This window comes from Diceros bicornis, chromosome 17 (genome assembly GCF_020826845.1).
Source record: "Diceros bicornis minor isolate mBicDic1 chromosome 17, mDicBic1.mat.cur, whole genome shotgun sequence".
Taxonomy (NCBI): domain Eukaryota; kingdom Metazoa; phylum Chordata; class Mammalia; order Perissodactyla; family Rhinocerotidae; genus Diceros; species Diceros bicornis.
In genome coordinates, this window is record NC_080756.1 from 41041500 (window position 1) to 41142433 (window position 100934).

Here is a 100934-nt window from a genome sequence, read left to right on the forward strand (position 1 = left end):
TGTTTCATTTGTATAGTTATGTCTTATCATTTAATAGTTTTAGATTTGTATTTTGAGGGTTATCTAGGTTTGTAGGAAAGTTTTACATAGTGATGTGAATTTTTAAAATTCATCTGTAGGACATATTTAGATAAGGGAGTAATCACTTAAAATGAAACGAAGGGCATCCTAACATGTTTCCTTTAAACTTTTCAAGGAATTTAACATTGGAATAATTTTAAATATAAAATCATAAAGTAATTTTTATATGTTATCTGATTTGAGTCTTGAAAATTCCATTTAAAATAGGTGTTATTATTCCCATTTTACAGATGAAGAAATTGAGATTCAGAGGGATTAAATGATTTTAGGGAGTTCATGGCAAACCTCTTCAACTACATTAATAGAGAAACATAGAATTTAACATTGGAAAAATATTAAAGATTATCTCCATCTCCAATTGTCTTGATTCCTAAAGCAAATGTGTAAAAAGACATGCTATAATCTAGTCATAGAGTTAGGACTTGAATTCAGTCTCTAGACTCCCATGCTAGTCCTCTTTTAATTACCTTACACTGAAGATAAGAAAATTGTCTCTTGCTGGAAACTGTTTTAAAAACTTTTCTTCCCAGCTTTATTGAGATATAATTGACATAAAACGTTGTGTAAGTTTAAGGTGTACAATGTAATGATTTGATACATTATATATTTTGAAATGATTATCACAATAAGATCAGTTAACCTATCCATCACCTCACATATTTATTATTTTGTGTGTGTGGTAACTTTTAAGATTTATTGTCTTAGCAACATAAAATATAGAATATTTTTAACTATAGTCACTATGTTGTCCATTATATCCCCAGAACTTATTCATGTTACAACTGAAAGTTTGTACCCTTTGACCACCTTCCCTCATTCCTCACTGCCCCCCCCCCCCCACTAGCAACCACCAATCTACTTCTGTTTCTATAAGTTCAGTTTCTTAGATTCCACAAATAAGTGAGATCATATAGTATTTGTCTTTCTCTGTCTGACTTATTTTGCTCAGCATAATGCCCTCAAGGTTCATCCATGTTGTCACAAATGGCAGGATTTCCTTCTTTTCTATGGCTGAGTAATATTGCATAGTACATATATGTACACTGCATTTTCTTTATCCATTCATCTGTTAACAGGCGCTTAGGTTGTTTCCATGTCTTAACTATTGTGAGTAATGCTGCAGTGAACAGGGAGGTGCAAATATCTCTTTCAGACAGTGATGTCATTTCCTTCAGATATATGCCAAGAAGTGGGATTGCTGGATCATATGGTAGTTCTATTTTTAATTTTTTGAAGAACCTCCATATTGTTATCCATAGTGGCTGTACAAATTTACATTCCCACCAACAGTATACAAGTGTTGCCACAAGCTCACCAGCACTAGTTTTTTTCATAAGAGCCCCCCTACTTTTTGTTCTTAACACTTTAATACATTGCTTCATTTAATCTTTACAGAGCTAGTGCTAAGATTATTTCTGTTTTATAGAGAGGAAACTGAGGTTCAGGGAGTAACAGTGCATGAACAAGAGATGTCAAATTTTAATCCAACAATTTGACTCCAGGGACAGAGCTGTTAATCCTTTTAAAACTACTTGTCATTTCCACTGGACAAAGGTTTTGGCATGGGTCACTATCGTTGATGATATTTTCCCCTCTCTTTTTTTTCCAGCTTTATTGAGGTATAATTGGCTAATAAAATTGTTAGATATTTAAAGTGCACATCATGATGATTTGATATATGTGTACATTGTGAAAGGATTTCTCGCACCTAGTTAATTAACACATCCATCACCTTACATCTTTACCAATTTTTGGGGGGAAGTGGGAACATTTAAGTTCTACTGTCTTGACGAATTTCAATAATGCTATACACTGTTATCAACTATAATCACCATTTTATACATTACATCCTCAGGCCTTATTTCTCTTATAACTGAAGATTTGTACACTTTTACCAACCTCTCTTTATTTCTCCTCCCCCAGGCCCTGGCACCACTTTTCTACTCTCTCTTTCTATGAGTTTGACTTTTTATTTAGATTCCACATAAGAGTGGTACCATGCAGTGTTTGTATTTCTCTGGCTGGCTTATTTCATTCAGCATAATGCCCTCAAGTTCTAACCATGTTGTCACAAATGGCAGGATTTCCTTCTTTCTCATGGGTGAATTATAGTCCATATTATATATATCATATCTTCTTTAGCCATTCATTCATTCACAGACACTTAGGTTGTTTCCATGTCTTGGTTATTGTGAATAATGCTGCAATGAAGATGGGAGTGCAGATATCTCTTTGATAGCTTGTTTTCATTTCCTTTGGGTATATACTCAGAAGTGGGATTTCTGGATCATGTGGTAGTTCTATATTTAATTCCTCAGGAACCTCCATACTGTTTTCCACATTAGCTGGACCAATTTACATTCCCACTAATAGTGCACAAGGGTTCCCTTTTCTCCATATTCTCATCAGCATTTTCTATCTCTTGCTTTTTGATAATAGACATCCTAACAGGTGTAAGGTGATATCTCATTCTGGTTTTGATTTGCATTTCCTTGATGATTAGTGATGAGCATCTCTTCATTTTCCTGTTGGCCATTTGTATGTCTTCCTTTGAAATATGGCTATTCAGTTCCTCTGCCCATTTTTAAGTCAGATTATTTGTTTTCTTTGTTATTGAGTTGTATGAGTTCTTTATTTCTTTTGGATATTACCCTCTTCTCAGATATATGATTTGTAAATATTTTCTCCCATTCCACAGATTTTCTTTTCGTTTTGTTGATGATTTCCCTTGCTTTGCAATAGGTTTTTAGTTTTATGTAGTCTCGCTTGTTTGTTTTTGCTTTGGATACTTGTGCTTTTGTTGTCAAATCCAAAAAATCTTTGCCGAGACTCATGTCAGGGAGCTTAGCCCCTATGTTTTCTTCTAGGAGTTTTATGGTTTCAAGTCTTAAATTTAAATCTTAATCCATTTGAGTTGATTTTTGTGCATGGTGTAAGATAGAAATCCAGTTTCATTCTTTGCATGCAGCTGTCCAGTTTTTCATCGTTATTTACGAAGAGACTATCCTAACCCCACTGTATATTCTTGGCTTTTTTGTTATAGATTAATGGACCATATATGCATGGGTTTATTTCTGGGCTCTCCATTCTGTTCTGTTGATCTATGTGACCATTTTTATGCCAATACCATACTGTTTTGCTTACTATAGCTTTGTAATATAGTTTGAAATCAGGAAGTGTGACGTCTACAGCTTTATTCTTCTTTCTCAAGGTTGCTTTGACTATTTGACTATTCAGGATCTTTTGTGGCTGCAAAATGGGCTCTATGGCTGCCCAGGTTCTCTGGTCAGGCTTCCTGGATGTGTGGGACTGGAGGCTGTGCTCAGAAGTTGGGCAGGGCTGCAAATTTACTTCCCTGCTTGGGTGAGGCAGTAGAACAGGCTCCATGGGCAGTCTGGCCTGTTGACTGGGGACCCAAATCAGGCAGAACTGCCAACTAAGCTCCCTGGCCAGAGGAGGCTCTGCAGAGGGTCAGAGCCACTCACTGGATCTCTGCTTGGGCCCTGTTGCAAGAATGCAGTCTGCCAAGGTCTGAGTGCTGGTGGCTGTAGCCCCGCCCCCCTTCTCCTTCTCTACATGCCACCCCGTGGTGGAGCCCTGCAGATTCCTCCTGTGATTCCCATGTGGCAAGACCTAAGTGGGCTCCTGGAAAGCATCCGACTGTGCTGGGGGAGCTGGGTGTCCACCCTGGGCTCTCTTTTCCCACTGGAGAAACCACAGGCCCAGGGGAGCCCTATCCGTGGGTGCGGTGCTGACCTGGGAGAGGAGTGATTTGATCCGAGTGTAGCCGCGCCTCTCACCCTTCTGCTGTGGTCCTTCTTGGTCTCTGTGCTCCAGGGGCTGCTTCAGTCTCACCCCTGGGTTCTGGGATGTCACAGTGGCGTCTTGTGTACGGATAGTTGCTAACTGGTCTTCTCGTGAGGGGCACTGAAGTCAGGAAAACCCATGTCGCCATTTTGATAACTGCTGGACTCTTTTTATTCTAGAAGAATGTATTCGTTTACTCAATTAGTTATGTTTCTGGAGCTAAATGTATTATCTACATCATAAATTGAATTTACAGATTTTGATCTCCAAGTGAACCCTTGGGATTGCTTTTATGAAATATGATCTCTCTTGTTACTTTCCACCATGTGGATCAACCACAGGGATTGGGTCATCTTTATTTTTGAGTTCTAATAATACCTAGAAAAATGGCTCCCATGTGGGAGGCACTCAATTGATGTATGTTTATTGGCCATTTGTTTATCTGAAATAAATCATTGAAAGAGTGGCTATGTGGTCATTAAAGCAGGTATCTTTTATGCCAGAGCCATAGCACCCGGGCCACACGTTGATGGTTGGAAGATTTCTGTTTTTAATTTGAGGAGGAGAGGAAATATAATTGTGTGTTGAGATGAAAAGAAGAAAAGGAAAATGCTCTAATAGTCTTTCACTATCCATGGCATTATTTTAGTTATTTATATTCTTTTATTGCAGTAATATTGGTTTATAACATTATATAAATTTCAGGTATACATCATTACACTTCTATTTCTGCATAGATTACATCATATTCACCACCCAAAGATTAATTACAACCCATCACCACACACACGTGCCTAATCATCCCTTTCGCCCTCCTCCCTCCCCCCTTCCCCTCTGGTAACCGCCAATCCAATCTCTGTCTCTGTGTGTTTGTTTTTGTTGTTTTTATCTTTTACTTATGAGTGAAATCATACGGTATTTACCTTCTCCCTCTAACTTATTTCGCTTAGCATGATACCCTCAACGTCCATCCATGTTGTCACAAATGGCTGGATTTCACTGTTTCTTGTGGCTGAGTAGTATTCCATTGTGTATATATACCACATCTTCTTCATCCATTCGTCCCTTGATGGGCACTTAGGTTGCTTCCAAGTCTTGGCTATTGTGAATAATGCTGCAGTGAACACAGTGGTGCATGTATCTTTATGCATGCATGTTTTCATGTTCTTTGGATAAACACCCAGCAGTGGAATAGCTGGATTATATGGTAGTTCTATCCTTAACTTTTTGAGGAATCTCCATACTGTTTTCCATAGTGGCTGCACCAGTTTGCACACCTACCAGTAGTGTATGAGAGTTCCTCTCTGTCCACATCCTCTGCGACAATTGTTGTTTCCTGTGTTGTTAATTATAGCCATTCTGACGGGTGTGAGGTGATAGCTCATAGTAGTTTTGATTTGCATTTCCCTGATAGTTAATGATTTTGAACATCTTTTCATGTGTCTGTTGGCCATCTGTATATCTTCTTTGGAGAAGTGTCTGTTCAGGTCTTTTGCCCATTTTTAAATTGGGTTGTTAGTTTTTTTGTTGTTGAGATGTATGTGTTCTTCATATATTTTGGATATTAACCCCTTGTCAGATATAAGGTTTGCAAATATCTTCTCCCAATTGTTAGGCTGTCTTTTCATTTTGTTGGTGGCTTGCTTTGCTGTGCAGAAGCTTTTTAGTTTTATGTAGTCCCATTTGTTTATTTTTTCACTTGTTTCCCTTGCCCTGAATCCAAAAACTTTTTAGGATTCTTTGTTTTGTTTCTGTGAAAAATACTGTTGGAACTTTGATATGGATTGCAATGAATCTATAGATTGCTTTAGAAGTATGGACATTTTAACTATGTTAATTCTTCCAAACCAAGAAGAGCACAGAGTATCTTTCCATTTCTTTGTATCTTCTTTATTTCTTTCAACAATTTTTTATGGTTTTCAGTGTACAGATCTTTCACCTCTTTGGTTAAGTTTATTCCTAGGTATTTTATTCTTTTTGTTGCAATTGTAAATGAGATTTTATTCTTAATTTCTCTTTCTGTTACTTCATTGTTGGTGTATAGAAAAGCAACTGATTTTTTTTTTTTTGCAAGGAAGATAAGCCCTGAGCTAACATCCACGCTAATCCTCCTCTTTTTGCTGAGGAAGACTGGCTCTGAGCTAACATCTACTGCCAATCCTCCTCCATTTTTTCCCCAAAGCCCCAGTAGATAGTTGTATGTCATAGTTGCTGTTCTAGTTGCTGTACGTGGGATTCAGCCTCAGCATGACCATAGAGGCGGTGCGTCGGTGTGTGCCCCGGATCCGAGCACGGGCCGCCAGTAGTGGAGCGTGCGCACTTAACTGCTAAGCCACGGGGCCGGCCTGCAACTGATTTTTATATGTAGATTTTGTATCCTGCAAATTTACCGTATTCATTTATTATTTATGAAAGTTTTCTGCTGGATTTTTTAGGGTTCTCTATATGTAAAAAATGATGTCATCCACAAATAGTGACAGTTTCACTTGTTCCTTTCCAATTTGGATCCCCTTTATTTCTTTTTCCTGCCTGATTGCTCTGGCTAGGACTTCCAATACTATGTTAAATAGGAGTGGTGAAAGTGGACATCCTTATCTGGTTCCTGTTCTTAGAGGGATAGCTTTCCATTTTTCACCATTGAGACCGATATTAGCTGTGGGTTTGTCATAAATGGCCTTTATTATGTTGAAGTACTTTCCTTCTATACCCATTTTATTCAGATTTTTGTCATAAATGGATGCTGTGTCTTGTCAGATGCTTTCTCTGCATCTATTGAGATGATCATGTGATTTTTATTCTTCATTTTGTTAATGTGGTGTATCACGTTGATTGATTTGTGGATGTTGAACCATCCCTTCATACGTGGAATAAATCCCACTTGATCATGGTGTATGATCTTTTTAATGTATTGTTGTATTTGATTTGCTAGTATTTTGTTGAGGATTTTTGCAGCGATGTTCATCAGTGATATTGCCCTGTAATTTTCTTTTTTGTGTTTCCTGGTCTGGTTTTGGTATCAGGGTAATGTTGGCTTCATAATATGAGTTAGGAAGCTCCCCTTCCTCTTCAATTTTTTGGAAGAGTTTGAGAAGGATAGTCTCAAGTCTTCTTTGAATGTTTGGGAGAATTCACCAGGGAAGCCATCTGGTCCTGGACTTTTGTTTTGAGGGAGATTTTTCATTACTGTTTTGATTTCCTTACTGGGATTGGTCTATTCAAATTCTCTATTTCTTATTGATTCAGTTTTGGAAAGTTGTATGATTTTAAGAATCTTTTTTAACAATCTTAAAAAAGAATCTTAAGAATCTTCTCTCTTTTTTTCTTGGTGAGTCTAGCTAAAGGTTTGTCACTATTGTTTATCTTTTCAAAGAACCAGCTCTTGGTTTCATTGATTTTTTTCTATTGTTTTCTTAGTCTCTATTTTATTTATTTCTGCTCTGATTTTTATTATTTCCCTCCTTCTACTGATTTTGGGCTTTGTTTGTTCATCTTTTTCCAGTTCCTTTAGGTGCACTGTTAGATTGTTTATTTGAGATTTTTCTTGTTTGTTGAGGTAGGCCTGTATGGCTATAAACTTTTCTCTTAGGATCGCTTTTGCTGTATCCCATAAATTCTGGCATGTCGTATTTTCATTTTCATTTGTCTCCAGGTATACTTTGATTTGTCCTTTGATGTCTTCATTGACCCAATCGTTATTCAGTAGCATTTTGTTTAATCTCCACTTATTTGTGGCTTTTCTGCTTTTCTTCCTATAGTTGATTTCTGGTTTCATTTCATTGTTGTCAGAAAAGATGGTTGGTATTATTTCAATCTTGTTAAATTTATGGAGACTTCTTTTGTGGCCTCATATGTAATCAATCCTGGAGAATGTTCCATGTGCATTTGAAAAGAATGTGTATTCTTCCGTTTTTGGATGGAATATTCTGTGTAGTGATCTTGTGTGTTATTTAAGGCCAATGTTTCTTTATTGATCTTCTGTTTGGATGATCTATCCATTGGTGTAAGTGGAGTGTTAAAGTTCCCTACTAATATTGTGTTACTATATATTTCTCCTTTTAAGTCTGTTAATAATTGCTGTATATATTTAGGTGCTCCTACGTTGGGTGCATAGATATTTACAAGTGTTATATCCTCTTGTTGGATTGTTCCCTTGATCATTATGTAGTGCCCTTCTTTGTCTCTTCTTACAATTATTCTATTAAAGTCTATTTTATCTGATATAGGTATTGCTACCCCAGCTTTCTTTTCATTGCCATTTGCATGGAGTATCTTTTTCCATCCCTTCACTTTCATTAGTAAGTGTCTTTATGTCTGAAGTGTGTCTCTTGTATGCAGCATATATATGGATCTTGTTTTTTTATTCAATCAGCCAGCCTATGCCTTTTGATTGGAGCATTTAGTCCATTGACATTAAAGTAGCTATTGCTAAGTATGTACTTACGGCCATTTTAAAAGTTTTTTCTGGTTGTTTTATTAGTTATTCTCTGTTCCTCTCTTCTTCTCTTGCTCTCTTCCCTTGTGATTTGATGGCTTTCCTTAGTATTATGTTTGAGTTCCTTTCTCTTATGTTTTTGTGTATTTATTATAGTTTCTGGTTTGCGATTACCAGGAAGTTCATATATAATAACCTACGTATATAGCAATCTATATTAAGTCAATGAGCTCTTTAGTTGGAACTCTTTCTAAAAGCTCTGCTCTTTTACTCTCCTCCTCCCACATTTCATGTTTTTGATATCATATCTAACCTCTTTTTTCTGCATTTGTATCGTTACCCTCTTATCATGGAAGTAGATGATTTTTTCCTATTTGTGGTCTTCTCTTTCTGCCTTAAATAAGTCCCTTCAGCATTTCTTGTAGGACTGGTCTGGTGATAAACTCCTTTAATTTTTGCTTCTCTGGGAAACCCTATCTCTCCTTCCATTCTGAATGATAACCTTGCCAGATAGAGTATTCTCGGCTGTAGGTTTTTTGCTTTTAGAACTTTAAATATATTGTGCCACTCTCTTCCAGCCTGTAAGGTTTCTGATGAGAAGTTAGCTGATAGCCTTATAGGGTTTCCATTGTATGTATCTTGTTGCCTTTGTCTTGCAGCTTTTAGGATTCTCTCTTTATCTTTAGTTCTGGACATTTTAATTAGGATGTGTCTCGGTGTGGGCTCTTTGGGTTTCTTTTTTAGTGCTTTCTGTGCTTCCTGTACCTGGATGTCTGTTTCTCTCCTTAGATTAGGAAAGTTTTCAGCTATTATTTCTTCAAATAGATTCTCTGCTCCTTTGTCTCTCTCTTCTCCTTCTGGGACACCTATAATACTGATGTTAGTGTGCATGATGTTGTCCAAGAGGTCCCTTAGACTGTCCTCACTCTTTTTAATTCTTTTTTCTTTTATCTGTTCAGCTTGTGTGATTTCCTCTAGTCTTTCGTCCAGCTCACTTATCCATTCTTCTGTATCCTCTACTATGCATTTGAGTCCCTCTAGTGAGTTTTTCATTTCCAGTATTGTATTTCTTCATTACTGTTTGGTTCTTTTTTTATATTTTCCATTTCTTTATTGACATTCTCACTGAGTTCATCCATTCTTCTCCCAAGATCAGTGAGCATCCTATGACTCTGTTTGAACTCTTTGTCAGGTAGATGGCTCATTTCTGTTTCATTTAGTTCTTTTTCTGGGGTTTTGTCCTGTTCCCTTACTTGCAGCATATTCCTTTGGCACCTCATTTTGCCTCTTTCTCTGTGCTTTTATCTATGCGTTAGGTAGGTCAGCTATGTCTCCTGTTCTTGGAAAAGTAACCTTATGTAAGTGATGTGTTACGAGGCCCAGCAGTGTGCTTCCCTCTTGTCACCAGTTCCAAATGTTTCAGGAGTGACCCTGGAACACTTCTATTGTGGCAGGGTTGCTCTTGCTGTAGGTGCCCAGAGAGGCTGAGCTGTCCCCCTGGGTAGCTGGTTGTAATGCTCAGCTGTGTGTAGTTGTTTTGGACCTTTCAGTTTCTATCGGGTGTGGGGAGCCCTGGCACAGTTGGCTGCAAGGTCTAATAGCACATTCCTGTTGCAATTTTTCTACTAAGTGAGTAGGCCCCCAGCGTGGCTGGTTGTTAGGCTCAGGGGCTTACAATTGCTATAGGCTTCTGGCCTATAGGGCTCTTGTCAGCTCTCTGAGGACTGCAGCTGGGTGGGGCTGGCCCCATGCACAGGAGCTCCCAATTGTTTCAAGCTTTGAAAGATGAGGCCAATACCCTATGTGGCTGTTTGAGAAGCACAAGTCTTCTACAGCTGACAAGCCCCACTGCTCACAAGCACCATCTACACAGTCCTGCCCCATGCGTGTACTCCAACCCCCTGAAGTGGAACTAGTCATCCCATAGCAGAGGTGCCACACACTCCACCAATGCCTAACACACTCCACCCACTCCTCGTGCATGCCCTGCCCCACAGAGGTGGACCCACTCACCAGACTGCAGAGAATTCAGGCACCTAGCCTATGCAGGCCCACAAGTTGCCCGAGGGCTTGTTGTCAGGTGGGGTCAGTCCCTAGGGTGGGCTGCTTGCCTTGGCTGAGCTGGATTAAATCAGTGCTCTAGTGGTGGGTCAGACCCTGGGCTAGCAAGCCAGGGGGAGAACTCCAATGGCATCTGCGTGGCATTATTTTAAATCATTTCAGAATGCAAAAAAGATTTTCTTGTGGAAAATATCAGGATTACAAGGATTGCAACTGTCCGACTAAATTATGGGACCCTGTGTGTGGAGACAATGGTTTGTCATATATGTCAGCTTGTCTTGCTGGTTGTGAGACATCCATTGGAACAGGAATAGACATGGTAACACATCCTATTAGTCTTTTTTATAGAACTTTTGTTTTATGCACCTCAGTGGCACTTTCCAACTACGAACTGGAGCCACATTTGACAAAAGTAAAATTAAAGTTTTTCCCCAAAATCAAATGAATTCTTTTTGTGGAAAAAATAAGTTACTTTCTGTATGCTCACTTGATTTACCTTTTAATTCCCAAATCTTATTTTAAACTTTCACAGTGTCAGAGCCTTCATCTTAATTTCATAACAGTTGACATTATTGTTCAGATAATTTGTTTTACAAATACTTTGGACCAAAATATTTTTATCATTGTGATAAAGTTGGCAGTTTTGATCTTAATTATCCAGTTAATTGTTTTGCTGTTTTCTTTCCTTTTTCTGTGTATATGTATGCACATGCTTTCATGTTTTTCACATTCTGACAGTTTTTTGAGAAGATGGAATTAGACATGTTTTTGCCTGAAAAAGACACAATACTTATAATGTGCTGATCAAAGTAAAATATAAATTTTGATTCTTCTTAAAACCTGAAACATATAAGAATTCAAAAAGGGTTAACTTTACTCTGTTTTTGAAATAAGCTATATCTTTTGAAACAAAGATTTACCTGTAAGTATCTAAGTTTTCAACTCAGCATTTGGAAAAGAATTTTGTCATATTCAGTGTTGTGGAAAAACAATGTGTGTCTTTAAAAAGCATAAGTTTAAGATAGCTGAGCTATTGCAAATTTGTGCCATATATTTAGAAAGAAACACCGTTTTCTGAAACCACCCTTCTATGTTTCATTTTATTCTATGATCTTGAGAGAGACTCTAAAGGAGATGAGAAGAAAGGGAATAAACAGTCTTCTTCTTGATCTAATTGGCTATGTAGAAAATATTTGAGATTTGTGTTCAAACTTTTCTTCCTTAAATAGGATAATATATTATTTTTTGACGGGTCTTCCAAAATTGTAGTTGCATTCAAACACTGGGAAATTCAACTGCAGTTCGTGGGCTGTGTGACAAAGGACATGACTGTTCTATGAGGCTCCAGTACTTTTTAATCTTGTCAGCGATTGGTAATTTCATTTATTCTTTTTTGTTTGTGAGGAAGATTAGCCCCGAGCTAACATCCTTTATCAATCCTCCTCTTTTTGCTGAGGAAGGTTAGCCCTGGGCTAACAGCCATGCCCGTCTTCCTCTGCTTTCTATGGGACACCGCCACAGCACGGCTTGACAAGCGATGCATCGGTCAATGCCCGGGATCCAAAACTGCAAACCCCAGGCCACCAAAGAGGAGCACGCAAACTTAACTGCTACAGCAACACGCCAGCCTCTCATTTATTCTTTATCTGACATACCTGGATATATTGTTCTCTTGAGGTATAAGAATTATTTTCTTTATTTAGATTCCTTTCTGGTCATTTATTAAGGGAACTTTTCCTAAGAAAGCCACTTGGAGTCCACAGTATCTAAGAATTCATGCTCGAATATATCATTTTACGAGTTTCATGTAAGGCATTGTCAAATTTTACAGAATTTTAAAGGTAGCAATATAAATGTTCATCTGTTGGCATTTCCTTCTGTATCTGTCCTTCCTTATTTCTTATAGTTAAATTAGTGAACCTCTCATTGTTTACCACAAGAAGAGACACATTTATGTTTTAGGGTAAACCATATGAAATGGTCATTCTGGTAGGTAGAGTGGTTGCCCAGCAGTGATTTCCTGTGGTCCAGCCTATGAGACAGCAGACTGTAAAGCTGTCGAAAGCCCCAGTTTCACCACTTACTATCTACAGGGCATCCGGCAGGTCACTTGATCTTTCTGAGCTCCATTTTTCTTTAATAAAAAATGGGCATAATAATAAATGCTCAACTCTCTTACACAAATTTGTGTGACACAAATGATGAAGGGCTTTCTAAAGCTAGGAAACTGCAGAACTAGAATTCAAACTTAGGTATATCACATATGTGTTCTTTCAGTTACAAAATTCTTCATGCCCAGTAGACAATCTTAAACATGCCTCGTAAACAAAGTTTGCATTTTTTTCCCTTTTCTTAGCCTTTTATGGGAACTCAGAAGTGGAGTTAAGTTAATCATAATTCTCAGTTCATGGCACATTACCATCATATGTTGGGGTAAGTTTTCTCTCTTTTGTTTTATTTTAGTTTTATTTTTTTCATTCCATTTCCCACTGCTTCTCACCATAAACACTCACATTAATATGATAGACACATGTTCTTAAACATATATTTTCCTTTGTAAAATATTAAGGGTTTTTTTTTGTGTGTGTGTGTGTGTGTGTGTGTGTGTGTGTACATTTTTATATTCACACAGATGGTATTGTGCCATAAATCTTGTTTTGGTTCATAAGGCACATGCATAGATAAATTCACCAAGTACCACTAGTACTTATGAGTTATTCTCATACCATCACTGAATGGGAGTTCCTACCCCCTTATAGCCTCACCAACACTTGGAATTATCTAACTTTCTGACTTTGACTATTCCAAGGGGTGTAAAATGGTAGCTCATTGATGTTTTAATACGTGATTTCCTGATTCAGTGAGTTTAAGCATCTCTTCAAACTTTTTTCTAGCTATTTAGGTTTCTGCTTCAAGATGGTTATTCATATTCTTTGCCCATTTTCCATTATATTTCCTCTATTATTCTTGATGATTTTGATGATTACTGTCTAAATTTTAGATATTAATGTAATATTGTTTATGTGATACAATTATCTTCTAGTCTCTCATTTTTCTTTTAATTTTTACCCAGTATCTCTTATGAAATTAAATCCTAAATTTTGTTGTACAGAAATCTAACAATTTTCTTACCTTAGAGTTCGTGTGTCAGGGAATGACATTTAAAAAGTGTTTCCACATTTCTGATTTATAAAAATATCCCCCTAAATTTTATCCTACTGGCTTTACAGCTTTACCTTTTACATATAGTTCTTTAAACTATTGCAAGTCTATCTTTATAAGTGTTTCAAGAGAGATAGATGTTCAGTGTTATTTTTCTTCGCTAATAGTTTTCCCAACATCATAGCATGAATAAGAGGTCCTTCATTAATTTGTGGTGCCAACTTTATAGTATCTCAAGTTTTTAATATAACTTGGGCCTATATTTTCACTCTTATTCTGTTCCGCAGTTTGTTTTGTCTGTTTCCATTCCAGTGCCGTATTGATTTTATTACTGTGACATTGCATATGTTAATATCTCATATGGTAACTCTTCCTCACTCACCTACCACTGTCACCTTTACTTTTCCTTTATTCTTTTCTTCCAAACTGATTTAGCTGTTAATGCTTTATACTCACACATGAATTTTGATTGAGTTTGTGTGGATTCCATAGATCAATTGGAGAAAATCTGACATCAAACATTTGTGAACATAGAATATCTTTCCATTTATTTAAATTTTTTTACAGACACCATACACACACACATATATATACATATATGTGCATACATACAAAATGGTACCATTTACAATTACAAACATATATGTATTCTTTTATACCCATGCATACATACGTGAATACGTATGTATTTGTGATTGTAAATGGTACTATTTTCTCTTATATTTTCTAGTTGATTATTGTTGGTTAGAGGAATGCTGTTGATTTTTTAAAGTTTACTTTTTAATCCAGCAAATTTTCTTATTTGTTTTAACTATTTGTTTATTTTGTTAGGTTTTCTATGTAGAAATATGTGCAAATATGGAGAATTTTATCTCTTCACTTCCAAACCTTAGGTTTTTGAAATTTTTTTATAGCATCAACTTGGACCTCCAAAACTGTGTTAAACTATGGTGGTGATAGTGAGTTTCCTTGTTCTTTTCTAACCTTAATGGAAACCATATAAAATTTTCCATTAAGTATGATGCTTGCTGCAGATTTTTAGTATGAAGTTTTCATCTAGTTTCTGAGTTTTTAATAATAAAATAGGTATTAAACTTTATTAAATATATTTTTCTGCATCTATGATAACATAAATATTTAGTTTTTAATGTAGTGAAATAAAGTTATAGATTTTTTTATGTTTATCTGTTTGTGTATCTGAGAGAAACCTTACTTAATCACAATATGTTTTTATATACGATTTGCTTTGTTTAGATAATATTTTATTGAAAATTGTTGTATCTATGTTGATAAGTAACACAGACTTATTGTTCTTTTTTGTTTTGGAATCATTCTAGGCCCACAAAATGAATTGGTAAATTTTCTATTTTTTTTAATTTTCAATTTTTTAATTTCTGGAACTACTTGCTTTAAATATCTGTTGAAATGTTTATGAATTCACCTGTAAAACTACTTGTACATTGGGCTTATTTGGGCAGTGATATTTGATTATTATTTCTATTTATTTGGTGTTAGCGTCTATTCGTATTTTCCATTTCTGCTTATACCTGTTGTAAGCTTGATAGTTTATAAGTATTTATAATATTATTTTCTCATTCTGATAATCTAATGTATCTGAAGAATTTTCCTTTTTTTTCTATATTTTGTTTATTTTCACCTTCTTTATTTTTTCTTGATCATTATTGCCAATGACTTGTCTATTTTCTTTTTCTGTATATGGTGAAATTTTTGTTGTACATTATTGTTTGTCAGTCACCATATAAATGCATCCCTTCACCCCTTGTGCCCAGCCCCACTCCCTTTGCCCCTGGCAAACACCAATCATTTCTCTCTGTCCACGTGTTAGCTTATTTTCCACTTATGAGTGAACTCATGCAGTGTTTGTCTTTCTCTTTCTCGCCCATTTAGCTTAACATAATACCCTCCACGTCCATCCATGTTGTTGCAAATGGGACGATTTTGTCTTTTTTTATGGCTGAGTAGTATTCCATGGTATATATATACCACATCTTCTTTATCCACTCATCAGTCAAGGGACACTTGGGTTTCTTCCACTTCTTGGCTGTAGTGAATAATGCTACAATGAACATAGGGGTGCATAAGCCTCTTTGGATTGTTGATTTCAGGTTCGTTGTGTAGATACCCAGTAGTGGGATAGCTGGATCATAAGATATTTCTATTTTTAGTTTTTTGAGGAATCTCTATACTGTTTTCCATAAAGGCTGCACCAGTTTGCATTCCCACTAGCAGTGAATTAGGGTTCCTGCATCTCCACAGCCTCTCCAGCATTTGTTGTTTTTGTCTTGGTGATTATCACTGTTCTAACAGGTGTAAGATGATCTTAGTGTAGTTTTGATTTGCATCTCCCTAATGATTAGGGATGTTGAACATCTTTTCATGAGCCTATTGGCCACCTGTATGTCTTCTTTGGAAAAGTGTCTGTTAATTTCCTCTGCCCATTTTTTGATCCAGTTGTTTTTGGTTGTTGGTCAGTTGTGTGAGTTCTTTGTATAGTATGGAGATTAATCCTTTGTCAGATATATGGTTTGCAAATATCTTTTCCCAACTGGTGAGTTGCCTATTCATTTTGATCCTGGTTTCATTTGCCTTGTAGAAGCTCTTTAATCTGATGAATTCAAGCTTGTTTATTTTTTCTTTTGTTTCCCTTGTCTGAGTAGACATGGAATTTGAAAAGATCCCTTTATGACCAATGACAAATAGTGTAAAAATATAATAAATACTGTAAAATATACTGCCCATATTTTATTCCAGTGAGTTAGTTTTTGTCTATGGTGAAAGAAGATGGTCTACTTTCATTCTTTTGCAAGTTGCTGTCCAGTTTTCCCACCACCATTTATTGAAGAGACTTTCTTTTCTCCATTGTATGTTCTTAGCTCCTTTGTCAAAGATTAGCTGCCCGTAGATGTGAGATTTTATTTCTGGGCTTTCAATTCTGTTCCATTGATCTGTGTGTCTGTTTTTGTACCAGTACCATGCTCTTTTGATTACTACAGCTTTGTAGTATGTTTCAAGGTCAGGGGTTGTGATGCCTCTAGCTTTGTTCTTTTTTCTCAGGATTTCTTTAGCTATTCGGAGTCTTTTTTTGCCCCATATGAATTTCAGGATTCTTTGTTCTATTTCCGTGAAGAATGTCCTTGGGATTCTGATAGGGATTGCATTGAATCTGTAAATTGCTTTAGGTAGTATGGACATTTTAACTATGTTTATTCTTCCAATCCATGTGCATGGAATATTTTTCTATTTCTTTATGTCATCATAGATTTCACAAAATAATGTCTTATTGTTTTCATTGTATAGGTCTTTCACTTCCTTGGTTAAATGTGTTCCTAGATATTTTATTCTTTTTGTTGCAATTGTAAATGAGGTTGTCTTCTTGAGTTCTCTTTCTGTTAGTTTGTTGTTGACATATAGAAATGCAATGGATTTCTGTAAGTTGATTTTGTATGCTGTGACTTTGCTGTAGTTGTTGATCATTTCTGATAGTTTTCCAATGGATTCTTTAGGATTTCCTACATATAAAATCTTGTCACCTGCAAACAGTGAGAGTTTCATTTCTTCATTAACTATTCGTATTCCTTTTTTTTGTCTAATTACTCTGGCCAGAACCTCCATTACTATGTTGAATAAGAGTGGTGAGAGTGGGCACCTTTGTCTTGCTCCTGTTTTCAGAGGAATGGCTTTCAGTTTTTCCCCTTTGAGTATGATATTGGCTGTGGGTTTGTCATATATAGCCTTTATTATCTAAAGGTACTTTCCTTCTATACCCATTTTATTGAGAGTTTTTATCATAAATGGATGTTGGATCTTGTCAAACCTCTTTTTTTTGCATCTATTGAGATGATGATGTGGTTTTTATTCCTCATTTTGTTAATGTGGTGTATCACATTGATTGATTTGTGGATGTTCAACCATCCCTGTGTCCCTGGTGTAAATCCCACTTGATCATGGTGTATGATCTTTTTAATGTATTGCTGTATTCGGTTAGCCAATATTTTGTAAAGGATTTTTGCATCTATATTTATCAGCAATGTTGGCCTATAGTTTTCCTTCTTAGTATTGTCCTTGTCTGACTTTTGTATCAGTGTGATGTTGGCCTCATAGAATGTGTTAGGAAGTGTTCCATCTTCCTCTATTTTTTGGAATAGTTTGAGAAGGATAGGTATTAAATCTTCTTTGAATGTTTGGTAAAATTCTCTAGAGAAATCATCTGGTCCTGGACTTTTATTTTTTGGGAGGTTTTTAATTACTGTTTCAATCTCTTTACTTGTGATTGGTCTATTCAGGTTCTCTATTTATTCTTTGCTCAGTTTTGGGGGATTGTATGACTCTAAGAATTTATCTATTTCTTCTAGATTCTCCAATTTGTTGGCATATAGTTTTTCATAGTATTGCCTTATAATCCCTTGTATTTCTGTGGTATCTATAGTAATTTCTGCTTTTTTTATTTCTATTTTTATTTAAGCCTTCTCTTTTTTTCCTGGTGTGTCTGGCTAAGGGTTTGTCAATTTTGTTTATCTTATCAAAGAACCAGCTCTTTGTTTCATTGATCCTTTCTACTGTTTTTTTGATTTTGCTTTCATTTATTTCTGCTCTGATTTTTATTATTTCCCTCTTTCTGTTGACTTTGGGCTTTGTTTGTTCTTATTTTTCTAATTCTGTTAGGCATAGTTTGAGCTTGTTTATTTGAGCTTTTTCTTGTTTGTTAAGGTGGGCCTGTATTGCCATGAGTTTTCCTCTCAAGACTGCTTTTGCTGCATCCCTTATGAGTTGGTACGATGTATTCTAATTTTCATTTGTCTCCGGAGATGATTTGATTTCTCCTTTGATTTCATCGATGATATCTTGGTTGTTCAGTAGCGTGTTGTTTCATCTCCACGTCTTTGCCACTTTCCTATTTTTTTCTTGTAGTTGATTTCTGGCTTCATGTCATTATGGTCAGAATAGTTGCTTGTTATGATTTCAATCTTCTTAAATCTGTAGAGGCATGCCTTACTTCCCAACATATGGTCTATTCTTGAGGGTGTTCAACGGTGCTCAAGAGAAGAATGTGTAACCTGCTGTGTTTGGATGGAGTGCTCTCTATATATCTAAGTCCATCTCATCGAGTTTTTCGTTTAAGTCTATTGTTTCCCTATTGACTTTCTGTTTGGATGATCTATCCATTGATGTAAGTGGGGTGTTAAGATCCCTTACTATTATTGTGTTGTTGTGACTATCTCCTCTTAGGAGTGTTAATAGTTGCTTTATGTACTTTGGTGCTCCTGCACTAGGTACATATATATTTATAAGTGATATGTCTTCTTGGTAGAGTGTCCCTTTTATCATTACATATTGCCCCACTTTGTCTCTCATTACCTGTTTTATCTTGAAGTCAACTTTGTCTGAAATAAGTATGGCAACACCTGCTTTCTTTTGTTTGCCGTTAACTTGGAGTATGGTCTTCCATCCTTTCACCCTGAGCCTGTGTTTGTCTTTCTAGCCGAGATGTGTTTCCTGGAGGCAGCATATTGTTGGTTCTTGTTTTTCAATCCATCCCTCCACTCTGTGTCTTTTGATTGGAGAGTTCAGTCCATTTACATTTAAGGTAATATGAAGGCTTAATGTTTCTATTTTATCACTCATTTTCCAGTTCTTTTATATTTCTTTTGTTTCTCATCCTGACTGTTTTGGACTACCAATTCTGTTTGGTAGTTCTGTATGGTGGTTCTCTTAGTTTTCTCTTTATTTATTGGGTGTGACTCTGTTCTGATTATTTGTTTAGTGGTTACCATGAGGTTTATATAAAAACAATCTTGTGAATATGATAGTTCATTTTCTGATGGCCTCTTATTTCCTTAGACTAACTCGATTCTATCCCTTTCCTCTTGTCCTTCTAAGTTATTGTCATCACAACTTATTCCATCTTGTGTTGTGAGTTTGTGTTTAAAGTGATGAGGTTATATTTATTTTTGGTGTTTTCCTTCTCTTGATCTTTGGTTTTACAATTAAGTGTTTGCTAATCTATTCTGATAGAAAGCTGTAATTTTTCTGGTTTTGTCTACCTATTTTTCTATTTGTTCAAAACTTTGTATCCCCTTTCTCTTTTCATCCTCTGGCATGAGGGTTTTCTTGAGCACTTCTTGTAGTGGGGGTCTTGTGACAATGAACTCCCTTAGCTTTTGTTTATCAGGGATAGTTATTATTTCTTCATCATATCTGAAGGATATTTTCACTGGATAACATATTCTGAAAGATTTTGTCTTGCAGAATTTTGAATATATCGTTCCACTATCTCCTAACCTGTAAAGTTTCTGTCAGGAAATTGGCTAAGAGCCTGATAGGAATTCCTTTGTATGTTATTTATTTATTTATTTTTTTGTCTAGCTACCCTTAATATTTTTTCTTTGTCATTGACTTTTGACAGCTTTATTACTATATGCTTTAGAGAGGGTCTTTTCATGTTGATATATTTAGGAGATCTATTGATTTTATTCACTGGTATTTCCAGCTCCTTCCCCAGGTTTGGGAAGTTCTCAGCTATTATTTCTTTGAACAAGTTCTCTGCTGCTTTTTCCCCTCTATTCTCCCTCTGGAATACCTATAACCTTTATGTTGGATATCATAATTGAGTCAGATATTTCTCAGAGAGCTTCTTCATTTCATTTTAGTCTTACTTCTCTTGCCTCCTCCATCTGGAGCATTTCTGCATTGCTGTCCTCAATATTTCTAATTCTTTCCTCCATATTATCAGCTCTGATGCTTAAGGCTTCCAGATTTGTCTTTATCTCCTCTATTGTGTTTTTCATCTCTAAGATTACTGATTGGTTTTTCTTTATAGTTTCAATCTCTTCTGTGAAGAATTGTCTATCTGTATTTTCTTGTATTTCATTGAGCTTTTTTATGATAGCTGTTTTGAATTCTCTGTCATTAAGGTTATACATTTCTGTACTTTCAGGGTTGATTTCTGAGTGCTTGTCATTTTCCTTTTGGTCTTGATATTTAATATATTTTTGCATAGTGTCTGTTGGTGTTGGCTTATTTTTCCTCATATTGAAAATATCTGGTCGCAGTTTCCTCTTGCCACCGCTAGGTGGGGGGGTCAAGAGCTGTGTATTCTGTGACTGCCTCAATCTGCAGATGCTCTGGTCGGCCTGCAGCTGAGCTGAAGTGTTGCTGAGCAGAGGCTGCTGCGTCTGGAGCATGGCAACAGCTGGAGCTAGAGTGCAGGAACAGCTGGGACTGAAGTGCAGCTAGGCCAAAGTAGCTGGAGCTCAGGCACAGGTGGGCCGAAGAAGCCAGAGCCGGAGCATGGCAAAGCTTCAGCTGTGCAGAAGCAGCTGGAGCTGGAGCACAGGAACAATTGGATCTGCAGTGCAGCTGGGTTGAAGAGCTGGAGCTAAAGTATGGCTGGGCTGAAGAAGCTGGAGCTGGAGCGTGGCTGAGCCAAAGAAGCTGGAACTGGAGGGTGGCTGGGCCAAAGTAACTGAGGCCAAAGCAGCTGGAGCCTGAGCACAGCCAAGCTAAAGCAGCTGGAGCTGGGGTGTGGTCGAGCTTAAGGAGCTGGGTGTGGGGAGCAGTCAAGCTGATGCAACTGGAGCTGGTCGAGCTGGAGCAGCTGGGGCCATGGCACAGTAGAGCTGGGCAGCTGGGGCCTGGGCGTGGGTTAGCCAGAGCCACTGGGCCTGGGGCTCAGGGGGGGCAGCTGCCACTGGGGCCAGGGCATCGGAGGGCCACTGCTGCTGGTGCTGAGGCTGGAGCCATGCTGAAGCACAGCCGAGCTGAGACTGTAGGGCTGCTGTGCTGAAGCCCCAGGTGGGCAAGTGGGGAGGATGCCTACTTTAGCCTCCCGAATCCCAGAGGTCTCTCACCTCACTGTTGCTCCATGCTCCCCTGAAGTGCTAGCTTGTTGAAGGTACCCTAGCAACAGTTCTGCTCCCTCTGCAGGGGAATTCCCCAAGGGCTGTGAGGGCTTTTGGAGAGTGATGGTTTTCCCACAGAGGGCAGCCCCCACCCCCACCCCCAAGAGAAGTGTGGTCTCAGCCTCAGGGTCACAGTCTTTAGGGAAGAAAGTGTGCTCCTCTTACCTCCTTCCACTTCCTCTGTAGACTGCAGTACCTAAGCCCTCGGGTGTATGGTTGCGTGGGTGCCCCAGAGGTCCCTTGTGCTGTGTGAATAACTTCTGTTGGAATATGAATGTCCTTTTGGTTGTGTCTTAGAGGGGAAGAGTTCAATGAGGGAAGCTCACTCTACCATGATGCTGACATCTGATCATTTGTTCATTTTGATTAATGTATATAAGACCATACATTTCCTTTCAAGTATTGCTTTAGCGATGCCTCAACTAGTATTTTCCATGAAGTTTATTTCTAACTATTTTGAAATTTATTTTATTATTTACCACACCAAACCAAAATTTATTTGTGTGTTATATAATTTCCATATCTATGAGAAGTTTCTGTAAGTATCCTTTCATTATTAATTCATTTTTATGTTGAGAGCACACAATCTGGAACATGGGGTTTTGGGGAGACTATTAAGGCTTTCTTTGGGGCCTAGTTCATGGTCAATTTTGGGTGTTTCACGTGTTTCTGAAAAGGACGTATAACTTCTGCATTTTGAGTATACAGTTCTATATCTCTTGAATTGAAGTAAATCATTATCTTATCTAAATTCTGTAAATCTATACTTGTTTTTGTCTGCTTAATCCATCGGTTTTCAGAGATGGATGTTAAAATCTCTAGAAATAACTGATGTATTCCTCCCCTTAATTCTGTCAGTTTTTGAATTTATATATTTGGAGGCTATATTGTAGAATGCAAATGTGCCTTTGATCATTATACTTCTATTATTAGCAGCATTTAATTTTCTTCTTTATCTTTTACTCATGTCTTTCAGGGAATTCTATTTTGTTTCTTATTAAAATTGCAATTTTAGTTTTCTTTTGGTTCATTATTGCCTCATATCTTTTTCCTTCCCTTTATTTTCAATCTTCCATCTTCCATTTCACTTCATAGACAATTTGCTAATCTGATTTTGTAATCTGAGATTGGTGAGTTTAACCCACTTATATTTATTGTAATTATCATGGCAGGATATGTTTGCCGTTTTATGTCATTTATTCTGTTTGCTTTTCTTTCTTATTTTGCTTCTTATTTTTGTATTTTGCTTTCTATTTTATATATTGGATTTTCTTCTGCTGCTTTTACAGCTGTATCTTTCAAAAGGTTAACCTGATTATCAAAATTCTTAAATATATTTATGTTTTGCTTATCAATTTCAAAACTTTTCAGTGATAATATCTACTTCCTAATAAGACAAGTACTTAATCATGCTCTCAGCTCTCTTTACCTCTTTACTTTCTTCCTCCATCTCCTGTCAAGATCACATTGTAGACTGTAACACCTGAATTTTTATGGATATACTTATGTTTTTCTCTATTTTTGTGGAATCTTCATGGATCTCCTACCATCATGGCAGAGGGATGCAACATCTATGCTACTCTGCCAGTTTTTAAAGAACTATTTGAATTTATCTCGGCATTTGCCCATAATTTGCATTCTAATTTTTCTTTCTGATTCCTGGATTCTAGAAATTGATGTTGTTATCAATCCCAATTAATTATGGAGTTTGGAGAACAGTTTAAACTGTTTATAATTTATTACTGTTAGGATTTCATTCTTTCGTGAGAGCATAAGGTGATATATTAGAAATAGAGGAGAAAGAAAATTCTTCAGTAAAATTTAAATGCCCTATTTTCTGTACTAAGTGGAATCCAGGGGACCAAGAGAATCATGCTAGGTCTCCTGGCTTTTCTTACTTCCTTCTGAGTAAATTATTGATGCTGTCTAATTAACCTATGCATCAGATAGGTAATGTCCAGATAAACTGTGTCTCAGCCTACGAGGCTGTACAGTTATTCATATCCATTAAATACTTGTGCCAAGAAAATGCCAATTAGATGACATTTTTGTTAAAAATGTATTGCATCATTTTGTGAAGAAAGCTGCTTTTGTTTTCTCAGCTATGAGTTAATCAGGGAAGTAGAGGGAATACAGAAGAACTCTCAAAGCGAATTCTTTGAGCAGACAGCCATGCTCATGCCGAAGTGAGTGGGACACAAAAAGTGCCAGTGGGGAATTATAGTCTTCATTTCTACTTATAGGAATTTCAAGCAACCATGAAAAGGTGGGGGAATTTTTGGAGAGAATGGAGGAATCTGTGCTACTCTTGAAATAATACCAAATCACTTAAAATATGTTTGCTTTGGGGGTAAGCCCCATGGCATAGTGGATAAGTTCAGTGTGCTCTGCTTTGGTGGTCGAGGGTTTGCAGGTTCAGATCCTGGGGGCAGATGTACGCACTGCCTATCAAGCCATGCTATGGCAGGCATCTCACATATAAAGTAGAGGAAGATGGGCATGGATGTTAGCCCAGGGCCAATTTTCCTCAGCAAAAAGAGGAAGATTGGCAACAGACATTAGCTCAGGGCTAATCTTCCTCACCAAAAAAAAAAAAAGAGAGAGAAAGTAAATAATAAGAAGTGTGTGGAAATTAGACTTATGGAATTTAGAAGCAGAGGAATTAGAGATGACTTGGAATTCTGGAGCATTTTAGGTGACTGACACAAGGAGATTAGTCCTGACAGATTTCAGGGCAGATGGTCTCGGTGAAACTGTGAGCATCAAAATTAGGAGGGGTGGCAACTGGGTTCCCTCGTGACCCCTTGTCATGGAGGCAAACTGGAGAAGCAGACTCTTACTTGAGTACCTGCATCTCCTGCTTCATTTCTATTGATGGGTTTAAGGTGATCAGAGAAAGCTGAGTGTTCCTCTGTGCACAGTTCACCCCCTTGAGCTCCCTCAGTGGAGCATAGCAGGCCCAGAGAGACATGGTTTTGGACCCAGTGCCTTGGGCTCACTCTTGTCCCCTCCTGGGGGAGCTGGTATTTTACTCAGAGGCATAGGGTTCTCTCTTCCCTAGTATTTATACTCCTGTTCAATAAATGCCATTGAAATAAGAATTACTATTTATTCTGGATTCTTGGATTCTCAAGTAGATCAAATAATCTGAGCTATATGTTTTCATGTTCTTTTCCTTCACCGTACATATCACATCTGTAAATATAAATTTATTCCTTTAATTTGTCTCATTTTATAATTTTATTACATTTTATAATTTAATTTTGTTAATGGTCTTCTCCTCCTTTAAAGTGTAAGCTCCATGAGGTAGTGTCCGTCTTTGTTTTTGTTACTATTATATTTCATTTTGCTTAACAGATATTTGACACTCAATAATTGTTGAATAAATAAACATTTGAGATGTTGCCTTTATTTTCTTTGCAATGTTTTATTTTATTTTATTTTTTTGTGGGGAAGACCAGCCCTGAACTAACATCTGATACTAGTCCTCCTCTTTTTTTTTTGTGAGGAAGACTGGCCCTGGGCTAACATCCATGCCCATCTTCCTCTACTTTATATGGGACGCCGCCACAGCATGGCTTAACAAGCAGTGCGTCAGTGCACACCCGGGATCCGAACTGGCCAACCCTGGGCCACCGCAGCAGAGCGCGCACACTTAACCACTTGCCCCACCGGGCCGGCGCCTTTGCAATGTTTTAAAAAGCAACTCCATAGTTTTCTCTCTTTATTTATTTATTTATTTATTTATTTATTTTTTGAGGAAGATCAACCCTGAGCTAACATCCATGCCAATCCTCCTCTTTTTACTGAGGAAGACTGGCCCTAAGCCAACATCTATTGTCAATCCTCCTCCTTTTTTTCCCCTTTTTCTCCCCAAAGCCCCAGTAGATAGTTGTATGTCGTAGTTGCACATGCTGCCAGCTGCTGTATGTGGGACGCCACCTCAGCATAGCTGGACAAGCGGTGCTTCGGTGCGCGCCCAGGTTCCGAACCCAGACCGCCAGTACCGGATCACGCACACCTAACTGCTAAGCCACGAGGCCGGCCCCTCTCTTTATTTTTTACTGAGACAAGATCCCATCAGACTTGTTACATAGTAACCTAACATGTGGGTGGTTTTTCCGCATTTCTGCTTGTGTGATTAATGAATCTTCTCTCAACTCTACAGCTTGAGAATAGGTTAATATATATAACTTCTAGGCCAATTCTCAGATTCTAGCAGGAATCCATGATATGTGACGTCACTATATTCAGGAATATCTTCTCCTGTCCTGTGGCTTGTTTTTCTGTCTCTCTCTATCAAGGGCTCTATAAGGATTTTTTTTTTTAAGAGAGATGTCCAGGCTGCATTACAAATGTTTTGAATCAGAATCTCTGGGGTAGTTGCATGATTGGTTTCTTTAAAAAAATGTTTTACAGGTGATTCCGATGCCCCTCAAGTTTTTTTTAACCTACTGAGAATAAAAACTACAATTTCTAGCATTCACCATAATAAAGCTGCTGTCACTAGCAAATGCAATATTCATATATTTGTTCTCATTCACTTTCCTCCTTCTGCTGCTTGTAGTGATGTGAAGGATGTCTCTTTGCACCAATAACAAACAAATAAACACACAAAAAATCATGCAGTTGAGAGATAGCTGGGAAATTATCCGGGGCAGACTCCACTTCTTCCAGACAGCAGACAGATGGAATGAAGACAGTTTTTAAATGGGCTTTGCTTTCTCAAGTTAATGTCAGTTTTTCTCTACCCATTTCCATGGGCCCAAAAGAAGCTTAACACTTTCTGTGATAGCTTATTTTATAGTCATAGCTTGCAAATTTTCGATTATCTCTATTTCTTCAGCAGTATTTTAACGTGAGATCAGAGGTTGCTAGTCAAAAACAACTTCAGATTATATTTAATAAGGTTTGTGAAATATTTGACTTAATACGTGAATGACAAACATCATGATAGCATAAATCCTTCATCATACTAGGCATCAAGCTTGAGTAACATGGTCCAAACTGTTTTAAAAAAAGGCTTTTCTCTTTATTTAGGCTATTCATTTCTCTCCTCCCTTTTCATCTCCCCCTATTTTTGAGTCGCTGGTTTGATTGGGTTACAATGACCTGAGCAAATACTTTTTCTTCTATTATATACCATCCATACTTCTCACTTTAAATCTGTATGGATCATACATTCTAATCTTAACCACAAATGCACAGCCGTTTCCTAACAATGAGAACTCTCATTCCTTTTCATTGATAATTGATTTTATTATTATAAATTCATAGATGATTCATTGTTCCATCATCACTAAAGAGTGTGAGGTATGTCAGTGAAAGGAGGGGGAACCGCTCAAAAATAACATCCTCCTGAATTAATACAACGTTGGCTGGAAACAACAGCAACACAAGAATTTTTTTCTCCCCTTACATATGTGTTTCATTGTTTGTTCTGGCTGGAGGTGCAGAATGTCCATCATTATTTAAGGATTCTACGTTTGCTTCATTCATGGCTTTTTTTCCATTTTCTGATTGCTTAGTATCTTTTCCTTGATATTTTTTCTTCATAGTGAAAATCAATACAATATATAAAATAAATGCTAAGAATTTTAAGCTGTCCATCAAGCCCCAGTAGGTATATCTGTGAAAAGAGAAAAAGGTCAATTTTCATTTTAAATTGGATGGAACAATTTACAGTGTTGCTCTCCAATATGCAGAAGACCTTAAAAGAAAAAAATGATGTTTGAAATTATACATAAAAATATTAAGGCAGCAATTCTAGTGATTCGTCTTATTGAAGCATAAGGAGTTTTTGATTATTTTAAAAGGGATATTAAGCCACAGAAACTGAAGGTGGTTAATGATCTACCCAAGTGCTTTTCATAAGCTAAAGTATATTCAGAATGTTTAACTTTCTCAAAGACAGATTAGTTAATATGTAATGGTAACTGATTATAAAGGAAATGAATGGACTGTGAGATAATCAAATTGAATCCTTTTAGATTGAACCAGGAGCCAATGTTTAGCTTATAGGCTAAATGCAGTCCACAAACCTGTTCCATGTGGCCTACTGGAAGTTTGTAACAAAACCACACAAAATTACTGAGCACACATGGCCTATTCTTATGAGTCTCAACTTTGGTTGCACACCACAATCACCTGAGGAGATTTTAAAATAGTCCCATGCCCGGGCCAATTCAGTTACAATTTCTGAAGGTGGGACACAGAAATTAGTATTTTTCAAAGCTCCTCCAGTGATTGTAATGAGCAGGAAAGATTAATGACCACGACCTAATAGGGTAGGAAGCACTAACTGGCCTCATGACATTGTTAACTAAATGTTGACAAGCTTTATGCAAAAAATACTTTGAACAATTATTAGGTTTAACTGAAGATGAATGGAATTAATTGTATAATTTTGAGCTTTTTAAGCTTAGGTGTATTAAAATTGTAATAGGATGTTGTGGTGTACCAAATACGATGAAAGAAGTATTTTAAAAGTTTTCAAATATATTTGCCTCATGCTGGGGTTATATCAAGTAGTTGTACACCAAGGTTAAACTTTTCAAAATTTCCATTGCTATCGAGAAAAATTAATATGGGTTTCTGGTTATATGACTGTTGTTGAGAAAACATCAATAAGTTGGATGTAGATTTAGGAATGCTATCGTAACGTAGATTTTCACTCCATGGATTAGGAGTTGTTGATATTATTTGTCTATGTTAGATAAAATCAATTAACAATTATCAGGTTGCCTCAAAATATTAAATCCAAAAAATCATAAGGTGACTATTTAACTTTTTGTTGTGTATTCACTGGTGAATGCACAGCTCCTTTTAAAAATTCCACTTTAGATAATCGTCAGGCAGTTACTTTGCAAGATACTTGAGGCAATTTTAGGCAACAATCAAAAGGAAAGTGATAAGGGCCATGAGTGAGCTGCAAAGTGCTAAGGGTTCTGAAGAATGATAGTTATTTCCAGCTGGCTGGAATGGTGCAAACTTTATGAAAGAAGGTCACATAGTTGGAATTATACAGTACAGACCTGTTCAGACTGCCTTCTTTCATTTAGCAATGTGCATTTAAGGTTCTTCCTCCTTGTGTTTTTGTAGCTTGATAACTCATTTCTTTTTATTGCTGAATAACATTCTGTTGCATGAGTGTATACCATTTGTTTATCCAATCACTTATTGAAGGATATCTTGATTGCTTCCATTTTTCGGGAATTATGAATAAAGCTGCTATAAAGATTCATGTGCAGGTTTTTGTGGGAGCATAAGTTTCCAACTCATTTGGCTAAACACCAAGGAGCACAATCATTTGATCATACAATAAGCCTATGTTTAGCTTTGTAGGAAACTGTCAGACTGTCTTCCAAAGTGGCTGTACCATTTTGCATTCCCACTGGCAATGAAAGAGAGTTCCTGTTGTTCCACATCCTTGCCAGCATTTGGTACTGTTTATTTTTGTTTTATAAGAGCTGTTGATATATTTAGGATATTTGACTTGTGCCTGTGTCGTGAGTTACAAGTTCCTTTGCCAATTTACATTTTGTGTTTGAAATTTGCTTAAGATAATTTTTGTAACACAGAGTTCTAAAACTATTTTATCATTTTTTTCTACTATGGTTTTTCAGGTTTGGGTCATATTTAGAAACACATTCCTACTCCATAGATAAATAAAGAAATTCTACCATGATTTCTTCTAATACTTGTAGTTTCATATTTTAAATTTATATGTTTGATTAGTCTGCAATTAATTTTTACTTAAGGTTAAGATATTATTGCAACTATTTTTTTCTAGGTGGCCATCCAGTTGTTTTCCTATGAATAGAAGAGTATAGAAACAATTTTTCCCCATTGACCTGTGACCAGAGCCCCAGCAGGTCATTTTGTGTCTTCCTAGAGAAGTCAGAGACTATTGAATACAGGGGTATTTTTTTCTCTCTTTTTTAGTATTAGGAGTGTTTGTGGAAACAGAAAAGATTTGATGACAAATTTCAAATCTTTTTCTATTAGCTGTATGATTTTGAACAACTTACTCATTCTTTTTGAATCTTAGTTTTTTCATATTTAAGGAAAAAGAAAAAATCGATCTCTTACACTTTCTATGAATATTAAAATGAGAGGCCACATTGCCTGATACAACACTGAATACAAAGTTCATTAAATGGTGGCTATAATTATTAATATTATTGTTATACTGAAAATACATCTCATCCTTTAGGAATTAATATAGTCAGAGGAAAAGATCAATTAATGAAATATACTTAAGACAACTTACCCATACAATGTGGAATTATATATCCTACAAGACCCTCGATTCCCATAGTCGTTGGTAGACCACTTCATACACGCTCTATCAATCAGAGCCCCAAAATATATAGGAGCTGGAATTCCTCCTGCAACAGGAGATGAGAAGATGCCAAACCAAGGAACATGTTTCAAATGTGATTGGGTGATATTCCACATTGATACATTTTGGATTAAGTAAAAGCTGAAAATTTTGGAGGACTCTCCCATTGTTTTGGCTTAAATCTATTCGAGAATCAAGATTGTTAGGAATCTCAAAGGCTCAAACCACAAAGTAATATAGACATCTCTTATTTACCCTCTCCCTCCCAACACACATGGGGAAGAAGGAACATCATATGCCTGTACACTCTGTTCTTATAATGCCGTTTATCTTACCATGCCAATGATTGGTAAAAAAGGAGAATGTTGACAGTAAAACAGGGAAGTTATGTTGGTTCATATGTAATTTTTCTTAGGCAAGGAGAGCTGGAATAGTGGGAGTAGAATTATAACCTCACAGAGAAAGGAAAAAGCACTCAGTTCAACCACAAAAAGGCAGGAGATTCTTCAACTCTATTTTTAAGAAAATGAAAAAGTGAAGGCAACACTAGGATTCCCTCCCCAGAGAAGCACAGGCCCAGTTCACAGAGTGCTGGGTTCCTGGCAGGTCATCCCTCTCTCTCCGCTCAGAGCTCTGCTTCCTTAGAGCTCACATCCTGCATTTTCTCTCCCGTGATTGCATTTTAATACCTCCTGAAGCTGCCTGGGCTGTCCAAGGTGGGCCCTGTGGTGCTGAATTTTGTTTCTGTTAATGTTCTGATCACCATAATGCCTATATGCACAATAATTCCAGTGGTTTGTGCCTAATCCAATTTTTATTTGTGGTATATGATTTTGCAGAATGTGTGGCTTTTCAGGAACACATATATTGCCCTACAGCAGAAGTGCCCATCTGCTCTTACAGCTATTTCAAGAAACTCTGAGATTGACTCCTAGTTCTAAGTATTGGTAATTTAACCAATATGTCAGGGACATGCTAGTAGAGATCTATCATTCAGACAGCAGAACTGAAATAGTCATGATTTTACTTTGTTCTTTTTTATATTTTGATGAATGATTTTCAATTTTTATTTTGTTACATAAAAAATGGTAGTGATTTATATTTCACAATTTTACTGATTCCATTTACTTTTAATCAGTCTCAATTTTCTGAGAGTTAGAAATCTTAGGATGACAAGAGACTGGTGTCTGGGGCCGACATATCTGAGGAAAACTGGTACTGAGAAAATGGGTGAGAAATTTGCAGGTTTCCACAAGTCACAGACACCCTTTGAAAAATGAAAAATATATGCCAATAATTAATTTTCCCCATACAATGTCACTGGTTTGACCAAACGATGATTTAACTATTTTAGGCAACAAACTTGGTCTTAATCATTATTGGAATTTTAAAACTTTAAATAACCTCCATTACTTTCAGTTTAATACATTATATAGACCTTCCACAATTTACGTATACGTTGTAGTTAAGACAATTGTTTGTGGATTGGAAGTTTGGTACTCAGTATGTATTTTTCCCATAGAAGCAGTTAGGTTCTCTTGTGTCATACATTGGACATATCAAAATAGGTGCTCACAATTAGGATGGCAAAATTCCTTTTTTCCTAATTTATGTCGCTGGAGGAAATTCCTCTATTCTCAGTCTCATTTTAGCATATCAGAAGGAATACTAGATCCCCAGATTGCATTTTCTAGCCTAGATTCTGGGAGTGAGGCATCTCCATCAGATCTAGAGGAACTGCCAGTATGGACAGAGCCTGAGAGATTAGAGAAGCACAGAAGGGAATGCTGGGAAGAGAACTGGAATGGAATCCTGCAGCATTTCCATCTTCTTCTCTCCCATGCCCTTTAGAGTTCCTCTTTTTACCTTTGAGGATCTGTGGCCTTCTCCCCAAATATACAACTTCTCCATTGTAATTTGGGCATAGAGTTATGTCCCTTTTGTTGCTTGCAAAGTGTCCCAGGGATTGACCCCTCCTACTTCTTTCTCCTTCTGCTATCAGTGGGCTCCCAGCCATGATCAGTCTTCCACCCCAATCCCTGGATGAATGAGGCCCTTTTCCTACTTCCCAGGAATAAGCATATAATGTCAACAGGTATTACAAAGGGACGCACACAGGAGTTAGGTTAGAAGCTGTTAACAACAGGAATCTGTACTGTCTACGCGGCGAATGGCAGTAAGGGAGAAAGGATGCTTTCCTAAATCTTACACTAATCACCTCGTTTGAATATTTAGAAATAGGCCTTTAACCTCTGGAGTATACAACCTTACTCTTTTACAGCAAAAACACAATTTCCTGAGCCTTCTTTTGTTCAGAACACTGCCGTATTCCAAGATGTTCAATTCTAGAGTTTTAGTTCTCATTCCCTCTTGCATTTTTAACTTCTGATCAAGGTTAGCTACCCCAGCCTTAGAGAACTAGGCAGCTGGAGTGGGGCAGTGAAAGTCCGCCTCTGTTGCTTCACAGTCTCAGCCTGACCAGATTCCCAGGCCTCCCAAGCTGTTTTGGGCATTATCTCCCTCATGTAGAAGGAAGGCCCTCCTCTCTGCCTGTGGGAAGAAATATTTCTAAATCTCAAAGTAGAAAAACTTTGAAGACACCTATCTTTGTGTTAGAGTGTAAAACAAACATGATGATTCCTTTTTCTAATTCGACTTTAACTAGAATTATCAACCAAATTGTCTTTCAGGTCACTCAGTTTTCCTCTCTCTCTTATTTTTCATTTGCCACAAAAGAAAACGTTTTTTACTTATACTTTTTTTTTTTACTTTCTTATAATTGGAAATTAATTGCATTCAGTCTTTAAGCTTTGACATAAAAATTTATATCTTGAATTTATAATCTGTATATTTGTCATACCTAGTGCTCGTATAATTAGTGCATGGAAACCCACTGCAAGTGATTTCAGTTCAGGTTGAACGGTTCTGAAATAAGATAAAGGCAAAGAAACATTAAACGTCTCTAAAATACCAAACCACAACGAATATTAAAATATTTCTGTGTCATTGTTCTTCATCATAAAATGAAAACCCTCAAGGGAATAGCTGACACTATTTAAAGTTATATTTTTAGTTGTTTTAAAAGGAAAACATCTGAATGATAATTGTTATTATTCCCTTATTTATTTAATGTGTTATGATTTCCGGACAATTTAACAAACATGTTCACATTTGATCCTTATGAAATCCTATGCGACAGTGGTTGGAACAGAATTTATTATGCCTATGAAGAAACTGATTTTCTGTGTCTATTCAGTCAACACAGGCAATATGAGCAGATACTATAATCTAGGTCTAGGTGTTAGCAGAGCTTTTGACCATTGCTGTTAACAGAAAAGTTGACGAACATGATTCATGAACTCCAGAATATAACCAGGAGGGTCAAAAAAGGTATCTGTATTGTAGCGTCTACTGTATTTAAATGTCGTTTTAAAGGTAGCAAGCACATTTGCATCTTCTCTGAGCAATTAACTCACTCTTGCATTTAGAAAGTTATTTTCACAATTCCATTTTTATATGTTCAATGACCTGATGACACTACCATCTCTGGGATAATCTAATACATATCAAGAAAAATGAATTATCTGGCAGCAGTGGCAGGTGGGCAGAGGGTGAGTGAGGCTCTAAAATCCTGTTTTTGCTGAAATATTGAATTAATTGATACAAAATGTTATTTTTTTCTTGAACTGTTTGGATGACTGTATTTGTTCATAGAGATAAGTAGATTTAGTCATTTAGCAAACATGTGTTAAGTGCCTCCTAGGAGATTCCATGCCAGTTCCTGTTCTTGAGAATAAAGAAATAAATGATGTTTCATATCAACTAAGTGACTTGGAGAAGTAATTTAACCTCTGTCAGACTCAGTGTCCTTATCTGTGGGTCCCAGGGCTCTTACTCAACATGGTCTAGGACATCTTTTCCTCACATCCAGTCTCCCACTGCTTTTCCATGACCCAAATTCTTCCATCCCCGGGATACATAGTCTGTTACCAGCCAAATCCTTAGATCCTATGCTCTTAGGAGTCCCATCACTTTCTTGTTCTAAACAAACCTGGCTGTCCCCCATGGCTCTCTTTCCAGGCAACTGTCTCAAGAGAGAGCTATTTTCTCTCCCACATCCTGTGCAGCTCTGGGCCTGAAGTTTAGGTGTCCTTCTTGTTGTTTTTTACTGCTTCCAGGCCCACGTGCTCCCTCTGAAAGACCTCTGACTTTGCTCAACAGGTGCACCATCCTAATATACCATTCCCTACCCTCCTTGCTGCAGTACCTATACACTTGCACATCACTACCCCCGTCATTCCCTGATGATTTTAGTACTAGGCTCTCCATCATTTTTTCCAAAACTATTTTTACCATTTTTACTAGTTATTTTCATATCCATGTAGACTATCCTCGCAATGCTCTGACCTCCCAGTTTCTTGCCTTCTTCACGCCATTGGTCTTGTCTCCCCCTTCCCGTGGTCATGCCTACCAGTACACACTTCTCTAACTCTCAGTTTAGAGCACCCCCCTTTATAGTCACCTCTTAACTTTTAAATTCACTCCCTCTGTTGTTAAACCAACAAGCCTCAGCCCCACAGGGGTCTTCAGGCCCTTGACTGCCCCCACCTTTTCACAGGCCATCTCCATTGTCATGTCCTTGCGTCCTTTCTCATCATGGTCTCTCATTCTAATCACTCCTTTCATATAGCCTGCACTTTCCCGTCCTTCTCATCCTGGGCTGTCCCAGACAAACAAAAATGCTTTCATTCTACCTCTGCCTTTTCTGCACCTATACCCAAAGAAATGCTCTGGCTGGAGGAAGTCACCGGAACACGCTGAGTGGGCTCATTTTCAATTCAAAAGCATAAACCCACAGGGGGCCTGCAGTGCAATCATATGGTATTTTACTATTCCTTTTTCGCAGTCGGTTTATTCCCCCAATCTTCAAGATTACCAGTTCCCATTTCCTGATCTCATCTCAAGCCTCTTCCTTTTCCTCCTCACTCTCAGCTGATTACCTTGCTTTTTATTTAACAAAGAAAGTAAAATCAGTCAGGAAAGAATTTCAATACCCTTGCATCACTAAAGCTGCACACGTACATGACTTTTACCCCCATAGACGACCTTCCTTTCTCTTTCAGAGTAAAAGTCTATGCACTTGTTCACATCCCTTTTCATCTTCCCCTGTAATTGTTCCCCCTCCTTCCTGCATTATCAGCTTCCTTCATCTCTACCAGATAATTGTCATCAGCATGCAAGCACGCTATAATATCTAGCATTAAGCATAAACAGAACTCGATGCCACACCCCTCTGCATTTTTGTTTGTATTTTTATTTGGTGAGGAAGATTAGCCCTGAGTTAACCTCTGTTGCCAGTCCTCCTCTTTTTGCTGAGGAAGATTGGCTCTGGGCTAAGATCCATGCCCATCTTCCTCAACTTTGTATGTGGGAAGCCTGCCACAGCATGGCTTGATAAGCTGTGCGTATGTCTGCGCCTGAGATCCAAACCTGCCAATCCCGGACTGCCAAAGCAGAGCGTGCAAACTTAACCACTACCCGCTGGCTGACCCCCCTCTCGCATCCACTTCTTTTTATAACACTATTCTTAAAGAATTTTTCCTACTGGCTATCTGCACTTCCCTTTCTTGCATTTTTTTTTTTTTTTTTTTTTATGATCCTTTCCAAAGTAGTCTTTCTTCCTCCCACCTTCATGCACTATTTTTGTTAAGGCTGACAGTGACCAGTCCGTAATAAAATCCAATGGCTACTTCCTAGACCTTAACTTCCATGAACTCTCAGCAGCTGTTGACACATTGCTCATCCCTTCCTTCTTGATACATTCTTCATTTGGCTTTTGGGACACAGCCTTCCCTTGGTTCTTCTCCGATTCCATGGGATCTCCTTCTCAATTTCCTTCACTGGATTCTCCCCTGTTCTTGATCTCTGAAGTTAGAGTGCCTGAATCTTGGTCCTAGGATCATGTTTCTGTCTGCACTCGATCCCTAGAAGATCTCAACAGTGCCATGCATTTAAATACCATCTGTATATTGCTGATTCTGCAATTTATGTCTCTGGTTCCAATATTTCTCCTGAATGACAGGTTGTATATGTGACATCGTGACTGCATATCTAATAGGCATTCAGACTTACAGGAATAGAACAAATTGTTGTGTCTCCACTTCCTCCAACCTACTCTTCCTTGGTCTTCCCCAGTCTGTTCAATAGCACCACAATCCTCCACGAGCTCAGGCCAGAACCTTGGGATCATCCTTAAATTTTCTTTCTTATGTAACTCTTAATCCATCAGTAAATCCTATTGACTTTGCCTTCAAAACAAACAAAGACTGAGACTCAGATCATTTCCCACTTTCTTTACCATCAGCATCCTCAATCAAGTTCCCATCCTGTGAAGAACTATCATAGCCTTCTGTTTCTCCCTGATTCCATACTATCCTCCCCAAAAACACGTCCTTCACACAACAGCCAGAGGGATCTTCTAAATGAATAAGTCCGTTGTATAATTCTAATGCTCAAATCTCTCCACTGGCTTCTCAATACTATTAGAATAAACTCCAAATTCTTTACTATGACCCACAGGGTCTATGTTATCTGGACCATGCTAGCTCTCTCATTGCATGTTTTACCTCTCTCTTCCGCACACACTCCTTCTGATCTTGTACATGTCAGGCATGCTCCACTTCAGGGCCTTTACTTTTGCTGTTACTTTGCCTGGATTGCTCTTCACTTGTTGCTGTATCAGCATGGTTTCTACCCTCAATCTTTATTCAAGTCTCTGATCAAATGACTTCCAGTGCACAATATCTGAATTAGTACTGCTTATCTGTCCCTGCCCCTTTTCTTTCCTTCTTCTTTTTTTTTTTTTTTCTCATCTGGTTATTCTCATCTATGGTCTTATCTTTCCCTCTCTGGGGGCACATCAAGCCAAGCTGTGGCGGCAGTGGGATGGGGGTCCTAAGATAGATCCTGCCATTACCAGTTACAGAGATGGAGAGTGATCAAAATCGTAGTTAATGAAGATGAAGTGTGCTTGCTTCCTCACCAAAGTTTAGTAATGGAGGGCTCTACCGAGTCCAAATTTTTAAGGATTCAGAGGGTTGGCTGAGCCTTCATGTACTTGGGAAGGGAAAGTCAGAAATCCACATCTCTTTAAAAAAATGTTTTGAAATTATTTCAGACTTGCAGAAAAGTTGAAAGAATAGTACAAAGATTTCCTTCCTAATTCCCTTTGCCCCGATTTCCAAACATTAATATTTTATTACCTTTTCTACATTCTTCTTCTGATTTATTTTTCTTCGTAATGCTTAACACTTCTTCTGTTTTACATATTTACTTGCTTATTTATTTATTGTTTCTTCTCCTACACCCATCCACCTCCCCATCCCTCACCCCCACTGGAAGCTAATGAAAGCAGGGCCTTTATCACTTTTGTTCACAGTTCTGTCCTCAGCACCTAGAACTGTGCCTGGCACGTATCATACATCTTTACCAAATGAGTAAATGTCATCACTCCTGCTTAGTCTAGTTTTAACAGTAGCCTTATGACATAAGCGTCGGACTATTATTAACAGACTGAAGTTTATATTTTTATTCTACAGTCTGCTTCACATAAGTTTTCTTTCAATAAAATTGAAGGCTGATGAGAGATCAATAAATGTTTTTGATAAATGGTCATGTTGATCTTAACCACTTTCTTAACAAGATAAATCTATCATCAATATGGAATGGTGATCTCTAAAACCCTTTTTCTCCTTATGAAAGATTTTAAATTAAGAAGCTAAAACTTGTTGAGATGCAAGCTAATACGGAGTTTTGAGATAATGTCCTGTAAGTTAATGAATCTGTAATCTGGCAAATATGGGAGACTTCTCCTTTTGAGTAGACAACATTTTATACGAAGGTGGAGCTACGTCTGTGGAATAAATTACTATAAATAATTTGACAAGATTTGGAGTCAGAGTAGAATTTAAACAACTGCAGACTCAGTTTATAGGTCTGTACTCATTTTAGCAAAAGTTAAAACATTTGTTTTCTTTCCCTTCTATGTCATGCTGTTGGCTGACAGTGAATCTGTGGTCAACTACTCAGGTCTTAAAAATATAATTAGATGTTAACCCAGGTCACCACGGTTATACATGTATATTTTTAAGACCTACATACAAGTCTTTATATGTTTTCAGTTTTAGGTGATTGTATGATTAACTTTGCCAATAGGGCTTATATTATTTGCTCCCTTCCCAGCTCTCCAATTTTATCTTGTGCCATCTCTCTATCTCCATATGTTTCAACCAACTGCTTCTTTTTATTCATCAAACACAGTAGCTCTTTCCTGCCTGGAAGGAATTGGCACCTAGAGTCTCTTCCTGTAAAGTTCTTCATTTGCTTAAATTTAACTTATCCTCTAGATCTTTAGATTAAATGGCACTTTTTTGGAGAAGTACTTTCTGAGTCCTCCTCCTCAGCTCTCCTCACCTCAACCCTAAATTAGGTTTCCCTTTGTCTTCCCTTTAATAGTACTCTTCTTCATTATTAGTACTAACCACAATTTCTAATTATGTGTTTATGTTTAAGCTTATTTTTCTCGTGTCTTTCCCGTCCTACTCTAAGCTGTGTGAGAACAGGTACTTTGTGTTATTCACCATGGAATATTCTTTATCGAGCATGGTCTAAATATTTGTCTAATGAGTGAAGAAAGAGATGAATTCTGTTCATATATTTTTCTCTTGTCTACGAGGATATCGTGAGAAACTAGGTCAAAACCATCCTGAAGGTGGATTAAATCCTTTGGAATATCATAGACTGAAGTATGTTATACAGGCTGGTTCCCAAATGTTTCCTTTCAATGAAATCTAGGAGTGATTTACTCTGACAGGCCCATCAGGATGTAAGGCATCTCAAAATTAGAAATTCTTTTAGAATCACACAGGCATTCTTTCACGATTGAGGCAACTGTCAGTCAGTCTGTCCTTTAAAATTCTTTGTAAGATGAGAAAGTATGGAATCTAGATTTTGTGATGGAAGAATCAGACAAAATTATTATTAATTATGGCATTGAAGTATCACAATAATGCTAAGAAAATGCATTCTTAGAAAATTAAAATGTAACAAAATATGAATTTGGTTTCCAAATATGTTATGAAAAATATGTACATTTATTAGGTATATTTATAGTCTAATACATTAAACTATTTTAATAAATCATACTCACTTAAAAATCAGCATTAAAATTGAGGTGCCTCCCAATGCAGCAAAAAAATTATGCAACACTTGCACTGCTATATAAAAATAAAATTTTCTTTTACATTGATCCTCTCTTGGGCATTCACCCAAATAAGCTGAGTTATTTGTGTTCTGGAAACCAGTCACTTCCACACAACTACAGTTATAAAACACCTAAAAAATAATTTTTGAAATATTACAGAATATATTTACAAAATCTGGGCTATAGGAACATTCCGTTATATTTAAGGAAGTCTCATTTATTCAAGCTAAAATATTTACAGTTTTTAAAGAAAACAGTCTAAAAATACAGTTGCTTAATAGTTGAAAGGCAAAATAATTTTCTGGATTCTTTTCTAGACAAGAAAATGCAATTCACTGTTAACATTTAATTCCTTCCTCATTTAAAACATAGAAAAGAAGAGAAGAAATTAATCTCTGAAACTCTGTATATAATTTTTACATTAATATAAATTCTTTTTACTATTTCTCTCCCACTCACTTTTACTTTCCATAACACACTTACTTATGCTCTTTAACAGTGTCTGTAAGTGTCAGGAACTTTCCTTGGGGAGAGATTACCCAGGGAATCCAGAAAATATAGTAGTTTGGGAGGGGCCAAAACCTGGGACTAGAGCTACCGATCAGAGGGGGCAGAGTCCCAGGGAAAAGGAGCCAGGCAGGGGTGCTGTAATTCTACTTTGGCCAGCAAACACAACATCCCAGAGCATAATGACAGATTATATGATAGATGATGTTGTTACCGAAGAGGTTCAACACAACAGAATACCCTAATAGTTAGAGCACAGAAAGGGAAAACTTAGGAACAAATGATTTTAGAGATTTAATTTGGCAGACACTTAAGGTAGTAGATAGGTGACTATAACAAGTTTTGTTCTGAGTCTAGGCTAAACTAAGGTTTAGGGGAAATTTGAACTTGTTCATGCTAAAGATTGATTATTGAAAGAGAATTGAGGAAAAATTTGAATGCATACATATCTGATGACGAAGCTTTACTTTTTCACTAGGAAAAATTTGGAGGAATCCTTTATGTAGCTATCCTACTGGCCAATAAAACCAAACTTATGTACAAAGAACATTATTTTGAGCGATTAAAAAGTGATGGTTTATTACTAAGGATTTGATAAAAGAACTCCCCAGTAGCCCCCAAACAGTACAGTCATTGCCGGTATTAAGCAGATAAAAAGAGACAGAGCTCTCTTTAGGATTCTAACATCATGTGTCTTCCAGGCCTTCACTGATGGGCAAAGTGGGACCATGGATTAAGTGGGGCACTCTCAGTGAAAGGCACTATCGTCATGAATATGAGATGTGGGTTTTTAAGTATAGCCCTTGGGCCACATTTGTAGAACCTAGGTGCTTTATTCTTCAAAGTTGTCAGTGCCCTTCAATAATACAGTTAGTAGGACTATGGAGAAGAGAAAGATGGAAAAAGTTTCAAAATCAAAGACAGAGGTGTATGGTAGAGACCAGTGATCATAGTTGATTACATTGCCAATGTTGGTGATAGGAAAAGGGTCCAGGAAATGGCTCCCCAACTTTGTGAGATATTCAGTGGATTGGAGGTAGAATAGAGAACACCATACTGGGAGAACCCATAGTTTGCATGAAAGGGAATATTTTGAGTAAAGAAGAAGTTGGCATTTCTATGGGAGATGTTAGCAATAGGTAAGCAGAAATACGAAGTTATTGTGCGTAGGAGAAGTGCCAGCCTTGGGGAAATCAAAACTGGAAGGCAAGAATTGGTCAGTCAAGTGAGCATGAAGCCTTGATTAATTTCTTGGCAAGTCAAGAGGGTAATGATTCTAGAGATAAACTCGTCAGAATCTATATGCAAAATTGCATATTGATTGTTGCCCTGGAAGGCAGGTAGTGTTGACAAGGGGTCAGTTCAGGACTTTTCCCTAACTTCTGAAAGGTAACATTCCTCCAACTTAATGGAAATTATATCCTTTAGTCAAATGAGGTGCTCCCTAGAGATTCTAAATGCAGTTAAATTCCAAAAGGTCATATTCTTATAAACTTAATGGGAAAAATTGAGAATAATCTCAAATGAGAATTCAAGCAACAGGAAAACCTGTTTGTGTCCCAAGCATGATTTTGTATGAGGCTCTGTTTATACAAAATGACAGCTGTCACAACGACAGACAATATTAGGAGTCCTTTTCTCTTATCATTTTACTGGAGACCTTAGTTATTTATAGAAAGATTTGATAAGTAATTGTTAAATCAAATCTGCAATTTTGATTAAGGAGAGGAGAGGAAGTAAAAACTAATACTCACTATTGGCTTTTTATTGCCGCTTGAAGATTTGCATCCTGCTAGACAAGGTGAGATGTAAGTGATTCCATTTTCCCCACAGACTGGTTCCCATTGATTTTGATCACAATTGCAGTCTGAGTTGCAATAAGAAAGTGGTACATTTATATGAGATGCCACTGGACTAATTCTGAAAATACATGATAGATATACATCAGAAAGAGAGACAGAGAAAGAAGAAGGAGGAGGAAGAGGAGGAGGGGAAGAGAAGAGAAAAGAGAGAAGGGAAGAGGAGGAGAGAGGAGAGAGGAGAAATAAGGGAGAGTGTCCTTTAATTGGATAGAGAAATTGGATGAGTGATGACACCAACATGGCTAAGATTTTTTGGTGTTTGTTAACTTTTTCACCCTCCGTGTTTACCCAGACGTGATTTACGACCCAGAAAAAGTAAAACATAAAACGAAACCAAAGGGGTCAGCCTGGTGGCATAGCGGTTAAGTGCACGCATTCGGCTATGTTTGCCCAGGGTTTGGATCCCGGGCCTCACTGATGCACCACTTGTCAGGCCATGCTGTGGCAGCGTCACACATAAAGTGGAGGAAAATGGCCACGGGTGTTAGCCCAGGGCCAGTCTTCCTCAGCAAAAAGAGGAGAATTGGCATGGATGTTAGCTCAGGGCTGATCTTCCTCACAAAAATACAAAAACAAAAAGAACCCAAAGAAGACAGGTAAGACTTAGACAAGATGTCTTTGTGATTCTATCAAGAAATTCCTCATTATATAAGTCACATCATTTTTCTGACTCTGTTACTCTTCAGTAAGGTAATGATATTAGACTACCATTCCTCCCAGGGCACTGTAAAGTCCCATGAATCTGTGAATGTTATTTGACTGGGTTGAGACTGGGTTGAATTTAGAAATCTATATTTTAACTACATAAGAAAGGTATTTGACACGGTCAAAGTAGAACCCCTAAGGATCAATTTTTAAAAATCAAGAATAAAAAAATCAGTTGAGAAAGACTAGGAAAACTCCATACTTTTAAAATGAAACTACAACATACTTTATAATGATTTACTGTAAACATGGTTATATTTATAAAATATAATCTTATAACTTGGCTAAAATTATAACATATTATTTGTATGATTAATTTTCTGCTTATAGATTTTTAAAATTATTCGTTTTTGGTAAAAATCTTGATAATAATTGAAGATTGAGGAATTATCTTTAAATGAGAAAGTAATTTACCTAAAGAAAGAAAAAATAGATTCAGAAATTCTATTATCAATAATTTTACTAAAAAGCATCTAATACTTAATTCTGCTTGGGGACGTATGATGGGGGGTGGGGGGGACATAATGACTAATGACCAAGTCCAGATATTCCAATCAGATACTCTTATGTTCGCATTAGTTCTGCTACTTCACAGCAATGTGACTACTCTTTCTGAAAACAGTTTTGCCATTCTTAAGTCATAGATAATAAATCAACCTCATAGGAGTTTTTCTGGAAAAAAATTATTTGGCAGTCCTCAAACTTTTTGTTCTCAGCGGCCCTTCATACTCTTAAAAAGTCTTGAGGGCCTCAAAGATTTTCTGTTCAAGTGGGGTAAATCTATTGACATGTACTCTATTAGAAATTAATACTGAGAAAATTTTAATACATGAGAATACACAAGCACACATGTCATTAGCCATCAGACTGATGTTATCGTCACATATCTGTAGCCTTAGAAAATATCACTATATACTCTTGAGAAAATGAGAATGAAAAAGGCAAGTACCATCTTGGTATTATTATAAAAATAGTTTAGAATTCGTTGACCCTCTGAGAAGGTCTGACGAACCCCTATAGACCCTCAGACCACATACTGAGAAGCTCTGAGCTAATTCATAGTTTAAAAACTTACCCCAGTGACTAGCATTTCACAAATGCTGAATACACTCATTCTGTTATTTGCTATCATTAGGCTATGAGTTCCACAAGGGCACTGACGTATCCTATAAATCTTCTTCGCCTTAAGGAGGCATTCAGTAAAATTTTACTGAATGAAAAGAAAATCCCGTAGAACTCTAGCTGCCTTCTTTTACATAGACGGCACAGCTACTTTACCTGTTTTCAGGGAACTGGCTTTAGGCTAAAGCCTGCCCTGACACCCAGGGGGCCCTTGGAACTAACAATGTGGTCGGTATAGCAGCAGTCTGGAGTCATTGTATGACTTCAAAGAAGTCAGTTTCTCTGGCTCTCAATTAATAGAGAGGAAGGATTTAAAAGAGTTGGGCTGCATGATCTCCAAGGTTCTTTTACCTGTAAAGTTCAACATTCTAGGTACTCTGTATTTTGATTTACCAGAGTGGGTGATGGTGGATAGGAATAATCAACAACAGTCAGGATTAGGAGGAAGCAGGGAGACAATTCAGGGCTAAGTTGGCAAGTCTCCAAGAATAGGATGATATTTAGGTAAGGAAATCTGGGAAGAATTGACAAGTTAAAATTGACACCTCATAGGATCCAGAGTTTAAAAGCTCAATGCCAACGATAAGCAGCACTAAGGAGCATGATTACTGAGCTGTGATCTAAGAATCTTTCTTTGTTGCTTAAATGTGAACCTTCCTAAGCTTCAGTTGATAGCTATAGTCAGGAGATGGTAAGAAATCTGCACAGGAATCTTGCCTTTAATTTAAGGTAGAGATCATAGTACTAGGAATACTTCACAATACTTGATGATAATGGAAAAGGTTTTCTAGGGTGTAATATATGATTATACACAGGATACTTATTTATTTTACTTCTAATGAAGACAAAACCAGAAGAAAATTATAAGCTTGCAGAAAAGGAGAATTCAGCACAATGTAATGAAGTGTTTTCTTGTAAAGATAGTTGTTAAATATCAAAATTAACCATAGATAAAAATCATTCAGTCACTTTTGGAAAATGTCTTTTATATCCTGCTCATGATCCTTCCAAGCTTGTAGTGGTTGAGAGTAAGAGTTTTGGAGTCAAAAACCCCAAATCTGAGTCAGAATCTTAACATCACTAGACGTGGAATCTGTGCATGTCTTTAAGCCTTGCTTTCTCTATCTATAAAATGAGGATGAAAGTACCCGCCACTCATTGTAAGCACCAATAAGTGATAGCTATTATTGTTACAATCTATGTTGCTTTTCTTTAAGGAAGGAATAAAAGGAGAGCTGTTTGAGATCTTAAGAAATGGACGTTTTAAGAATTTGTAAGATGAAATTTCTCTCAACTAAAAGAAAGTTTAGTTAAAATTGCTATCATCTGCCATGTTTTCTTTGCAGAGTCTTCTACATTGTAGAGTTTACACATTATGCAATTGATGTATACACACCCATCATAGGTCAAGGTTAGGCCAGCAACTGGTTTGCTTTCACAGACTAGCACATAATTTAACAGGTGAAATGTGAAGGCCACCAAATTGGTAAAAAGTGAAAATTTGGCAAATCCAAGCAAGGTAAATTTGAATTTTTTAATGATATATCCTCCTGTGAACATTCCAACTGCAACAGTCGGTACGGCTACCATCCCTAGAAATAAGAGAAAATATTGTAATTATATAAATATGATTATTCTGAAATGTCTTTACATACGAAACAGTGTATATCAATCAAATTCATCTAATTTTATTATTTCTTAAGTAGAAGGCTGGCAGGATGGAGGTAGGGGACCAGTGTACCATATGGGAGAGATAAAAATAATTTCTTCCTGCCAATGCTGAGGGTTTGGTTTCCCCAACAGCAAACAAAAGGCAGTGACTGAGAATATTTGTATGTCTGAACAGACTGTTTCTATGAGGTGCTTTTTTTCCCCGAAAAACAACAACAAAACATCACTTATTCCTACTTATGTGACTTTCATTCTACCACCTAGAATCCTCTACATCTCCTCAAAATGAAGAGCTCTGATCCTTAAAAACTAACTCCAAATTTGCCCAGGACTTTAGAATTGAATACTTGAATTAATATCTCTTCTTTATTCTTCCTAACACACATATACTCTGAGATGTTAAACAGGCCTGTATACAGTGTTAAAAATGATTGATCCTCCTTATAACTTTTTCATTTCATTGTCCTGCAAGAGTTATTAAAGATGAAGACCCTTCTAACAAAAAAATTCAGGCTAAGAACTTTATTGGGAGTCAAATTTAACTTTTACAGTTTAAATTTTTATCTTAACTTCAATAAGAGCATCATAGAGAATTATTGTCTTGTTTTCCTATGACCTGCTCTCATACCACTTGATAAGTTCAGTTTGATGTATCAAATGTTTATTGAGTTTCTTCAATGTGCTGGGCACTGTACAGGATAACGTACATTCTTAAGAATATAATAATAATAATAATAAAAGATGCTGCTCTTAGAATCTTATATTGTACTGGAGGTAGGGGAAGAATGATATAAGAAAACCTTTCCCTCATAAGCAAGTCTCAATATGTCATTGGAAATAGATAATGTAGCAAAAAACCTCTCTAAAATACAATATTTGTTTTGAATTATGTAGATATCAACCATGAGTTAAAATTGCTTTTTCCTTGGGAAACATCAATGTCCTATCTTTTGCAAGTAGCTGGGTCCTGATTCAAAGTCCATCAATTATGGAATTATAATAATTACATTACAAAAGGATTTGTCTCAGGACCTCAGCACTAAATTATAAGATCCAATTATGCAGATACCATGTCTAAATATTTCATTTACAGGCCCCTTTTCCTTCAGGAATTCATCTCAAAAATGACATGAGATGCAACTTCAAATGCAGAACAATGATGACACCACAAGATGGACAAGTTTGATAAGACTTGGGAAAGAATAAATGGAAATTACATTTCTTAAGATATGAAATTGCCTTCACAACAAAAAGTCAGCCAGAAATCAATTACTTGGGAATATTGCTTATCAAACAAACAGGAACGACGTGTCTTACCAAACAAAATGTTAGTCTCAGATGCTGACTGACCATACTGCTGTTCCACGTATTTGAAGGCATAAGTAATAGCACCAATAAAGCTGCTGATTTGTAGCCACATCAAAACCAATACTATAACATATAGGGGATTGGTAAGGATGCTTTTCAAGGACTCGATGAAACCTATAATAAACATAAAAATAAAGAAAATGTTATGTCAGCTTACATATCCATTAATATTTTAATCTTATAAATATGTTATATAAGATTTAAAATTACATAAATTCATAACACAGAAAGTTACAGGACCCTGCAATCCTACTCTCAACAGTTTTTTATATATTCCTTCCATTTTTTTTCCATGTGTACCTTAACATTTAGTTAGTTCATTTTACCCCAAAATCGGATGATACACACATACTGTTTTGCAACTTGCTTTGTACACTTCATATTTGGTCATCCTTAGCACTCTACCATACAATTGCATACATCATTAATTCATTTATTCCTTCATTGAACAAATATTTGGTTTTCCATTCGGTACCAGGTAATATGCTAGGTGTTCAAGAAACAAAAGTGAATAAGACATGAAATGTCTCCTATACGTTAGTACTTAACAATATAACTATTAAGTAAAAATTTACCTTAAAGATAATATAATCCAAAGTTCACAGAAATAAGAAGATTAACATTCAAAAATCATAAAGATCAATTTAGCACCAGGATTCAGATCTCTTGTTTCCTGGTACCTGGTATACAGCTTTTTCTATCATAAAATACTGCCTCAGTAAATCTGTCACTGTTATAAATTACCTTTCTTAAGGTGCAAGAAGAGGCAGAGAATAATGATGTTGTGTCTCAAGTGACATTATCATAATACAGTACAAGTACAGTACTATTAGTAATAGTAATAGTACAAATAGGTGTGTAACAAATTCGTAACTTCTGTCTATGGCAAGAATTATGGATCTGGGTCTGTGATCAGCAGGTCAACAAACTGTAATCGGAGTTAAACGTGGAAGGAACTACTTAGAAAAACAAGAAATATCAGAGTCTAGCAAAACAGAACTAAATATAGTTATTAAAAGATGAACGATGTGGACTTTGAAACATCTTGCTCTATAGATCTCTCAAGATTACAATTAGATATAGTCAGAACTAAGCCTTCTATCCAGTGGCACTAAGAAATAGTTTCATCTGCTTATAAGAAGAAGAAAAGAGAGTTAGGGCGAAGGGCATAGAAGAGGGAAAAAGAAGAGATAAGGAAATTTATAGCAGGAATAAATAACATTGAAAATCATTAGACCAAAATGCTCAACTTCTCCCCAGGGGACTTCCCAGTCAGGAAGGACCACTGTCTTGTAAGACATTTTAAGTGAGTTGTGAGATCTGATTAAAGGAAATGGAGCATATGGGTTCACCAAATCATTGAATTTTTGTGGTGAGTGGGAACTTGGATATTATCTCATCTGAACTTCCACACAATCATGAACCAATATGTATCCTCAATAAATGGATCAGTGAATAACTGAAGTGACAATAAGCTGACCACCTCAGAAAGAAATTTGCTTCATTTTTGGACAATTATTGTTTACAAATTGTTTTTGTAATGAACTGAAATCTTTATTTCTTTCAAACCAGTTAGTCTTATTTCTACTCAAGAACTTATAGATCAAATCCAATATTGTTTTTTTCTAACTAAATGTTCTTAGTTATTTCATCCATTCTTAACAGCACATAATTAAGGACCTCTTTACTAGTCTGGTCATTATTCTACAAACACGGTTGGTAATATAAATGATTCTTACAATTGTCCTGTTTTTGCATCTTCATTATTCTCTCCATTCTTTTTGGGCTCACAGTCAACCATGTTCTTTATGGGTTTAGACAATCCATTCCTTTTTATGGATTTAATTTGGTACAGCAGAAATGTAGCATAGACCAAAAGAAAATTCTTGGTATATTATTTTGAGTGTATGCTTGGTATGCTATTTTGAATTTCAAAAACTTGTAAGTCAGTGACGTTCCGGTAAATGTTTAACAACTGACTCTTGGGGAAAAAGGGCCTGATTTGTAGTATTTCCCAATTTCTGTGGTAATAAATGGTAGTAAATTCTCCCACCATGGCCAATTTCAAGCTACCAGTGTAGCTGAAGATTTAACAGTCCTCTCTCATGAGCCAACTCAAGCTGGCTCCAGCACATCCTTGCTTTTACAGTAGAGTGAGGGGGAGGAGAAAGTAACAATGAAATGAATGAGTGGAAGAACTGAAACTGTGCTGTCACTTCAACTTCAACTTGAAAATGTCGCCAAGGGTTTCGGCATTGCTCTGCTTTGGCTTTTACTACTCCACCATCTCTGCGCAATCTGAAAACTGCGCTGTTAACACCTCATGGCTTCCACTATCTTGTTCTGGCTGCTGCTGGATCCTTCTCCAGATTATTGCTCCTAAACTGGTCTTGATTGGCCCTCAGGGCTGATGTGTGAAAGGGGAGGCACTATCAAATGGGAGGATCCCTATTCACATGATTGACTGATAATCTTGACTACCACTGTTGCTTCTATTTCATTTTTAAATATTTAGGCAAGCAAAATTTTTTCTATATAATTACCAAGAAAATAATCTTACTCCAATTATCTAGAGAAAAACTTCCTCTGACTTCTTTCTCCTTACTCCTTCGCTCCATCTACTGAGAATTAAGTTTCCCAATCTATAGGCATTCATAATTCCTTATATTAACTTTACCATAGTACTTAAACACTGTATTGAAATTGTCTATATATTTCTTGGTACAACCCACTGTAAATTGTAAATTCTTCAAAAATAGAGGGAATATTCTATCACCAGAGCATATTATAGGGCATGGTACTATTTGTGAATGAACGAGTAAATGAATGAACGAATGAAATATTACAGTCCTTTTAACCCTCATAATTTACACTGTATAATTTTAAAATGAATATACGCTCTTTGGTTTATGAGTAACATATATTTTTAGCCTTTTGTTTCTCCCGGCTAAAGACCACAAACCTAATCATCCTCTCTTCAGAGAATTGGTATGTGTTCAGAAAATATTTACTAATTTTAATAGAAATCTTAGAAAAATAATTCAGCTAAATTTAGTGCAGGAGAAAGCTAACTCCAGTTCATTGGGTATGACTCATAATTGGAGTATCGGAATACTCACTCCTCCCTTTTACTGGGATTAACAATTCCAAATTGACTATCAATGTGAAATACTTACCAGTTATATTTCCAGTAACCTTTTGCCCAGGGTTGGTCAAATTAGCCATTTGACTTCTTTCCTCATTTGTTTTGAGCGCATGCAAAGATACTGAAACTTTCCTTTCTTTCTGTGGTTTATCCAGACTTTTGGGCAAGAAAAAAAATGGTATGGAAGAAATAATGGATAACAGTCCAGCCACAAGGAAACCAAGCCACCAAGCACCAACCCAGCGAGAGTCCTTAGGAGTTATTCTGATACTGCCTAGAAGAAAGAATTAGAAGAAGCTAGTCAAAAATCATTTTGGAATGCAATAAATCCTGGGCAATAATGGCAATGATTGCCATCCTCCACAGATGAAGAAAGTAAACTATATTTCATCAATTCTAAGACACTATTTTCTTTTTTTCACACTTTGTCACCTCTGAAATCAGGATTTCTAGCATTTAACGACATATGACAATAACTGTTGTCGGAGAATCAGTCATGACATTGTTGTCACTGCCTGAGCCTGTGGAAAGTTGGTGGCTTTTCTAACGACATGACTGGACAGCTGCCATTATTGACAATTTAACCTTGCAAACTATTAAGGACCAAGTATGGAGGGCATATGAATCCTCGTTATTGCCTGAAAACTTTTATTGGCACCATTTGCCGAGGTCAGGAGAGCACCATCAGTGAAATTTACAGCAGTTTGTATGAAATTCTCAGAGCCAATAGTGGGACTTTTTTTTTTTTAACAGAAACTTGTATATCTAACTCTGACAGCACAGAGGATGATATTGGTGAAGATACACACACAATGAAAATCTGAGTTTAAAGGAGACCTGGAAGAGTTGGACTCTAAATTTTAGCGATAATTTAACCATTTTATTACAATTATGTTTTCCTTTAAAGCATGCATGAGAGATATGTAAATCTCTACATATCTCTTTAGTTTAGATACTAAATCTAAACCAGTACAAATGAGCTATTTCAGTAAGTATAAAATAAACATTCTAAGTAATAAGAAAGCACAACACACACATACACAGCATAGAAGTTTGAAGCACGATAATGGTGCCATTACTCTTTGGTCTATAAGAAAAACTCATTAACATGAGAAAATATTGACTTGATTTAAAACTATATAGAAACAAGTTATTCATTCTATTTATTGAAGTGATTTTCAAGTATGTACAGATCTAGGTTTAAAATTGATTTACATGATCATACTGTTCTATAATCAGGAACTCAGACAGACTTCAAGAAATGATTGGTGAAATCAGTGATTCCATCTAAGTGCTAAATGTTTTCACTGTCAACAACATCATTTTGATAACTTGCTTCCTGTTTTATCACTGGTCTTCACATAGGAACTAGAGGTCATAACCTAGCTAGACATGGCACGCCAAAGTGTTTTCCTTGGCTCACACACTATCTCAAAAATTAGAAAATTCTACATAAAAATCTGGATTTCTGGATTTTCTTGGAAACCAACCAGAAGATCTTGTCAAGGCTGGACCCAAATTTCTGCATGAAAAGAACGGGTTGAGGCTGAGTAGTACATGTGCTTTTGAGTGTGTGGGGAGGGCAGTTCAGCACCACCAGTTCTTCCCAGTGTAACCACCACACTCAATGCTCCGTACACGCTTAAGTTATCTCCTTGGCTCCTCCAGGCACTGGAGTTTGCCGAAGTGTACCTTGTAATATGTTTACCTCCTGCTCATGACTGAAGAAAAGAAGGTGTAATAAGGTCTAAACATTCAGTGGTAGGGATGTAAATCACCAGGAATTCTAAAATACCATGAGTAGTGACTTGTGACTATAGAAAAAAGGTTATAAAACTATCATCCTAAAGACATTAATCATTTATTTCTGTACTTCTAGTGATAAAAACAAGGATGAACCTGGAGGTGAATGAGTAGAAATGTACAGAATGTGGACCTTCACTAATTCACACGTCCGAAATAGAAGATATAAAACATTTCATCAGGTACTTGCTTTAGCTTTATATTATAAAACACTTTCAAGTTTGTGGCCTACTGTGGTGTCCACTCCCTTTCATAAATGAATCCTTTGATCTCCTTGGAGATCTATTGAAGTCCTAGTGAGATAGGAAATCAGATTTGTTTATTCAGAAATACTAATTATGTGTTAGATGTTAAGACAGATACGATCCTGTTATGTTCCAAAGGAGATGGCAAGTAAGTGCACAAATATTTACAGCTCAGTATGATAAGGGCTACAATAAAGGCTTGCTCTTGGTGATTAATAGGGGCACTTTGTGCCAATAGGGGCTGGTAAAGGAAGGCTTCTCTGAAGAGGAGCCACATTTTGGAAGACACTTTAAGAACTATGCAAATAAGAAAGGGAAAGAAAGTTTTCCAAGGGTAAACACAGACAAGTGATATTACAGGGCACGCTGAGAGGCCTGCAATTAGTTTGCCATTATTTTCAATGAAGTAATCTAAAGCAAGTTTGTTAAAATTTTCTTATTTCGTGCCTAGTTGTAAAAGCCTGGTGTAGTTGTTTTTATTCTGATTATTAATACGTTTATTTCCTATTTGTAACTTTTGACAAATAGCAAAGGACTTTTGAAAGAGTAAATTCAATTATTTGGAAGAATGGTGTTCTGTACTTGAAAGCCTTATCATGTCACCTTGTTCTGATTGTACTTACTCAGGTCTACATATCCAACATCCACCCACAGTTTAGCAAACTGAGATCCCAGGATGAAGCCAGTCACCGGACCAATCATTGCTATTGCATTCAAACTACCTGAAAATATTATAAAACAATTTTATCAGATGCCAAAAATACACGACTCTTATTCAATATGTTTTTTAAAGTAACGTTACATAATACATTTCCAAATAATTTCTTTAATAAGTAAAGGAATGAATTTAGGAATACTATTATTTCAAGGGTTGAGCCAGAGAAAGTAATCATATAATCTAGCATTTTCTGTACATTACCTAAATAAACAGAAGAATGTCCTTCTTCAGCAAAATCATCCAGGTAAGAAATCCCCAAGGGTCCTATGGGAGTTTCCCCAATTCCACGAAGCATATTGCCCATTAGGACATATACCCATGCATATGACCCAGATTGCTTTCCAGGACCTATGTAGACAAGATACTGTTTTATTTTAAACATTAATTTCAGCATTCCTATTAGAAACTCAACTACTTTAACTTCTTAATTATTCCACTTAAGAATTTGGCTTTTTTCTAATTATAAGAGTAATTTAAGCAACTAGAAGGCTGTACAACTATGACATACAACTATCTACTAGGGCTTTGAGGGGAAAAAAAAACTTAAAAAAAAAGAGTAATTTATATTCACTTTACAAAATTTTAAAATATAGAAAAGCACAAAGAAAACAAGCAAAAATTATCTATAATCTCATCTCACACACCAAAAAAAAACCACTTCGACTGTTTGTATATATCTTCACATTTTTAGTTCACGTAAAAATATGAATACTATTCTTTACATACATTCTATACATAGACATCAAGTTCATATTATAATTTACTTTTACACATCATATTATGACAATTTCCATATGTTATTAAGATCCTTTTATATCAGGATTTTAATGACTACATAGGAGTGGGCTGAATAAAAGTTTCATAATTTATTTAATCAATCTCTTCCTTTTTACTCACAAAATATTTTTAATTTTTTATTCTGTTTAACAGGGATGCCATGGCTATGATCATCAATATATCTTTGTGCACATTCCTAATTAATCTCCTTAAGATAAATCAGTAAAAGTAGAATTGTTGATTTAGGTGTATATGCATATTTTTATTCTTTACTATGCTGAAAATTAATTTCCAAAAAGAGTTAGAAATTTATATACTCCCATCAATACATCAAAGTTGTCTTTTTCCTCTATCTCATTTCTTTTTTAATCTTTTCTATATAATAGGTAGAAAAATCATTAATTATTATTATAATTTGTAATTATAATTCATGATTTGTGTTATAATAGGTAAAAATATCTTTAACTGGTACAGAAATTTGCTTTTTTCATAAAAAGTAACATTACATTTTTTACGTATTTATGCCACTTCTCTCTTCTTTATTTTAAACGCATATATTCCTTGCCAATTTCCTACTGGAATATCCTCTTTTATTATTACTTCTAAAAGATCTTAATATGTATTAACATTGTTTTGTCTTACATACATAAGATGCAAATGTTTTTTCTGTTTGTTTTTTTGATCAATTTGCTGGTGAAAATCATAATTATTTTTGACAGATGTAGTTAAAGTAATGTTTTAGAATATTTTTTAGTGACTATCAATTCTTACCTTTTTCTGCTATCTCAGGTGATGTTGTATTGAGTAACAAATTTTGATTAATTAAACAGGTTGATAAGCTTGATGTTGAATTCTCTGATGGATTAATAAGAGTCTCTTTCGAATACCTGTAACTATAAGAACATCACTAGATTTAAAATTTTGGTTATCTACTGAATATTTTCACGTTTCCCAGAAATCCAGGGGAATTTTCCTCTTTATTTGCACCATTCTCTTCTCCAAATTTTCAGAATCCTCTTTGTCAACTTCCCAGGCTGTATTTTAGGAAAGGTGATGGGTGAAAATAAAATGGGCATACCCACTAAGAAATGTCATTCAATACTCCCCAGGCAGGATGGATTATCATGTTGCTATCATCCTAGGAGTGCTTATATTCTGGTCAAGCTGTGAAATACTATCTTGGATTCACACTTTTGTTAAAAAAAACTGCCAACTGTAGCTATCCATCCCTCTGAATTATCTTCAAAGATGGTCATAATCTAAACTTCCTGATAACATTTAATAAACTTCAGAGCAGTGTTTTCCAAATCAGTCTATAGTGCACCCCTATTTATCTACATTTTCTATCGATAACCAGTCTGATTTTCTTTTATGGCTACCCATACCCCCCACCTCCACCACACAAGCACACTTTCATAGGCCTGACTCTTCATAACTTAGTTAAAACAAATTCTAATTCATTTCAATTTCATGAGGAACAACTTAATAAGAACAACAGAGATGGAGCAGGAATAGGGACAAACACTGATGTCCCAAAATACTGAGATACCAGTGAGCTCCAAGGGCAGCCTGCTGTGGGCAAGGCATTATGCTCAGCTCCAAAGAACTAGAAATAAAACACAGTTTTCATACTTGGGACATTTTACACTCTCTAAGATAAACATATATGAAAAAATAAATGATAAGCTTAATATACAAGGTCCTGAGTTGGCATAAAGAAAAAAGAGGATAGTCAGCTTTCCTTGGAAGTGGGGGAAGGGGTGAATTAGAGAGGACTTCACAATGAGGATGACATGTGAGATGAATCTTGAAGATGGATAGGAGTGTAATAGGTAGACAAAGAAGGAAAACTATTCAAGGTTGTAGAAACACCATATGTAACGGTGTGACATATTATGGCACATTTGGAAAACTGCAGGCCCCAGAGTGTGGTCCTCAACCATGAGGAGCAGTGTAAGATGAAGCTAGGAAGATAGTCAAGGACCAAATACACAATGAGCAACATGCATATGTAAAAAGTTTAGAAATTAATCTGTAGGTGAGAGGCATTCAATATTTTTGACTGTGACCAGCAGTAAGAAATACATTTTGCCTCACAACCACAACACATACATATGGACACACACACACGCACAAATATATGTACAACCCAAACTAAAGTTCCACAGAATAGTATTTGTTCCCACCTAAATTGTTTATTCTTTTATTCTATTTTATTCCATTCTATCCTATTAAAAATTGTTGGTCTTAATAATCTGAATTGATTTACTGGTCCACTAGCGGTTCAGAATCTGAAGTTTGAAAAACATTGCTCTAGGAAATCGGGAATTTTAAGCTGGAGTAACATAATTAGAATACTCTAGTGTAGGATCCGAGTTAGAATGGAGTTGAGACTGGAGGCAAAAGTCCAGGCCAGAGAAGAGGAAATCCTCAACTAGGTTAGGGACAGTGGAGATGAAAGGAGGTACATAGGAATTGACAGACAGGAGGTAGAATACGCAAGATTTGATGACATCTGTTTGGAAATAAAGAAAAAGTCTGGGATGAGGCCCTTGACTTTGGTTTGACTTCCTTTGTGGCTAAATGAATCATTATTGAAATAGTGAATGTGAAAAGTCTGAGCTGGTTTTGGCATATGGATGAATACAGTTTTGAACAGATGGATGTGAAATACTTGTAGGATGTTAGGTTGAAGATAACGATGAGACGGATGATTATATAGGTTTCGAGTGTAAGGAAAAGTCCCCATGTATAGGTGACAGTTGCATTTAATGCTGCATACACTGCATACAAATCATCTAGAATGAAAAGCGGATAAGATTAAAGAGAGAGCTTAGGAGATATTCACATTATGGTGTGAGCAGCTGAAGAAAAGAATGGGCATAATCAAGAAGCCACAAAGATAGGAAATCAATTAAGAGAGAGTAATACAATGAAAATAAGAAGGAGCAGTACCGGGAAGAAGAAAGTATTTATCAGAGTCAAATACTATAGAGAAAAAAAAAAAAAAGAAATTGATATGGAAAACAAAAGACATGAATGTTGACTTTGGCAATGAGTAAGTAATTAATGTCTTGAGCAGAAATTGCTCGTTGTTTATCAAGATCCATTCTTCTCTCCTTCCATCGTAATAGAAGCTGGGATTTTTAGCTAGGAGCATGGCTTCGTGGAATAAAGTCTATTTTTTCTGAGGTCTTTATATCTAGATGTGAGATGTAACAAAGTTCTGACCAATGTGAAGTTAGTAGAAGCGTTATGCTTCTGAAGACATTTCTTAAGCCCCAGCCTGTGTGCACTCTGTTCCTTCTTGTTGATCTTCTTCCCTTCTTCTATCCTGTTTCCTGGAACAACATTGCCACTATTTGGACCATGAGGTCGAGGCCATGCAAGGCAGGGCAACATGATAAAAAGAAGCAGAAACTTATCATGCCTGGGCTGACTACACTGACTTTTTATGTGAAAAATAAGCTTCTATCTTATTTAAGCCATCGCTATTTTAGATTTTCTGTCGTTAGTATCTGCCTCTAATCAGAACTACACAGTGACCTTGAGAAGAACAGTCTCAGTGGAAATGGTAGTGGAAAAACCCATAGTACAGTGGTTTGGGTGGTGAAATCTTATTGAATATAATCAAAATCTTGTAGGCAAAGACACAATATATATATGTTATACTAGACAGTCATAAAGAGCTTATTTATTTCCTATGAAACTGTACACCTTATTTAGTGCTATTCATATTTCAAATTCAATGAAATCCATGGTGGATAAAGCAATAAGTTAATTATTACACAGAAAGTATACTCCATTTCTACACCTACTCAGTAGGTGTTCTTCTCAAAAGGTGTCTGCTTATGTAAAAGGAAAAAAATGAAATTCTACCGTTAATTTACAAGTAAATGGTAATTAATGGCACAAAAGAAACACTTACTATCCCATGAAGAAATGTGGTAAAGCGGTCAAAATACTTCCAGTTCCCATAATGATGCAACCAATTCCAATTATCTTTGGTCTGTGTAGTTTGGATCCGAAGTAACTCACAAATACAATCAAAAACAAATTTCCTAGAAGGAGAACAAAATTATCTTAATGTGATTCATTTTAGCAGACATTGACTGAGTCCAATTTTGTCTCCAGTAGAATGAAAGGCCTCAGAATGGATGCAAATAGAGCATAAGACACGGTGCCTTCCCTCAAAGATCATGTAACTTAATCGAGAAGGTGAGACTCACTTACATTAAACCACTCACTGTAAAGTTGTATGGTATTAATAAGTAGAATATGTTTTAGATATGAAAGAAAGCACTTGAATTATTTGTCAATATCAGTGAAGCAAAATTTTATTGAAGAATTTGGAGTTGACTGAATTGTATTGGAATGAAGAAAATCTTCCTGACCTGAGGGGAAGGTATTCATCATGCATGTATTCACTCACTCCTAGCATTCTTTAAATTCCTATTAAGTACCTGCCATGGTGTTAGGAGCCAGAAATATAAAAAAAAGAATAAGAATCATAATCCTCTCTCCAACCTTTTTTTGCACTAGAACGTCTTGAGAGAGGACAGGTAAATCCCTGCCAAGTATTAGTTTGCAAACAAAGAATTTGTGTAAATCAGGGGTTTTCAACCTCTGCACTATTGATATTCTAGGCTGGAAAATTCTTTGTCATGGGGACTCTCCTCTACATTGTAGGATGTTTAGCAGCGTCTCTGGCATCTACCACTAGATACCAGTAGCAACCCCTTTACCCTCAGTTACAGCAACCAAAAATGTCTCCGGATTGCCAGACTGCCGCTGGGAGACAAATTTACCCTGGTTGAGAACCAGTGGTATAGAGCATGTATGCACAGTTTTCACCTCTGTAAATCTGGTTACCAAGTAATAATGAAAATAGAAATAAAAATTACCAATTTCAAAGCTTCCATCAATTAAGCCAACAACAGAAGATGTTATCTCAAATCTCCTTTCTATTTGAGTGATGGAACTTTTCATAATGACTGCACTTAGTGCTCTACAAGTAAAGCTGAGTGTCAGGGCTGCAAAGAACATCTAAGAAAAAGTACAAAGAAAGGCAAAAATGGTTAATCAAAGGACTACATATTGTTTATATGCACACAGAATTAAAATAACTTTTTTCTTTACTTAAAAACTTTATTTTTATCATAAAAAGCATACCCACCTTTCCTCTATAGCAATTGGTACTTCTTAGTCCTTTTAACATTATCTTCACTATATTGATAAAGCATCATTTTCTAACTTGGTTACAACATCAGATTAGACCAGTAAGGTCGAGGTTGTTATGTTTTAATTAATGTCATTAACTGATTTCTAAGAAGCTGGGTAACGGTCTGAGATGGCCATGAGGATAAGTTACTCTTTATTCCCAAGTAAATAGCACAGGCTAACTATGAGGGCATTGGCTAGACATTCTCAAAGCTAGCATTTCCAGGTAGCCAGCTAAAAAATGGAACATTTTTCGTTTATAAAACATCGCTATTATTGGAGAAATGCATATTAAAATGAAGATGACAAAGCAGTATATTCAATGTTCTAAAAAAGTATTTTTAACCCCAGTGGTTATAGATGTTTTATTTTCAGTTTCATTTTAAAAAATTTAGTGATTCATTCTTCTTATAGCCCATATCCATATCCATAGGCGAACTCCTTTTACCTCTAGTATTAAAATCCGATCTTGTTATGGACTACATGTTTGTGTCCCCTCAAATTCATATCTCAAAACCCTAATTTTCAAATGATGATTTTTGGAGATGAGGCCTTTGGGAGGTAATTAGGTCATGATGGTGGAACTCTCATGATAGGATTAGTGTCCTTATGAGAGTTTCCTTGTTTCTCTCTTTCTGCCACGTCAGGACCCACCAGGAAGACAACCATCTGAAACCAGGAAGAGGGTTCCCACCAGAACCCAATTGTACTGGTACCCTGATCTCAGACTTCCAACCTCCAGAACTGTGAGAAATAAATTTCTGATGTTTAAGCCACTGAGTCTATGGCATTCTGTTATCGCAGGCCAAGCTGACTAAACAAGCCCTTCTCATTGCCTTCTATACTACCAGTGGTAGCCACTATCATGTCTAGCCTGGATTATTGCATTAGCCTCCTAATAGATCTTTCTGCTTCTGCTCTCATCCCCCTACAGTCCCTACTCAACACGGTTGCTAGAAAAATTCTTTCAAAATGAAAATTAGATCATGCTAATGATCCTCCCACCTCAGTCATAGTAATATCTAGTCTTTCCAAAGGTCTACAAAGCCCTAAATGATCTGTCCTTCTCCCTGAATATCCCTTCCCCATAAATAGTCTTATTTACCTTCCTAATCTCATCTTCTGTTGCTCTAGTCCTTGCTTTTTCCTCTCCAGCTACACTAGCTTTCTTGCTGTATCTTGAGCATTCCAGGTTTATTATATTGCCTCAGGTTCTTTGCTCTTTCTTTTCTTTCTACAGAGAAAGCTCTTCCCCATAGTCATATTTCTATCACTCACTCCCTCACATCCTTGAAGTTTTTGCTCATTGTAACTGCCACAGTGAGGCTTTCCTTGATCAACCTATTTAAAATTACAGTCATGTATCACTTAATGAAGGGGATACGTTCTGATAAATGTATCAGGTGATTTTGTCATTGTACGAACATCATAGAGTGTACTTACACAAATCTAGATTGTATAGCCTTCTATACATCTAGCCTATACGGTACTAATCTTACCGGGACCACCATCATAAGTGTGGCTCATCATGGACCAAAATGTCATTATGTGGTGCATGACTGTACACCACTTTCTCTTCACATTATATTTTATTTCTTTCTTTATTTAATGTATATTGCCGTCACTTGAATATAACGTTGATCAGGGCAAGGTTTTTTGTCTGTTTTGATCACTGCTATATCCTCAGTGCTTAGAACAGTGTCTGCCACAGAGATGATAAAAAAATATTTGTTGAACTTTTGTCTAACTAGAAACTACTATATGTCTTTCATGAGGCCATGCTTGGAGGAAAGAGATAAAAGGCCCAATACAGCTCTTCCATGGTTGGCAAGATGTGTGTACTTTACTCTCTGTATGTGAGAAAAGCTATAAAATGATACAACTTATTAGAAGTAATGAAGAATTCTTACATAAGATAACAGAAGTCATCGAAGAATGAAACACAAAAGGTGGAAGAGTTTCCAAATCAGTTTTACTAAGTTACTGAAGGGAAGAACTAGACTCATAGGAGAAAGATATTAAGTTTGCCCAATGGAGTTAGGTAAAATTATGAAGATTTTCCTCAAGGAGTGTCAATTCTGACATCTTGTAGAATTATATACAGTCTTTACATCATAGAACAGAAATGAAAAATTTTCAGGTTCTGATCCTTTCAGAAAATTATGTTATTGACACCAGAAATGAACAAATGTTGATGGAAGTTACATCAGCAAGATGATGGAATAGAAAGCCCTCAACCTTCCTTCCCCTATGGACATGTGGATTTAACAACAAACCAAGCAAGGCCTCTGTGAGAAATTCAGAAACCAGTTAAAACATTTCTGCATCCTACTCAGTGCAAAACCAACCATATGGGAGCCCAGTAGGAAAATTTGTGATGCTCTCCACTCTCTTGCCAGAGCCTAACCCCACAAGCATGGTTGGTGGAATTTAAACAAAACTCCCAACTCCTGTCTTCCCCCTAGAGAGAAAAGGGAGGAAAACTTATGTTCAATGTTCTGAATTTTAGGAGGGGTTCTTGAGGGACCAGTACTGTATCCATGTACGGGTAAGAGTGGGTCACCAGGTTGAGGATCTCAGAGCAAAGACAATAAACCAAGCGCTAGAGTCTGCAGTCCCACAGATAGACATTAGGTGAAACACCACTATTGTGACTTATTACAATACCAGAGATGCTAGTATCTCAGACAGACACCAGGGGCGAGCTTGTAAATAGAAACCAGCAAATCTCATCAAATAGCCCAGAGAAGACACATCCAGAAATAGCTCAGGAGGTCTCCAGAATCTCTAGCCTGGCTTAGTAGTGGAAGTCTTCAAAGAAAGAGCACAAAGTCTGAGAGAGCTGGTTAATTCTTCAAATGCCAAAATTCCAACAATAAAAAATAACAAGACATATAAAGAAATAGTGCACCACTACACATTTAAAGAAACAAGTTGAATCTCCAGAAACTTGCCCTAAAGAAATGGAGATATATGAATTGCCAGAAAAAGAATTAAGAATTACTGTCATAAGGATGCTCAATGAATTAAAAGACAGCACAGATAAACACCTAAATGAAATCAGAAAAATGATGGATAAGCAAAATGAGAATATTAACAAATAAAAACTATAAAGAACAACCAAACAGAAATTATGGAACTGAAGAATATAATTACCTAAATTGAATACTTCACTAGAGGAACTCAACAGCAAACTTGACCAGACAGAAACGGAATCAATGATCTCTAATACTGAGTCAGAGGAGGAAAAAAAGAAAAAAAGAATGAATAAAAATGAATAGCCTAAAGGACTTATGGAATACCACCAGGCAAACAACATATGCATTATGAGAGTACCAGAAGAAGAAAGGGAGAAAGGGGCAGAGAAATTATTTGAAAAAATGACAGTCAAAAATTTCCCAAATCTGAGGAGAAAAATGTACATACTGATTCAAAAAGTTCCAAAAACTCCTTAGAGGATAAATGGAAGGAGACCTGCACCAAGACACACCATAATCAAACTGTCAAAAGTCACAGACAGAGAGAAAATTTGAAAGTAATAAGAGAAAAGCGACTCATCACATACAAGGGAATTCCCAGCAGATTATCACCAGATTTCTCAGCAAAAACCTTGTAGGTTAGAAGGGAGTGGAATGAAATATTCAAAGTACTAAAAGAAAAAGACTGCCAACCAAGAATATTATATCTGGCAAAACTGTCCTTCAAGACAAAGGAGAAATCAAGACTTTCCCTGATAAGCAAAAGCTGAGGGAATTCATCACCACTAGATCTGTCCTACAAGAAATGGTGAAGGGAGTCCTACAAGCTGAAATGAATGGATGATAAACAGTAATACAAAACCACACCAAAATATAAAATTCCCTAGTAAAGGAAATATAGAATCCTGTATTGTTGTAATGTAGATGAGTAAATCACTTATAAAAATCTGATTTAGAAGTTTTTTAAAAGCATAAAAAGTAACTATAAATCTATGTTAATGGATATACAATATAAGAAGGAGTAATTTGTGTCATCAATGACAGAAAGTGGGAGGCAGGCAGATATGTAAAAGAATAGAGTTTTTATACACAATTGAAGTTAAGCTGTTATCAGTTTAAAACATATTGTAATAACTTTAAGATCTTCCACAACTTGATCTTAGATTTCCCAGCCACCTGAACTATGAGAAATAAATATTTGTTGTTTAAGCCATCCAGTCTATGGTATTTTGTTATAACTGCCTGAACAGGTAGAAAAGAAATTCCATGCAAACAAAAACCTAACGAGAGCAGAGGTAGCCATACTTATACTAGACAAAATAGATTTTAAGACAAAAACTGTCACAAGACACTTAGAAGGACATTATATAATGAGAAAGGGATCAATTACCAGGAAGACATAACAATTATAAATATATATGCACCCAACATTAGAACACTGAAATATATGAAGCAACACTGACAGAACTAAAGGTTGAAATAGGCAGAAACACAATAAGAGTAAGGATTCATACCACACATTCAATAATGGATAGAACATCCAGACAAAGAATCCTGCATGAGGTTTTATTTCTCCAGCTTTATTGAGGTATAATTAGGAAATAAAATTGTATAAATTTAGGATGTACAACATAAAGAGATTTGACATAAGTATATATTATGAAATGATGACCATAATAAATTTAGTTAACACCTCCATTGCCTCACATAGTTACCTTTTTTTGTAGTGAGAACATTTTGAATTGAATGTAAGTATTATAGATTGAATATAGTATTTCTAAATAAGAATGGAATATAATTTACTGGTGTTTCAGAAAAACTAGGCTTTGGGTACATTATTTCTCTCTCTGGTTTTATTTCATATATGGATTCTATATCTCATATTTTCCCCCTTCTTTTTCCTTATACCTCCCATGCACTGCACTGTATTCTTCTTGGCAAAAGTAGAGAACCATCCATGGACTTGGTGTGCATGTGATGCAAGAAAACAGGAAGGACTCTGCAGTCAGAGGGTCTGGATCCGGTTATGTTTTTTTTTACTTAATAACCTAACAAAGATGGAAAAGTTACACAATTCACTGAACTTCAGTTTCCTCATCCATAAAGGGATAATAAATAATATTTAACTATTTCTTTCATAGGGTCTCTGTAAGCATCAAGGAAATTATGTCCACGAGTTCTTGAATATGTTTCTGAATGTTTGTCAATGCAAGTACCAAATATGTATGGAATTTGGAAGGCCACTATTGATTTATCCTTTCTCTCTCTCTTTTTATTAATATAAGACTTGTTTTTGGAACTTTGCTCCATTTGCAGAAATTGTTCTTAGCACCAGGGAAACAACAGGAAGAGTGTTAAGTGCCAAGGCACTTCCTACCACCTTTGTAAGATATGTTATAACTGAGTTAGAAACATGTATATTACATAGTGAAAACATCATAAAGCACTTGTCTGATTCATAAATTGGGTAGAGTATCCCCAGCCCAAAGATTTAACCTGTATTAAACATCAACCTTATGCTTTAAAAAAATGTCCTGTCTTTGTAAATCTTTGTTTATTTTATTTTATTTTGCTTTATATAATTTTAATACATTGTGACAACCAGTTTTTAAAATTTTTGATATTCTTCCTCCTTTTTTTCTATTATTAACTAATTATAGGCATTATATTGCCATTAGCAGTCACTTTGGCTAAACAAACATCTTATGATTAATTCCTTTTGCATTTTTACAGAGTTTGTCAATTTTGTATTCTATATATTTCCACCTTTCTTATTTGATTCATTTTAGCCAAATATTATGCAATCATTGTTATAATCTTTAGACATTTGTGATATCCTGACAGTTGTCTATGTGATTAGTTTTAGTTACTCTGTCATAAATTATGTTCTGAATATAATCATTTAAGTACAATGTTTTAATATGTACTAGAATTTCAAAATGGCAGACTTTGATATAATTTCTTAATCATTTACTGGCACTGCCTTTTCAGAGAAAGGGGGAGAGAGTTTCTTGTAGTCAAAGGTCTTTGCCCTGTGATCTTCACAAACATATCTTCAACTTCACCTTTGTCCCTTGGATTCAATACTTAAGGTATTGATCTTAGTGTCTCTCTTCAACTATTTTATTATTCAACCTATTATAATAAACAACTATCATATTATTTTTGGTTGCCTTCAATATAGTTGCATGACCCAGGTCATGCAGTGTCTTCCATCTCAATGCAGAGATTGGTAATGATTCCTCAGATCTGAGTAGTAAATGTCCCCAAGAGTAAAATCAGGGTAGCTCAGAAGTCCTGCTCAAAAAAGCCGCTAAGGAAAAGAGGTAGGGCTGACTAGTCTTGGGTGTTCTCTTCCATAGGTATTGCCCTCAATATTCCTACAGTGTTAGATTACATTCTCCCTAAAGCAGTTCCTCCCTCAGATGATTGAGAGAGCACTGTGAAAGGAATTTGGTAGAGTGCAGAATGACATGTAGTTTAGTAGGATCTGGTGTTCTTCACGCTAAGGATCATCTCCCTCCCCTCTTCTTGAGCTCTTGGAGCTCACATCAACGAGGGTCAGTTACTTAGTGCTTCCACTGTTCGCATTATCAGAAAGATTAATCACCAAAACCAGAGAAATATGAACTCAGGATGAAATTGTGAGAACTTTGAGGAAGATAAATCCCTTTGAAAGAAAGAAGAGGAAAAAAACAGATGTAGACATTATGAGAAGTTGATGTTTTAGAAGACACTCAACAGGAGTTTAAATAAGTATAGTAAATATAAAAATAGATAAAGAAAATATTAGCAAAATAAAATATCAAAAAGAGAATAAGTGAAAAATATGAGGTATGAAAAGTATAGTACTGGGGTCGGCCCGGTGGCGCAAGCAGTTAAGTGGGTGCGCTCTGCTGCAGCGGCCCAGGGTTCGCCAGTTCAGATCCTGGATGCGCCCCAACGCACCACTTGGCAAGCCATGCTGTGGCGGCATCCCATATAAAGTAGAGGAAGATGGGCACGGATGTTATACCAGGGCCAGTCTTCCTCAGCAAAAAAGAGGAAGATTGGCATTGGATGTTAGCTCAGGGCTGGTCCTCCTCACAAAAAAAATAAATAAATAAAAAGAGAAAAGTATAATACTTAAAAATAAGATAATATATGGGATAAAAACAAGAAAGGATGAGGTGGAAAATCAAACCGAGGATCTCATGCATAAAGAATTTGAAAATATATATATGAAAGCTGGAAGAAAAATACGATTATAAATAGATAATTTAAATATGCATATCTGAAAAGATATACAAATATTTGAATTAAAACTGACAATAATTGAATAACAGATGCCTTAAAAGGAGAAAGAAATAAATTGGAGAGGAGAAGCATTTAAAGAAACAATAAATACAAGTTTTCCAATATTCAAAAAGATGAAAACACTGGAATTGAAAGTGCCCATTGAATACTCAACAAGAGAAATAAGGAAGAACCCACATATATGTATGGAAAAACTAGATACAGTATAGAGAAATTTGAGAATATCAAACACAAAAATTTGAAGTCTTCCAGAAAAAAAGAGCAGATCACTTTTTAATAGCAAGAGTGAGTATATAAAAAACTGAAGAACAATATTTTTTAAATGTATTGAAGTAAAAGAACATTGAACCTAGAATTTTATATTTAACCAAATGGTCATTCAACTATAAGGATATATATTCTCAAGATTATAAGTCCTCAAAAAATTTGGCACATACAGGCCCACACTGAAAACAGTTTTGGAAGAATTCCTTAAGTGAAAGGAGAACAAAAACCAGGAGATAATGCATGAGATTTGTAAAATTAGGTGGATAAATTTACTTGGTAAATTTTGCTATTGTAATTAGAAAATTAAGACCATATAAAGAAAGGAGGGAAAATAGTCATATTATCTAAAATGAAAAATTTTAGATTTAAAATCCAAATAGTATTAGTATGATAGAGGATAAGAAGGCATATCAAAGGACATGAGAACATGCTGCAGTACTTGCCTTGTTATGGAAAAGATAACATATCAATTAAAAAGAATAAGAAAACATTAAAATAAGCATAGAAAGAAGATGGTATTGGTATAATAAACTAATATAATAGAAACATATATCAATGCATACAATGAATGTAAATGAACAAAGACAGATTTTATTAATTTAGATTTTTTAAATATACAACTATATGCTCCTCATATGAGATACTCACAGACTATGAGAAAATTCCAATTACAGTAAAAAGATAAGAAAATACAGTTACTAAATGAAAGCTCTTGTAACCATAATAATAATAGCCAAAATAGGCTTAAAGAAACATTATTAAGGATAGAGAAAGTTTCTGCATATTGACGTAAGTATATATCCACTCAGAAGATAAAACAGTTAAAAAATAATGTACTTAATAGCCACAAAATTATAAACAAAAATCAATAGGAAAATTCACCAGCAAGATGGTGAAATAGGAAGACCTAGACTCTCCTTACCTTCCAAACTCACCAATTCAGCAACAATTCAGCGGCCAATTCCCTTTCTGAGAAATATAGAAACTAATTGGAAGGCTCTGGCACACAGAGAGAATATAAAACCAGACTCATTGAAACTGGTAGAAAAATTCAAGATACCATCTCACCAGAGTTCTTGCACCTGGCATAACACCATATGATGAGGAAGAGATCCCCTAGCTCCCAGCATTTCCCAGGGGATAGATGGAGTTGGCTTATATGCCCAGCACTCCAACTTTCCCAAGGGGGCTCTCCAGGGGACTGGCTTCTGTCTTGCCAGTCTTACAGTTCTGACAGGTCTAGTATAGGCTAGTGATCTGGAGGAGAATGGAGGTAGTGGTTGGGACTGGTAGACACAATAGTTCCTCTTCCTTGCTGAGAACAGAGTGAACACGTGAAAAATTCCAGCTCTCAGCTTCCCTCCTGGGGAGAAATAAAGTTGGTAGAGGCCCCCAGAAACTCTGGCCAAACTTATTGGTGGAGGTCTTCTGCTGTATGAAGCCAGTCTGTGAAAACTAGGAAAGGTGTCTTCTTTGTCTAATGCACAGACAACAACACAGAGAGTGAAGGAGAATAAAGAATCAGGCAAAGATTTTCCAAACAAAGAAATAAGATAAATCTTCAGAAACTGACTCTAATAAACAGAGTTATATGATTTACCTAACAGAGAATTCAAAATAATTCATAAAGATACTCACTGAGGTCAAGAGAACAAAGTATGAACAAAAGGAGAATTTCAACATTCTCAGAGATAGAAAATATAATAAAATACAAAACAAAAACTATAAGGTGACGAATGCAATAATAAAACTAAATAATTCACTAGAGGGGTTCAACAGCAGACTAGATCAAGCAGAAGAAAGAACTGGAAAACTTGAAGATATGTCATTGGAAGTAATTTAGTCAGAAGGGTAAAAATAAAAAAGAATTACAAAGAATAAAGTTTAAGGGATTTATGGGATACCATCAAGCAAACAAATATAGACATTATAAAAGTCTCAGAAGGAGAAGAGAGAGAGAAAGGACCAGAGAGCTTATTCAAAGAAATAATTATGAAAACTTCCCAAATCTGAGGAATGACACAGACACCTAGATACAGGAGGCCCAAAATACACATGTGAGTTTATCTCAAAGAAATCCACATGAAGACACATTATGGTCAAATTGTCAAAAGTCAAAGACAAGGAGAGAATTTTTAGAGAATCAAGAGAAAAGAAACTTGTCACATACAAGTGAACCCCTAGAAGACTAACAGCAGATTTTTCAAAAGAAACCTTGCAGGCCAGAGAGAATGGGATGATATATTCAAAGTACTGAAAGAAAAAAACTTCCAACCAAGAATACTGTACCTGGCAAAACTGTCCTTCAACAGTGAAAGAGAGATAAAGACTTTCCCATACAAACAAAAGCTAAGGGAGTTCATCAACACTAGATTTCCCTTGCAAGAAATGCTAAAGGGAGTTCTTCAAGTTGAAATAAAAAAGTGCTAAACAGCAACATAGCATAAGAAAGTATGAAACTTGTTAGTAAGGTGTGTGTATATATATATATATATATATATATATACTGAATATATACAGAATACTGCTTTACTATAGTAGTGGTGGGTAAATCACTTATTAGTGTTCCAGTGGTTAGGAATTGCTGCTCTCACCACCACAGTCTGGGCTCATTTCCCAGTAATGGAACCAGACCACCAATCTGTTGGTTGTCAGACTCTGGTGGCTGCTTGTTACTGTGAGCTGAAAGCTGCATCACTGGTGTTTTGAATACCAGCAAGGTCACCCATGATGGACGGGCCTCAGTGGAGCTTTTAGATAAAGACATACTAAGAAGAAGGACCTGGCCATTGAATCCTGAAAAAAATTGTCCATGAAAACTCTGTGAATTGCAACAAATCATTGTCTGATACAGTGCTGGAAGGTGAGAGTGTGATACAAAAAGACCAGGCTATGTTCCACTTTGCTGTACTCAGAGTCACTAGAAGTCAGAATTGACTCAACAGCACTAACAACAAAACATTTATAATTCTGGTATACAAATTAAAACACAAAAACATTTTAAAATATCTATAACTGAAAATATTTTAAAAGATACACAATATAAATAGATGTAAACTGTAATGACAATAACATAAAATATGTGTGTAGGGGGAAAAGTTAAAGTGTAGAGTTTTTGTATGCTATTAAACTTAAGTTGTTATCAGGTTAAAATAGACTGTTATAACTATAGATATTTTATGTACGCCCTAAGGTAACCATGCACACACATAAATATCTAGTATACTACAAAAAAGAAAAAGACAAAGGAATCAGGACATATCAATACAAAATAAATCAAAAAACACAAGGGAAGACAACAAAAGGAAAAAGTGTAGACAAAAGAACTCAACTTGCTTTGATTTAACATATAGGAAAAGATTCAAAGACTTAGGGAGATTGGAATGTTAGTGTGGATTTGTCATTTAAGACCTACTCACTGACACTTGGGGGGTCCAGAAGACATATCTTTCACTAATACTATGAGAAATAAGTTTGTGAGGGAGCTCCAGCATCCTTGAAGAACTCTGTGATCACTGTTTGTAGGCCAGACCTTACAGTGAGAACTGCAGTCACTGAATTGAGAAACCTAAATGCAATGGGAGTGGTTAAATGCCAGGGTGGCAGGGGCCAAGTGGCAGCACTAAACCACCAAAGGCAGAGTGGGCATTATTACTATAATGTACAGCAGAGTCAAAGCAGCAATCAGAATAGCCTGACTCACACAGACCTATGGCATCGGCTAGTTGATCATGGTGTTCCTAGACATGAAATGTTAAATTCTTACTTGATCTGTAAAGGCATAAAAGTCCTAGGTCAAGTGAATAGAAGTCTAACCTGATCCTACAAACAAAGAGTCACAGCCACGCAATCAATTCCCAGGCTTGAACCATTTTACAGACCTAAAACCACTTGGATAAAGGGGAGGCTGGGTCCCCTCGAGAAAGGACCCCAGTACACTACAAAAATGTTATAGTGTTAATTTTCCTTCCAGCCTTCCCCAAAAGGGACCTACTGCCTTTTACCAGAGTACCTGTACATTGGGGAAAAGGAAACAGTCAGATCATTTAAGGACTCTGAACTGACACTGATTTTGGGAGACCCAAAACATCACTATGGCCAACAAGTCAGAGTAAGGACTTATAGAAGCTAAGTGATCAGAGTATTAGCTCAGGTCTATTTCACAGTGGATCTAGTGGGACCCCAAACTTATCCTGTGGTTACTTCCCCAGTTCGAGAATGCATAATTGAAACAGACATACTTAGCAGCTGGTATAATCCCCACATTGGCTCCCTGACCTATAAAGTCATGGTTATTATGGTGGGAAAGGTCAAGTGGAAACCATTAGAACTTACTTTACATCAGAAAATAGTAAATCAAAACCAGTACTACACTCCTGGAAGAATTGCAGAAATTGGTGCCACCATTAAGGACTTGAAATATGCAGATGTGTTGATTTCCACCACATCCCCATTCAACCCCCCTATTTTGCATGTGCAAAAGACAGATTTCAATATAAAAAATCAACAAAACACAAGGGAAGACAGAAAGAGAAGAAAAGAAGGATAAAAGAACTACAAGACTAATAGAAAATTTAAATAAAATGCCAATAATAAATTCTTCTCAATCAATAATTACTTTAAAGGTAAATGGATTAAATTCTCCAATTCAAAGACATGGAGTGGCTAAATGAATATAAAAAAAGAAGATATAACTATATGTTGTCTCTAACAAACTCACTTTAGGTTTAAGGACACACATAGGCTGAAAATGAGGGAATGGAAAGAGATATTCTGTGCAAATGATAACCACAACACAGTGGGAGTGTCAATACTTAGATAAAATAGACTTTAAGTAAAAAATGTCACAAGAGACAAGAAAGGACATTATATAATGACAAAAGAGTCAACTGACCGGGAATATATAACAATTATAAATATATAGATGTACCCAACATCAGAGTGCCTAACTATATAAAACAAACATTGACACAATGGAAGGGACAAATAGACAACAACACAATAACAGTTGGAGTCCTTAATACCTCATTTTAGATAATGGATAGAACATTCAGATAGAAGATCAATAAGGAAATGGAGAACTTGAACAACACTATAGATCACATTAACCTCAAAAGGAATACACAGAACATTCCACACAACAACAGCAAAATACACATTCTTCTAATGTGGACACATATCTTTCTCCAAGATATACTACATGTTAGGTCACAAAATAAATCTCAGCAAATCTAAGAAGAATAAAATCATACCAAATATCTTTTCTTCCCACAATAGAATGAAACTAGAAATCAATAGCAGAAGGAAAACTGGAAAAATCACAAATACGTGAAAATTAAACAGCACACTCTTGAACAATGGGTCAAAGACGAACTCAAAAAGGAAATTAGAAAATACCTCAAGACAAACAAAAATGAGAACACAACATACCAAAACTTATGGGATCCAGCAAAACCAATATCAAGAGAGAAGTTCATACTGATAAGCACCTACATTAAAAAAAGAAGAAAGATCTCAAATCAACCACCTAACTTTACATCTCAATAAGCTAGAAAAAGAAAAGAAAACTAAGCCTAAACTTAGCAGAAGGAGGTAAATAATGAAGATTTGAGCAGAAATAAATAAAATAGAAACTAGAAAAACAATAAGAAAAATCAATAAAACTAAAAGTTGATTTTATGAAAAGATTAAAAAATTGGCAAACTCTTAGACTAGGAAAAAAAGAGCATATTCAAATAAATCAAATCAAAAATGAAAGAAGAAACATTATAATAGATGGCACAGAAATAAAAAGGATCATTAGAGACTGTTATGAAAAATGATATGCCAACAAACTAGATAACTTAAAAGAAATGGATGAATTACTAGAAACATACAATTGGCCAAGACTAAATCATGAAGAAATCAAAAGTCTAAATAGAGCGATGTCAGCATCATGGCTGAGTGAGCTCTTCCCTTAGACTCTCCCCCTAAGATAGAATGAAAAGGACATTCATATACAAGCAGAGGACATTCACACAACACAAAAGACATCTGAGAGACCCACACAACCATACGTCTGAAGGTGGAGGTGCTGGATCCCCCAGAGGAAGTGGAAGGAAGTGAGGGGATATACACTCCTTCCCCCAACAGCAATGACCCAGGGCTCAGGCCCGTGCATGGCTCTGAGAAGAGAGGGGGGAGGGGTGGCACTCTGTGGGAACATCTTCGCTTTCCAAGTTCTCCCACTGTGTGTGGGAAAGCCCCACACAGAAGTGACTAAGCTATTTCTGGGGTGTCTTCATCAAGCCAGCATCCTCGAAGAGCAGATAATGAAGGCAGAGTGAGAATGCCCTCAGCATTGCACACTCAAAAGGAAGTGCCTCTCCCCGCACCCAGTGCTCCAGGTCAGCCGGTCAGCCAGAGTGCCTGAGCATATGATAGAAAAGCAGCAGCTGTGAGCCAGTGAGCCACCATTGCAGCAGGCACAGAATACATACCTCTTGAAGGCCCCCCCAGTGGCGGCAAGTAGCAGTTGAGACCAGATAGTATCACTATGTGGAGGCACAAATCCACACCATCAAACAGTATGAAAAAATATGTTAATACTCCAGACCAGAAGGGAAATGACAAGTACCCAGAAATCAATTCTGAAGGCACAGAAATTTATAATCAAAATGACAGAGAATTCAAAATAGCTATCATAAAAAAAAAACTCAATGAGTTACAATAAAATATAGATAGACAATTCAATAAAATCAGGAACTTTTTCACAAAAGAGATTGAAACTGTAAAGAAAAACCAATCAGAGATGTTGGAGATGAAAAACACAATGGATGACATAAAGAAAAATCTGGACTCCCTGAATAACAGAGCTGATATTATGAAGGAGAGAATCATCAGTCTGGAGGACAGAAATATAGAAATGCTTCAGATGGAGGAGGAGAGAAAACTAAGACTAAAAAGAAATGAAGAAATTCTCCAAGGAATATCCAAATCAATTAGGAAATGCAACATAAGGATTATAGGTATTCCAGAGGGAGAAGAGAAGGAGAATGGAGCAGAAAGCTTGTTCAAAGAAATAATAGCTGAGAACTTCCCAAACCAGGGGAAGGAGCTGGAAATACAAGTGAAAGAAGTTGATAGAACTGCTGACTATATCAATGTAAAAAGACCTTCTCCAAGGCATGTACAAGTGAAGCTGGCAAAAGTCAATGACAAAGAAAAGATATTAAGGGCAGCAAGGCAGAAGAAAATAACTTACAAAGGAATGCCTATCAGGCTTTCAGCAGAAGTCTTATAGGCTAGGAAAGAGTGGAATGATATATTCAAAATTCTGAAAGACAACATCTTTCAGCCACAAATACTCTATCCAGTGGAACTATCCTTCAGATATGATGGAGAAATGAAAACTTTCCCAGATAAACAAAAGCTAAGTGAGTTCACTGCCACAAGGCCTCCCCACCCCTCCACTACAGAAATGCTCAGGAAGGCCCTTATACCAAAAAAAAAAAAAAAAAAGAAAGAGATTACAAAGCATTGAACAAGGAGATAAATAGGTAGATAAAATCAGAAAATTGCAGATCTCTATCAGAACAGGTTAGCAAACACTTAATTATAAAATTAAAGATAAAGGGAAGGGACACATCAACAATAAATATAATGTCATCATTTTAACCACAAACTCACAACACAAGATGGAATAAGTTGTGACAATAACAACTTAAACAGGGAAGAGGAAATGGATGGAATTGGCTTAGTCTAAGGAAATAAGAGGGTATCAGAAAATGGACTATCTCATCTACGAGACTTTTTATACAAACCTCATGGTAATCACTAAACAAATAATCAAAACAGAGACACAAATGATAAACAAAGAGAAAACTAAGAAAACCATCATAGAGAACTACCGAACTGAATTGGTAGTCCAAAATATACGCCATGAGAAATAAGGGAAATGCAGAAGAACTGGAAAACAAGCAATAAAATGGCAGCATTAAGCCTTCATATATCAATAATCACTCTAAAATGTAAATGGATTGAATTTTCCAATCAAAAGACACAGAGTGGTGGGATGGATTATAAAACAAGACCCAACAGCATGCTGCCTCCAGGAAACACATCTCAGCTCTAAACACAAACACAGGCTCAGAGTGAAGGGATGGAAGACAATACTCCAAGTTAATGGCAAACAAGAGAAAGCAGGTCTTGCCATACTTATATCATGCAAAGTAGACTTCAAGATAAAACAGGTAATGAGAGACACAGGAGCAGCAAAGTACATAAAGCGACTATTAACAAACCTAAAAGGAGATATTAACAACAACACAAAATAGTAAGGGACCTTAACACCTCACTTAAATCAATGGCTAGATCATCCAGACAGAAAGACAACAAGGAAATAGTGGATTTAAATGAAAAACTAGACCAGGTGGACTGAATAGATATATATAGAACATTCCATCCAAAAACAGCAGAATACACATTCTTCTCAAGTGCACACAGAACATTCTCAAGGATAGACCATATGTTGGGAAACAAGGCAAGCCTCTATAAATTTAAGAAGATTGAAATTATATCAAGCAGCATTTTTTGTGTGTGTGAGGACAATCAGCCCTCAGCTAACATCTGCCAAATCTCCTCTTTTTTGCTGAGGAAGACCGGCCCTAGGCTAATATCCATGCCCATCTTCCTCCACTTTATATGGGATGCCGCCACAGAATGGCTTGACAAGCAGTGCATCGGTGTGCGCCCAGGATCTGAACTACCGAACCCTGGGCCACCACAGCGGAGCATGCGCACTTAACCGCTTGCACCACCTGGCCGGCCCCTTAAGCAGCTTTTCCAACCATAATGTTATGAAACTAGAAATCAACAACAAGAAAAAAGGTAGGAAATTGACAAACATGCGGAGACTAAACAATATGCTACTGAACAACCAAGGGATCATTGAAGAAATTAAAGGGGAAATCAAAAAATATCTGGAGACAAATGAGAATGAAAATTCACCATACCAACTCATATGGGATGCAGCAAAGCAGTCCTAAGAGGGACATTCAAAGCAATACAGGCCTACCTTAACAAACTAGAAAAATCTCAAATAAGCAATCCTAAACTACACCTAACAGAATTAGAAAAAGAAGAACAAAGAAGCCCAGAGTCAACAGAAGGGAGGAAATTATAAAAATGAGAGGAGAAATAAATAAATTTAAACAAAAAATATAGTAGAAAGGATCAATGAAATGAAGAACTGGTTCTTTGAGAAGATAAACAAAATTGCCAAACCCTTAGCCAGACTCACTAAGAAAAAAAGAGAGAAGGCTCAAATAAAATTAGAGATGAAAGAGGATAAATTACAATGGATACCACAGAAATACCAAGGATCATAAGAGAATACTATGAAAAACTATATGCCAAAAAATTGGACAATCTAGAAGAAATGGATAAATTCTTAGACTCATACAACCTCCCAAAACTGAAACAGGAAGAAATAGAGAATCTGAATAGACCAATTCCCCATAAAGAGATTGAAACAGTAATCCAAATCCTCCCCAAAAATAAATGTCCGGGACTAAATGGCTTCTCTGGGGAATTCTACCAAACATTCAAAGAAGATTAAATATCTACCCTTCTCAAACTATTCAAAAAAATTGAGGAAGGTGGAACACTTCCTAACACATTCTATGAGGCCAACATCACCCTAATCCCAAAGCCAGACAAGGACAACACAAAGAAGGAAAATTACAGGCCGGTATTGCTGATGAACAAAGATGCAAAAATCCTCAACAAGTTATCGGCAAACAAAATACAGTAATACATTAAAAAGATCATACAACATGATTAAGTGGGATTTATACCAGGGACACAGGGATAGTTCAACATCCACAAATCAATCAATGTGATACACCACATTAAAAAAATGAGGAATAAAAATCACATGGTCATCTCAATAGACACAGAGAAAGAATTTGACAAGATCCACCATCCATTTGTGATAAAAACTCTCAATAAAATGGGCATAGAAGGAAAGTACCTCAACATAATAAAGGTCATATATGACAAACCCACAGCCAACATCATTCTCAATGGGGAAAAACTGAAAGCCATCCCTCTGAGAGCAAGAAAAAGACAAGATGCCCACTCTCACCACTCTTATTCAACATAGTACTGGAGGTTTTGGCCAGAGCAATTAGAGAAGAAAGAGAAATAAAAGTGAGTCCAAATAGACAATGAAGAAGTGAAACTCTCACTGTTTTATGACAACATGAATTTTATATATACTGAACACCCTAAAGAATCCATCAGAAAGCTATTAGAAATAATCAACAACTACAGCAAAGTTGCAGGGTATAAAATCAACTTACAAAAATCAGTTGCATTTCTGTACTCTAATAATCAACTAACAGAAAGAGAACTCAAGAATACAATCCCATATACAATCACAGCAGAAAGAATAAGATATCTAGGAATAAATTTAACCAAGGAGGTGAAAGACCTATACAATGAAAATTATAAGACATTATTGAAAGGAATTGATGATGACATAAAGAAATGGAAAGATATTCCATGCACAAGGATTGGAAGAATAAATATAGTCAAAATGTCTATACTACCTAAAGCAATCTGCAGTTTCAATACAATCTCAATCAGAATCTCAATGACTTTCTTCATGGAAATAGAACAAAGAATCTTAAAATTCGTATGGGGCAACAAACGACTCTGAATATACAAAGCAATCCTGAGAGAAAAGAACAAAGCTGGAGGCATTGTAATCCCCGACTTCAAAATATACTACAAAGCTATAGTAACCAAAACAGCATGGTACTGGTATAACAACAGACAACAGATCAATGAAACAGAATTGAAAGCCCAGAAATAAAAGCACACATCTACAGATGGCTAATCTTTGACAAAGAACCTAAAAACATAGAATGGAGGAAGGAAAGTCTCTTCAATAAGCGATGTTCAGAAAACTGGACAGCCACATGCAAAGAATGAAAGTAGACCATTATCTTTTGCCATACACAAAAATTAACTGAAAATGGATCAAGGACTTGAAGGTAAGACCTGAAACCATAAAACTCCTAGAAGAAAAAATAGACCATACACTCTGACATCTGTTTTAGAAGGATATTTTCGAATACCATGTCTACTTGGGCAAGGGAAACAAAAGAAAAAATTAACAAGTGGGAATTCATGAGACTAAAGAGCTTCTGCAAGGAAAAGGAAACCATAAACAAAATGAAAAGACAACCCACCAACTGGGAGAAAATATTTGCAAATCATATATCTGACAAGGGGTTAATCTCCAAAATATATAAAGAATTCACACAATTCAACAATGAAAAACACAACCTGATCAAAATATGGGCAGAGGATATGAGCAGACATTTTTCCAAAGATATACAGATGGCCAACATGCACATGAAAAGAGGTTCAACATCACTAATAATCAGGGAAATGCAAATCCCACCCACAATGAGATATCACCTCACACCTGTGAATGGCTAGAATTACCAGGACCCAAAACAACAAATGTTGGAGAGGATGTGGAGAAAGGGAACCCTCATACACTGTTGGTGGGAATGCAAACTGGTATAGCCACTATGGAAACAGTATGGAGATTTCTCAAAAAATTAAAAGTAGAAATACCATATGACCCAGTTATTCCACTACTGGGTATTTGTCCAAAGAACTTGAAATCAACAATTCAAAGAGACTTATGCACCCCTATGTTCATTGCAGCATTACTCACTTTAGTCAAGAAGTGGAAGCAACCCAAGTGCCCATCAACTGATGATTGGATAAAGAAGATGTGGTATAAATATATACAATGGAATACTACTCAGCCAGAAAAAAGACAAAATCGCCCATTTGCAACAACGTGGATGGACCTTCAGGGTATTGTGTTAAGTGAAATAAGCCAGACAGAGAAAGACAAACACCACGGGATTTCACTCATAAGTGAGAGATAAACTAACACACAGGCAAAGAGAACAGTTTAGTGGTTACCAGGGGGGAATAAAATGTATACAAATCACAAATGAAGAAGTAAAATTGCTCCTGTTTTAAGATAATGATCTTATGTATAGAAAACTCTAAAGACAGCATATAAAAAAATTAGAACTAGTAAACAAATTTATTAAAGATGCAGGATGCAAAATCAACACTCAAAAATCAGTTGCATATCTCTACACTAACAATGACTCTGAAAAGAAATTAGGAAAGCAATCATTTGAATGGCAGAAAGCAAGAAGTGTGATAATACCAAGTGTTGGAGAGAAGGTGTACCCAGATTTTCTCTTATAAATTTCTGATGGTCATGTAAATTAGTGTGACCACTCAAATGGCAATTTAGCATTATCTTATAAAATTGGACATTTATATACTCTTATGTTCTAGCAATTTCAGTTGTAAGTATTGTCAAGAAAAACTCTGGGCACACCAGGAGACATGCATGAGAATATTCATACCAACATTATTTATAACAAAAAATCCCTAAAAACAATCTAAACGCCCATAGACAGAGAAATAGATTATGGTATATTCATATAATGAAATGATATATAGCATTCAAAATGCATAAACTACTATATGAAATAATATGAATAAATCTTAGCATTATAATATTGAGTAAAAAACAATTTTTTAAACACCAAGTTTTATAAACTTCAGAGGTTTTAAAGATTAGGATCTGGACATCTTTGAGGGTCATTATTCTGCCTATCTATGAGTATATTATATATGGCAAGGGGGTATTAAGGTGGCAAATGGAATTAAGGTTGTTAATCAGATGACCTTAAAGGGATCATCCTGAATTATCTTAGTTAACCCAATGTAATCACAAGGGTCCTTTAAATGCAGAAGAGAGGCAGAAGAGTCAGTGTTAATATGATGCAATGTGAAAAATACTTGACTGACCACTAGCGCTGAATAAGGAAGAGAGTTATGAGCAAAGAACTTCAGGCAGCCTCCAGAAGCTGGAAAAGGCAAGGAAATGAATTGTCCCCTAGAGTCTCCAGAAAGGAGCATAGCCCGGCCAACAACTTGGTTTTAGTTCAGTTAAGACCCATTTCATATTTCTCAACTTCAGAACTGTAAGATTGTTACAGAACTGTAATAAATTTATATTGTTTTAAGCCATTAAGGGCACATATGTGCACACATACACGTATATATGTTTGTGTGTCAGTGTCAGGTAGTAAATGGTACAAAAAAATCAATTTGGTTCAAGAGTTATGAATAGAAAATGCTGTTTTATATGGGATGGTCAGGAACGAGGTAATGTTTAAACAGAGATTTGAATGAGATGAAGAAGCAAGATATCTGGGAGCAAAATATTTCAGAAGAGGAAACAGCCAGTGCAAACTTCTCCAAGACAGAAGTGTGCTTGGCATTTTTGAGAAATAGCAAAAAGGCTAATATGGCTGGAGGAAAATGAGTCAAAGGAAAACTGGAATACGGATGCTGTTGGTGATTACATATGGGATGGTTATTCTGATTATTTCTGGAATGGGAGTGGGAAGGACAGTTAGAGGGAAATTTTACTTTTGCCCTGCCTATTATTTATGTGTTTGGATGACAATGCATTACTTTTGTGTTTTTAAAGAATTTTCATTACAACGTAGAGGTACAAGAAATCTGAAGTGCAGAACAACAAGTGTAAAGATGAAGGACATACTGGCACGGTCTATATAACCTAGTAGGTTCAGTTCAAAACTTGAGGGTAAAGGGTAGGAAAGACTCAAACTAGGCAGTTGTTGTTTAAAAGTATGCATTGTCTATTTGCACTTTTATACGTTTCTACCTGCTGAGTCTGTATATACATGTCAGTAAACATGTATTTGTGTGTGTGCACATGGACATAAACAAGTATAAGAATCCTGTGGCTACTTGATACTGAATTATTTGGTCTGAAAGTGAATTTTTAGAAGTATAGAATAAGGAATATTATTAAATAGTCCACTTATAAATCCCTGCTTACCAGAACATCTTGAGGGTACTGATAGTATGGAAACCCACAGTTACTTTAGCAATATGAAGTAGAATCGAGAGCATGGAATTGGGAATCAGACTGCCTGAGTTAAGACCTCGGTTCCAACACTCACCAGGTTAGTGACCTAGAGGAAGTCATTTATCCTCTCTGTATCTAAGTTTTTTAATCTGTAAAGGAGAGATAATTGACTCTGGCTGACAGAATTGAGGTAAGGAATAAATCCACTGATGGAAGTACAACACTAGAACAGCATCTGGCATACAGTAAGTGCTCGATAAATGTTTGTTACTATTATTGTTTCTCTGGTCTTCTTTATTGGGCTGGAGCTAACAGACTTTATACACACTGCTAAGTTAACTCCTGGCTCTTCAAGCATGCTCCAGGGGGCCACTCTAGCAATCTTATTTGCTTTAGCCTGTTCGTTGTTACCTTGCTATGCATGTGCAAATGACATCACTATAACCCTCAGTGTTTAAAAGCAGAAATAATCCAGCACACCATATTACCCCTACACCCATATTATACCCTACAGTGTAATACAGTTGCATTAACCAATACCTTTTCCTTGTCACTGCTGTTCTGCTTAAATATTATTCAAATATTTCATCAGAACAGACTTTACCAATAATCTCTGAAAACAAATATACTTTGTGTTCCCTGGACAAAGTTAAAAGAGATCTTAAACAACATTATTGCAGTTGAGTCTGATCTCTGTGGTCTTTATTTCAGCTAGATAAGACTACAACTTTGAGTAAAACACTTAAATATTGGTAAATGCCAGCCTTGATTGATTTTTTGATTTACAGATGACTTCTCTATGGGGATTTAAGGGCTTTGACTTGGGTTCAAAGGTTTTCAGTTTACAAGCTAGACGACCTCAGGCAAACTTCTCAATTCTCTGAGTCTTAGTTTCCTGAATGCTGAGCTCCATGAGTACTTTTCCCCGTTTACAAAAATCCCAATGCAATCTATATCATTTAATGTCTCACAGTTTTGTGACAAAAGCAAGAGAAAGGATTATTACTTTTACCAGCTGGCACGTGGGAAAATGAAATGGATTTCGTAAGTCATCAACTAGGTCTTTGGGCCAGGCCTTCTGATTATTAATGAAGATCTGTTTTCCATCAGACAATATTATTTAATTTATTAGAATAAAAAATGCTGTTCTCTTAAAAAAAAAAATTTAAATAGATCAAGAACTCAAAGTGATTCACAAGACTGATTAATCTTCTCTGTTTACAGTGTAACTACAGGTCCTCCAGGAGTAGTTCAACTGACCCCATCTTATCAAGTGAATCATTAACAAATTGTCTTTCAGAAAATAGGCAAAGTCACGTAGCGAGAGCACGCACAGAAGAACTCTTGATCTGAAATGACCAGGGAATCAAAGATTCTCCTCCCCATGGAACCAAAGAACTGGGACATGACTGGAATTTAAAACTGGGACTCTTATCAGAAGAGAGGGGTCCGTCATTCAGGAAGATCTGGTTTTAAAATTCCTTCTCCACCTTACCATAAATGTTTAGAACCTCATCATAAATGTTTAAAACATTACCATAAATGCTTGAAGCCCACCAATCAAAACCTGTCCCACCAGTGTTTCTGTGTGCCAGCCTGTTCTCCCTAGCCTCTTAAATTTCACCCCCAATCCTGAATTAGGGATACAGATCTGAAGGCACACATACCCTGTCTCCCTGCAGATTGATCTCACAGAATAGAGCTGATTTCTTTTCCCAAAAGCTGATGCTGTAATTAATTGGCTTGTTTACGTGCATCAGGCAAGAGGACGTCAATTTTGTGCAGTAACAAAATTTGGCAACCATGAAGAGACAAGGTCCTGTGACTGCCCACCTGAGGCTCTGGAGCCCCCAGTGTGATGCAGGATCTTTCACTGATCCTGAGTGGCTGTCTAGAAAATTTTGCCTGGAGGCACAGCTGATTGGACTCCTGTTTCCAGCCTTCATGCCCCAGGCCCCCTCTGTACTCTTTTTCCTTTTGAGAGAAGAAAACAGCTCCAGGATCAGACATCTTTTGGGTGAGTAACCTTGTTATAACACATCTATGCTTAAATTGTCTAATAATCTCATCAGGAATGTGGGTTAGAGGCCCCACTGGGGAGATTTTTGCTGGGTTAAAGTCCCAAGGCTAGAATTGTGGGTTCAAGGGAGACAACAGAAAATGGTTACAGCTGCTGGGGCACTCAAAGGATTAGGTTAGAGTCCTCAGCTCTGAGATAGTGTCCCACAGTACCCTGGGTTAGAGTCCCAGAGTATTTAATTTCTGTGTCTGTGCATGTTTTTCTTTGTCTGACTGTGTTATTTGGTAAAACCGGCACTTTGGGGGCTGAGTTTCTTGGTGACCATAACAAACTCTCTTTAGAAATTGCCTTGTGTGTCGCGGCCACCTTGGAAAGCCCTCTAAAATGGGGATAACTTGGGCCGGCCCCGTGGCTGGGCGGTTGGGTGCGCGCGCTCCGCTGCTGGCGGCCCGGGTTCGGATCCCGGGCGCACACCGACGCACCACTTCTCCGGCCATGCTGAGGCCGCGTCCCACATACAGCAACTAGAGGGATGTGCAGCTATGACATCCAACTATCTACTGGGGCTTTGGGGGAAAAAATAAATAAATAAAATTATAAAATGGGGATAACTATAAACAGCTGGCAAGATAACCCAGGATAATTTAAAACTAGAGTGGAAACTTGGGGGCTCCTTTTTAAGAGCCAGGTAATAGAGAAATTTTTTTAGAGTCGAGCTCACCACTTTCTGGCACCTAAAGTTTCCAGAAGCTGTAAATGTTTACAAAGAACTGCAGTATCTTACAAGTTATAAAAGTCACCTAAAAGAAAAGCACATATTACGTCATGGCTTTACAGACACTCTCATAATTTAGGTTTGAAGGAAGGCCCAAAATAAGCCCCTTCCAGAGTTAACAAGACTCAGAGATTTTCTGGAAAACTACTACGTTAAAGATTACTGGAATTGTTCAATCCCGCCACATAGAGTTACTTTTTGTCCTGGCTGAAACTTGACAAGATATTTGAAAGGATTTAGGTACTTATAATCAGAAACTCAGCTAAACTGGAAGCTGATATTCAGAGCTTGCTAGGAATTTGCTTTCCAGGCTTTCTTCCCTAAGTTAAAATAAAACTAAGCACACAGAGGGAAGGAAGCAAATTAGAGATGATATAGTTGGACAGGTAGATCAACCTAAAATGTCAATTAAATTACAGCCCAATTTCTGAGGAATGAAGAGCAACTGTTGTTAAAAAAAATCCTTGCAAGACTGGAAATGCAGCTCTAGAGGCAGTTCAGATTCCACTCATTTCCTTTGTCTCAAAGATTTTGCAAACTCTCTGGGAACTATGTAACCCATCATCAATCCCTAAGACTGAAGAAAAAAAAGGAAAAAAAGAAAAAAATGGCCATAAGAGTGCCTTCACCCAAAAACTAGCATCTTGAGTGTCTTCTCCACAAATATTAGTGAAAAAACTTAAAACAAAATTTGGATTAATAACTAGGGAGCCTTGTATTACGGTACCTGATTCATGGCAGTAATTATAAAACAATAGCTGAGGAGTCTCTGTGTATTTGTGTCTATATATATGTATGTGTGTGTGATTATCTTACCTCCAGATGGTATAATTTCTAAAGATCTCTGTTCAATTGGCTTAAAGTAAGCATTTACATAAATTATTTATAGATGTAATGGAAATTAATCCAAATGTTTTTCAAGCTAACATGATATAAAGTAATCTTTGGTAAATAAAAGCTTATTTAAGATTGTTGGTTTGATTAAAAGGGACATGTCCTCAGAGTTATCAGCATTGGATATGATGAAAACATACAGTCTTTACCACTTCTTGCTGGTGGGTTTTGCAACAGAGATAACATGAGTCAAATAAACTTATGTTGTCTCTGTTGTAGACATTGTCAGCAAGAATAATAACTTAAAAAATAGCTTATTTTGTCTAATGTCTCATAAAGTCCTTATAGGCAATCTAAACAATTATTGGAAACAGATAAAATAAATAAATGTGAAAAAAGTAAAAATTTGGAGGGAAACTTTTTAGCAATGATTTTATGTTATGATATATGTACTTAAAAAAGCTTAAGATGATGACTAACTGCTTTAGTGTCACATAATGTTTTTGTGAGTAACCTAAATATGATTGTTACAAACAAATGGTATAGACATAAGTGAGATAAGAGTTTATGGGTAAACTCTTAACAGTAATTATATTTTATGGCATGTTCATTTAAAATAACTTCAAAAAATATTAGAAATAGGTTTATCTACTTTTGGCTTCTTATTACAGAGAAACTAAAATAAGTTTGAGTCCATTAGTAAATGTGTCTCGTATTTTATTAAAAGATTGTACTATGGGGCCAGCCCCATGGCTTAACAGTTAAGTGCACGCGCTCCGCTACTGGCGGCCCAGGTTCGGATCCCGGGTGCTCACTGATGCTCCGCTTCTCCGGCCATGCTGAGGCCGCATCCCACATACAGCAACTAGAAGGATGTGCAGCTACGACATACAACTATCTACTGGTGCTTTGGGGGAAAAAATAAAAAAAGAAAGGAGGAGGATTGGCAATAGATGTTAGCTCAGAGCCGGTCTTCCTCAGCAAAAAGAGGAGGATTAGCATGGAAGTTAGCTCAGGGCTGACCTTCCTCACAAAAAAATAAATAAATAAATAAATAAATAAGTAAAAACTGTTTAAAAAAAAAAAGATTGTACTATGAAGTAGCATGTTTCTATAAATTATGAAAAATATTTATACATTTGCCAAGTCACAGAATTCCAATTTGTAAGAGACAGTTTATAATCACTTACTTCTTAATTTTCACTAAAAATAAAGGTTTGTAAGGGTTAAGAATCCTAATTAACATCTGTGATTAAAGCTACTAAAAATTAATAAGAGAAACATCTTTGTATTCAAGGAAAGTAAGATGTATGTTTTCAGCAAAGAAGGTATAAAGAATGGAGACATTCTTGTTTCGTTAAGAAAGATAAATTTGTCCTAAAGCACTAAGAGGGAAGAAAGAAGGCATTAGACAAATTCTGAATGTAAAAAGAAAGTCATAGATGGTTTGTGGAAGAGGAACACTGAGGAAAGAATTCTGTGCATGGTCAAGTTGGCTAAGATTAAAATGAATTTAATTAAGCAAATTTTTTAAGCAATATTATTAAGCAAATTATATTACATTTTAATATAAAAAGTAAGCAGGTGCCAAAATTAGAATTTGGTTTTCTGTCTCTTTTGAGATAATTTTCCTGGAGTTCTAGTCTGCTCTTGATAAAGAGATTATAAAAGTTTTTTCTTTGCCTTTGAGTAAGTCTACCTAAAAGAAATTCTATGTTTTGTCAAAATAATTTCCTATATTTCAAAAGCTAAGGTCTCTATATTAAGAAAATGAAGATTTTTAAAAAATTGTTTAATTCTCTTTGTCTCAGCATCTTCTGTTGTCACTTTGGTTAAATGGCTGGCTAAGCATTGTTTCACAGTGAGCATTGTTTCCTATTTGACCAAGTGTTTTAAAACCTTTTGATATTTTTGACAAGCTCTTCAAAATTCAAATCCTAAATGAAGTCTTTCTTTTGACTTGACAATTTCTCTGAGAATTTTCCAAGAGCCTCTGGGACTACCCAAAGAAATTTGTTCTCTCTTCCTACAAAGAGAAAGATACTAAACTTATTAGGCTTATTTGGTATCTTAAATTATATGGGAAGCATTACCAAATAAGTGATGATAAACCTTAGATTATGTTATGTGCGTAAATGTTATTGATATAAGTGTTTTGAAAATTATATAACATTATTAAAATTCTGATCTGTCCTGGTTGTCAGCCATGATTCTAGTTATTATCTTAAAGTATTGTATGTTGCAGAAATAACCAAGTTTCTTTGTCAATTGCCATTTTGAGTCTTTTGTCATTTACAGATAGTTATTGTTTTACTCTGATGCTCTTGCAAATGTTTCATTTTCAGAGATATTCACAGAAAGGACTCTGACACTTACTTTAGAATACAGGTTTCTGATAAACTTTCAGATCATAAAACTGAACTGGGTAAGAAATTACAGAACTCTAACAGAGAAACTGATGACTTCATGAAACTGCTAAAAAAAAGATCAAGATCAAGAGTTGGTTACACGAAACTGAATGAACTGATGAGGATGATTAAAATTTTTATGACTTTTTCTTTGAAATATTGCTTATATTTTAATGTACTGTTTTTCCAGATTTAAAGAAACCCTTTTCTCTTAAAGTCTAACTATGCTTACAACAATTTGGTAAATTATAGCTTTGTAGACAGAATTAAAACCTTTATCTTTTTCTCCCTACCTGAGCTTTCCAGAATTTAGAAACTCTTAGTGAGTAAATATTTTTATTTTCATGGTAATATAGTTATTTGCATAAGTTCAATAAGAATCTGATCTCCTTATAGCAGGACAAAATTGGAAACATTGGATTATATTACCAAACCTTTAACTGGAGTGTCATATTTGAGAGAAACAGGCATAGACTCAGAGGACCAGACAGCGTTGAGGAACAAAGATTGGACTTTATGGAATGAAGCCCCTTGGAAATATTGACCCGGTACCTTGCATACAGGGTTCTCATCAACCTTACCAGGTGAGTAAAGAATGTCACTTCCCTGGCTGGTACAAATGACCTCCGGATATTTTGGGGAACCTCAAGAGAAGAGAAGAATCCACCCAAATCTATAGATATTGCAGGTAGAGTCTGATGACAAGTCCTTGTCTTGGCTTTCCTGGCCTCAAGAGGCCTTTGAAGTTCAATCTGAGATTCCTTATACAAAGTTCCAGCAAAGCAGATTTGAAAGACCCTATGTGATCAATTGCTATTCTTGCTGTACTTATGTAAATAATTGGGCCAAGTTTATTGAAACTAGACTTATTTTGCAAACCAGTGAGTCTGAATTTGGCTATCTTTGGTTAAAATGAGGGTGATTTTATAGAGAAAAATTATGTTTCAACAAAAACTATAGTACACATTCATGGATAATAGATTCTATTTCTGTTAATTGTCTGTTAGGTTTTTGTTTTCTATTTGTAAGCTGGACTGGACTCTGACTTCTTCTGGTCTCCTGAAACATCTGGCTACAAATCTCCAAACTAACATTTTCAATTTTTGCCATCATTTTCATTTGGAAGCAAGGAGGACTGAAACCGCCCTTTTTCCTGAAGTCCTGCTAACTGAAGCTGGACAGCTTGAGATAAACTTAAGAGAGATTCATGCCTGTTGCTGTGTAAGCCACTCAGAAAGATTCCTGAACATGCAATGACATCATCAGAGATGTTTCAAACTGCAAAAGATGCTTTGACCCTGCCATCTGCAAATCTTCTTGACTGGCTGCCCCCCGGGCTCAGAAACTGTTTTATAATTTGCTCCAACCATTAACTTAGTTTTTCTTTTTGTTTCTTTAGAAAGGCTTCTTATTAAATACCTGGTTACTTGTTGACACAATATAGGCCTAACCTTGGTAGCCCACCTGCATCACCGTCTTACTGAGAAACTGTTTCAATGAGATGGAACAACCTATGCCCCTTATTAGAAAGAAGAAGCTAGAGCGGTCATCCCCCTATATCCCTCAAGATTGAGGAATGAACAACAAAGGAAGGGATTTGTAACCATAGGTCCTCTAGGACCAGTTCGCCTGACCCCAACTTATCAACAGAGTCATTAAGAAATTATCTTTCAGAAAATGGGTGAAGTCACAGAGCTAAAGCATGCTCAGAAGAACTCTTGACCTGAAATGACCAGGGAATCAAAGATTCTCCTCCCCATGGAACCAAAGAACTGGGACATGACTGGAATTTAAAACTTGGACTCTTATCAGAAAGGAGGGGTCCATCATTCAGGAAGATCTGGTTTTAAAATTCCTTCTCCACCTTACCATAAATGTTTAGAACCTCATCATAAATGTTTAAAACATTACCATAAATGCTTGAAGCCCACCAATCAAAACCTGTCCCACCATGTTTCTGTGTGCCAGCCTGTTCTCCCTAACCTCTTAAATTTCACCCCCAATCCTGAATCAGGGTGATAGATCTGAAGGCACACATACCCTGTCTCCCTGCAGATCAATCTTACAGAATAGACCTGATTTCTTTTCGCAAAAGCCGATGCCTTAATTAATTGGCTTGTTTATACACATTGGGCAAGAGAACTCCAATTTTTGTAGTAACAATAGGTCAATTGTAAGAATATTTTTGGCATATAATCCATTACACAGTAACTTATCTTATTTTAATCACATTTATAAATATCTTTTGGTCTATTGAGAACCAAAAAGACAATATCAAAATATTTGTAAATTTTCAACATTAATAAACTCTTAACTATCAGAATTATCACCAAAGAAATGCCTTCTTCAGATTTAAAGGCTGATTTAAATCACTTTATAGATAATTCTGTTAATATGTACACTTCAGTTGAAAACTCTAATTTGAAATATAATATTCTTTTTGACAACCACTTGCCTTTTTTTACATCAAATTACTTAGTTTGGAAACATGAAACTCATTCTACCTTAAATCCATTGCAGCATCTAGTTTTTCTTTTCTTTAAAGGTTGTGCCTCTGCTGAATTATTCAAATGTTGATTTTGGTCCATCATTGAACTACAAATATCATGTGAAAGTTTTCACTTGTTGCCAATGTTTTATTCAAAATGGTCACCTATTCAGGGAGAAAAAAGTATAATTTATTTCACTTTAACAATATACAATTCAGAAGTAAGAAAAGCCACAAAGTCAACGTCAATCAATCAATAAATCCATTAATATTCATTCAGGACCTACTATGTCCTGAGCACTGGGCTCAGTAAACGCTGAAATCAAAAGGAGGAGAAAAAACATACACACACAGAGCCCTATCTTTAGGGAGATTATAATTTAGTTAGGATGATAAATTTATGGAAAGAAATTCAAAACAGCAAATAAATATGATAATATAGAATCACACACTAGATAAGATGAACAAAAATTGTAAATTATAGAAATAAATTTTTAAAATATTTTCTATGTATGTACATTATAAGATTTAGGAAGGTAAATATATGTTTAATTTATCTTTACAGTTTTACAAAGTGCCACACAGTGCCTTGCACATAGTAGATAGTGAAAATAGGTAGAAAAATAATGTAATGAATTGTAATTAGAGTGGTCTAAGACAGTTTAATGGAGGAGATACCTCTGGAACCAGGCTCAAAAAGCAGGTGGAATTTGAATTTGTTAAAAAGAACAAAGTGGGGGCTGGCCCCGTGGCATAGCAGTTAAGTGCACATGCTCCACTGCTGGTGGCCTGGGGTTCCGATCTTGGGTGCACACCGAGGCACTGCTTGTCAGGCCGTGCTGTGGCAGCGTCCCATATAAAGTGGAGGAAGATGAGCACAGATGTTAGCCCAGGGCCAGTCTTCCTCAGCAAAAAGAGGAGGATTGACATGGTTGTTAGCTCAGGGCTGATCTTCCTCACAAAAAAAAAATAATAATAACAAAGTGTACTCCAAGTACCTCTCAGGGAGACTTTGGCCATGCTTGACTTTACCACAGTCATGATCCTGCTTTATTTTAATTTTGTTCATTTATTTTTGAAAAGAAAATATATGCATGCAGTTGAAAGTACAAAGGATCAAAAAGACGTATAGTAAACACTCTTCCTCTTAAGTCTTATCTCCCCAGCATCCAGTTTCTCTTTCTGAGGGCTAATATTATCAGCCTTTAGTGAATCTTCTCCAGAAATATTATATGCGTTTTTAGTTAAATATATAATATTTTCCTTTTTTAACACAACTGTCAGCACACCTCTAACATTGTTCTCTACCTTTTTGTCCTGCTTTGTATACTTCACTTTATATTAATAAACGGTTGCCTCAGTTTTCTCATGATTGTAAGGTATTCCATTGTCCATAACACATCTAACTAGTTCCAGGTTGATAAACGTTTGTGTTGTATCTAATTATTTCATGTTAGAAAATTTTCTTAATATGTCATTTTATTTAAGTGTGACTATATCTGTAGAATAAATTCCTACAAGGGGAGTTTTGAAGTCAAAGTGCAAGAAGAATTGCAATTTTGAAAGTTATTAAGCCCTTATTTTAAAGACTAGTAAAATAAGTCAACTTGGTCCTTAGCTTTGCTCTTTTATGTAGAATAGTGGGTTCTTTGCTGAGGTTTAGAAAATGTATTCTTGTCTATACATATGAGCATAAAACATATTTATGTATCCAAAATATCTATTTATATACAGACATACATGTAAGCATAGATGTATGATTATTAATTGGGCAATAATTATTCAATATATTTAATATATATTATATGCATAGTTGAGTCTCATTATTTGTGGTAGTTATGTTCTATAAAGTAATTGCAAACACTGAATTAGTAAATACTGAACATTGCTGCTAGGGGATATACAGGGTTAGGTTCCTGTGAGCCTCTGGTCACAACATTTTCCTCAACTGATCAATGCTTTGTATTGTTTTATGTGTGCCTCTCTTTAAAGACATCTTGTTTAATTTATATTTTTGATCCATTAACATTGAATTTGCGGCCAACAGCACTCTATAGTTCATGCCTGAGGGAAGCTTATGTAACTCATATTTCTTTTCCATCAGGCACATCACAGTCTTCTTGGACCTTGGAACACTGGCCAACACTTCAGCACTATGCTTGGGAGCCATTTTAACACCAAATAAAAAAAGCACAAAAATGAAAAAAATATGGCACTAAATAGACTATGAAAACATCTCTTGTTTACAATATAACAGCTGAAACAAGAAGACAGAGCCACGTCTTGTTTAACCTCAGCTGGGAACATATGTGTCTGACAACTCAAATTTTTTGCCACTCTGTGCAGGTATGCAATGACCATGAAAGAGCAGCCGCATTGATTTTGGGGTTACAATAAATTTTAATGAGTACACAAAGTCACAAATACAGAATCCACAAATAATGAGGATCAACTGTATATTTTATTCATTAATTTAGTCAATAAGGACTTATTGATTCCCTATATTATAAATATATAAAGACCCTGAATATATATATATAATGCGTATTTAATGGATAATGTGTAAATATAGAAATGATAAATGTCTGAGGATCTTATCACTGGTGTATATGGAGTGTATATAAACATATGTGTGTGTGCAGAAACCCATACCTGTGTACATCTAAGTGAATCCAGTCATTCCACTTTGGCATGTGCTCCACTCATGCCTGTACCTGGGCAGGTTCAGTTACTGGATAGAGTGGAGTGAGGAGAAAATCAGTAGTTTTGTGGTCCCAAAGTCATAAGCAGTTCTTCGATAATTTTCTTATCATTTTTCCCATTAATATCTCTTTCTGTATCTTTCCCCAGGATTTAAACATTAGGAAATCATTTTTTACCACTTCCCAATTTTTACCATATCTCTGAATTATTTGCAAGGTGGATATTCCCTCTTTAGCTTTAGTATTTTTTCAGTTTTGGCTACTGAACAAATATTCTTGAAGGCTATTATCTCACCACTCCTAACCTTGTTTATTGCAATTGAGTAAATTCTGATTATCCTGTCTCCCAGGCTTCTCCCTTTGCTATGCATATCACATCCATCCTCAGAATCTTTCAGAGGTCCCTTGTACCATACAAAATAAAATTCACAGTTCTTATTTGAGAGTTTTTACAAACTAAACCCAGTCCTTGTTTTCAGTCTCATTTCCCAATACACCCATAAGCACCTTCAGCCATATGGAACCACTGTCCCCAGAAGAAAACTCTCTGCCTTATATGTTTCTTCTCAAGCTGTAATGTTCTTCCTCATCTCTTGGTTGTAATTCTGCCCTAAATGACCCTTTTAGATATTTTCCCAGTTAGTCCCACTTGAGATAACCTCTCCCACACTGCCGCTCCACTGGAGAATAATATACCTTGTAACATAGCCGTTACTTTTCCCTGTATTTCCACTGCTTTCCCAAACTAACTACTATTCCACACCTCTCTCTTAAATATTGGGAAAAAATATCCAGAAAAAAAGTTGGAAATGTAGGCACATTTTCCTTCATTTCTGAGAAAGGTTAAATTGTGACAAGTAACTGCAAAGTAATTAGAAAGTTGGAATATCAATTTAGATTTGACTCTAAACACCACACTTTCCACTTCATCATGACATTTTAAGCCTTAGTTGGAGACATTTACCATATTTTTTTCTGGACATATTTTTTTTCTCAGAGTTCCAAACAACTGACATATGAATGAATTTTGGGGACACAATATGTGTATAAGATAGGACCACTGGCGTTCAGATGTGGTATTGCAACTCTTCCCTGAATAGAACAGCCCTGTTCCGCGTAGTTTGATGGGTGGAGAATGGAGGGCAGAATCTCACCAGCCTCAGCTTATCTGAGTCAAGCTTTTTCTATTGGAGGGATCATAGAAAAGCAGTGCAAGCGACGCGATTCGGTTTCTACCATGTACCTATGGAACTGAGAAGAATAAAAGGGAAAACAGCATTTACTAACCTCTGAGACCTTTTACGAGGGGACTTCCCCCATCTTCCACCTTACTTGGACAATAATAATTATCTTATAAGGGTAGCCACCTTCCTGAATTAGAGAAGGGAATTAATATTTATTGAGTCCTTAGTTTGTGCTAGGCCCCATGCTGAGCAGATTTTTTTTTCTCATTTAATCAGAGATAAAATTATCTAGAAAATTTCTTTTTTTTCCCTCACCTTGAGTCAAATTTGAGTTGAAACAAGGAAAGTAACTTTGAGACACATCCCATTTCCTGATGTTTGCCAACTAACTTTGCGCTTAAGATTATCCGGTTAAGATGGGATCAAAGAAATAGGGAGCAAGTCTAATAATTCTATGTACATAGTGAAAATAATTGCCTTGTAGAGTATTTTTAGAAGGTAACCAAAGGTTCATTTTTTAGACTTGAAGTTCCACTTGTCTAGAAAGTAACAGAAACAAGATTTCAAACTTTATTTTTAAATTATAAATGTCTGATTTTCTGTATTTTATCTTTAAGAATATATAAACCTGAGGCTCACCTGTCTCTAATAGAGATATTTAATAAGTTTTAAGAGCTTAAAAGATAACTGTGCATAAGTCATAAAGCATAAAATGTGTAATATTTATCATGTCCATCAAAACATTTTTTTTCCTTGAAATTTGTGAAAGTTTCTCACATGGAAGAAATGTTGAAGTTAGAGAATCTCAAAGGTTCTTACCTGGACTTTGAATCCTACAGCAACAGCCACAAGTCCTTCCCTTTATCTGCTGTTAAAGTCTCTCTTTAAATAGTTAGTTGGCTTTTTTCATCAGTCCAATGATGATTAACTATCTTATTAGGTCATTGTCCCAAGCAAATAGAAGAAAATTAACTAGCTATTCTAAGAGTCTGTTCCAGACTCCTGTATTTTAAAGATTATATTAATAATTTCTCAGAATTTCTAAACGATTTTTATGTGAAAGTTTAGTTATTAAGCTTTATTTCTGACAGCAACTTATATTTGTTTACTTAAGTTGGTTGCATAAGATTTTTTTCTTTAAAAATACAAATAAAACAGATTATGCAAGGTATTTTAAACTCCTCCAGATAGAAAAAAATTCAAGGCAATTTTTAAAATGTGTCTACAGTTTGCTATAGCATTCAAAAGATAAAATATACTCTTTTTGCTTGATACTTGGGTGCAGTTCTAATATGATGTGGATGAATACTGGATGTCCCATATGGAATAGTAAAGTGCCAATTCGTTACAAGATAGGTCTTCTAAGGGACAAAATTTTAAAAAATGACAAAAGTCAAGACTACTTTGCGTGATAGATTCCTTACATCAAAGCCTGAAGAAAGAAAAGTCACATAGTTTCCTTTTATTGACTTGCTTTTTACAGAAGGGGAGATCTTGACCCAGTTGAAAGTTTTCTTGAGGAGGGATAAGGTTTCATTCATTCATTCACTAATTCAAACATTTTTGCCTCCCTACTATACCTCTATACCTCAGACATTGAGCTCTGTTCTGGAAGTGTATTAATGTAAGTAATATTCAAACCCTTCTCTCACATGAACAAATATATATATTTGTTATCTTATATAAATATAGCTATTATATACATATATATAGCTATTATGTAGAGAACACATACATAATAGCTATTTTATATATATATATGGCTTTATATACAGAGAGCAATGTGAATATATGTATGCAATGTAAGAATGCATATATGAAAACATCGTCACCCCTTATCACTTCCACAGGACCATTGTTGATACAGCTGCGGCAATATGTATTTTAAGTTCTTCATCTCAGTTATGTGATAGATTATGGTTTATTCCTGGAAGTATTGGAATCATAGCAAGAACCAGAGAGGGTCGAGAGGGAGAAGGGTTGGGAAATCCTTAATTTCTCAATTAGGGGGAATTGAGAAACGTAGACCTGAGGCTAGGAAGATTAGGGCCCAGGCTCCCAAATAGTCCTTTGCTGAGTCAGAATCCATAGCAGTCCAGGCCCCACACCCAGGAGATTTTGATTTAGTTGACCAACGATTATGCATTTTTTTAAAGAAGCACTTCAGTTAGTCTTTATATAACACCGGATTTTGAGAACAATTGTAGCAGAGAGAGACAACATTTTCAGTTGTTTTTGTGAACTTTCTTTCCACTGAGAGTAGAAATACAATTTAGATGTTCTCATGCTAAAGATTTTTTCTTCAAATTTCCATTCCACCCAAGACTCATCATCTTGTTTTGAGACAACTATACAAAAAGAATGGAGGTAAAACAATACAAATTAACTGAGAACACTTCTAATCCCTAAGCTAAAGCTATATGGTGAAATTCTGGAATGTTGCCAGAGATCAAAGAGCATTTTCCATGTCCTTCTCCCTATGTGACTTTTTAAGTAATTAGACAGTTCTTGTGTGATTTGTGGAAGAATAAAAGTGGTCAGAGGAAAGACATTGCAACAGTTCTTTAAAGATCGATATTATGCTAACATCGGTCGATGGGTCAATAGAATTGCAAAATTTGCTAAAAACAATCTATTGATTTTTATTCCAGAGATAATCTCCACAGTTCTGATGACATGTCATGGTCTTTGAAGTCTGATAAACTTTGATGCCAATTTGTCTCTGCTGGCAGTAAGGACTTAAGTAGGTTAGTTCAACTTTCTGAGCATCAATATCCTCATCCATGAAGTAGGAAGACAATACTTGGGGTAAAGATTAAATAATATGTGTAAAGTGCTTTACACAGTACCTGACACGTTATAGATTCAATACTTAACACCTAATAGAGTCATTGTATGACATTTGTGTATCATAAATTTTTAAAGCAATTAATTCATACCAAATGAGTAAAAAGAAAATCTCTAAGACATGTGTCCAGCAGTTTCTTCCAGCAGTTTTTATTCCTAGAGTTCTCAGTTAGGTGCCACAGGTATGCTTCAAGAGGGTGCCTTCAGGCTTAAAGCAAACCTCCCTCTGCCTTCTCACCACACCTCCCTTGGCAGTGGTCAAGAGGCAGCTCCAGGAGACTGCATACTCCTGGAAAGAACCCTGCCTCTCTCTACCCACTGATGCTAAAGCCCTGGCATTGTCATGATTAATCTTACTATGGTCATCATCTTCCTGACTTTAGGCACCTCCATAAGAAGGTAGGGATTCCCTGATCACTCTCATCACCTCCTGTCTAATCCCCATATGGCTCTGCACATCCCTGTTTTTGCCCCTCCTCTCCTATCCCTCTCCCAATCCTGGACTGAGATCCCGCTCGAGCTTTTGGAGCTCATGGTTAATCACAAGTGGAATTCCCTTTACCTTCTTTGAATTCTTTTCGCTTCACCTTCTTGCTCTAAGTTACACCTGCCCCTTCCCTGAAGACACTGCCTTTCCTGCTGCTGCGATCAGTGGGGGCTGCATTATTCTCCATATTGCTCCACACCAGATGGACTGGTTTCCAACTTGCCTTACTTTGCTACTTCCTTTCCATTTTCACACTCTCTTCCCTCAGAATCTATAGTTTTGAATCTCATATCAAAAGACTATCACTTATCCTTATTCTTGTTAGAATCATCTACAAATTCTTGAATCACTCCCACTTATTCCGTGACAGTTTTAGCTCTTGGTTCAAAGCCAATCTCTTACAATATTACTGCTATCATAATTATTGGTGATTTCAATGACCATGAAGAGAATCCTTCTAATTCTCTGGCTCCTTGATTTTTTTAACCTTCTCTTCTCCAATGACCTTGCTTCTACTCACTCTACACAACGACATATCCTAGACCTTGTCACACCAAAAACTGCAATTTATCCATAATACCAGTTTTAAGGATTGGATTACCACTATTTATCTTTTCAGCTCAAACTCTGTAGTACCCTGGATGCAACAATGCTTCCACTGACCAAGATCTATAATCCATTGATTGACTCCACCAGAGATTTCACTGTTCCTTTCTTGTCTTCATTTCCGTCCATATCTGAGTTAAATTTAATGGTCATGGTAATCACTTTCTTCCATATGTCTTCAAGCCATTTGTGACTCTTGCTTCATTTTAACTGCTTGACAAAACCACAACCTTGATTAAATCCAACTCTCAGACTACTCTGTCTATTCATCCATGCTGCTGAATGCAACCCTCAACCATGTTGACTTTAAATTTATGCTCAAATGGTCCTTTCGTTTTGCCTAGGTATCATGTTGCATTTTCCTAATCCATGTCATCTTTCTTTCTATCTATTTTCTACCTTCATCTCTCTTCTCAAAACTCACACTCTTTCCTGTCCTCACCTTCAACTGATGACTATTTCACTGACAAAAATGAAGAACAAAACTTCCAAAAGCTCCTTCCACCACATCTATCTACCTGTAGCATCAGTACCACATATTCTGCCTTGATGATCTGTCCATGCTCTAAGGCCAGCCTCCACTTGTGCACCGGATTGCATCCTCTCCTTGTGTTCCCAAGGATATCCATTTTCCCTTTCTAAAGAAATATTCCCATCAGCATATAAACGTGCTGTCACTTTTCCATCCTCAAAAATCCCTTTTTTGATCCCATTGACTTTCCAGCTATTGCTCTATTTCTGTGCTATTTTTACAGGAAAAAAAAGAAACTTCTCAAAAGTCTTATCTATAATTATTGTTTTCCATTCTTTTCCTCACATTTTCCCTGAAGTACACTCCAATCAAGTTTTTGCCCCCAACTCTCCACTCCAACTACTCTTGCCTAAGTCATAAATTACCTAAATGCTACACATAATGATCTTCGTCTGATTTAAACTATTAGCAGCATTTTTCAGAGCTGATTGTTCCCTTTCCTGGAAATACTTTCCAGGACACCATCCTTTGTGGTTTTCTTCTTGACTCACCAGCTACTCTATTTCCACCACATTTACTAAATCCTTTATGTATCTTTGGCCTCTTAATTGGAGTGTCTCAGGATTCCACTCCTACATATTCCATGACAATTTTTTGAGTCATTTCCACTTATTCCATGACATACGCAGGATTCAGCCATTGTATTTTGGTGATCTTATCTATTCTCATGTCTCATAACATCTGTATGTTAATAATTCCAAAATTTTTATCTCTGGCCAGGACTTTATTCCTGAGCTCTAGATATTTCCATTGCCTGTTCACCATCTCCCTTTAGATATGTACTGGGCATCTCATACTTAACACTTTCCAAGCTGTTCTTTTCATCTTCCCTTCCCAAACCTCTCCTCTTGTAGTTTTCTCCATCTCAGTAAGTTGTAATTCTATCCTTCTAGTGGCATACACACACACACACACACACACACACACACAATATTGGAATCATTCTTGGCTCCTCTCTTACTCACACCATATCAGGCTCTAATTTCAGAATATGTCCAGAATCTGACTGCTTCTTACCACTTCCACAGCTATCACTCTGGTCCTGAATTATTGCAACATCCTCCAACTTGTATCTCAGCTTGTCTCCTTATACTCCCCAACCCACTCCCCCGTGTAAATTTCAACACAGCAGCCAGAATTACCATGTGAAAACAGGTCATATCATGACACCGCTCTGCTCAAATCCTCCAATAGCTTCTTACATTACTCAACATAAAGTCCAAAGAAGGGCCTCAAGGCTCTATAAGATATAGACCCTATACTCGGGATCTTTGTACTTACTGTTCTTTCTGTCTAGAATGTTCTTCTCCACATATTTGCATAGCTTACTCCATCACCATCTTTTAATATCCACACAAATGATACTTTCTCAGTGAGGTCTTCTCTGATCACTCTTTTAAATATTACCCTCTCTGACTTCAGTATAGCTTCTTACTACTTTATTTTTCTCTCATTATCATCATACTATGAATTTTAGTCACGTGTCTTGTTTATTATCTGCCTTCGCCTGCCTTAGCAACCATAAATTCACACTACAGTGTAAGCTCTAGAAGAGCAAGGATAGATTTGCATCTATTTTGTTCACTGCTATATCCTCAGTGCCTAGAATAGTGCCTGATACCTAGTAGATACTCAATAAATATTGTTTGAATGAATGAACAAATGAATTTTCCATATAAAGAAAGCTAATAACAATGAAGTGATGTTAAAGATAAAGACTGAAAGACGGTAAGAAAGCTGTCTATAATTGTGTATGAAGCAGTTATCCGATTATTGATGGATGCGATGAAAATGTTGAAAACAGTCAACAATTCATTTTGTTTGAAGAGTCAAACATGACACTGACCAACATGATGAAATTCTCTGTGAAAATTGTGTTCAAAATCTTCCAATGGCTTCCTACCTCAATTAGAATAAATATTCAAGTCCTTTCTATATTCTACCAGAATCTACAGAATCTGTTCCTTGGTTACCCCTGTAACGTTATTTCCTGCTTAGTCATTACTTCCCAGCAGTACAAGCCTCCATAAATATCCCAATCATGTTCCTGTCTCAAGGCCTTTGCACTTACTCTTCCCCCTACCTGGAGGGAATACTTTGCCTCCAGATGTTCGTTCACTTCAATCATTTTTCTGCTCATTTGTTGCTGCCTCACAGATGCTTGCCCTGACCTTTTCAAAAATGTAACATTCGTAATTCTGTATCCCCTTATCCTACTTTCCCCTGCTCTGTGCTTCTTAAAACAACGTGATTTTATAAAATATGTTTGTATATTGTCTTCTCGTCACTAAAATATAAGCAACAAAAGGACAGGGACTTCATCTCTTTCATTCAATCACAGTCTAATACATTGCTTGGTACACTGTAGGTAAGCGACAAATATTTTGAACAAATGAATCAACCATGCCTTCAAGAACTCTCCATTGCTGACTGTATAAATCCTGAAAGTGTTTGGTACAGAGAAGAGACCTAGCATCTGTTTTTCCATCTTATTTTTCAATGCTTCAGCCCAGTGGTCTTCAATCTGGGATATGTAGTCTCTTGAAGAAATAAGGAGGCTTTCCAAAGAATATGCAAACACAGATAATGTTTTTTAAAAAAAATTAACAGCTTTATTGAGAAATAATGCATACATCGTAAACTACACATGCACAAAGTATGCAATTTAATATGTTCTGACGTACGTATTCACCAATGAGACCAGATAATGAACATAACAGTCACTCCCAAAAGTTTTCTTCTGCCCTTCTCTACCACTCCCCACCCTAGATCTAACCATTGATCTGCTTTCCATCACTATAGATTAATTTATACTTTACAATATTTTATATTAATTTAATCAAGCAATATGTACTCCTTTTTGTCTGACTTCTTTTATTCAACATAATTATTTTGAAATTCAGCCATGTTGTTCTGTATACCCATAGTTCATTCCTTTCTATCCTGATTGATCTTTCATTACTATATGAATATATCACAATTGCTTTATTTACTCATCTGTTTATAGAAATTTGAGCAGTTTCCAGGTTTGGGCTATTACAAATAAAAGTGTTATGAACATTTGTTTATAAGTCTTTGTTTGGACATATGCTTTCCCTTCTCTTGAAAAATATCTAGTATTGGAATGCCTGGATCATATGGAAGGTGTGTGTTAAGTGTTTTAAAATTGCTAAACTGTTTTCTAACATAGCTGTATCATTTTACAGTCCCAACAGCAACATGTATGACTCTCAGTTCCTCCACATCCTCATCAACAGTTGGTAGGAATAGGCTTTTTAATTTTATTCCTAGTAGATGTGCAATGCTATCTAATTGTGGTATTAATTTGCATTTCCTTATTGACTAGTGATGCTGAGCATCTTGTCATGTGCCTGTTTGCTATTTATCTCTCTCTTTCACTCTCGTTTTTTTTTTTTTTTGGTGAAATGTCTACTCAAATCTTTTGTTCAGTATTTGCTGAGATGTTTATCTTATTATCGAGTCATAAGAGTTCTTTAGATGTCTCCAAACAAGATCTTTGCTGGATATATATTTGCCAAGATTTTTAAGAATGAAAGTTTAAAATTATGATAAAGTCTAATTTATTGATTTTTTTCTTTACAATTTGTGCTTTTTGTGTTCTATGTGAGAAATCTTTGCCAAAATCGAGGTCAATAAGATTTTCTCATTTTGTTCTAGAATTTTTATATTTTTAGCTGTTATGTTTAGTTCTGTACTCCATTTTTAATTAATTTTGATGGAAGGTGTGAGGCAAGGGTGAAGGTTCATTATTTTGCCTATTGATATCCAATTTATTTAGCATCATTTGTTAAAAGAATTATTCTTTCCCTATTAACTTGACTTGGAATCTTTGTAAAATATTGATTAAACATAAATGTGTGGGTCTATTTCCATACTCTTAATTCTGTTCCACTGATTGACATATCCATCTTTATATCAATACTCTAGTATCTTGATTACTATAGCTTCATAATAAGTCTTGAAATTAGATAGTGTAAGTCTTCCTATTTTGCTCTTCTTTTTCAAGAATGTTGTGGCTATTCTAGGTCCTTGGCACTTCCATATAAGTTTTTGAATGTGCTTGTCAATTTCTGAAAAAACTCTACTGGAATTTGGGTAGGGATTGTAGTGACTCTGTAGATCAGTTTTGGCATAATTGGCTTCTTAGCAGTATTGAGTCATACAGTCTATGAACATGGTATGTCTCTCCTTTAAGTCTTCTTTAATTTCTCTCAGAACAGTTTTGTAGTTTCAGAGTACGTCTTTCACATTTTTTGTTAAATTTGTTAGGCATTTCATAACATTT

The 100934-nt window shown here is 36.2% G+C and overlaps 1 protein-coding gene across 1 annotated transcript; it reads right to left on the reverse strand.

The window, feature by feature from the left end:
* Positions 1 to 26776: 26776 nt before the first annotated feature.
* LOC131415766 (solute carrier organic anion transporter family member 1B3-like) lies at positions 26777 to 88373 on the reverse strand. The gene is made up of 14 exons (XM_058557583.1): positions 88287 to 88373; positions 57896 to 58037; positions 56920 to 57052; positions 53763 to 53884; positions 52416 to 52562; positions 52120 to 52218; positions 49480 to 49722; positions 46253 to 46417; positions 44661 to 44856; positions 41330 to 41495; positions 39015 to 39199; positions 32667 to 32731; positions 29735 to 29852; positions 26777 to 27091 (listed from the first exon to the last, which is right to left on the reverse strand). The coding sequence occupies exons 1-14, from the start codon at positions 88371 to 88373 to the stop codon at positions 26878 to 26880; spliced, it is 2082 nt and encodes a 693-aa protein (XP_058413566.1). The 3' UTR covers positions 26777 to 26877.
* Positions 88374 to 100934: the final 12561 nt, after the last annotated feature.

Bases quoted from the DNA above. Each gene is read 5' to 3' on its own strand.
- LOC131415766 (XM_058557583.1), bottom strand. From the start codon at position 88,373: ATGATGGACCAAAATCAACATTTGAATAATTCAGCAGAGGCACAACCT. The intron at 53,885-56,919 runs GTAAGTGTTTCT...ATGTTCTTATAG, and splicing joins CCACATTTCTTCATGGGATA to TTACAGGTATTCGAAAGAGA. The intron at 27,092-29,734 runs GTAAGTTGTCTT...CTCTTTTCACAG, and splicing joins TATAATTCCACATTGTATGG to ATATACCTACTGGGGCTTGA.